Source organism: Pongo abelii, chromosome 9 (genome assembly GCF_028885655.2).
Source record: "Pongo abelii isolate AG06213 chromosome 9, NHGRI_mPonAbe1-v2.0_pri, whole genome shotgun sequence".
In the NCBI taxonomy this organism is placed as follows: domain Eukaryota; kingdom Metazoa; phylum Chordata; class Mammalia; order Primates; family Hominidae; genus Pongo; species Pongo abelii.
In genome coordinates this window covers 17537844-17659739 of record NC_071994.2, presented here as the reverse complement: position 1 = coordinate 17659739, position 121896 = coordinate 17537844, and the positions used below count along the sequence as shown (strand labels likewise).

General features: G+C 42.2%; 3 protein-coding genes across 27 annotated transcripts; 1 reads left to right on the top strand and 2 right to left on the bottom strand.

Annotated features, from left to right (window-relative positions):
- The first annotated feature begins 529 nt into the window (after positions 1–529).
- Positions 530–57327, top strand: CTNND1 (catenin delta 1). 25 transcript variants are annotated; one of them, XM_054523962.2, is made up of 20 exons: positions 555–799; positions 27897–28015; positions 30253–30541; positions 32873–32944; positions 34444–34596; positions 35328–35863; positions 40583–41046; positions 42500–42683; positions 43540–43657; positions 44763–44916; positions 45329–45346; positions 45782–45850; positions 47033–47160; positions 47258–47408; positions 48137–48329; positions 48976–49090; positions 50263–50350; positions 53175–53237; positions 54274–54380; positions 54795–55146. In XM_054523962.2, exons 3-20 carry the CDS (start codon positions 30347–30349, stop codon positions 54930–54932), a joined length of 2946 nt encoding a protein of 981 aa, XP_054379937.1. In that variant the 5' UTR covers positions 555–799; positions 27897–28015; positions 30253–30346; the 3' UTR covers positions 54933–55146.
- Positions 57328–105349: 48022 nt separating this feature from the next.
- LOC100457499 (olfactory receptor 5AP2-like) lies at positions 105350–106309 on the bottom strand. Its single transcript, XM_002821774.2, has one exon. It carries the CDS (start codon positions 106307–106309, stop codon positions 105350–105352), a length of 960 nt encoding a protein of 319 aa, XP_002821820.2.
- A 3060-nt stretch (positions 106310–109369) lies between these two features.
- Positions 109370–109663, bottom strand: LOC112135428 (cytochrome c oxidase subunit NDUFA4). The gene has a single exon (XM_054525478.1). It carries the CDS (start codon positions 109661–109663, stop codon positions 109370–109372), a length of 294 nt encoding a protein of 97 aa, XP_054381453.1.
- Positions 109664–121896: the final 12233 nt, after the last annotated feature.

Below are 121896 nucleotides of genomic sequence, written 5' to 3'. Positions count from 1 at the left end.
ATAGCTCTAATGCAATTAATCCAAAACAGTGAAACTGAGTTTACCTCAGATATCCCCTACCATCCCAGTCAACATATAGTAGTCCTGTTTCTAGGATTTCTCTCTCCTTTCTTTCCCGTCTTCCTTTAGGGAAATGCTTTTGGGTAGGAAGCAACAAACCAAACAGCAGCAGGCGAGTAAAATCAGCTCTTTTCTGTTTCCCCACTGGGATAGTACGGAAGAGGGAGCAAGAACTCATCATCAAAGAGAACTGAGACTTAGGCGTACCATTCTAAAAAGCCCTTGTTCCTTGTCTCGCTTGCCTCCCCCGCCCTCCTCAGCTCTGCAGTAATTCCTCAGAGATTGTACAGTCTCTCCACTTTAAATATAAATATATAAATATAAATATATATGTATAAACTTCCCCCTGTGTCTTTCTTTCCTCCTCTCTTTTTTTGATTTTCTATAATAAAGTTTCCTATTGGATAAGGTCAGCTCCCTGATTTATGCCTGGCTCCTATTGGAAGCTCACAAGGGCTGACATCACTTAGGAAAGCGAAGGGGGTAGGGCTGCCAGATCAGTTTGTCACCACCCAGGCTCCCTTGCCTTTGGCTGGGTGCAACTTCCATTTTAGGTGTTGGATCTGAGGGGGAAAAAAAAGAGAGAGGGAGCGAGAGAGAAAGAAGAGCAGGAAAGATCCTGAAAGGAGGAAGAGTTGGCGAAAAATCAACTGCCCTGCTGGATTTGTCTTTCTCAGCACCTTGGCGAAGCCTTGGGTTTCTTTCTTAAAGGACTGGTTTTTAGAACTCCACATTTGAGGTGTGTGGCTTTTGAAGAAAATGTATGTACTGACGGGAAAAGGAGGATAAGCAAGTCGAATTTTTGTCTTATAGTAACCGGAGGGAATTAAAAAACGGGAGAGTCTGTTATGCTGATGAGTAACTTTTAAGCAATTATTTTTCTTTCTACTTTCAGTACTTTGGCGGGGGAGATTTTGGTATTTTATTATATTTAAGAAGGTAAAATTTACAAGACCTAGAAACAAACTTCTAGGTCTCTTTAATACAGGAAGCTGAATAGGTCCAGAGGGGTAAGAGCAGGTTTGAAAATTTACATTTTGGTGTGTTCTTTGATTTTATTTATTTACTTTTCTGGATTAAGCTAACATATTTCTGTTTTCAGAGCCCAAATCAAGTTGGTTTTTTGGCATGTTGCATGTGGGTTGGGAAAGGAATTTGTCCGTGTCGGAACCCAGTTATACAGATGGTTCTTCATATGTTTCAAACTTTTTTTCTTTTATCATTGGATTTGTGGAAGTGGAAAGTTGCAGGGAGCTTTGCAGTGTAAATGGTATTGTTTTTCCCCCAGAGAGTTTGAACGGCCCGTATCGGTTTCAGCCCTGCTGTTCCTGGGTGGATCCCTCTTACTTTTCCAGGTGCGGTGGGTGGGAGCCTCATTCTCCTGCTAGATGTAGTCTCCCTGCTTTGGCTTATAAAAGAAAACAAATGGAACCATGTTAACTGAATTGCCATCTCCTTCTTCCTTCTAAACTACCTTTGATAGCAAAGATTTGTGGAGGTGTTTGTTAAATCTGCAAATACGATAACGTTTGGTTTATGTGTTTAAAGGGATAAGGAAATTCTGATCATGCTTTTTATTTCACCTGAGTAAAGTGGCAACACACCTGAAAATATTTTCAGCTTTTTGCACTCTGAAAGGGCCAAGGGTGGAATAAAATTAGGTTTAGAAAAACCATTTATACAAAGTTTAGTGTTTAAAATACATTTCAGAAAACACAAGGGAGATTTTTATTTTTAAACCAACCTGAAAGTTGTTTTTTGGAGTTGAATTTATTGTTTAGTTAATTTACCATGAAATCTGAAATCTCTTAGAGCTGAAGGCCCATGACTGTGCTTTCATATCTTATATTTAATCTTAAGATTTGTTTTGTTTTTGCAAATACATTCTTGCAAAACTATGGATTCTAGATAATTATATAGCCAACTCATCAGTAGCTGAAAAACTAGGGTATTCTCTTCTCTTTTTGAAAATGCGAATCCGCCTGAAAATTATAGATGCTGTCCTAATTGTAACAAGATGGGCTTTAGTGTGTAAGCTGCTCATTAGCTTTAAACTGGTATGCATCTTTAATAATCTGATTTCGTTCTCTCCCCACCCCCCTGCCACAAATTTTTTTAAGACTAGACTTCCTTGAATTTCTTTTCTAGAATGAGGGTATTTCTTGAAAGATGATTTCATCCTTGTGAAGTTGTGTCTTCAGGAGGAAACAGAACTTTGTTCCTCCTTCAAATACAATCTAGGCAAAGGCTGCAGGAAATTTTTGATGTCTGAATCTCATAATTATAACAAGTACAGTTAAAAAGAAAGAAAAAAATACAATGTGTATAGGCTGTTGAACTGTAGTTCTTGTTTAATATTTTCCAAATTTTCTTTCAAATGTTCTCTCTGCCTTGACTCCAGCCTAGGGAGGTTTCTTGGATCTTTAGAGTGTTGGTCATGTTGCTTCCAGAGTGTCTGTTTCCCACTCAACCTTTAGGGGGAGGGATGAGGGAATCTGAAGGAGGAGTACAAAGGCAGTTTGAAAATAGGTTCTGGATGACTGAGTGGTGGTGATTTGGGTCTAGCTTTAAATAGTGGGCTTTGTGTAGCTGAACTGAGCATCCTAGTTAACCTAGTGTCCAGGACTATTTCCACGAACTAAGGTGTTGTTTTGACTGGTGTGTAGTACAGAGCCTTTGGGGTGATAAGATGGAAGATTTGTCTTTTACCTCACCTCCACTGGTTCTTTCAGGAATTATAAGGGATGCAGATAAGTAAATCTTTTATTTTTTAAATTTTTTGTTTTGCTCATTGTCTTGGTTTTGGGGTAAAAAATGATGATAGGTAAGTATGAGCTGTTCAGATATTTCTTTCCTTGTTTGCCTCCTATGTACGGTTGGTTTCTTTGTTATGTGAGTAAGGTAGTGGTCTGTGTTCCAGATTGGGGGGCGGGGGGCTGGTTCTCTTTTAGGTGGTTGGAGTTCTAGTACCTTTCTCAGGGTTCCAGCATGGACAATCAGAGAAGCTCCAACATGTTCTCTGAGCTAGGGTAAAATTGAGACTATTGGAGATATTAACAAAAAGAAAAGCGCTAAGTAATTACAATCCAGCCTTAGGTTTATGAAGTAGTTGCTCTCCAGGGATGAATGAGATAGGATGGATGCAAATAAATTAAGCATAGATCACTATCAATTGGAATAATAAAATGATTAGCTTTGTATAATTTATCTCCTTCTATTTTGGTACCCTGTTAGTAACTGCCAAGGCCCTCATTCCCCCCTACCTCCCCACACCTTGTTTTTAGTGTATTCTAAGCATTTTGCATAAACTATTAATTTCCCACCACTAGTTTTTTTGTTTGTTTTGTTTTTTAAGGAATTTGACCCTCAGAGAAGCTGAGGTTTGGTGAAAATCTCACTGCCTGTAAATGGTTGAGGCCAGGATTAACCCTGGTCTGACTAACTGCAAAGTCTATGGACTTAACCACTAATATACTGCCATTCTCCAGAGAGAATGGAAACAACAGCTCGAAATAAAATGAGCCCTTGCTAGCAGGAGTGTTTCATCTTGGCACAGGGGCAGTACTCACTTAAATTTACAACCCCCTCCAACTCCCCACTACCCCTGTTGGGATAATGTATGCAAAAGATCTATTTTCCATAGAGCCCATGGGGAGCTGGATGTGCTAGAATGGATATTATTTTAATCTTTAGAACGAGAATCTTTCCATATCCGTATGCCCACCATTGCTGTCCTAATTTCTTAAACTTCCTGGAATTGTGTCACACGTTTGATTATCAGTAAAATTTCTTCTTCCAGAGAATTTGTAGGTATGTGGTTTGGAATGATAGGATATCATCAACTTGCAGGGACAGGCTTGTAGGAGGTAGTCCAGATATTCTTGTCTTTCTCTCTAGACTATGAGCAGCTTGGGTGTAGGTACTGTCTTATCTCTGTATCTTTTTAGCACCTGTCTTAGTGTCTGGTACATACTGAGGTGCTCAGTAAGCCTTGGTTAAATAAGGCATTTGATGAGAATCAGTGAGGGACTGATTTGTGGGGAAGGCTTGAAAGGAAGCAAAACAACATAGATTAATCGAATTGCAATGTACTTTTGCAACTTTTACTGTAGTCTGTAGTTTTAACCTTTTATGTGTCTCCGCCCTTAATTTTTTTTTTTTTTTTTTTTGAGACAGGGTCTTGCTCTTGTCATCCAGGCTGGAGTGCAGTGGTGAAATCATGGCTCACTGCAGCCTCAAACTCCTGGGCTCAAGTGGTGCTCCCACCTCAGTCTTCTGAGTAGCTAGGACTGTGGATGCACACCACTATGCTTGGCTAATTTTTGTGTATTTTTGTGGAGATGGGGTCTCTCTATGTAGTCCAGGCTGGTCTCAAACACCTGGGCTCAAGCCATCCTCCTACCTTGGCCTCCTAAAGTGCTGGGATTAGAGGTGTGCTCCACCACACCTGGCCCTCCCTTATATTTTTAAGCAAAGTTTCTAGAGATAATGGAGGATTTTAAATTTTAGCTTTTCTTTAATCCTGTTCCTTTCTTGGCAAGTGGTACAAAGAATAGTATAAAAAGTAAGGATCTGGCCTGGTACGGTGGCTCACGCCTGTGATCCCAGCAGTTTGGGAGGTCCAGGTGGGTGGATTGCTGGGCAACATGGTGAAGCCTCCTCTTTACAAAAAATACAAAAATTAGCTGGGCGTGGTGGCATGTGCCTGTAGTCCCAGCTACTGCGGAGGCTGAGGTGGGAGGAAAGCTTGAGCCTGGAAGGTGGAGGTTGCAGCAAGCCGAGATCATGCCACTGCCCTCCAGACTGGGCTTGCAGAGCCAGATCCTATCTCAAAAAAATAAAAAATAAAAAAAAAATAATAAGCATCCTAGTCCGTTCATTTCATAATGAACTTCAACACTGAAAACCTTAAATGTTGCCATTTTCTAGGGGAGAGTATATTAAGACATCAGCAGAAAAGTACTGCTTTCAGCCCTGGTTAGAGGTGAATGGTTTCTGTGCTTGTTAATAAAAACATTAAGAGCTTGGGATGATAGTTTTGAACATCAGTTCAAACTATCAAACATACTTTCAAAGAAAGTATGTTTGGATATCAGTGTATTTTTTTAAATCACTGTTTTAGCCACAAAACTTTAGATTTTGTTCATGTATTGGGAAGCTTATGAGTTTAAGAACCAAAATTAGTTTTCTTGGGTAATTTAAAAGGTATTTGCCTACAAATTAAAAGGAACTTGCCTACAGGAGTGAACTGTGGGTAATAAGGATGTGACTAACTACAAGTATTCTTTCATGTTCTCTTCCCTCAAAGAAGGGTTAAATGCCACACAAAGCGGAAGTAGGGATTGCTCTGCCTAAACTATGCAGCTGCCTCCAAGGTTTCCAATAGAGCATTGATGTAGCCTGGCAGGGAGATTGTAGGAAGGCAAGAACAACTGTTCTGGTTAGAACTAATGAGGGGGAAATTAGGATATGGATTGACTTGTATTTAATTGTTTAATGTATTTTTCGGAAGTAATTTTTTTCCCTAATTCTACTTGGAATTGCATGTTATTATTAAATACTAAGCATTGAGAATGGGGCCTGAATTTACCACTTTATTCAGCGATAGTGTTCCCTGTTTTTAGGGCCACTTCTCCAGCGACCCCTTCAGTTTGATTGGTGTTGTGTGGGCAATTTAGATCAGGCATATGGTGGGGGAAATATAAAGAGGCAAAGAATTTTCTTATCTTTTTTTTTTTTTTTTTTTTTTTTGAGATGGAGTCTTGCTCTGTTGTCCAGGCTGGAGTGCAGTGGCACGATCTTGGCTCACTGCAACCTCCGCCTCCCGGATTCAAGCGATTCTCCTGCCTCAGCCTCCCAAGTAGCTGGGACTACAGGTGCATGCCACCAAGCCCTGCTAATTTTTTGTATATTTAGTAGGGATGGGTTTTACCATTTTTGCCGGGTTGGTCTCGAACTCCTGACTTCATGATCCACCTGCTTTGGCCTCCCAGAGTGCTGGGATTACAGTCTTGAGCCACTGCGCCCGGCCAGAATTTTATCTTAAAGCCTTCCTTGCTGGTCAGCAATAGGTAATTTGGTCATGACTTTCACAAAACATGTCCCAGGTTGGTTGATGTGATGTGATGACAAAAGTGCTTCTCAACTTTTTATTTCAAACTTGCAGGAAAGTTGCTCTAGCACAGTAACTCCGGTATACCCTTCATTTGCCTAGGTATCATTTGTTAACATGTTGCCACAAATGTTTTATTCTATATTTTTTGGTCAATATGCTAACCAAAAAGGGAATTTCCAATCTGAGACTTCCACAATATGGTGAGGCAAGGCAGCATAACATAATGATTAAGAGTATGGATGGGGAGCTAGACTGCCACGGAGGAACCATGTAACCTAGGGCAAATTGCTTAATCTCTCTCTGCCTTGGCCTCCTTGTCTGTAAAATGGGGATAATATTAACCATCTTATAGGATTGTCGTGACACTTAAGTTATTTAATGTATGTGAACTTTATAGAGTAATGCACAGCTCCTAGTAATGTCTTGTGTTTGGTATTAGAATAGATGCTTCAGAGAACTCAAATTTCGTTTGTTGAACTAATGCCCTTGAAGGTCTTTTTTTTTTTTTGAGACGGAGTCTTGCTCTGTCTCCCAGGCTGGAGTGTAGTGGTGCAATCTTTGCTTGCTGCAACCTCTGCCTCCCAGGTTCAAGCGATTCTCCTGCCTCAGCCTCCCGAGTAGCTGGGACTACAGGTGCCCGCCACCACGCCCGGCTGATTTTTGTATTTTTAGTAGAGGCGGGGGGGGGTTCACCATATTGGCCAGGCTGGTCTCGAACTCCTGACCTCAAATGATCCACCTACCTCGGCCTTCCAAAGTGCTGGGATTACAGGCGTGAGCCACCATGCCCGTCCAAAGGTCTCTTAAAACCTGAGAATCTGTGGTAGATGTAGGTGCTTGCATTACAGAATATATGGGCTTCCTGAGTGGGTAAAGCTAACTTTTAAATTTTTTAAATGGGAAAAAGTTATTTTTAGTAGTAGGTAATATTGGAGAGTTGTGTGGGTGAAGTTCAAAACAACAGTAGTATGAGAATGGATAACTTTAGTAAAGTGAAGTGTTAGTGGGAGGAAGATAAACAGAATGATTTGTATGATTTGTGGACATCATTGTTTTTTTTTTTTTTTGAGACAGAGTCTCGCTCTGTCGCCCAGGCTGGAGTGCAGTGGCGCGATCTCGGCTCACTGCAAGCTCTGCTTCCCGGGTTCACGCCATTCTCCTGCCTCAGCCTCCCTAGTAGCTGGGACTACAGGCGCCCACCACCACGCCCGGCTAATTTTTTGTATTTTTAGTAGAGATGGGGTTTCACTGTGTTAGCCAGGATGATCTTGATCTCCTGACCTTGTGATCCGCCCGCCTCGACCTCCCAAAGCGCTGGGATTACAGGCGTGAGCCACCAAGCCCAGCCAGACATCATTCTGTATTTGCAACCCTTACTTGTGGACATTTATAAAACTGACATGAGTTCATGAATGCTTCCTGTGAGAAGTGTGCTTCTAAGAAAGGAGTCAGCTTTTATATGTGGAAAAGCCAAGCTGTGGTCTGTGGGAAATACATATGTGTTAGATGCAACCTTGCCTAGAAACTTTCAGGTTTATTCCAGCCTAGGAATTTTCCTTCTCTTTTCCTCCCTTTTCTTCATACTTAAGAACCCATGAAACTAGTGTTCTAAATAGTACTTAAGCCAATTTCTTTGAATAATTTTTTTTTTTTACATTTTTATTTTAAAAATGAGACAGAGGCTGGGCGTGGTGGCTCACACCTATAATCCCAGCACATTGGGAGGCTGAGGCAGGCGGATCACTTGAGGTCAGGAGTTTGAGACCAGCCTGGCCAACATGGTGAAAACCTGTCTCTACTAAAGATACAAAAAAAAAAAAAAAAAAAAAATTAGCTGGGCATGGTGGTGCATGCCTGTAATCCCAGCTACTCGAGAGGGTGAGGCAGGAGAATCGCTTGAACCCGGGACCTGGGAGGTGGAGGTTGCAATGAGCCGATATCATGTCATTGCACCCCAGCCTGGGCGGCAGGGCGAGACTCCGTCTCAAAAAAAAAAAAAAAGAGAGACAGAGTCTTGGTATGTTGCCCTGTCTCCAACTCCTGGGCTCAAGTGATTCTCCTCCTTCAGCCCCTGGAGTAGCTGGGACTACAGGCACACACCACCTTGCCTGGCTATTTAAGCTAATTTCTTTTGGCACCCTGTAGCCTCCCACATTCAGTTCCTCACATTTATTTTACCTACAATTTCTTCTACCAATTCTCCTGTATTTTCTCCTTTTCTTTTGCTTTCCTGTTCTCTGTGGTGTCTTCCTTTGTCTCTCTTTGCCTCCTCTTGTCTCCCCTATCTTTTTTTTCTTTTAGGTTGGGTTTCCTTTTTTTCCCCTTATGTTTTCCCTTAGGTCTTCATGGGCATTGCTTTGCCTCACTAACAGTTAATATAAAGAAGTATTTCTGATTCTTGTACCCATGTGCTAAAGGTACAACTGTTAGGATACCACTTCATTTCAGTTAGATCTAGTTTAGGCATACAATTGTAATCCAAGAAGACTGATCTCCTAGTGATTCAGATTGGTTTTATCTTTGATTTTTAGATTTCATCTGCATTTCTTGATTAATTACTCATTTTGGTTTAGTTGACAGTTGAGCAAAAAAAAATTACTTTCTCCGGAGTAAATCATCTGTTTTATTTGTGCTTTCTATGTTGTTCTATATTGTAGTGCAGTAGCACATTACGAGGTATCTTTGTGGAGTGAAAAGATTTTTGTGGCCGGGCGCAGTGGTGGTTCATGCCTGTTATCCCAGCACTTTGGGAGGCCGAGGCAGGTGGATCACCTGAGGTCAGGAGTTCGAGACCAGCCTGGCCAAAATGGTGAAACCCCGTCTCTACTAAAAATACAAAAATTAGCCAGGTGTGGTGGCGGGCGCCTGTAATCCCAGCTACTCGGGAAGCTGAGGCAGGAGAATTGCTTGAACCTACGAGGTGGAGGTTGCGGTGAGTGGAGATCGCACCACTACACTCCATCCTGGGCAACAGAGCGAGACTCCGTCTCAAAAATAAAACAAAAAAAGAAAGATTTTTGTTACACGGTCGGGCGCAGTGGCTCACACCTGTAATCCTAGCACTTTGGGAGGCCGAGGCGGGCGGATCACGAGGTCAAGAGATTGAGACCATCCTGGCCAACGTGGTGAAACCCTGTGTCTACTAAAATTTCAAAAATTAGCTGGGCATGGTGGCATGTGCCTGTAATCCCAGCTCCTTGGGAGGCTGAGGCAGGAGAATCCCTTGAACCCAGGAGGCAGAGGTTGCAATGAGCCGAAATCGCGCCACTGCACTCCAGCCTGGCGAGAGAGTGAGACTCCGTCTCAAAAAAAAGAAAAGATTTTTGTTTTAGGAAGCTCATATTTTAAGAAACTAAAATATAGTCTCATGATTGAGGACATAAGACGTTGTTATAGAAACTAGGTCAACTTCTCAGTACCTTTATCAAAGCACCTGCAGTTCCCATTTCATTGCAAGTGAAGTAAATCTCATTGAAATAAAGTAGCTGGTGTATATTCAGTACACTTTTAAAATAGCCTATTTTAAAAGAGAAATTGGTGCCAATCTGATTTCTTTCCTGCTTTGTTGGAATGGGGGGAGTTCTATAACCTCATTGCTGGTCTGCTCTCCATTGACTACTTTGTTAACTGGGGCACGGTTGGCCTCTTGGATGTCTACCCTGCTGAAGGTCAGCCGAATAGGCAGGTAAGACTACCTAGGCCTCTTCATAGGCCTAACTAAGATCACAGTTGGAAAAAAAAAAGTATAGAAAAAGAAAAGAAAGTTGGTTTATTTTTTCTAAAATTTAACTTTTTGTATTCATTGAAGAAGGAAGTAAAACATCTCCATTCAAAAGAAATTTGAGAGTCTGTTGTATGCCATACACTGAAGTACAACAATAAACAAAATAGACCTACTGTTGTTTCTCAAAGAGCTTACATTCTAGTTGGGAGAGACAAATAATAAGCAAGTAAATATGTAGTATGTCAGAGTGTGATAATATTATTGAGAAAAAAGTAAAGTAGAATGAGTAGTATGGAGGAAAAGAAGTCCTAGGGTGGGAGTGAGGTTATTTTATATAGAGTGGTCAGGAAGGGTCTCATGTGTAAGGTATGTTTGAGAGAGACCAAGAGAAATGGAGGATGGAGTCATGTAGATATGAGGAGTAGGAAGTGCAAAGGCCCTGAGGCTGGTTATTGCCAGTGAACAAAAGAGATTGAGGGGAGGGAAGGAGAAGTAAGAGACCTGTCCAGAGAGGACCAATGGGAATGTATTTTGGGGGAAGGGGAATAATGTAGGGTCTTGTTGTGTACTATATTGTACAAAGAAAAATTATCTCCACTTCAAACCCCAGAGACAACGGCTGTTACCGAATTTTTGTGTCTTTCTTGTAACTTGAGGTAGCACCTGACCCAACCTCCATATTTCTCCCGTTGTGGAATCTCCATGAAAATATAGTTAGCAGATAATTTGCATAGGTTGATTACACTTGTCTTAGAGAATGATAATAAGGCAGCTACTTAGAATAAGCTGATATGTTTTTGGGAAGTGGGATCAAAATTTTTCTTCTTCTTTTTTTGATACAAGATCTGTCTCTGCGGTGTTACAATCTCAGCTCAGTGCAGCCTCCGCCTCCCACGCTCAAGCCATCCTCCCACCTCAGTCTCCTGAGTAGCTGGGACTATAGGCATGCACTACTACACCCAGCTAATTTTTGTATTTTTTTTTTTTTTGTAGAGATAGGGTTCTTCCCTGTTGCCCAGGCTGGTCTCAAACTTCTGAGCTCAAGCGATCTGCTTGCCTCGGCCTCCCAAAGTGCTGGGGTTACAGGTGTGAGCTACTGTGCCCGGCCCCCAAATTTTTCTTTCCAAGAGAAATACTGTATATTTCTCCATCTTCTTATCTAACTAGTCAGTTTTCTATAAGCAGGAGTGACAGCCTAGACCTGTACAGTTTCCTTTTGAGGACAAAATTTATTGGTTTGGTTTATGTGCTTTTGACCAAATAGGCTTGCCCCACTTGTCTGCTGCTTCTCCTTTTGCTCATTTGACCAAAAAGCTCCTGTTTCCCCATGCCCTGATTGTTGAGAATTCATGGCTTTGAGGACCCCTTTATAGGTCACCATATCCGTATTTCTGTCTTGCACATCGGGAGAGATGATTATCCCTGAAACTAACTTTCCTTATGTTTGTTTAGGCATTAGAGGTTATTAAAGCACATCCTGAGCCACTTTACCTAGTTGACTTTGGAGTTGAGGAAGAAGCACCAACTATTTAGTGATTTGATGTTCTATGCATATACGAAAGTAAAAGGATATTTGATTGAGTACCTATGTCTTGAATCACCCACTGTTACTTTCCCTCTTAAGATTTCTGGTTTAGCTGGTCTGTCCCTCAGTGAGAGTCTCTGTCTCGTTCTCTCTCTCTCTCTCTCTGTCTCCTCTCTCTCTCTCTCTCCCTCCCTCTCCCTCTTTCTCTCTCTTTCTCTCACCCCTCTCCTCCTCTCTCTTTGGAGTTTTTGGCCCTGGCTCTTAACCTGGTTACCCTCTGTTCTTTCCTTTAATTATGCTTACCTGGTTGTCATCTGGTTACTTAATATTAGGGATGACCTCAACCAAGAAACTTTTTTTCTTCCCATCTCCTCCTTTGGTCAGGTAACTGGATCATCTTGCATGGGAAATAATCCAGGCAATCAGAGATTACCCAAAATTTTGAAATTGTTTTAAACAACTGGTTTATATGTATTACTTCATCATATACAGATGGTGTGAGATGTTTGTGGTTGTCTTGAGAGTTTTTTGAGATAGAGCTTTGCTCTGTCATCCAGGCTGGAGTGCAGTGGCATGATCATAATTTATTGCAGCCTTGACTTCCCAGGCTCAAATGATCCTCCCATCTCAGCCTCCGTCACACCTGGCTAATTTTTGTATTTTTTGTAGAGACATGGTCTCTATATGTTGCCCAGGCTGGTCTCAAATTCCTGGGCTCAAGTGATCCTCCTCCCTTGGCCTCCCAAAGTGCAGTAATTACAGGCATGAGTCACTGTGGCCAGCCTGAGAGTACCTGAGATTATGGTAGTTTTTTTTTTTTTTTTTTTTTTTTTTGAGACGGAGTTTAAGCTCTTGTTGCCCAGGCTGGAGTGCAATGGCATGACCTCGGCTCATTGCAACCTTCACCTCCTGGGTTCAAGTGATTCTCCTGTCTCAGCCTCCTGAATAGCTGAGATTACGGGTGCATGCCACCACGCCTGGCTATGTCTTTTTTTTTTTTTTTTTTTTTAAATTAAAAAATTTTTTTGGCTGGATGCAGTGGCTTACATCTGTAATCCCAGCACTTTGGGGAGCTGAGGTGGGCAGATCGCTTGAGGTCAGAAGTTAGAGACCAGCCTGGCCAACATAGTAAAACCTCGTTTCTACTACAAAAAATATAAAAATTAGCCGGGCGTGGTGGTGCGTACTTGTAGTTCCATATACTCAGGAGGCCGAGGCAGGAGAATGGCTTGAACCCTGGAGGCGGAGGTTCCATTGAGATTGCACTATTGCATTCCAGCCTGGGCAACAGAGCGAGACTCCGTCTCAAAAAACAAAACAATATATTTTTGGTTTTGTTTTAAATGTACCTTTTTTGTTTGACTTTGGGATCTGGGAGAGAGTATGTCTTTTAATGCCATTCTTCTTTCCTGAGTCTTTGGTGACACATGTTTACTTGTGGGAATATTTCACTTTTTAGTTCTTTTAAAGACCTTTTGCTATTTGCTTGCTCTTACTCAAACCAGAAGTTAAAGTGGCTTGCATAAGTGTCAGAGGTAACCACTTGGATCCAGAGTTTCTGGTTCTCTCTCTTTTGTCAAGTGGTTTAGCATTATCTAGGGTCTTTAATGGTAGATTTAAGACTTTGGAGTTCTTTTGGGATAGAATATGCAACCAGGTTTTGAAAATTTGGCATAGCTCTTTGTTCCTTGAAGGCCATCTAAGATGTTTTAAACATAATTGGGTTCTCCACTCTGCAGTGTACAGAGGGATATCCTACAGTGTAGCAACTCGGGATTCCAGAGAAGATGGTGCTGGTAAGTGAGACAGTTCTTCCTTCTAGGTTCTAAGTCTGCAGTACAGGAGTTAGGACTGTGTCATTCCAGCCATCCTTATATTTAGATTCATGCTGTCAAAGAGCCTCTAATCTAGACTGAATAATGATCTGAGCTGTCTGGTGAGCAGTAAAACTGGCCCAAATAATGTATTTTATAACCAGTGCCCTTTTAGCAAGAAAGTCAGTGGGTTGTTAGGGATAGGCCACTACAGTGGTTCACAACAGGCCATAAGAGTCTATGAGGGTTTTTTTTTTTTTTTTTTTGAGATGGAGTCTTACTCTCTTGCCTAGGCTGGAGTGCAGTGGCGTGATCTTGGCTCACTGCAACCTCTGCCTCCCAGGTTCAAGTGATTCTCGTGCCTCAGCCTCCTGAGTAGCTGGGATTACAGGCATGTGCGACTATACCTGGCTAATTTTTGTATTTTTAGTAGAGGTGGGGTTTTGCCATGTTGGCCAGGCTGGTCTCGAACTCCTGACCTGAGGTGATCTGCCTGCCTCAGCCTCCCAAAGTGCTGGGATTACAGGTGTGAGCCACTGTGCCCAGCCTATGAGGGTTTTTTTAAAAAAAACATGAATTCCCAGACTTCCCTGTAGAAACTGACGTAGGGGGGGGATTTAATTTTTTCAAAAAGCTCCCTAGGTGATTCTGATCATTCACGTTTGAGGATCACAAAACCTGAATATTTGAATTAAGCTACATGTATATGTTATTTCTCAGGTAGATGGTTATTTAGTTAAGGTGAGAAGTAGAGCCAGGCACGGTGGCCTGTTCCTTTGGTCTCAGCTACTTAGGAAGCTAAGGAGGGACTTGAGCCCAGGAGTTTGACACCAGCTTTGGCAATATAGGGAGACCCCGTCTCGAAAACAAAACAAAACAACACACACACACACACACAACAAGAGAAGTACAGAAGATGGTTTATTGTAGTAGACATGACGAGAAGGTCGTTAATTTGAAGTGAAGTGATTTACCTCTGTGTCCTGTATTGTTTTGGAATTAAAGATGTTACCTCTTGATTTGGGGGTTATGCCAACACTTAGCATGGTATGGAGGACTCGCCTGTTGGGAGGAAGGGAAACCTTTAGACTGTATCTGTGGTTTTAAATTGTGGAACAAATTCAGGAGAGGATGTTAGCATTGAAACTTAGCTGGACAATTTGTTTGAAACTGGACAGGAAGGGCCAATGTTACTTCCTGTCTGAAAAGGAAGTGCTGGCTTCCTTCCCTTCCTCCTTGGTTAACTCTGGCCAACTTGGAATATGGGTGGGGGAGGGGCTGGTTATGTTAGTAATCGTGTTACCACTAATGTTCGTGTATAGCCGCTTAAGGTTTACTCTTTTCCTTACTTGAAACATGTAGATGGGTGCTGTGTGTGCTCCTGTTTCCTTGTTCTTATATGGGAGCCCTGTAAGGTTTGGGTTTAGTCTGGGAAGCCTAATCTCTCAGACGTTACTTTTACATTCAACCTTATATACACCTCCCTTTTATTTTCTGACATTTGAAAATACACCAAAGAGTTGGAGGGAAGAAACTGAAACTCATTTGACACGGAGCGGGGTAAGTTGTGGAAAGGAGAACATAATTGGGCAGAGGGGAGTGGATGACAGAGGTTTCTTATTTTTGAACTGAGCCAAGAAAGCATTCCTTCTAAGTGGGGCCAGTTGGCACTGTTACTGCTATTTTAGTTCAGGCTTCTTCCTACTGACCAGTCAATTGTATTAAGTGTTTGATGTGAGTTTGAACTGAGGTCTCAGGAGGGGAGGGAGCGAGGGAGGGTGGTGGTGGAAACAGCTGGTGCCTTCATCAAACTATCTCAATTACTCTTCTTTTCAGAGTGTTTGGGGGCGGGGGTTGGTGGCATAGGAATTAGATGTGTGTTAGCAGAGTCTCAGCAACTCTTATGTAGTGGGTTTGAATTCTCAGGCACTCTTAATGCTATGTGGGATGTTGGCTAGTTGGAATGTAGCTAAACCTTTTCCAGTCACATTCTTCTGCCTCCCCTCCCTGTAATTCTTTCAGCATTGGGCCTGCTTTGGAGAGAGAGGGGTGTGGGAAGTTAGACAGCAAAACAGATTCATCCTTCCTACCCATTGAGTATTCAGCTTAGGTCTTGGGCCCTCCAGAGGCTTTCTTTGTATCCATTCATTATTCCTTTAGTTGGGCTTTCTAAATATGTCTGCAAAGAGTCTGAGATACAATTAGAACTGGGACCTCTGGTGAAGTTAAGTTGAATTGTAATCAGTTGGCTATACTTGTCGTCTTCCCTCCCTCACACCCCAGGATTACTGTATTTCTGAGTCAGCACTCCTTTTCTGTCTCACCTGCTCAATTTGATGCAGAGAACTTGCCAAGCATCCTTTTGGATTAGCAGCATTGATGTGGGTGTGTTCAGTTCTCTGCCTGGGGTGTGTCTTTTACAACTTTTTTTTTTGGTATCTCAGAAAACTCTCCTCTACTAAAAGCTACTATTTTTATCTACTTTAGTATATCTACTTCACACTGTGGTACTTAATTAACTCATTTATTTGGCCTGGGCTATGCATGAGGAAGAATTGGATAAGAATACTAACAGTCATAACTAATTGTTCAGTATTCTTGAGAGATAAAGGGAGTCAGTCTGATTCCATGCGAAGTAAGAGACTGTTAACTTTTTTTGTGTATGCTTCAGTGATAGAGTTTGCAATGGCTGGGCTCTGCTGCTGAAGTTCCATAGTGTTGCTAAATATTCTTTTCTATCCAACCCTAGAATGGCTATTGTGTATATTACTGCCCTACCCTTGCCACCTGGTCATACCAGATCCAGATAAGGACTAAATCCTTCTTTTTTTGGTCACCCAGGCTGGAGTGTAGTGGCATAATCTCAGCTCACTGCAACCTCTGCCTCCCGGGCTCAAGTGATTTCCCTGCCTTAGCCACCTGGAGTAGCTGGGATTACAGGTGTGCTCCACCATGCCCGGCAAATTTTTTTATTTTTAGTAGAGATGGGGTTTCACCATGTTGGCCAGCCTGGTCTCGGACTCCTGACCTCCAGTGGTTTGCCTGCCTCGGCCTCCCAAAGTGCTAGGATTACAGGCTTGAGCCACTGTGCCAGGCCAAGGACTAAATCCTTCTAAGTTGTCTGTTTAGACTTAGTTCCTTTGTATCATGTGCTGCTTTAGACCAGGGTTCGGCCCATACTACTTCTAGCAGATCTAAGAAGATGAAAGGAATCTAGGAAAAATAAAGGGAGAAAAAAAGACAAGAAGTGATGGCATATTACTAGTTAGTTCCTGGTATGCCCCTCTGGTTGGAGGACTCTGCTGAGCATCTTGCTCATTTTATGCAAAGGGAATTGAGCCCTTTGGGCAAAGGGTGTTGCTTCTTTGGATTTCAAGAATCTCTAGCTAATAGAGCTTAATTAACTCTGTTTGCATTTTTGCTGCTGTGATTTAGGGCTAATTTCCAATGGGTTGTACAAGATAATAGAAAAATGTATCATTTATCTAATTCTTGCAGTTAGTGGAGGACCCTTATTAGGAGAGGAGGCTTTCTTTTCTGACTAGGCTCCAAATTTACAGCCCCTGACCCACTTCAGGGGGTTGTGAGCAGGAAAAGCTGATGTTGCTGTCTTGACCTCTTTGCCGCCAGGATTTGGCTTCTGTGCAATTCCTAGTGGTTGTCCTCTCATTCTCTAGGGAAACGGGGAACTTTGCTCCCAGCACCTGATTAAACTGCCTCTTTGTAGGGTGGAGTCTGCTGCCTTTGTTTGTTCTCTGTGGAGTCTGTCTTAGTAATCAACTCTATGCTTGTAGGGAAAAAGTTTGAAAGGCTGAAAACAGAGGTGGATGATAGGGAAGGTGAAGTTCCTAAAGTAGTTCTCCAAATGGGAATATTCCATTGACTGAATCCAGATTGGTAATCAAATTGCCATAATGGGGTGTGTCACATGTAGCTGAGCTGAATTAACAGCATCAGTAGCTTTAAAATCTCTAATGCAGTGCCTCCAAAGTGAAGAAACTTGCCAAGTAGGAATCTTAAAAATTCCCTCACCCCCTCCAAACTCTTAGATCCACACACAGTCTTTCTGCTGATTCTTAAAGGCCTGAGCTTTGTCCTACGTAGTGTTGGCTTGGGGCAGAGAGGAGGGTTGTTTTCCCTGAACATGATAAGGAGCTGAGCAGGGCAAAGTGGGGGCTCTGGCCCGTGATTGGTAGACAGGATGCCCTGGAATGCAGTTGGCCTGCAGCCCAGAATCCAGCACTTTGTATTTGTTTGTTTCTGGGAGACTGTGGTCTGGTGCTACTGTGACAGGAAGTGAGAAAGCTGGGAGTGGGGGAACGGAGAGGGTCGATGTCTTTGTGGTTCTCCTGTGAAATCTCTTTGTCCCTGGAGAGCAGCTCTGCTACAGAGCTCTGCTGAGAAGAGAGCAGCCTTTGTGTGTCTAATGGGTCTCGGAGCATCTAGCTACTCCGAGAGATTAGAGAGTGTGAATTTTGACTGTGGCCTTTTGCGTTTTAGCACTTAAGTTATATAAATGGCCCCGATCTCTTAGCATTGGGAAGCTTACTGAGTTTTGTGTGTGCTACTATTCTTTGTGGATCTCTAGGATTTAATTAAGAAAGGAATTCTAGAAGGAAATAGATGTTAAGTAATGTTCATTTGCTGTATATGTTGCAGGTACCTTGTTGGGTTTAAAAGGGACAGAAAGAAACAGGTAATGCTGAGGTCCTTTACATTTTAGATTTCATCCTTCCAGTTGGCACCCTACTACATACAGATCAGGAGAAACCTACCCGCTTAGTATTAAGAGTTACTAGCAATTCTCTAATGTTTGAACATAACTAGAGAATGGTTGGTAGTTTCCTGGGATTTTTCTTCCCTATGTCTAGACTGAAATCGCACCTGCAATACCCTCTCTCTTTTCTGACCTCTTTTCTCCCTTGTTTTGTGTTTTCCCTGCCTTCCATTCCAGCTGTGAAACAGGCATCTTTTCTCACTTTGTGGATTGGGTGGCTGAGTCCTTAACTTTGAGCCAAGCTGGCTGGTTCCTGAGCACACACACAAAACCCGCCTTTGATTGTCCAGGAGGACAGCTGCCCTAGAGGCAGATTGCTAACATACCACTAGAACAATCCTTCTTCTCTGTTCTTATGCTGGCTAGCACAATCTTTACTGCCTCTAGTTCCTTCTGTTTCCCACCCCATCTCTGATCTTTGCTTTTGGCTTAGTGAGATGTCACATTAAAAATGAGAGTAGGGATTGGATTTTTTTTCTTGTGGTAGGGTTGAGGGGGTGATCAGAGAATGTGACATGTAGCCAGCTTTCTAGAGCAGGCTTGCCAGTGGTAAGGTAGGTGATTTTTACAGAGTAGTGCCTCTTTTGTTCTTAGCACCTTTCCTCCCGAGTACTAGGTTCTTATAAAAGGGAAGGTAAATCTGAAGTAGGCTGCAAGCTACTCTTCCCAAATTGAGTAAGGTTTTGTTCTTTAAAGTGAAGGTAAGACCCAAAAGTCTAGCTGGCTCCATTCCACCTTCTCTTGCCTCCTTCCCCTCTCCGTAAAAAAAATGTCAACTTTGGGTTAACTTCTTAATTGGAACTAGAATGACTAGAATGACTTTTTTTTTTTTTTTTTGGAGACAGGGTCTTACTCTGTCACCGAGGCTGGAGTACAGTGGCACGATCTCGGCTGACTGCAGCCTGGAACCACCAGGCTCAAGTGATCCTCCCACCTCAGCCTCCCGAGTAGCTGGAACTACAGGCACATGCCACCACACCCGGCTAATTTTTTCTATTTTTTGTAGAGATGGTGTCTTGCCATTTTGCCCAGGCTGGTCTCGAACTCCTGAGCTCAAGCAGTCTGCCCGCCTCAGCCTCCCCAAAGTGCTGGGATTACAGGCTTGAACCACCTCTCCTGGCCCGAAGAATGACTTTTAACCACAGGAAGCATAGAAAATTCATATTCTTTCCACTTTATCAAGAAGGAACATGGACTTGGAATAAAATAGGAGTTTTCACTACTTACCACTAGTTGATGAGCTTGGGCAAGATACTAAATACTTCTGGTATATAGGTAGTATACTTATTTATAAAAAGAGGCCATTACCTCAGCAGGTGTTGAAAGGATTATATGATAACTTCAAGGGGAAGAGCAATAATACACAACTTTCTTCCCCTTTAAGGTGGGATTTTCTTCTTTCAGATAAGGAGAAACATTTCCTCCTGCTATCTGTCCTAAAGCAGGACAGACCTTAACACTTCTGATTGATTTATTTATAGATTGACATGTTCTGTCTCCCTGTTGCTTATCTCAAAAGGAAGACATACTCCAAACTTGATGAAAAGAATGCCTTATTGGTCTTTTCAGGGTTTTGAGGAATTGGGACTGTGTAAATATGGCTCAATTACATGCTTCCACCTTTTCCAAGTTATTTTCAAATGATGGGCAAAGAGGTGGGGGAAAGTTTGGTGGGATTGAAAGTTTGGTGAGAAGCTGCTATTTTCTTTCTTTCTTTCTTTTTTTTTTTTTTTCAAGATGGAGTTTCACTCTTGTTGCCCAGGCTGGAGTGCAATGGCGCAATCTCTGCTCACTGCAACCTCCACCTCCTGGGTTCAAGCGATTCTCCTGCCTCAGCCTCCCGGGTAGCTAGGATTACAGGCAACTGCCACCACGCCAGGCTAATTTTTGTATTTTCAGCAGAGACAGCGTTTCACCATGTTGACCAGGCTAGTCTCAAACTCCTGACCTGGTGATCCACCCGCCTCAGCCTCCTGAAGTGCTGGGATTACAGGCGTGAGCCACCGCACCTGGCCGAGAAGCTGCTATTTTAAAAAAGGAATGTGATCTCAAACAGTTGGGTGACCCCCTAGTAAACTCTAAGGTTAAGCTTTTCCATGAATATATATATATATTTTTTTCCGAGTCTAGGGTATGGAAGGGTATAAGATGTCTTAGTTAATTTTAGGATTTCTCTTTTATGACATGAGACCTAAATAATACCTTTGCATTTCAGCTAGGCTTTTTCTTATTTCTCATAGGGTACCTGATCTCTCTCCTCTTGTAGGAAGGAGAAAGGCATTTGGCCTCTCCCCTTCCTTTAGTCTAACACCTCTGTTTTTTTACCCCTCCCTCTTATCTTTGTTTCCTTATCGGCCTCTCCCTAAAGCCCTGCTTTCTCCTTTTAAGGCTAGGTGAGGTGTCTTTGGCAAGGTTGCACAGGGATCCAGGTAAGTAACTCAGTCTCTTCTCAGGATTAGAGAAAACTCAGTGTGAACTGTCCCAGTGGAGGGCCTTGGAGAGGCACATGGATAATGGGGGAGGAGAACGAGGCGGCCTGGCCTGAGAGATCAGGACTTGTTAGACCAGTCCTGTGTGTGCGTCATGCATGCTCCATAGAGAAGCAGGTTTTGTTTCTTTCTGTGCCCTTTCAGTCCTGGGCCCCCTCACTAACTGAGAGCCACACCCTTCCTCGGCTTCAAAGCCAGCCCAGCACTAAGCCATTTTAGTATGTTATGGTTTAGAGGGCGGTTCTCAGAATACTTGGGAGGGGAAAAGAGAGAAAGAGAAGAATGTTTTATTTGGTCTCAGGATTTAGGAGGTCATGATGGTGGAGGTGAATTTTTTTTTTTAAGTTACAGTAGAAACTTTAAATATTGACAGGTAGCTTTGGGTAAGGATTATAAGACTAAAGGGAGTTTAAGGTACCCTGTTGATGTATAGAGGTTGCCGGCTCAAATTCCTTTTAGCAAGGAGTATTAAAAAGTTTATATCTTTGTTTTTTAAAAAATTCTTTTGTTTTTTAAAAAATTATTTTCTCTGACATTCCAATCAGAGAGAATGCATCACTCTTTCCTAAGAGGAGGGTGGTCTGCCCAGAGCCTTCCTTAATTCATCAGAGAGATTCCTGGTGGACACCTAGTTTTTCCTCATGAAAATAAGACTTCTTTGGTCAGCCTTTTACCCTCTTTTAAAAGAAAATCCTTAACTAAATTAAATTTAACAGTGTTTAATTGAACAAAGAACAATTCACGAATTGGGGAGCCTTCTGAGCCAGAGTAGGCTCAGAGACTCCAGCACAGACGTGGTAGAAGATTTATGGACAGAAAAAGGAAAGTGATGAACAAAAAATGGAAGTGAGGTACAGAAACAGCTGGATTGGTTATGGCTTGGCTGGCAGTTGCCTTATTTGATCATGGTTTGAACAGTTGGCCCCCTTTGAATGGCCAAAACTCAGTGATTGGCACAAGAGTAGGTTACAGTCTATTTCTACCACCATTTAGGTTATAGTTCATTATGTACAGAGAAATCTTTAGACCAAACTTAAAAGATGTAAGGAGGCATAAACTTGCCTAGGCTAAACTTGATTTAACACTTCTAAATGGAGAAGTTGGGCCTAGCAGGAAGCAGATCCATGAGGAAGCATAGAAAGAGTGAACACTAGGAGAAGGCCATATCCAGAATAATACAGGTTTTGTGACTTGAGTAGTGCTCAGTTGAGATTGTGAAGTAAGCACAGTCCTTTTAATCTTAATGCAAATCAGCTTCAGGGACTTGGAATTAACAGAAGGTGAGTCTTCCCAGTGAAGTGAGAAATACTAGAACTGTTCTGACTGAGCATGAAGGTGGAACATGGTTGGGCATGGTGGCTCACGCTTGTAATCCCAGCACTTTGGGAGGCCGAGGCTGGTGGGTTACTTGAGGTCAGGAGTTCGAGACCAGCCTGGCCAACGTGGTGAAACCATGTCTCTACTAAAAATACAAAAATTAGCCAGGCATAGTGGCACATGCCTATAGTCCCAGCTACTTGGGAGGCTGAGGCAGGAGAATTGCTTGAACCTGGGAGGTAGAGGTTGCAGTGAGCCGAGATGACGGCATTGCACCTGGGTGACACAGCAAGACTCCGTCTCAAAAAAAAAAAAAAAAAAAAAAAAAAAAGTGGAACGTCAAGTGGAGGTAGGGTGGGGTACTTAGACTTTGGACTCTGGTACAAGCACTGATAAGAAGCCATAGAAAGGCCAGGCTCACTCCTGTAATCCCAGCACTTTGGAAGGCCACGGCGGGTGGATCAGGAGGTCAGGAGATTGAGACCATCCTGGCTAACACGGTGAAACCCCGTCTCTACTAAAAATACAAAAAATTAGCCGGGCGTGTTGGCGGGCGCCTGTGGTCCCAGCTACTGGGGAGGCTGAGGCAGGAGAATGGTGTGAACCCGGGAGGCGGAGCTTGCAGTGAACCGAGATTGCGCCACTGCACTCCATCCTGGGCGACAGAGCGAGACTCCGTCTCGCCATAAAAAAAAAAAAAAAAAAAGCCATAGAAAATCTTGACAAAATATATTTCTTTGATTTAGAAACAAAATGGCAAGTTTGTTTGTGGTTGAACCGGAATATTTCTTCAAATTTGGGGTCAGGTGCCAGTTAAGGCAAATAAATGCCTTTTAGGTATCTGAAGGGCCACGTTCTGGCTTGAATGTTACGTAATGCAGTTCTGTAGTGTTACAGGTGCTATATTTTGTTGATTAGTATTCTGCAGTAGGAGGCTTGGTATGCTATTTATTTATTTACTTATTTATTTTTGAGACAGGGTCTTACTCTGTCGCCCAGGTGGCAATGTAGTGATTGTGGCTCACTGCGATCTGGACCTCCTAGACTCAAGCAATTCTCCCACCTCAGCCTCCTGAGTAGCTGGGACTACAGTGTGCACCACCATGCCCAGCTAATTTTTGTAACTTTTTTGTAGAGGTGGGGTTTTGCCATGTTGCCCAGGCTGATCTTTAAACTCCTGGGCTCAAGTGATCTGCCCACCTTGGCCTCCCAAAGTGCTGGGATTACAGGTGTGAGCCACTTTGCCCAGCCCAGTGTGCTTTTGAAAAAAACCCTTTGCAATCCCTAGAATGGCTGGGCACAGTGGCTCATGCCAGTAATCCCTGCACTTTGGGAGGCCAAGGCAAGAGGATTGCTTGAGCCCACGAGGTCCATGCTTTAGTGAGCTGTGATCACACCACTGCACTCTAGCCAGGGCGACAAGAGCTAGATCCTGTCTCAAAAAAAAAAAAAAAAAAAAATTCCCTAGAACGACATGGAAATGAAATTTTGCCTGTCATTGTTTCTAGATGGAGAGCATAACTTTGTGACACTCGTTTTGTTGTTGTTGTTGTTTTTGAGACAGAGTCTCACTCTGTCATCCAGGCTGGAGTGCAGTGGCACAATCTCGGCACACTGAAACTTCTGTCGCTTGAGTTCAAGCGATTCTCCTGCCTCAGCCTCCTGAGTAGCTGAGATTACAGGTGTGTGCCAACATGCCCGGCTAATTTTTTTGTATTTTAAGTAGAGATGGGGTTTCACCATGTTGAGCAGGCTGGTTTCGAACTCCTGAACTCAAGTGATCCTCCCATCTCAGCCTCCTAAAGTGCTGGGATTACAGGCATGAGCCGTGGTGTCCGGCCATGACATTGGTTTTGATTTTATAATGCATAAATAGGAAGAAAGGAGGAGAGTTGCCTTTGAGACTGGCTGCCGAAGACAAAATTATTTTTGCAAAAACCCAAAGATTGGTGAACTTCAGAGTTCACATAGGCTATGGTTTTATATATATTAGCTCATTAAAACTAAACCATGAAGAGTAATAGAAATGGAAGCTTACAGGGGTTATAACTTTTCCAAGGTCTCCTAGCTAGTTTTTGGAGGAGCCAGGACTTGGACCCACAGTCTTTTGACCCCTAATCTGGAGTTTTGTTTTTCCCTCTAAAAGTGAATAATTCCTGTAGTTTTCAGGTCTGCTGCAAATGAAAGAGGGGAGCCTGGGGAGGCTGGTTTACAAACTTCAAAAACTCTACCAACCACACCCAAGCTCTAGTCCCTGTAGTAGTAACAATATTACTGGCTTCTGTGTGTCAAGACATTTTTCTAAGCACTTTACATGAAATGCCTCATTTAATCTTCACAACCACCCTATGTATTTTTATTCCTCCATTTTACAGAAAAGAAAGCTGCAGTTTCGAGTGGTTGATACTTTGCCCAAAGTCATATAGCTAATAAGTGATAGATCTTATACTTAAACCCAGGCAGATAACAAAGTCTATACACTTAACCTCTTAAGAATTATAATTCCAAATTATATTTCTTTAGCCAGTTTACAGTAGAAGAAATCATTCCAGGGACTGTGCTATTGGTAGGTTATTTTTTGTGTGTGTGTGTGTGTGTGTGTGGGGTACTGAGTCTAGCTCTGTCACCCACGCTGGAGTGCAGCGGCATGATCTCGGCTCACTGCAACCTCCGCCTCCCGGGTTCAAGTGATTCTCCCGCCTCAGCCTCCTGAGTAGCTGGGATTACAGGTGTGCACCACCAAGCCTGGCTAATTTTTGTATTTTTAGTAGAGACGGGGTTTCACCATGTTGGTCAGGCCGGTCTCAAACCCCTGACCTTGTGATCCGCTCACCTCGGCCTCCCAAAGTGCTGGGATTACAGGCTTGAGCCACCATGCCCGGCCGGTAAGTGATTTTTTTTGTTTTTTGGACCTCCTGTCTGGTTAGCACTGTCTAGTTGTTTGGTCCTTCTGGGTATTTGATTTAATTTAACTTCTTTTGGTTTGGAGTTCTTACAGAAGAGACTGAATTTTTATCATTATCATTGCTTGGATGAAGGATCTTTACTATGGACTATGGACTCTGGGTAATAGCAGGAATATCTTTCTAGTGTGGGTGGGATCCAGTAATGTAGGACTTATGGCTTATTGAGAGTAAAACTAGGTATTCTCAGAAAATCTAGTCTTAAGGGGGAATAACAAGTTTCACTTTATGTCTCCTCAACCCCCTGACTTCAGGAATTCTTTGATTTTTTTTTTTCTTTTTTTTTTGTGAGAGCAAATGTAATCTATTTAAAAATCTAAGTAAGTGATGGCCGGCTGCCGTGGCTCACGCCTGTAATCCCAGAACTATGGGAGGCTGAGGCAGGTGGATCACGAGGTCAGGAGATCGAGACCATCCTGGCTGACACGGTGAAACCCTGTCTCCACTAAAAATACAAAAAATTAGCCCGGTGTGGTGGCATGCACCTGTAATCCCAGCTATTCGGGAGGCTGAGGCAGGAGAATCGCCTGAACCCAGGAGGTGGAGGTTGCAGTGAGCTGAGATTGCACCACAGCACTCCAGCCTGGGCCACTAAGCGAGACTCCGTCTCAAAAAAAAAAAAAATGTAAGTGGCAAAGCTGGAAAGGTATTGGGCTGGACTTGTAGTTACGACTCCTGACTGTCTGCCAAAGTCAGCTGAAGGTTTGTAGTGTGATCTTTTTGATGCATATGGCATGGAGAAGAATCTTTTTTCCTTAAGTCTCCAAGTGATGAGACCATTTACTGTAGCCTGCCTAACAGCTTCATTCTTTCCCCACTCATACATTCCTTTTCCTCCCATTTTTTTTCTGTTTTCTCACTTATATGTAGATATTATGGGTAACTCTCGAGCCTAAAAAAACAAAGTAGAACCCTTTTCTTTCCCTGTTTTCCTGTAATAGTTGAGAAGAAAGCTCTCAAAGGTTGTAGAGGAGAGGCTCTGGACCATCCATCTGGTACTGACTGCACTTCTATTTGGACTTGACACCATGGCATAGAAAGAGAACACAGGCTTTGGAATGGCATAGACCTGGGTTTAAATTCAAAATTTGCTGTTAACTGTGAGACCTTGGGTAGTTTCTTCACTCATGAGTCTTATTTGCAATAAAACTTCCTTAGGGTTGTTGTAAGGATTGCTAAGATAGTAAATGTGAAACATTCAGTAATCATTAGTTTGTTTCACATTCCCTTTCTCCAAGGTAATAAATTGTTAAGGCCTCAAATACAGAATCAAGAACTTATTATGACAGATGTGTAATGATGTGATGACTTCCAAGCGCTAGAGAAGTGTCCTTTGTCCCAGAAACACTGGTATAGGTGGGACGTTCTGGTAAATAGATTAGGAGTAGGGAAACCAGCCCATTCACTCCTTAGAACCTAGTTATGTTTTTGATCCAGTTGATTTTATCTACTAGTTCACAAAATAGTTTGAGGCTGAGACATTACGGTGAAGTAATGTAATTGGAAGTGTTAAACCAACTTTTGAAACAACTTAATACCTGACATTTGTATATAACATACATTGTCTCACCTAATCCTCATAACAACTCCGAGTTAGACCGGGCTAATTTCCTAACTCCTGGGAAGCAGCAATTTTTTTTTTTTTTCCCCAATTTGGTTCCTGGAAACGGGGTAAATGGATTTGGCATCTTACAAGTGAGAATATGACAGGGTTTACTGCCATTGTTGGGTAGTAGTAGAGCCAGAACTGGGACCAGTCTTCTGAGTTGTGTTCTATCCCATATGGCCTCTGCTTCTGTCCTTTTACAGGCAGAATATCTCCCCATGCTTTTAGACCTAGGAATCTGATCTTTTTGTTTAATTGTGCTGTCTTCTTTTCCAAATTAGAGCCAGGTGGTCAGCTTTAAAGCTGTGAAGATGGTGGAAGCTAATGTTTCTCCAGATACTGCTTTCTGACCTAGAGCCCTGAGTATTTTTCCTATCTCCCTTTCTAACCTTCTTCACTGAATTTAAGTTGCAGGGCCATTTATGGCCATCTATACACTTTCTCTTTGCAGCAGGGAATGTCACTGTATCCCCCGTGGTAGCAGTAATTTGGGCTTTTATTAGCAAAGAAGATTATAGGGTGGATGCTGCTGGAGTGGTAATTGCACTTCAGACCCTGTTGAAATTCAGTAACTGGAAGAATCTCTTTTTGAGCTCAGAGTCCTCTTGGTGTGGAAGGTTCATAGGTCATTGTACACAGTGGATAAGGGCAAGTATTTAAGAAATGGAGATGAAAGGGGAGCACCTTTTTTTTTTTTTTTTTTTTTAAATAAGGGTGCTTATTCAAGAAAGACCTTTGAGTGGCCTGTTGGAATGTAGGGTGGGAATATGAGAAAGTGGCAATGGGTTTTGGACTGAAAGGAAGAAGAGTTGATAAGCGATTATGGGAACTCCGAGCTGGGGTAGGAGGAATTTAGGGAAGGGCGACCACGTTCTTTAAACTTAGGGACTGGATTGATTCAGGAGTTTATTGGGCACTTATTTATCAGTTCCTTTGGGTACTCTTGCTTGCTGACTTCTGCATACACTGTAAGGCAAACAGGCCTGAGCATTTGTGCTTGGTGGGGCTCTGGGGAGCGTGGGAAAGGGAACTGAAGCAAAAGGCTCAGCCTAGGCTAGTCCCCACATGTCTTCCCCACACAACTTTTGCATTGGTTTCTCAATGTCTTTGTGGGCATGCTGGGACTGGGCTTTGAGGTTTCTGCCTTAGGGGTGGGAAGGGAGGGGGAAGGGCATTCCAACAGCAGTTTTTTTTCTTTTTCCCCAATTTGGTTGCTGGAAACAGGGTAAATGGATTTTTATACATATTATAACCTGTTCCTGGTTATATATGGAAATACAAGTAGAGGCGCTCTCATGTGACAGTAGAATCCAGGTTTTAATGAAAACGACATCCAAGGCCTAGGTATCTGAACACAACAAGGTCTAAAGGGCACTTGTCACATTAAGTCATATTTTAAATTACTTCCTTTCATTCCTAATATTGCCCCTTGCTCTTCTTGTTTTTATGTATTGGGTATATTTTATTTTCCTCTCATTCCCATTTTTCCTTCAAATATTTCTGCAGCTCTCTCCTTCCTGCTTCCTCCTTGCTGTGGTGGCTGGGATGCTTCTTCCATGATTTTTTGAATCTAGACTGGGCTGTTCTCTGTGTTAAACCAATCAGTTGCGACCTTCTCTTAACAGGTGTGTATGGAAATATGTTTATTAAGAATGAAAAATCTTACTTTTTAAGAAATATGTATTTTTATTCCTTTCATGTCATAGCAGAAAAAAATCTTTTTAAATACCTTTTTTCTTTATGGGTTGGTGAGAGGGTGGGAATTGGGGAGAATATTTATTTCAAAACTTGTCTTTCAACATTGTATATTTTGGACTGGCATAAAGTCTCTCATAGCTATAAGAGAGAAAAAACCCATTGAGTCCAACAGAGTATCACTAATGCCTGTTAAACCTCCTGTTTATATAATGGTGTGGAGAACCCTTCATTTCTATATAACTATCTTTTATTGTATAGATAGCACACATAGACCCTCTAGATACTTGGATATTTATCCTGAGTTGGAACAAATAAAAGGGTAAAAAGATAGTCTATTTAGAACAAGAGCGTCCAATCTTTTGGCTTCCCTGGGCTACAGTGGAAGAAGAATTGTCTTGGGCCATACATAATGTACGCTAAGGACAGCCAATGAGCTGAAAAAGAATTGCAAAAAAAAAAAAATCTCATAATGTTTTAAGAAAGTTTACAAATTTGTGTTGGGCCGCATTCAAAGCTGTCCTGGGCAGCATGCGTCCCGCGGGCCGTGGGTTGGACAAGCTTGAGTTAGAGGTTTCTACAGGGTTACAGAGATGTAGAAACTTCCAGCCATTGACGTGTGGAGGTTAGGATATGAACTACTGTGAGGTGCACTTTCAGAGGCTGAGGCTAATACTCCTTTTCCTACTTCCCAAGGAGGTGAAGTTTCCTGAAGACAGTGCTTTTTTACATGTAGAGTTTTTTGTGGTTCTGTTACTCTGTTGTCTCCATTAGTCAAGGAACACGTTTTGCCATCAATATAATATTTAACAAACTATAGTAGTATAGTTTGGAAAGTAGAAACACCCTTTTATGAATGTATTATTATATTTTTGGAGGCAGAGTCTCACTCTGTTGCCCAGCCTGGAGTGCAGCGGTGCCATCTCGGCTCACTACACCCTCTGTCTCCTGGGTTCACGCAATTCTCATGCCTCAGCTGGGATTACAGGTGCCTACCACCATGCCTGGCTAATTTTTGTATTTTTAGTAGAGATAAGGTTTCCCCATGTTGGCCAGGCTGGTCTTGACCAAGTGAACCTGACCTCAAGTGATTCACCCACCTCGGCCTTGTAAAGTGCTGGGATAACAGGTGTGAGCCACCTACTTTCATTTCTTTTTTTTTTTTTTTTTTTTTTTTTGAGACGGAGTCTTGCACTGTCGCCCCAGCTGGAGTGCAATGGCGGGATCTTGGCTCACTGCAACCTCCGCCTCCCTGATTTGCGCTATTCTCCTGCCTCAGCCTCCCGAGTTGCTGGGATTATAGGAGTATGCCACCACACCCGGCTAATTTTTTGTGTGTGGTTTTTTTTTTTTTTTTGAGATGGAGTCTTGCACTGTCGCCTAGGCTGGAGTGCAATAGCGCGATCTTGGCTCACTGTTAGCTCCACCTCCCGGGTTCACGCCACTCTCCTGTCTCAGCCTCCCGAGTAGCTGGAATTACAGGCTCCCGCCACCACGCCCAGCCTTTTTTTGTATTTTTTTAGTAGAGACGGGGTTTCACTGTGTTGGCCAGACTGGTTTCGAACTTCTGACCTCATGATCCGCCTGCCTCGGCCTCCCAAAGTACTGGGATTACAGGCGTGAGCCACAGCACCCGGCCTTTTCATTTCTTAATTGGCATTTAGTTTAGCATAGTAATTTTTTTTTTTTAATTTGCTGCCACTTCAGCAGTTTTAGTGTTTAGATGTGGGAGAGGTTAAGTAAGATCTGTATTGCCCTATTATCTCTAAAAGTGGCTTGTCCCTGCAGGATAGTGAATGCTTGTCTGTACCATTGGAGTTACACATTTCATTGAGTTGATACCAGCAGATTTTTTTCAGGGAAAAATAATCCAATCTCATAACTACAGCACCTCACCACATTCTCCCTCTCCTAACAGTGTAGAGACTTAGATTTAATTGCACCTTTCTTTTCAATAGTTATTTCTGGTGGGATGTTGAAGAAAGCGTAGTGGGCAAAGGATTCCGCTTGAACAGACACTGGTGATGGGCTCCCAGGCTTGGCGGTGGCTTGCTTTCTGCACTGCAGTAAAACCACGAGAGGGCATCTTTGGCTCTGGGATTAATAATTCATCTGTCTTCTCTGACCTGTGACCTTTTCTCTCCTTTCTCTTACCCTTTCCCGGTAGTGTGAATTGAGGGGGTCTCTCTCCCTCCTTCTCCTTCCTCTGTGATTCACCTCCCTTTTTACTCTGCCCTGCGGCGGCTCCGCCCCTTACCTTCATGGACGACTCAGAGGTGGAGTCGACCGCCAGCATCTTGGCCTCTGTGAAGGAACAAGAGGCCCAGTTTGAGAAGCTGACCCGGGCGCTGGAGGAGGAACGGCGCCACGTCTCGGCGCAGCTGGAACGCGTCCGGGTCTCACCACAAGATGCCAACCCACTCATGGCCAACGGCACACTCACCCGCCGGCATCAGGTAACCCCTCCCTCCATCAGACGTGCAGGTAGGACTTTGGCATGGTCACAGAGAGGCTATGATCCTTTTTGGGAAGCTACTCTCCTTTTGGTGATGGGCTGTCCAGTGCCCGTTCTTCCAGGGATTTTTTTCCAGGAGTGTTAAATGCTGATAAGAGACAAGGAATATTGCTGCTGGACTGAGTTGGGTGCAGTTACTATCTGTAGAAGCATCCATCTGACTTCCTGTTTTGCTGGAGTAGGTTTTTTGGGGTGGGCTACAATTCTAGTAATGGTAGATAGTTTAGTTTGCAGCTGTACTCAAGTTACTTTTCTTTTCTGATTTTTTTTTCTTCGTATCAAAAAATCAGGAAAGTAAATGCCCACTTAGTGGTTGGGCATCTTGTGCGCTCAGCCCTAGTTCAGTCTCCTTGAGGGAACAGTCTGTACCCAGGTGTGGCAGTATCCATAAATTGTTTACTCCTGCTCCATATTGTCCTGTGTGCTCTTTTTGTTGGCTGTGTAAATCATGTGTTGGAGGAAGGGGTCATTGTTAATTCTGTTGGTTAGAGTTGGAGAGGGAGCATCATGCTGCTGTTTAACCCAAATAACCACAGGAGCCAGTGGTCTCTGGGTTGGCTGACTCTGTGATGTGACTTGGGAGAGTTGGTGTTAGAAATGAGAAGTATCTTGTGTTTCCTCTGGTTTTTCTAGTCTGACTTTGCTGTGATATAATCTGTCTGAGGTTTTGTCTGTCTTTGTGTGTGTGTGTGTGCGCGCGTGCGCGCGCATGTGTGTGTGCGGTAGGCATTGCCTGATAGATTGCATCTTACGAGAGATCTCTGAGTGGGAACCACAACAGTGCTCATGCCTTGATAGTCTTTTTCATTGAGTAATTTTTATTTATTTATTTATTTAAATAGGAGTGCAGTGGTGCAATCTTGGCTCACTGCAACGTTCGCCTCCCGGGTTCAAGCAATTCTCCTGCCTCAGCCTCCTGAGTAGCTGGGACTACAGGCGTGTGCCACCACACCCAGCCAATTTTTGTAGTTTTAGTAGAAATGGGGTTTCACCATGTTGGCCAGGATGGTCTCGATCTCTTGACCTCGTGATCCACCTGCCTCAGCCTCCCAAAGTGCTGGGATTACAGGCGTGAGCTACTGCACCCGGCCGAGTAATTTTTTTTTTTTTTTTTAAGATAGAGAAAGTCCCTCATACTGAGGAGCCTTGCAGTTGAGAGAGAACAGAATTCCAATTGGAGGATCAAGGAGTTTGAGGGAGGCAGCATGCTTGCAGTGTTCCTAGGATTTTTACAGGAACTACAATAGAAAGTTAGGGATGAAATTATATTGAAAGGGGAAAGCTGGACTGCTCAGGTTTGGAGGTCATGGGGAATTCCAGGATTCAGTATGCGGTTGCTCTCTTATTTTTAACTTCTGCTTAGCAGTAAAACCACACCCTTCCTTCTTCCTGAAAGTAATGTTTAACTTCCTCTCCCTGCAGCATTACACTCTATGTAATGGGAGTGGGGTGGAGGAAGTATCTCCCAAGGTGGTTGGATCTCACTGTTGTACTGGAAGAGGAGCAGGCAAATATATTTTTATGTGGTATAATGTCATTAGATTATTTCCTGCTGCTTAAGACAGAGCAACTTCTGGATGACATTTTGGAATGTATTCTGTGGCTCTAATAATTGTTGGTAAAGATATTGAGCCTTCTGTTTTCTTGAGGGGAGTTGGGGTGCTTGTTTTTGTACTTGGAAAGGGAGACTCATATCTCTTGCTTTTTTCTTTAATTAAATTTCTGTTTTTTACATTAGGACATGATAGCCATCTTGCTTCTTTCTTTAAAAAGCTGCCGGGAATGGGAGTTTCCAGTGGTAGTACTGCATGAAGATTCATGAGACTATAAAGCTCTTTGGAAACCCCCCAACTTAGCCCTTCCAACTTTCCTTACATTTTTATGGCTTTCCAAAAAGGTTGCTTGTAAGGGAAATTATCTAGGTCTGTGCTGTTTATTCAGCAAATAGTTTTTGAGCATCTGTTATGTGCCAGGCACTGTTCAAGGCACTAGACTAAACTAAACTTATCCCAAAAAACCCTCTGCCCTCGTGGAGTTTACGTTCTTATGTTCCAGAGACCCTGTCTGCCAGAGTTCCAGGCCTGATTTTCAATTTTGAGGAAAGTGCTAAGACTAAAGAGTGAACGGTTCTTTTATGAGTGCTGACACAAGGACTCCAGGCCACGCATATCTTCTTGAAAGCCCTTTTCCTGTTTGAAAAAAAGATCGTTTGTGTTTGATAGAGCAAAAGAAGGCCACAAAATGAATTGTCTTCTTGTGGGCTGTGTTTCAGAACGGCCGGTTTGTGGGCGATGCTGACCTTGAAAGACAGAAATTTTCAGATTTGAAACTCAACGGACCCCAGGTAATTCTTTGGCTCAAGACCTGGGTTGCTTCATTCATATATTCTTATTTCCCCAGCCTATAAGAGCATATTTGTGTCTTGTAAGGTGCCTGGCACATTGTACACACTCGTCAATTAGTTTCTTTTATTTACGAAAACAAAGAAGTGGAGCTCCAAAGTATATATGCAGTTTTGTTTTGGAATGAATTTTAATGACCATTGATCTTTATGACTATTCCTCCTCCCCACTGCCACCCCATTTGATCCCTAAGTACTGCGTTTATTTTCTAGAGACAGTAGGCTTCTACTTTGCAGCAGAAAACCCTACCTAAAATCTGGCTGGTCTTGAGCCTTTTAGATAGTATCTGAAGAGTAACATAAAGCCAGTCAAAAGATGGCTCTTACTGGGATTTTCAGGTTTGTCTTAAAAGTTCTTTATTTTTGGCCAGGCACAGTGGCTCATGCCTGAATCCCAGCACTTTGGGAGGCTGAGGTGGGCAGATCACCTCAGGTCGGGAGTTTGAGACCAGTCTGACCAACATGGAGAAACCCCGTCTCTACTGAAAATACAAAATTAGTCAGGTGTGGTGGCACATGCCTGTAATCCCAGCTACTTGGGAGGCTGAGGCAGGAGAATTGCTTGAACCCAGGTGGCAGAGATTGTGGTGAGCTGAGATCATGCCATTGTACTCCAGCCTGGGCAACAAGAGCAAAACTCTGTCTCAAAAAAAAAAAAGGTTCTTTATTTTAGACTGGGCACGGTTTCTCATGCCTGTAATCCAACACTTTGGGAGGCCAAGGCAGAGCAAAACTCCGTCTCAAAAAAAAAAAAAAAAAAAAAAGTTCTTTATTTTGGCCAAGTGTGGTTTGCTCATTCCTGTAATTCCAGCACTTTGGGAGGCTGAGGCTGGAGCATTGCTTGAGCCCAGGAGTTCAAGACCAGCCTGGGCAACATAGTGAGACCCTGTCTCTACAAAAAAAATAAAATTAGCCAGGCATGGTGGCGTGAGCCTGTAGTTCTAGCTACTCAGGAGGCTGAAATGGCAAGATTGCTTGAGCCTGGGAGGTTGGGGCTCCAGTGCGCTATGATCATGCCACTGCACTCTAGCTTGGGTGACAGAGTGAGACCCTATCTCAAGTAAATAAATAAAAGTTATTTATTTATTGGGTGAGCTGCTCTTTTGAGGGGTCACTCAGATATAGATGAAACTGCAGTTAACACAGTTCATGTACACTTAGATGACCACAGCTGGGAAGTTAAATCTACTGTCTGTCACTTAGATGTTGATGTGGCTATAGTTAGTTCATGTTTGTTAAATGACTACAACTGGGAAATTATGTCTACTGTCCTTTTGTACAAGTTCAAAAGATGACAGCCACCCATCTAAAAATCCTGAGGCCTATAGAAGATGCATGAGGAGTCCCTGTCTCCAGGGTCACCACTTATGCTTCTTATTAGGATAGCTTGTTAATACATAGCACTTAGTAGTAGTTTCTTCTCTTTTCTCTTTTGCATATAGGATCACAGTCACCTTCTATATAGCACCATCCCCAGGATGCAGGAGCCGGGGCAGATCGTGGAGACCTACACGGAGGAGGATCCTGAGGGAGCCATGTCTGTAGTCTCTGTGGAGACCTCAGATGATGGGACCACTCGGCGCACAGAGACCACGGTAAACTAAGACGTGTGTAAGATCTGGAAGTGATAAGAGGTCTTTTCTTCTCTATTAGGGGAGGGGTTAAGCACTTAATTAAGATGGAGGACTGATATGCCATTATTGATCTGATTGCATGAAGTGATCTCTGGCCAGATAGAAAGGATGAAGAGATGGGAAAATCTTATGGAATAGGGAAGACAGAAGGTATATCAAGGTCTACGGTAGCTTCCCTTATAAGCATAGTTACTGTCAGGGCAATTTTCCTGCTTGGGGACTTCCTATAGGATGGAAAGAAAGATAGATGGTAGGCCTTAAGGCATTTCTAGGTAAAGTGACCTAGGGATATAAAGGTTTGTTTCTTTTGGAGTGGTATAGAATTTAATTGTTCATGGCTGGGCGCGGTGGCTCACGCTTGTAATCCCAGCCCTGTGGGAGGCTGAGGTGGGCGGATCACGAGGCCAGGAGTTTGAGACCAGTCTGGCCAACATAGTGAAACCCCGTCTCTACTAAAAATACAAAAAATTAGCCAGGTGTGGTGGTGTGTGCCTGTAATACCAGCTACTCGGGAGGCTGAGGCAGGAGAATTGTGTGAACCTGGGAGGCAGAGGTTGCAGGTGAGCCGAGATCACGCCATTGCACTCCAGCCAGGGTGATAGTGCAAGACTCCATCTCAAAAAAAAAAAAAAAAAGAATTTAATTGCTCACTTCCTTAATTAGTTTTTCTTTTTCTTGTTTCCTACTTGCAGGTCAAGAAAGTAGTGAAGACTGTGACAACACGGACAGTACAGCCAGTCGCTATGGGACCAGACGGGTTGCCTGTGGATGCTTCATCAGTTTCTAACAACTATATCCAGACTTTGGGTCGTGATTTCCGCAAGAATGGCAATGGGGGACCTGGTCCCTATGTGGGGCAAGCTGGCACTGCTACCCTTCCTAGGAACTTCCACTACCCTCCTGATGGTTATAGCCGCCACTATGAAGATGGTTATCCAGGTGGCAGTGATAACTATGGCAGTCTGTCCCGGGTGACCCGCATTGAGGAGCGGTATAGGCCCAGCATGGAAGGCTACCGGGCACCTAGTAGACAGGATGTGTATGGGCCCCAACCCCAGGTTCGGGTAGGTGGGAGCAGCGTGGATCTGCATCGCTTTCATCCAGAGCCTTATGGGCTAGAGGATGACCAGCGTAGTATGGGCTATGATGACCTGGATTATGGTATGATGTCTGATTATGGCACTGCCCGTCGGACTGGGACACCCTCTGACCCTCGTCGGCGCCTCAGGTAGGCAAGAATAGGGGAAGGGAAAAGGTCTTTTCAAGACCAGGGACAAGGGGTAGCTTTTCCTTCAACTTCTAAGAGCTTTTTGGGATCAGAGATACTTGTGGCCTCTTCCCCTCTGCTTTTTTTTGGGGTGAAAAGCTACCCTGTTTTTCCCTTTTCTGACTTGGCTTAGTATTGACTTGCTATATATATATATAATATAAAAATATATATAATTTTTAAAATGAAAATAATATAGTTTTATTTTTTATTTTTTTGAGACAGAGTCCAGCTCTTTGACCCATGCTGGAGTACAGGGGTGCCATCTTGGCTCGCTGCCACCTCCGCCTCCCGGGTTCAAGTGATTCTCGTGCCTCAGCCTCCCTAGTAGCTGGGACTACAGGCAAGCACCATCACGCCTGGCTAATTTTTATATTTTTAGTAGAGATGGGGTTTCACCATGTTGGCCAGGCTGTTCTCAAACTCCCGACCTCTGGTGATCTACCCGCCTTGGCCTCCAAAATTGCTAGGATTATAGGCGTGAGCCACCATGCGTGGTCCACAAGTTGTTTTCTATAATTTGAATATATGGGCCAGACACGGTGGCTCATGCCTGTAATCCCAGCTCTTTTGGAGACCAAGGTGGGTGGATCACCTGAGGTCTGGAGACCAGCCCGACCAACATGGAGAAACCCCGTCTCTACTAAAAATGCAAAATTAGCTGGGCGTGGTGGTGCATGCCTGTAATCTCAGCTACTCGGGAGGCTGAGGTAGGAGAATCACATGAACCCGGGAGGCTGAGGTTGTGGTGAGCCAAGATCGTGCCATTGCACTCCAGCCTGAGCAACAAGAGCGAAACTCCACCTCAAAAAAAAAAAAAAAAAAAAAAAAGAAAACAACTTGTGATTGTTATCAGTCTATGTCCTGAAGAATGAACTTTGCTTCTGCTTCTAGGCTGAAGTTTTTGCTGTTTCTGGCTAAGATGTGACCCCCTTTTGGTGTTAGGCAGAGGATTCTGATGTCTGGGGCCATGGAATTCTTGCTCAGTTCTTCCTGGGAATTTCTTTAGCTTCTGATTTGGTATTAAGAACAGAGTCGGTTGGGCATGGTGTCTCACGCTTGTAATCCCAGCACTTTGGGAGGCCGAGTTGGGTGGATCACGAGGTCAGGAGATCGAGATCATCCTGGCTAACACAGTGAAACCCTGTCTCTACTAAAAATACAAAAATTAGCCGGGTGTGGTGGCTCGTGCCTGTAGTCCCAGCTACTCAGGAGGCTGAGGCAGGAGAATCACTTGAACCTGGGTGGCAGAGGCTGTAGTGAGCCGAGATCCCGCCACTGCACTCCAGCCTGGATGACATAGTGAGACTGTCTCAAAAAAAAAAAAAAAGCCAAAAAAAACCCAAAACAAAACAGAGTTGAGGGTTTTAGGAATTCAGGACCAAAAGAGACAGTTAGGGACGTGTATAAGAACTTTCTTGTGGTGTTTTTAATCCCAAAGTTAAAAACAAACTTTGACCTCACAAGGGCCTTGACATTCTGTGCTTAGGGTCTTATTATTTGATTGTAAAGTGCAATTGTGGTGGCATCCTTGGGTGGGGGTCGGGGGATACACTAGCAACACTCTGAAAGGTCACTAAGCAGCTGCCTACTCTGTCTTTACTACTTGTCCCTGGAGATTCTTTGGTGATGTGAAAAAAGGAGTGATTGATGTTTGGACTGGTATATGGTTTGCCTTGCTGCCTTGAGAGTGCTTTAGAATGGGGTCGGCAGACCCCTGAAAAGGACCACGTAGAACTATTTTAGGCTTTGCAGGCCGTGTATCATCTTTGTCGTATGTTGTTCTTTTTTTCAAACAATCTTTTAAAAATAGCATTATGGGGGTGTACAAAAACAGGTTTGGCCCATGGGCTGCCAATGCTGCTTCAGAATAAATTAGAAACAGTGTTTTCCAGGTAAAGAGAAATGATAAGAAACAAGGGATGATTTATGGTTGTCTTGATGGTAAGGATATCCTAGGAGCTGTTGATGAATTTCTCTATATGGGGTCATGACCTTTTAAAGCAAATGCCTTGGTGCTCATTTTCCTCATGTATTAGGTAGCTTTGGTTAAGAGTGAACAGGGCTGGGCCCAGGGGTAGAGGCCCCATTATCTAAGACTGAGTCACTCACCTTTCAGGTGTCTTGGATAGCTAATCCAACTCCCATGTGACTCATTTTTATTCCTACAGGAGCACCAGACCTCGGCTGGTGCAACCTAGAGCAGTGGTAGATAACAGCCTTCATTGAAGCAGTCTGTCCAGGGTGTTGGCTCTACTGCAAGTCTTCTTTTTCTGACTTCCTCATTAGTAAAGAGTGATTGGACCCAGATGGGTGTGGGTGGCCAGGTCGTTCTTTGCTGTCCCTAGTTGTGCTAGTTCATATAGAGTTTTGGGCCTGGTTCTTGGGTTTGTTCCAGGGTAGCACTGGACTTGGAAAGCTGCTTGACTAGCAAGAATATTTGCTGCTTCCTGTTCCAGGCTAGAAGAGTAATACAAGGTCAAACTTAAACAGTGAGGCAGTGATTAGTGGAAAAAGCACTCAACCCTGAGACCTTGGTTCTAGTTGTGCCTTTGCCACTAGCTAAGTAGCCTCAAGCAAGTCATTTGGTCTTCCTGGGCACAGCTTTGTTACTTGTAAAACAAAGGAAAGAATGTTCAATCCACTGCCTTTGTATAGAAAAGGATATAAGATAGAGTTATCTGGAAATTTTGGTTATGGTAATTGTTCTTACAATTTTATATATTAATAATAGAGGTTAAACATGTTCAATATGGAGCCTGAAAAACCCAGAAGAGCATTACCATCTATTGATAAAGAACCACTGTTAACATTTTGGTGCATATCCTTTGAGTTTTTTTTATTATACATGTAACTATATCCTATTTTCCCTCTACTAAAATGGAATCTTAACATACTGCTCAATAGCCTACTTTTAAGCTATCTAAGCTATTTATTTTGTTTCCGTGTTTTTTTTTTTTTTTTGAGATGGAGTCTTGCTCTGTCACCCAGGCTGGAGTGCAGTGGTGCGATCTGGTATTATACTCAGGAGGCTTTGTTCCATGGTATTTTATAATGTTAGTAAATATTTTTCCTTAATTTTATAGTAAGCAGAAAATTTTTATGGTTGGGGTGGATGCATAAGTGACGCATAATAGTTTAGAAGATAACCAATTTTGTTTTACCAGCTGTTTGGGCATTTTTAGTACCCCTTTCTTGATTTGGAGGGTTTAATCTTGACCTTTTTTTTTTTTTTCTTCAAGATAGAGTCTCGCTCTGTCGCCTAGGCTGGAGTGCAGTGGCACAATCTCAGTTCACTGCAACCTCCACCTCTTGGGTTCAAGCGATTCTCTTGCCTCAGCCTCCCAAGTAGATGGGATTACAGGTGCACACCACCACACCCAGCTAATTTTTGTATTTTTAGTAGAGATGGGGTTTTTCCATGTTGGCCATGCTGGTCTCGAACTTCTGACCTCAGGTAATCCGCCCACTGCAGCCTCCCAAAGTGCTGGGATTACAAATGCGAGCCACCACGTCTGGTCCTGTTTCCGTGTTATTTTAAGACCATCTTGGTCATGGTTTACTAAATGTTTTGTCCATCTGAATCACTGTTGCATAGTTGATGTTGATACCTGTGAGGCAGGCCTTCTGCTCAGGGCAACCTTGAGTATTTGGTGACAGTGGGAGTGGTTTTGTAGAACAAGCAACGGCTTATTTGGAGAGCTCCACACAATAGATCCTCCTCTCCTGTGGGAGCCAGAAAGAGATGAGCTCACAGATAATGGGTTTCTTCCTTCCTGGTAGTTATGAATAAATAATAGTGTGACAGACTCGCCCTCTAGTGGTTGTTGGTAGTACTGAAACAGGAAGAATTGTCTCCTGGTTTGATTTTTCTTACTTTCAATTGCTTTCTCTGTTCTTAGTGGCTGGGCTTCCCAAATGTGATGTTGATGAATAGGCTTCATTTTGAAAGAGCTGGAGGTATTGTCTTTAGAAATTGGAGGATGGAATCTTACCTCTTAACACATTTGTTGAGTAGCAGACATGACCTTGGAATGACTGTGAAAATTACTTTTCAAGTTTATACCTCATCAGTACCAAAGCCAGATCCTCCTATGATGTAGCAGGAAGCCCTTTATTAGTTTTTCTCTATCAATCCATCTTTTATAATTTCCAAAATAGGATAAGGAGAAGCTTAAATATGAAATGTATTTAAAGGTCTTATCCTACCAGTTGTTTCCTGTGTGTAAATGCCTAATTTCCTGTTTGGTTAAGGAACCGTTCTCAGACTTCTGTGGCATTGAGTCAGTTGCTTTGGTTAATTCTGTTCTCTGAGGGTTTATCCTGATCTCTACCTAGAAAAGTTAATAATTGTCAGTTATCATTCAAATAAATGATAAGTAATGAGGATTTGGTTCTTTCTTTTTGATTAGCCTTTCCTGAATGCTTGTTACTTTCTAAGCCTGCAGACTTCAAAGAAAAAAATGTAGTTTTAATTAAATTGCAGATGTTTTTAAAATTATTACCTTTATTTTTCCTAACCCATTGAGGAAAATTGATCAGTATATTATTCATGCAAAGGAGAGATGAGCACACTGAAACTCCAGTTAATCCTGCTTTGCAGATGAGGGTAATGGGAATGTCCAGGAAGCTAGCCATAATGACTTGATGTATTCTCTTGGTTCTTCCAAAACTTCTCAGGAGCTATGAAGACATGATTGGTGAGGAGGTGCCATCGGATCAATACTATTGGGCTCCTTTGGCCCAGCATGAACGAGGAAGTTTAGCAAGCTTAGATAGCCTGCGCAAAGGAGGGCCCCCACCTCCTAATTGGAGACAGCCAGAGCTGCCAGAGGTGATCGCCATGCTTGGATTCCGCTTGGATGCTGTCAAGTCCAATGCAGCTGCATACCTGCAACACTTATGCTACCGCAATGACAAGGTGAAGACTGACGTGCGGAAGCTCAAGGGCATCCCAGTACTGGTGGGATTGTTAGACCATCCCAAAAAGGAAGTGCACCTTGGAGCCTGTGGAGCTCTCAAGAATATCTCTTTTGGACGTGATCAGGATAACAAGATTGCCATAAAAAACTGTGATGGTGTGCCTGCCCTTGTGCGATTGCTTCGAAAGGCTCGTGATATGGACCTTACTGAAGTTATTACCGGTGAGTTCTAGGCCTAAGGAAAATTGCTAAGTCAGTGTTACTCTCTAGTGATGTTGAGAACTAGAGGGATTTCCAGACCTTTTACTTTTGACGAAAGGTTGTGAACTGGTGGCCGTGGGTCAAATCCATCCAAACAAATCACAGATTTGTTTGGATCACACAGCATTTTTGAAATTTTAAAGAACTGGTTGCTGATGTTTAAAATTCAGAAGATTTCACTTAAAATTCCAGATTCTTGGCTTCTATTAAAAACGTGGAAGAGTTGTTAACAATGGATCTCTTTTCTTCCTTAGCAGTATTTGGTCTGAACTGATTGGAGCATGTGCTCTCTAATTTACACTAATCTCCAACACATTCTATTATCTGACCAACTACAGCCATTTAGGAAGTTGTTTCCCAAACATGGAGCTGTCAACTGCTATTTTTTCACATGCTTGTAATTTCTTTTAAGTATCTTCCTCTCTTGACTCACCTGCTTGGCCCATGTAGACATTTAAGCTTGTGGTTCTTGCTTTATTTAGAGCAGTAGTTTTTCAGATTGTGGGTTGTGATCTATTTGTGTGATCCATTAGTGAATAAAACAAAATTTTGTGGAGCATAATCAGCATTCCAAGGGAAAGGAATAAAGAAAAAGTAGTATAGACCATTGTTTCTCAGTTGTGGGCCATTTTGCCTGCCCTGCCCTGAGGACATTTGGACATTTGCAGTGTTGGAGATATTTTTGGTTGTTATAACTTGGAACAGGGGAGAGGGAGTGCTACTGGCATCTAGTGAGTAAAGGCCAGGGGTACTGGTAAACATCCAACAATAGACAAGACAGCTCCTCATAACAAAGAATCATCTGGCCGAAAATGTCAGTGGTGCTGAGGTTGAAAAACTCTGGTATAGACAGATCGGAGAGCATTGCTTATAGTTTTTTTTTTTTTTTTGTGATGGAGTCTCGCTCTGTTGCCCAGGCTGGAGTGCAGTGGCACAATCTCAGCTCACTGCAAGCTCCGCTTCCCGGGTTCATGCCATTCTCCTGCCTCAGCCTCCTGAGTAGCTGGGACTACAGGCGCCCACCACCATGCCCGGCTAATTTTTTGTATTTTTAGTAGAGACGGGGTTTCACCGTGTTAGCCAGGATGGTCTCGATCTCCCGACCTTGTGATCCGCCTGCCTCAGCCTCCCAAAGTGCTGGGATTACAGGCGTGAGCCACTGCACCCAGCCTGAGCGTTGCTTATAGTTAAACGTTGTTTTACAAAACTTTATTTCATGATCTGTATATTTATTCTGAGCTATAATGTAGAATATGTTTCTTGCTGAGGGTCGCAAACAAAGCTTAAATATTACTATAAGGTATTTGGTCACTGGGGAAGACTGAGAAGTGATACAATAGGGGATTCTCTTTGACGTTCTTCAGACATATTGTCTTGAATGCTCAAGAGCCATCTGATGAATTGTCTCTTCCAGGAACCCTGTGGAATCTTTCATCCCATGACTCAATCAAAATGGAGATTGTGGACCATGCACTGCATGCCTTAACAGATGAAGTGATCATTCCTCATTCTGGTTGGGAGCGGGAACCTAATGAAGACTGTAAGCCACGCCATATTGAGTGGGAATCGGTGCTCACCAACACAGCTGGCTGCCTTAGGTAACAGTAGGGACTTTGAGAATATGAAGATGAATTTTTGAGGACCAACTTAAATTTCCTAAAAAAAAAAAAATTAAAATTCTTTAGCCTATTCTTTAGCCTCCATTCCTATCTGTATTGCATACTATAACTCCAACCTGTCTTTCTATCTTTGTTGCTATTCTGTCATGTATACCACATGTACCTATATCAGTTTTGCTGTTCCCCACATGTCCTCTTCACTTTTATGCCTCTTTGACTTTGTTCATCTACTTTGGTAAGCTTTTGTTCAGCATCTACCACATGTAAGGTGGTCTCGTCCTGGACTTGTGTGTGTCTATGTCCTTGCCCTAGTTATTTGTATTTCAAGTCAGGCTGTGATAAATTCAGCAGAAGGGGTACAGAGTACTAGGAGGTTAGGGCATGGGTGAGGAAGATCTGTTCTTTCTGTGAGTGCCTTTCTCTTCTTATTTATCTTTTTGTGGTTAAACTCAAGTGCCTTTATTTTATTAAAGTTTTCCTGAATTCTTTTTATATCCTATAAATGCTGCTATATAATCTTTCTCTCTTTGGAATACACCTCTGTGTGCTCTGTTCCATTCTACATATGTATTATACTTCCATACAAGAAGTGTATATTCCATCTTGAATTACTGCATCTGGTACATATCATTAATCCCTACCCCACAGTGATATAAACATTCAGAAGGCAGGGACTGTTAATCAACTTTCTCTCAACTGCAGTACCTTGCTTATAATAGGTATTCACTATTACAGTGAGTAGAAAAAAATATTCAGGAATCTTGTAGGTGTTGAGGGATATTTAAGGGAGGATTTCTGAATTTGAGTCATCTTGAAGCTTCTGGTTTCCCCTCAGGAATGTAAGCTCAGAGAGGAGTGAAGCTCGCCGAAAACTTCGGGAATGTGATGGTTTAGTTGATGCCCTCATTTTCATTGTTCAGGCTGAGATTGGGCAGAAGGATTCAGACAGCAAGGTAAGTGCTGTCTTACCTTTAATGGCTGAGTGAATTTCATTCACCACAAATATGAAGTATCTGTAGGTCAGAGACCTATCATCTCAGGCTTTCAAGTAACATTAAATATTTATACTGGCCTCTACCCCTTATTTTTGAGACAGAGTCTTGCTCTGTTGCCCAGCCTGGGGTGCAGTGATGTGATCTCAGCTCACTGCAACTTCTGCTTCCTGGGTTCAAGCAATTCTCGTGCCTCAGCCTCCCAAGTAGATGGGATTACAGGCGTGCGCCACCACACCCAGCTAATTTTTGTATTTTTAGTAGAGACGGGGTTTCACCATGTTGGCCAGGCTGGTCTCAAACTCTTGACCTCACGTGATCTGCCTGCCTCAGCCTCCCAAAGCATTGGGATTACAGGCATTAGCCACTGTGCCCAGCCAAGCCCCTACTCCTTAAAGTGGGTATTCAACTTAAAAGAAAACATGTTTTTTGTTTGTTTGTTTGTTTTTTTGAGATGGAGTCTGGCTCTGTCCCAGGCTGGAGTACAGTGGCGTGATCTCGGCTCACTGCAACCTCTCCCTCCTGAGTTCAAGCAATTCTCTGCCTCAGCTCCTGAGTAGCTGGGATTACAGGCACCTGCCACCATGCCCGGCTAATTTTTGTGTTTTAGTAGAGACAGGGTTTCACCAGGTTGGTCAGGCTGGTTTTGAACTCCCGACCTCAGGTGATCCACCCGCCTCGGCCTCCCAAAGTGCTGGGATTACAGGTGTGAGCCACTGTGCCTGGCTTTTTTTTCTTTTTTTTTAAATCTATCACCTATATATTTTAAAGCTGCTTAGCTGTCTTCCAAAATTGTACATTGTCTAAGTAGTAAGAATGATGATCCAATTTCAGTCACACACCAAATAGTGGCAGAAGCCAATAAGTCCATGGTTGGGCCTTCCATTAGCCTGAGGCTACAGGGATTTCAAGAAGCCTGGAGCACTTAAGAGGCATCCTGAGAAGTTATGGATTGGGTTATGCATTTGAAGATCAACATTTTAATACCTGAGTCACGGAAACCTGTACTTGTGGAGAAATCACAATAGACATTCTTTTTTCTCATTCGCCCTTTTATGTCCCTAAGCTTGTAGAGAATTGTGTTTGCCTCCTTCGGAACTTATCATATCAAGTTCACCGGGAGATCCCACAGGCAGAGCGTTACCAAGAGGCAGCTCCCAATGTTGCCAACAATACTGGGCCACATGCTGCCAGTTGCTTTGGGGCCAAGAAGGGCAAAGGTGAGTCTTGATTCCTGTTTCTTAGTCTTTAATGTGGGATAGGGAAAGGAAGGAACACTTTAGCTTAAGGTACAAAATACTTGGCAAGCAGTATGGGAGTCTGCCTGGTTATGGATGTCTTTTTGGTTTGCTGCTTTCCCTGTGTTGTGTGCTTCATTCAAGGTGTGGTGATGGGATGGTGGTTGTGGTGTGTTGGTGGTGGTGATGGTGGTGGTATCAATGAGTGGGGCAGTGGAAAATGAGAACTCAACTAATCTGGGACCTTCTTCCCCATACATCCTTTGCATTTTCTGTGTTTTTCTTTTCTTCTCTGTGCTTCCCTGCTTATTTGTCCATGATTCTGCTGACATCTTTCTCCTGCATTTTTCTTATTTCATTTCTCTGCTTTCTACCTTGGGTGATGCACTGGAAGATGAGTGGTTCTCCAGAGGTGAGTGGAGTCTTTTAAGGTGCTTATCTACTTCTAATTTGCATGTTTTGATTTTAGCTTCCCTAGTATGTCCTTGCCTAACCTTTCCCTGTCTGTGCATGTAGGAAAGTTCAGTTGAGGAAGACACTGAAACAGGTTTAGCTCTTTGGAGCTAATAGCTCATGGCATGCTGTTTCTGGGCAGCCGTCCCCATTATCAGAACTCAGGACAGTAGCATCAACAGTGGTCATCCTCATCTTACCTATCTGCTGCCTGTTTTCTATCCTTGTTTCTGAATAGTCCCCTGCTGGAACAAGTTGCCCCCACCTGCCCTTTTTCCCTCGTGGTGCATCTGTGATCAAAAGGTTCTGACTGAAGAATGAAAAATGTGCTAGGTGGAATCTTTTCTTTTTTAAACTGGCTTACCCCTTTTCCCGCCCTTTTTCAATTTTATAGGGAAAAAACCCATAGAGGATCCAGCAAACGATACAGTGGATTTCCCTAAAAGAACGAGTCCAGCTCGAGGTAAGTTATCTTCTCAGTCTCCAAAGGTCTCATAAACATAGTACAAAGATAAGATATATGGTAACCTAACAGCAGACTTTATGTAATACGTTTGTTGTCCTCTCTTTTCCAACTTACAGATTTGAAATGATTGTGAAAGTATTGGGAAGCTGCATAGTATTATAGCAGTAACTTACAAAGGACTGCTTGTTAAGGCAGTTATTCAGGTTACTTGAGGATAGAATAAGGTCCTGATGGTAGTATAGAGCAGAAATTTAGGAACCATAAATGGTCACTACAGTGCCTGAGACTTAAACCTCACTATTAAAAGAAGCTTCTTTACCAAGAAAGATACTTTTTAGGCTGGGCACGGTGGCTCATGCCTGCAATCCCAGCACTTTCGGAGGCCGAGGCGGCAGATCACCTGAGATCAGGAGTTTGAGACCAGCCTGGCCAACATGGTGAAACCCTGTCTCTACTAAAAATGCAAAAATTAGCTGGGCATGATGGTGGGTGCCTGTAATCCCAGCTACTCTGGAGGCTGAGGCAGGAGAATTGCTTGAATCTGGGAGGCGGAGGTTGCAGTGAGCCAAGATCGCACCACTGCACTCCAGCCTGGGCAACAGATAGAGACTCCGTCTCAAAAAAAAAAAAAAAAAAAAAAAAAGAGAAAAAAGATACTTTTTGTACTTTACTAAAAGAAATTTGGATCTTTATATTCATCAATACAGTGAGTCCAAAGTTCACAGCTCTCCATGGATATAAAAATTGTAAACGTTTAATCTATAATGGACCCTTGTAGTAATTGCAAAGGTGGGAAGAATGACTGGGTTAAGTTAGAAATAATTGATTTGAGATGAGGAATTTTTAACCTTGAGTGCTGTCAATGAGCTAAATGGAGCCCCTGAGCGCTCATGGTAGAACCAAAGGCAAAGCTATGGGAGAGGAGGCAAGAAGGAAGGAAAGAGAGGAGTTGAGTATAATGAGTTGATATTTGTTCTACTCTTACTATGGATTCATTATTCTTAAGACATGGAATTTGGCCTTTAAGTTTGCTGTAGAGAGTGTGAGAGAGTTTAGGGAACCTGATGGTATAGAAGCATAAATCCATCAACAGAGTACTAAGGCTGGACTCCAGCCAGCTAGAGCCTGGTTTATTGGTACTGATTAGCACTCTCTGCCTTCTTTTTCTCTTTTGTGCAGGCTATGAGCTCTTATTTCAGCCAGAGGTGGTTCGGATATACATCTCACTTCTTAAGGAGAGCAAGACTCCTGCCATCCTAGAAGCCTCAGCTGGAGCTATCCAGAACTTGTGTGCTGGGCGCTGGACGGTACCTTTTAGAAAATGAGTTTGGAGATGGGAAAACTTAGATAACTAGTTTGCTGCCATTTGTAATTTCTTCCACCCCTTTCTATGTGCTATTCTAGTATGGTCGATACATCCGCTCTGCTCTGCGTCAAGAGAAGGCTCTTTCTGCCATAGCTGACCTCCTGACTAATGAACATGAACGGGTGGTGAAAGCTGCATCTGGAGCACTGAGAAACCTGGCTGTGGATGCTCGCAACAAAGAATTAATTGGTGAGGAGTTGAATGCTAACTGTTACCTCAAAATTTAGTACAGTGTTTGTAGTCCAGCAGGTGCCTAATAATTCATTGAATTTATTGAAATGACTGAAAGGAAGGACCCTCCCCCCCTTCATAGTTTATGAATGTGAGAGTTGGTAAGGGTTTTAGTTTAATGGTTCTTGGAAAGAAAACAAGTGACAACTCTTCAAAAATAAAATAATAATTGCTATTATTTATTGAGCACTTACTTTGTTACTAAGCGTTATTAAACACTTCTGTGTTTCCATTTAATCCTCACCACTTTACAAAGGTCCATTTTTTTAATAGGATAAGGAAATAACTCATGGAAGTTAAGTAAATTGCCCAGAGTTAATGTAGCTAGTTAGTAGCAGAGCCCAGTTATTTATATTTTAAATTCATAATAACTCTTCTATTAAATTATTATAATATTCAAGATATTTTCATTAGAGTATCTGAAAGGACTGTGTAGCTTATTTAATATACAGTATTTACACTTTCAATGTGGTTGAAGTAGAAAAGAAATAAAGGAATAGGTAGGACAGTAAATCCATGGCTATTTCAGGTCCTTAGCCCTTTTGATATGATAATCCTATAGGATAATGAAGTTGACTCATGTGGACAGCACCTACACTTGATATGATTAATGCAGTTAAGTATAATGTAAGACTCTTCATGACCTGACTTGATCTTTTCTCCCTGCATACATTCTTTCTTATTAGGTAAACATGCTATTCCTAACTTGGTAAAGAATCTGCCAGGAGGACAGCAGAACTCCTCTTGGAATTTCTCTGAGGACACTGTCGTCTCTATTTTGAACACTATCAATGAGGTTATCGCCGAGAACTTGGAGGCTGCCAAAAAGCTTCGAGAGACACAGGGTATTGAGAAGCTGGTGTTGATCAACAAATCAGGGTGAGCTTACCACCTAAAACTACAGTCAAAAGAATTTGAGTGAGTGGAGGGTTGTTTTCCTCTTTTGGTTACTAAGAAAAAGGAAATTTCCCCTTATTTACATGTAACGTGTGAAGAGCTATTGCTCTATTATCTGTCTTAATGTTGATCCATAAATTGATAATAGACTCTTATGTCAAACTTTTCTTGTGTCGCTATTTGGGATAGAATACAGGATTTGGTAAAAATTTGATTTAACCCATTTTGTCATTTATATTCTTTTTTGTTTGTTTGAGACAGAGTCTCGCTCTGTCACCCAGGCTGGAGTGCAGTGGTGCAGTCTCTGCAACCTCCACCTCCCGGGTTCAAGTGATTCTCCTGGCTCAGCCTCCTGAGTAGCTGGGACTACAGGTGCGTGCCACCATGCCCAGCTAATTTTTTGTACTTTTAGTGGAGATGGGGTTTCACCGTGTTAGCCAGGATGGTCTCCATCTCCTGACCTCAGGTGATCCACCTGCCTCGGCCTCCCAAAGTGCTGGGATTACAGGCAGGAGCCACTGTGCCCTGCCCCTGGCATTTATATTCTTATGTTATTAGAGGATATAGGGTCTAAGCTTTTTTCCTGGTTTTATATCCAAATTCCATATGGTGTTACTTTCCTCCAAAGGAACCGCTCAGAAAAAGAAGTTCGAGCAGCAGCACTTGTATTACAGACAATCTGGGGATATAAGGAACTGCGGAAGCCACTGGAAAAAGAAGGATGGAAGAAATCAGACTTTCAGGTATAGTGACTTTTGAGACCAAGACTTACTTTTTTTTTTCTTGGTCCCAGGATAATGCTTCTGTTGTCTTTTGTTTCTTCCATTTCACCATCGTGCTAAATCTATTTTTTTTTCTTTTTTGGAGACAGAGTCTCACTCTGTCGCCCAGGCTGGTGAAGTGGCACATTCTCGGCTCACTGCAACCTCCGCCTCCCGGGTTCAAGTGATTCTTGTGCCTCAGCCTCCTCAGTAGCTGGGACTACAGGCGCACGCCACCACGCCCAGCTAATTTTTTATATTTTTAGTAGAGATGAGGTTTCACCATGTTGGCCAGGCTAATCTTGAACTCTGAGCTTAGGCAACCTGCCTTGGCCTCCCGAAGTGCTAGGATTACAGGCATGAACCATCGCACCCGGCCTCATGTTAAATCTATTTTTGACCCATATTTCTTAATTAGGAATTATTTGGCCAGGTGTGGTGGCTCACACCTGTAATTCCAACACTTTGGGAGGCTGAGGCAGGTGGATTGCTTGAGCCTAGGAGTGTGAGACCAGCCTGGGCAACATGGCGAAACCCATCTCTACCAAAAATAAAAATAAAAGTAGCCATGCGTGGTGTCGTTTGCCAGTAGTCCCAGCAACTCAGGAGGCTGAGGTGGGAGGATTGCTTGAGCCCAGGAGCTGGAGGTTGCAGTGAGCCGACATCACACTGCTGCACTCCAGCCTGGGCAACATAGCTAAACTCTGTCTCAAAAAAAAAAAGAAAAAAAAAAAGATTTGGTTTACTCCTCAAAAGGATGATGTGTCTACAATTCATTTGTTGCCGACACAGCTCAGGTATCCCCCTATGTCATAACATAATTTAGGTGCAGGTGATAATGAAGGATGATGGCCTTTTTGACTTTTGCCCAAATCTACCATAGCCCTTTGAGGGAATTTTTACTATTCTCTGAAACTGTATTTTCTTCTGATAGTGTCAATATTTGGATCCTTTGTAATCTCCTGTTCTGGAACACAAATAGAAGCCATAATATGCTAGTTTGTCTCACTCTCTAGGGTATTTATTCAACTCTTATGAGTTGCTTTTTCATGATTCTATTTGGGAATAGGAACCTAGAGGTTTATGCCCATTAGAGCATAAGATAGGGTGAATTCAGTATTCTGTGACATTGTTGCATTTGTGTTTGCCTCTAGGTGAATCTAAACAATGCTTCCCGAAGCCAGAGCAGTCATTCATACGATGATAGTACTCTCCCTCTCATTGACCGGAACCAAAAATCAGGTGCAGTATCCAGAAGGCACACCCTCTCCTTTTAGCCACTCTTGCTGTTCTAGGTGGCTTACTAAGAAATAGGATATATATTATTTCTGAATTAGCTAGTCTTTTGGGGGAGGGGAATAATTTTCCACTCCAGGATCCTAACACAGAAATGGGTAGGTCTTAAGCATTAGAAATCAAAACAAAACAGGTAACTAGCCTGAATGTGATTCCTTTATCATTGCTTGTGAACTTAAAACACTGGAAAGTGAACTCTAGTCTGTTTTGTCTATTTTTTCTCCTTTTAAATTTCCATTTAATACCTAATATTTTAATAGATAGTTACTATTTTAAAATTACAAAATATAAACAATCAGAAAAATAACAAAAAATCACTTGTTTCTTTTATCCAGAGAAAACCACTTGTATCTTTTAAAACATTTTTATCATGTGAGTAAACACATTTTTCCTCTGAGATGAATTATATATTTTGTTTTGTAAATTTTTTCTTTTTCACATAAAGTGTATATTGTGACCATTATTATCTTAATCACACTTGGCTTTTTCCTTGATTATTGGTTCTTAAAGTGTGGTCTGAGAGTCCCAAGACTGTTACAATTTGTACTGATGGCACAGAAAGCAGTGATGCTTCTTGCTGGTGGCTTAGCACAAACCTGGGCAGTGACATAAAGCTGAATGAGTCATTGTAGTCTTCATTGCCACTCACGTAGGTAAAAGCAGAGAGCCATTTTCACTTAACTGGAGAAGAAAAAACATCAGGCCAGGTGTGGTAGCTCATGCCTGTAATCCTAGCATTTTGGGAGGCTCAGGCGGGCGGATCACCTGAGGTCAGGAGTTCAAGATCAGCCTGGCCAACATGGTGAAACCCCGTCTCTACTAAAAATACAGAAATTAGCCGGGTGTGGTGGCGGACGCCTGTATTCCCAGCTACTCAGGAGGCTGAGGCAGGAGAATCACTTGAACCCAGGAGGCGGAGGTTGCAGTGAGCCGAGATTGCACCATTGCACTCCAGCCAGCGCGACAGAGTTGAGACTCCGTATCAAAAGAAAAAAAAATCACTTTTATTATTTTTCTACCCTTGAGTATACATCTTTTTAATATTCTGTGCTGATGAAATAGCATATTAAAGCATGATGGTTGTCTTAAGGAAATGTACTTGTGTTATTGTTTCAGTTGCTAGTTAGACTAGCCACTTTTTAATTGTTTATTTATTTATTTTGAGATGGGGTCTCCCTATGTTACCCAGGCTGGTCTTGAACTCCTGGGGTCAAGTGATCCTCCTGCCTTGGCCAAGTGTTGGGATTATATCTGGTGCTCAGCCACACTAGCCACTTTAATGGAACACCGTTTTTACTTGGAAAAAAATGTCTGGTAGACAAAGGGATTATTCAGATGTGTGCATTTGGCAGACATTTTCTCAAAAATGAATGCGATAAGCTTGTTGCTTTGAGGAAAATAACACAGTGTTTGCTGCCTGAGCTTTCAAGTAGAAATCGTAGTTCTGAAAAACTTTTATTTGCCACTGTGAGCCTGGTAACTTCCCAATACTGAAAAGACTTTTCTAGGCTGAGTGTAGTGTGTCATGCTTATAATCTCAGTACTTTGGGAGACTGAGGCAGGAGGATCATTTGAGCCCAGGAGTTTGAGACCAGCCTGAGCAACATAATGAGACCATGTCTGTACAAAAAAATTAGCCAGGCATGGTGGCACATTCCTGTAGTCCCAATTACTTTGGGAGGCTGAGGCAGGGAGATCACTTGAGCCCAGGTGGTCAAGGCTGCAGTGAGCTGTGATTGTGCTACTGCATTCCAGCCTGGGCAACAGAGCAAGACCCTGTCTCAAAAAATACATGATTAAAATGAAAAAAGACTTTTCTAATGAAATAAACAGTGATGTTAACGAATGTGATTTCAGAATATTGTGTAATGCTATGTGTTAGCATTTTGAGTATCTGGATAACTTGAAGCAGTATTTTGCAAGTGACAAATGCATATGTCAAAATCGTACATAGGTAATTGATCCGTTAAAAGTGCAAGATGGACCAATGGATTTTAACTAAACAGAATATGAAGTGATTGTTAATTATAGATTCCACATTACTTTCAACCTTTAAGAAACTGCTACTAATTAGTATACTATTAAAGAAGAATAACCACAATTATCTGAAAAGACTATTAAAATCATCCTCTTTTCCAACTTTTTATCTGTGTGAGGCTGGATTTTCTTGATATACGTTAACTACAATAGCATATCACAAAAGATTGAATGCAGAAGCAGGTATGAGAATCTAAGCCAAATTTCAAAGAGATGTACAAAAATGAAAAGGATTTTATTAAAGATTATTTATGATAACATGTAATAAGATTACTGTTAAGTGAAATAGATACTTGTCAGTATGGTAACAATTAATACAATTAATATGGTAACTCACACCAATGAAGGTTCTTTAGATCCTCATAATTTTTAGGACTGTAAAAGGGCCTTGAGACCAAATAATTTGAAAACTGCTAGTTTAGATGGAATTGTTTTTTGATTTAAGAGTCTGTAGGGGCCAGGTGTGATGGCTCACACCTGTAATCCCAGTACTTTGGGAGACTGAGGAGGGAGAATCACTTGAGCCCAGGAGTTTCAGACCAGCCTAAGCAACATAGTGAGACCTCATCTCTACAAAAAACTTAAGAATTATCCAGGCATTGTGGTGCACATAGTTGGTGCTAAGTAGAAGTGTGAATGAAGGGAAGGAAGGAGGACCAGAGAGCAATTTTCATGATGTGTACAGATTTTGAAGAATTGTTTTTGACATGGATAACTTTCTGACTTCATACAGATAAGAAACCTGATCGGGAAGAAATTCAGATGAGCAATATGGGATCAAACACAAAATCGCTAGGTAGGTGATTAATTCCTGCCTAAGGATGTGGAGTAATATTTCACTGGGCTAAGGAGAGCTGTCTAGCTCTACAGTTTTTTTTCTAATACCCTTACCATTTACCATCCTGGGAGAGCATTGGCTGATCATTTCCATTTTGAAGGATGTAAGGAAATTTAATAAAATCTGATCCGTCTACTTTTTCCACATTCCTATATGCTCAAATGTTTTCAGAAATCTTTCTATGCCTCTCCCATTACTACACATTCAAGTTCGTAGCCCATTGTATTCCTACTGCAGTCTCCTTTTCTGGAGTGAATGGATACATCTTTTTCTGCCCAACTATTCTGCGTGCTATTCTATCTTTTCACTCTATAGTTTGATTCTGCTCATGTAGTACCTCTTACTGGTATGTCCTTCCCTTTTGTCTTTCTAAATTCTCTTTATCTCCAAAGGCTTAACTCAAGTCCTGTTTTCCCTTGTCAGGTCCTTCCTAACAATTGCAGCATATTTCACTCGCTCTTTTAATTCCAATAACCTTTTCAAACAAACCTCTTGTTTAGCTTTATTATGTCATATTCTGGGTATTTTATACATATTGTCTTCCATCTTAGATTCAAAATTCAAGTTCTTTTTTTTGAGACAGAGTCTCACTCTTTCACCTGGGCTGGAGTGCAGTGGCATGATTCTCGTACCTCAGCCTCCTGAGTAGCTGGGACTACAGGTGTACACCATCACACCTGGCTTATTCTTATATTTTTAGTAGAGATGGGGTTTCGCCATGTTGGCTAGGCTGACCTTGAACTCCTGGCCTTAAGTGATCTGCCCGTCTCAGCCTCCCAAAGTGCTGGGATTACAGGCATGAGCTACTGCGGTCAGCCAGATTCAAGTTCTTTAAGTTGGGGACCATCAGACTTTAATGCCTTTGTGGAGCATTTGGCAAGCTCAGTTCCCAACAGTGATGCCTAATTACACCTATCTGCTTGATATACATTTTACACTAGAGGGGAATGTCATATTCCTGTGTACATTTTTTTTTTTTTTTTTTTTTAACCAGATAACAACTATTCCACACCAAATGAGAGAGGAGACCACAATAGAACACTGGATCGATCGGGGGATCTAGGCGACATGGAGCCATTGAAGGGAACAACACCCTTGATGGTAAATTCTCTTTATATACTGCTGTCTGTCTAAGGCTAGTTCTATTTTGAAGCCTATGTGTTTTGTGAAATACAAAAAAAAGTACAGAGAAAGATCGCATCCTTTTCTGGTAGGGGTTTTCAGGAAAAAGTAAGAGTTCCGACTCATGTTGGGATTTCTTGGGCCGTTATTCTGCAGTGGTCAAAATGGGGGAAGCATGTCTGTAAAAGTGTTACTGATATGACTAACACTAACTGATCTACTTTCAAACATTACCTTTTTCCTCTCCCTCCCTGTTTATGAATGTTTTGCCCTTCTGTTACTATTATATCTTGTTTTGTTTGAGTTTACAAATTTTCAGAGTTTCCCTAGCACTGGCACACACTCATGAGGTTCCTGTCTCTACGCATACTAACAAATTGCATGTGTTCACAGCAGGACGAGGGGCAGGAATCTCTGGAGGAAGAGTTGGATGTGTTGGTTTTGGATGATGAGGGGGGCCAAGTGTCTTACCCCTCCATGGTATGTCCTTCAGTCACCCCCAAGATTGTCCTTGAGGAAGGAGGCTCCTGAGTGCCAGCAACTTGTCAATCACGCTGATCTGATCAGGCCAGAGACTAAGTAGTCTCAGCCACATGGGGCTCGAGGGGTTCTGCTTTTGTGATTATTACCTCTTACGAGTCTGGGACATGCAGCTGGTGATCTGATTCTCCATTATGTGCTGCTTTCCTTTCTCCAGATTTGCTCAACTTTTTTTGGGGGGGGGGTCTCCTTAATCCCAACCCCATTAACATTCTCTCTTTCTCTTTTTTCTCCACAGCAGAAGATTTAGCACCACTATCTCCGTTCCATCTGGGCTTATATGTACTTTTATTTTTGGTGGTGAAATTGACTGATGATTTTCCTTTTTCTTCGCTGGACTATTGTGCCAACTGCCAGGCTGCCTCCTGCCCTTACAGCCCTAAGTGGCTACCTTCTTTCCATCAACTCCCAACTTCTTCCCGTGAAGCTTAATTGTCTGAATGCCTCCCCCTCCCCCATTCCCTCCATTTTTCTCCCAAGAAACCTGACTCAATTATTTGCATATTTTGAGAAACTGCTGCAGATTAGTTCTTTTTGCCAGTTTTCCCTGGAACTCCTGGCCTTTTGTGGAGGGAGGGATGGAGAGAATAGGAATCTTCACTGGAAGCCGTGGGAAGAATTGGAAGTTACATGCTGTATATGCAATGTCCAGCAGTCTGATAAACTGATGATTCTTAATCAAGATTTTTTTCCTGGTGGGGAAGGGACTTTTATTTTCTTTTAGAGAGGGGAAAGTGTGAGCTCTTCCCTTGTTCCTAATGGCTATTTTTGAAGCAAAGAAGGCTGGCGACATTGGCACATGCCACCTGGCAAAGGACCCTTGAGTAAGTGAAGGTCTCCTAAAACTGGGATTAAGAAACCTTGCTCTCCTCATCTCCAAGGCAGGGACCATCAAGAACCTACAGACTCCATCTCTTCTGCAAGCCTCATGCCAACCCTGGGCTATTGCTGCTGCCCCTTAAACACAGGCTGTCCTTAACCCACCTCTCCTGCCCTGTGATATGTCTGCTGAGTTGGCCTGGCCATTTCCAAGAGGCTGTAGAAAGGGGAGAATGTCAAGCAAGACTTTTGGTTGAGAAGGAGCAGAAAGATGTGTTTTTGGGAAGAAGAAGACCTCTAGGAGGAGCTAGTAGGAATGTACATGAAGCAATTAGTCTGAAACTGGCTTCCCCACTCCCCCGTTTCTCCTTTTCCTATCCTTATAGGCCTGTCCCTTGCCTCTGCCCTGGATTGGTTGGCAAACTAAAGGACTTGATGTAAATAACTCCTGTCCCTTTTACCCTTACAAGGTGGGGATTGCCCCTGGCTTTGCCTCTTCTTTGTGCCTTTGGCCTGGGGTGCATCTCCTCCCGTCCTTCCATGTGCCTTTCTTTGCCTCTGCAGTCTCATTTCTCATAATTTTGCAAATTATATTTTGTTGCTTTCTTACCTACTATTGGCCCTAAATAGCAGAAAGAAGAGAAGTGACCGAGAGAGCCTCAGATTCTTCATTGAGGATTGGTATAGCCATGATTTCAGTCATAGCAAGCTTTTGCTCAACAGCATATGGGTGGGATTTTGCAAAAATCCTGTTCTGATGAATCTCAAAGTAAGGCTGGTAAGAGAAGTGAGTGGTGTGACTCTTACTCTTTAGGTGCCCAGAATTTACCATCATCTCTGAAGGAGTTACAGGGAAGTAGTCTCCCCAATTCTCCCCTCCCTCCAGTATTGCCCCCTCTCACTTTAGCATATATTAATTAGCAGGTTGGGCTAGAGAAATCAGCTGCTATGCGGGTTGATTATTATTATTATTTTTAATCCTTTTCCTTATTTGCCTTCTACTTCCCTTAATCTAATCTAAAAGCTCTGTTCCATGCAACTGGAGTTCCTTATCCCTCTCTTCCCCTTCCCTTATATATTGAGGCTATGGGGTAGGAGAAAAGTGCACAACCCACCACCCCCTTTACTCGTGCATTAAAATTTCTTATTTACCCTTTTCCCCCTTCCCATTTCTTCCCACTTTCATCTACCTTTTCTGGCAAAAAGGAGCCTTTTGCTCTCTGTGACCCTAAGAGCACACTGCACAGGGGAAATTGCCCCATCCAGACCTGGCTCCACTCTTGATTTCTCTTGTCCTCTTCTGCTCTTTTCCTGGTGCTCTCTTTTCTCGGTGGGGTGTGGGTAATAGAACAGCCATGGGCTTTTGGGGACCTTTAACTTTTTTTTCTCTTTTGTTTATAAAAAACACTAAACATTCAATTCCAGAGAACCAAAAATCCCACCTTCCCACCGAACACTACTAAGGGGCTTGTGTTCTGCTCCATACCTTTCCTCTTTTCTTTCTGTCTTGTTAATGCTTTTAAAAACAAATGAGTTTTTTATATAAATAAAGTTTTTAAAGTGTGTATGTGGGGGGTCTGTGTCATTTCTTCACTTCAAGCTGTTATTTCTTCCCTGCTTTGCATCTTTGTTACTTCCTTATGTATCAGTGTCCTTTCCAGAGCAACCAGAAGGAGGTTATACCAGGATTTATTTTGAGCTCAGCCCCAACTCTTTATCAAGCAACATTTTTGTTAACTATATGTGAAACATTTTTTCTTCTGAAGATTCTTAAAAATTGAATGTGGCTGAAGTTGAACATGGGAGCTTATTGCTAATTTAGAGATAGGAAACTGAAGCATAAAGAATTAATGACTTACTTTAATTACTTGAATTCTTCTGCAACATTTGACAAAACTAACATTGAATAAGGCCCACTGTAATACGTAGCCCTCTTAAATATAACACTTAGGACTAGAAGATTAGAAACTACCAATCCCAACTACCTAATAAATAGGAAAATGTAGGATCAAAAGGCCCATGTATATAAGTACTGACCACTGCGCCATAATGTTGCTTCTCAGGCTATATGCAGTCCTTTAGTCAGAAGTCAATAGGCCTATTTATTAATATTTTACAGACCATATTACCTGGATTACCAGGGACTGTCTTTGCTGCAGAGATCAAGGGTTAAGATCTATGGGAAGAGATTTATTTTTCTGAGGCCCTTATGTCCTATCATATAATTAAAGACTCGAGAATTTATGTGAAATGCTTTCTGTATGCCCAAATCTTTAGATTAAAATTATATAGCTCCTCCTGATGATGGTCCTGTCTTGTTTTATTGAACTAGGACTTGGGTATGAAAACTTTCATGGGCTAGTGAGACCAGGAAATCATCTAGCTTTTAACGCTTGATTTGTGTCTAACAATTGTAGTGTTAGATTAGAGGATGAAGTACAAAGCCAAAAAGCTATTAAGAGTTTACTTTCCAAAGAGTTTTGATAGCCCTGCTTGAGATGATTTTTATCTATATAGAAAAGCCTGGCTACTTGTCAGCAACACTTTATTTCCCTGTTATGTTCTTATTCTCTGGCATTGAGCTAGATACAAACCCTACTCTTCTCTCTTCCTTCTGGATTGGTCCATTTGTTTTATCTCATTCAATAAATATTTGCCAAGCACCTCCTATATGCTAAGCGTTGTGTCAAGGTTAGGTTTAGATTAGAGAGTGAAACAGATGGATCTTTTCTCATAGATTGCAATCCATGAGAATCCTCTATAGCTAAGATCTATGATCAGACGAGATCGTGTGCGTTCAGGGTGATATGGCCATAGACAAGATCTATGATCTTAAAAACACTTCTCTCTGTGCCATATCTAAATACAATGAGATGTTAAACAGCATGATGTGTAAAGGCCCTATCTTACAAGTTTCTTGACACTGATGTACTTTGTGACAGAGGTCAAAGCTGGGACCTCACTTGGCCACTTTTTTTTTTTTTAAGACAGAGTCTTGTTCTGTCGCCCAGGGGCACAATCTCGGCTCACTGCAACCTCTGCCTCCTGGGTTCAAGCGATTCTCCTGCCTCAGCCTCCTGAGTAGCTGGGATTACAGGTGCGTACCACCACGCCTGGCTAATTTTGTATTTTTAGTAGAGACGGGGTTTCACCATGCTGGCCAGGCTGTTCTCAAACTCCTGACCTCAAGTGATCCACCCGTCTTGGCCTCCCAAAGTGCTGGCATTACAGGTGTGAGCCACTGCGCATGGCCGGCCACTTGTTTTTCTTGCTGAACTAATATTCTTTGCTACAAACTGGAAACACCTTACCCAGGAAGAACTAAGAACCAGTCTTTCCATATCATTTTTTTTCTCATTTTGTCTATTTTTATATCTGAAGCAAAGGTTCTTAATATTTTCATAGATGGAATTGACTAGACCTAGCCCTATATATCTGAGCAAGTTACATAAGAATTCCCTGTATGCTTGTCGAAAATGCAGAGTCCCATGTTCCATTTCCAAAATTCGATTCAGTAGGTGGGACTGAGGAATCTAAAATCATGGTAAGTCATCCAGGTTATCCTCTTTTTTTTTTTTTTTTGAGACGGAATTTCACTCTTGTCACCCGGGCTGGAGTGCAATGGCGCAATCTCAGCTCAGTGCAACCTCCGCCTCCCGGATTAAAGCGATTCTCCTGCCTCAGCCTCTTGATTAGCTGGGACTACAGGTACCCGCCACCACATCCAGCTAATATTTGTATTTTTGGTAGAGACCGGGTTTCACCATGTTGGCCAGGCTGGTCTTGAACTCCTGATCTCAGGTGATCCACCCACCTAGGCCTCCCAAAGTGCTGGGATTACAGGTGTAGGCCACCGTGCCTGGCCCATCCAGGTTATTCTGATGTATGTGTGTTAACTGTGACTTAAGGGACTGATCTAGTGACTTGCTTAAGGTTATAGCCTCAAAGTGGAACCCAGGATTACTGGCTTCAACTCCACTGGCAGTAATACTAGTATGTTGAATGTAGACAATATGATGTGGTGATCACCATTTTAAGAGAGCATTCATAGAGGAAACTGTTTATCTCAAAGGAATGCGTTGCTTTCAGTAGAGTTTGAGATAATGGTAAGTGATAGGTTGGTGTGTGGTATCTGGGTAGGAGAAGCTTCTCATCCTGAAAATCATATGTAGGTAATGCTCAGGTTGCTGTGGCAGGAAGCTAGCCCTTAATTTGGGGTCCTGTAGGTCACAGAGAATCCCCTGGAATTGCCGACTTTGGCTTAAATGTCACTTCTAGCTACAAAGGGTATCTCAACTGGGGAGCAAGTGGCCCCATTGGCTAAAGCCAAGGAGACCACATCTGGAAACTTAAATCAGTCTGGTAGCTTCCAGAGAGAGCTACCTCAGGAAAGCTCAAAAAAGAAACAAGATAATTGCTAGGAACAATTTTTTTTCACACAGCTTTAAGACTGTTCGGTTGCCTGTGTCACTTAAAGCATTAGTTCTTCAACTGATCCACCCAGGATTTAGAGACAGACATGGATGAAGAGAAAGCTGGAGGAGGTAAGATAGGTTGATCGGTCTGCATCATTTTAACCTGACATTTTTCTCCTTTTATGCAGTGTAAAATGACCATGGATAGCTATCCATGAATGGACTAAGAGCTTTACACTTGTTATAATTGTAGGAGCTATAAGCATGTGGCAACTAGCTTTTAAATTTTTTTTTTACCTGAGAAAAAGTGCTATACTTATCTCCATATACTTCTCTATTGTTGAAAAAAGACAGGTTATTCCACTTTTATTGAGGACACAAAAGTATTACTACCCTGCTGTCTTTTCCCCCAGTATCTCTAGTGCTAATGGACAGTGCCATAAGACATTTATGCCTGAGGAAAAAGAAATATGGGATATTTGTGGTGATGTTCCAGTCAATTACCCAATTTTTGTCTTCACCCAATTCTTTTTTTTTTTTTGGAGCTGAAGTTTCGCTCTTGTTGCCCAGGCTGGAGTGAAATGGCATAATCTCAGCTCACTGCAACCTCCGCCTCCCAGGTTCAAGCGATTCTCCTGCCTCAGCCTCTGGAGTAGCTGGGATTACAGGCATGCGCCACCACACCTGGCTAATTTTGTATTTGTAGTAGAGACGGGGTTTCTCCAGGTTGGTCAGGTTGGTCTCGAACTCCCAACCTCAGGTGATCTGCCTGCCTTGGCCTCCCAAAGTGTAGTGATTACAGGCGTCAGCCACCACGCCCGGCTCACCTCAATTCTTTTTTTCTTTCCACCTTAAAGGCAGGCTTAGCGTTGGTCTTACAGTTCACGCTGTTGGCAGAATCGGGCAGGGGGGAGTGCGTTGGTGTGTGTATTTGAAACTAATTTAGGGCTCTGTTTTTGGCAGTATGCTGGATTAGATAATTCTGAAAAGTCCTTTCAGCAGAAGCAACCAAGATACCGGGTAAATATATTTATAAAAAATACTTTTAAACATATTGCTGAGCAGGCACGAAAGTAAGGAGCCTACGGCTCTTCAAAATGAAGCAAAAGCTGGAATCCTAGGAAGTAACTGTCAAAGCCAGCTTTTCCTCAGAATTTTTGCCAAATTCAGCAGACCATAACCTTCTATTTTAGTGATTCCACAAAGTATGGGCAACAGGAAATGAGAAATCTAGTAGGTTCCCTCATAAAGCTGGACACCCTCAGTGTAAAGGTGAACAAGAAATAAACACTCCATAGAAGGGTGCAGCAAGGAACTCATTTGTCTCAACCTTAGTGCCACATGGAAGCTTATAGAATATTTTCCCTGACAATTTATAACCACAAATGGCCTTCTATGGGCTTTCAGTCCAAACTTAGGCTACCTGTGTGGTCCAAAAAGCTTAACTGGGGAATTTTAAAGTGGTACTCATTTGTTTATGCTTCCAGGTGATTTTCAGAAGCAAATGCAATTCCTCTAAGGCCTCAGAACAATTCCCATAGATATACTTTCAAGGCAAATGAGTGCTCTTGCCCAAAAATTATAAACTAAACAAAGAAATAAGGCACAATGAGTGAAAAGACAGACACAGAAGCTGATCTTTTAAATACTTCAGATGTTGGCATTGTTGCACAGACTATAATGAAATTACGATTAATGAACTTTTTGAATTAGTGGAAAAACCTTTTTGAATTAGAAGTGAAAAATACAAATTTGAGGTAAGAAGTCAATGGATGGATTAAATAGATTAGACAAATTGAAGGAGGATTTGTGAATTGGAAGATAAGAAATTATACAGAATGCACTCCAGATAGAGAATGGAAAATAGGCAAGAGGTTGAGACAACAGTGGAATAAGATCTAATATACATTATTTGGAACATCAGGAGATAGGAGGAGGCAATATTCAAAGAGAAATTTTTTAGGGTTGGATGAAAGGCACCAAACCTCAGACTTAGGGAGCCCAGTGAATCTCAAGCAAGATAAACCAACTTACCTGGTACATCAGGGTGAGATGCAGAAAACCAAAGAAAATATTTTGGGCATCTGGAGAGAAAATAGAGACTACCCGTAGAAAACCAGCCAGATGGTGACTTCTGTGTCAACAATGAAAGCCAGGAAACAGTGAAATTTATCTTCATCATGTTAAGAGAAAAAGGAACTTATTATGAAAGCTTACCCGAGGTGACACTTTTTAAAAAGCTACTAAAAACATTTTCCGACAAAAGCAGAGTTTCCACTTACAAAAGGATGTCCTTGAGGTGGAAGGAAAATGATCTCAGATGGAGAATCAGATGCAAGAAGGAACACTGAACGAAATTGCTAAAGCCTTCACTGTAAGAGGAATGAGTAATTTATGGGAGAGAAATACAGACTAGAATTAAAATGCTGGACAACAATAGCATGTAAAGTTGAGGGAGCAATTACAACACTAATTTTCAGGTTCTTCAGGAGGAAAGTAAAGATATTGATAAGACTTGAAAAACTAAATATATTAGATTGGTACAGAAGTAATTGCATTGAAATGGCAAAAACTGCAATGACTTTTGCACCAACCTAATACATATTAGCTGGAATAACCACTAAAGAATGAATGTAGGACATATAACTTCCAAACAAGTAGAGAGGGAAGAAAGCAAAAGGAGTATGGGGCAAGGTTAGTACTGGTGCTGCATCTGATGGAACAAGCTGAGCCTGCAGGGCAGTGGTGGTAGGTGGTGGTGAAGCCCCCACCTTTGTATCACAGCACTGGGTATAGCATGTGGCAAGTGAAGTAGATGTGTGCAGCAAAGAGCAGAGTGAAGAACAAGAATAGGGACAAAAGGAATAGCTCCAAGACAATTTTTATAAAAGCAAAGTTAAAAATTGGCTGGTATGTGAGTTGGTCAGCCTGGCTTAAAGACACAGTCAGTACAAATGCTTTCATATCTTGCTGATGAAATTGCAAAGTCTTCTGTAATCCCAGCACTTGGGGAGGCCAAGGCGGGCGGATCACGAGGTCAGGAGATCGAGACCATCCTGGCTAATGCAGTGAAACCCCATCTCTACTAAAAATACAAAAAATTAGCTGGGCGTGGTGGTGGGTGCCTGTAGTCCCAGCTACTCGGGAGGCTGAGGCAGGAGAATGGCGTGAACCCGGGAGGCGGAAGTTGCAGTGAGCCAAGATTGCGCCACCGCACTCCAGCGTGGGCGACAGAGCGAGACTCTGTCTCAAAAAAAAAAAAAAAAAAAAATTGCAAAGTCTTACTTGTCTGAGTATCCTCCCCATATCCTAAAAGGGTTTGACCCAGAGTAGGGCTGGACTAAAGCTTGGAGGCTACCCTTTGACATGAAGATGTATCATTTTTAGGTACCACTGGCTTTAGAGTAGGAGAGGTCACAGGGAAGCATTGGGTTATTGAAGCTCATCTCTGGGTCATCATTTCCTGGGCACTAAGAAGGGCTTACTCAGGGACATTGATTCAATTTTGAATTGGTAGTGCATTACAATGTCACACATTTGCAACAGACATTTCTCTGTCCCTTAAGGTGTACTTAAAGCATGTCTATACTAGTGAAACAAGCTTAGATTTATATATGGGATCAAGATGTGCTATCGACTGTCTTATTCAAATGCTTTTTGCTTTAATCTTTTATTTCTTTATTATTTTTTGTTTTTATTTTTTGAGACGGAGTCTTGCTCTGTCACCCAGGCTGGAGTGCAGTGGTGCAATCTCTGCTCACTGCCACCTGTACCTCCTGGGTTCAAGAGATTCTCCTGCCTCAGCCTCCCGAGTAGCTGGGATTACAGTTGCCCGCCACCATGCCTTGCTAATTTTTGTATTTTAGTGGAGATAGGGTTTCACCATGTTGGCCAGGCTGGTCTCGAACTCCTGACCTCAGGTGATCTGCCCGCCTTGGCCTCCCAAAGTGCTAGGATTACAGGTGTGAGCCACCGTGCCCGGCTTTTTATTTCTTTTTATCGAGGTTAGTGACTCTGAAATCTAGCTCAGATTTTTGAGATGATTTAGAATGATCATTTATATTAAACTACTCAGCACAAAACTCAGGCTCTGGAACCAAATTGTCTGAGTTCAAGTCCTTGTTGTGCTACTTAGCTGTGTGACCTTGAGCAAATTTCTAAAGCATTTGGTACCCTTCATCATGGGAAGAATAATATCTACATATTATGAAGATGTAATGAGATAATGAATGTAATTGGACTTAAAACAGTACCTGGCACATAGTGTATTATTACTATTGTATTTATCACCAGGTACTTTTACATATATATGCATATAATTAGCTATGTGATTGCTCAGTTATTATGTCCAACTACTTCAGGGATGATTTCAAGGGGAACTCAAAATGACAAGCAAGTGGTATACATGTCCACACCCTAGATTAGGAAAAGATAGCCTTAGTCTTTTGGTGGGTACTTAGACCTCTTTTGTCCAGGCTCTGTTGTAGGTGCTTAAGTGTTAGGACCTTTAGGAATGATTCTTGTAAAAGTGAATGTTAAAGGCTTAGAGATTACTATGGCATGCCCACATGGAAGCATCTGTTTATTCTGGTAGTGCTTGTGACACCACATAGACTTCTCAGAACCAAGATGAGAAAAGACTTATTCACAAGATATCAAGGTTTTTCTGTGTGTCTGAAACCTCAAGAGATAAAGGAGTAATCTTTGGGCATGAGAACCCATGAGAGATATGAAGGGATTTAATTGAATGAAAGAATGAATAAAAAGCTACATACATTTATTAAGTATTTTGTTGTATGTTAGGCCCTATACTGGTGATAGACATGTAGTGAGCACATGTCCTCAAGGAACATTTGGTAAATTACTCCAAGGGCAAAGGGTTTTAAGTAGTGAAGTCATTAGATCACTAGCTATAGAGAAGAGTATGGAGAAGAAAATACTGGATGATCAGAGGAAGCTGCAAGATTCTAGGCAAGGGATAATGGTGGCTTAGACTAGGTCATATAGTATAGAAAGAAAAGAATATTTCCAGTTCAGTAATGTTAACAGGTAATATTTAGTGCTGTGTGAAACTTTCTAAGTACTTTGAATATATTGACATTTAATCACACGAACCCTATACATAGGGAAATGACATGAACATATATAATAGTAGCAAATATTTTGGGGCTAACCTTCGTGCTAGGCTTCACATGCATTCTTTTTTTTTGTTTGTTTGTTTTTGTTTTTGTTTTTTGAAACGGAGTCTTGCTCTGTCACCCAGGCTGGAATGCAGAGACTGTGATCTTGGCTCACTGCAACCTCCACCTCCCAGATTCAAACAGTTCCTGCCTCAGCCTCCCAAGTAGCTGGGATTACAGGCATGTACCACCACATCTGCTTAATTTTTCTATTTTTAGTAGAAATGGGGTTTCACCATGTTGGCCAGGCTGGTCTCGAACTCCTGACCTCAGGTGATCTGCCTCCCTCAGCCTCCCAAAGTGCTGGGATTACAGGCATGTACCACCACATCTGCTTAATTTTTCTATTTTTAGTAGAAATGGGGTTTCACCATGTTGGCCAGGCTGGTCTCGAACTCCTGACCTCAGGTGATCTGCCTCCCTCGGCCTCCCAAAGTGCTGGGATTACAGGCGTTAGCCACCATGCCCAGCCATATATGCATTATTCTTGTTTAATATTTACCACAACTCTGTGATTCTCCCCATCTTACAGCAGTTAAGTAACTTGCCTTAGGTTACACTCAGTGACAAAGGTTAAACATTTTTTTGTTGTTGATCAGATTTGTTTGATTAGAAATGCTGTGGGTTTTTCTTTTACTACTAACATAAATTGCTTTAGAAGGTAGAATTGGTAGAACATAGGGTGAGGAGAAGAGTTGAGAATGAGTTCCTCCAGCCTGGGCAACATGGTGAAACCCTCTCTCTACTAAAAATACAAAAAATTAGCTGGGTGTGGTGGCATGGGGCTTCTGGTCCCAGCTACTTGGGAGACTGAGGTGGGAGGATGGCTTAAGCCTGGGAGGCAGAGGTTAGAGTGAGCCAAGATCATGCCTCTACACTCCAGCCTGGGTGACAGAGTGAGACCCCATCTAAAAAAAGTAAAAGAATGATTTTCTGATATCTGGGTGATATCAGCCACTGATTGAGACAGGAAACAGTGGCAAGTAGAAGGATATGTTGGAAGAGAAAAGTTTATTTAGTTCCAAGTAAAGTTTGAAGTCATTGAGGAACACTGAAGTGGAAGTATCCAATAGGCAGCTGGATATGTGACACTAGGGCTCAAAAGAGGCCTGGATTCTGAATACAGATTTGACAGTCTACTTTAATCAATGTACTTTAAGCTATAAGAGTATATGAGATGGCCCAGGGAGTGTAAGTATGAGAAGAGTGGAGAGTTTAGATTTGAACACTGTTGGTACATAAATATTTAAGAAGGGAAAGGAGACCCTGAAAAACTAGGGAACTAGTCTGATTTAGGAGAATATTTTTGTTTGTTTTTAAATTTTCTTTTTTTTTTTTAATTTTTTGAGACAGAGTTTTTTATTTTTTGAGACAGAGCTCTGTTGCCCAGGCTGGAGTGCAGTGGCATGATCTTGACTCACTGCAACCTCCTCCTGGGTTCAAACAATTCTCCTGCCTTGGCCTCCCAAGTAGCTGGGATTACAAGTGCGTGCCACCAAACCTGGCTAATTTTTGTATTTTTAGTAGAGATGGGGTTTCGCCATGTTGGCCAGGCTGGTCTTGAATTCCTGGCCTCAGGTGATCCGCCCACCGTGGCCTCCCAAAGTGAGGCTTGAACAACCACACCCGGCCTGTTTGTTTTTTTTAAGAAGCCAATGCTGCTTCCCATTGCAAAGTAACTAGCAAAAAAGTAGGGTTTGCTTTGATCTGTTTCATCGTTGGAGGATATTTAATTTTTCTTCCAATCTTCCTACAATATTTGGATCTTTGGGGTCTGGAACCCTAGAGAGCATGGATTCAATCTTCCATTTAATTCTCCTTCCCTCTGGTATAAAACCAGGATTCAGAATCCAGAAAGGCCACCTTACTGATTGGGCAAAATGGGCAATAGTTCCAGTTCTTCCCACCATCAGGCCTGTGTCTGACTGTCCTGCCTCATCCTGTTCTCCCTACTCCTCTCTTGCTTGTCCCTTGATCCCTCTCTTTCTTTGCTTTCCTCTTCATTTATTTCCACTAGTTCTCTAGTTGCTTCCACTCCAGACCTCTACGACCAGGCAGCCTATCAAGAATTACAAATCTGGTTTTATTTCTCCTGCTCAAAAGTTTGTCCCTCAAAGAGTGGTTAGCATAGCCAATAGGGCACAGCCATATTCCACCCTGTGACTTATAGGAGGAAGCCACTTCATGTGAGGTGGTCCCCCTCGGTGAGTCCTTCCTGCAGAGCAGAGATTGCCAGCTTACTTAGGATAGACCTGAGTCCTGAGTCCTGGAGGACTGACAGGACTGACTAAGAACCCATATACTCCTTTACTCTGTCTGCTTTTGTCCCTTACTCTGATTCCAACAGACTCATTGCCACATAAACCCAGGCTTTCAGGGGTCAGATGGGACCAATGCGGGCTGGGGACTTGTCCTTATTGAGCAGCTCTCTACCTATGAGGCCAGTAAAATACCAAGAACAGAGCATAGTAGGTGCTGAACATAGGCATACATAGTAACCACTAGTGATAGATGAGATAATGAATGAGTATCCTTTGCTGGCAGAGCCCATCACCAGCCAGGAGTCTCCACCTCCAGCAACAGTGGAGTGGACCTTCAGCACACACCCCAACCCCACCTTGCTTCACCTTGACACCATTCTGCCTCATAGATAGATTATTTTTAATATTTTGGTTTAAATTAAAAGACCCTATATAACTTTTTAAAATAACATGATTTAACACAGCAGATTACAGAATTAAAATTCTTGCCTCTCTTTTATGTCACTCCCCAGGAATAACTACTCTTAACCATTTGTTACATATCCTTTCAGATATCTTTCTCCAAGTGCTTATGCAACAAAGACTTCTTTTTTATTTTTTATTTTGAGACAGAGTCTTGCTCTGTCGCCCAGGCTGATTTCCGCTCACTACAACTTCTGCCTCCCAGGTTCAAGTGATTTTCCTGCCTCAGCCTCCCAAGTAGCTGGGATTACAGGTGTGGGCCACCATGCCCGGCTAATGTTTGTTTTTAGTAGTGACGGGGTTTCTCCATGTTGGCCAGACTGGTCTCGAACTCCTGACCTCAAGTGATCCGCCTGCCTCAGCCTCCCAAAATGTTGGGATTACAGGTGTGAACCACCACGCCCCGCCACAAAGATTTATTTCTAATGGAATGTATGATGTACATATTCTGCAATTTTGTTTTTTTCCCATAAAGCATGTCATGGACATCTTTCTACCATAGTGCATATTAGTCTTCCTTGTTTTCCTCATGATTGACTATTTTACCATTTTAAGTCTGTGCCATTTTAGACCTATTATCTTCCTGCTTCTGGGCCATCTTTTTGTGGCCAACATGGAAGTCTACAGCCCAATTAGGAGACATTTTTCCCAGTATGGAACCTCAGTCCAGTGCCCATGATCCTGTGGTTAGGATGAGCAGACAGTATGGCCGCTTTGTCCCCTCTCTGGACAATTCAGCCTTATCAGCCTCCAACTCACTTCCCCAGAGGATTTGGAAATATGCTTCCTACTGCTCTGTGCCCCTGGGCAGAGATGCTGAGTATCCTGTCCTCCCCTTCCTTCGGAACATAATTTTTGTCCCTTCCTTTTCAGAACAGGATTTTTGGCTTTTTAAACCTACATCTTATCTGAAGGTAGGGATTGCTCTGCCTGCCATCCCAAAGCCTACAGTCCTGACACTGTGAAATGAGTGCAGAGGCAGGAGGTGGAATGCAGTTGGCTTTGAGTTCTAGCCAGCCGTTTGAAGGCTACAGCCTGCTTCTAACTTGTTTCTGATGGAATTCCCAGGAAGGACCCTGGCTCAACCTGATTCTCATCATGTCTTCTCTGTACTTTGGAGAAATCAGGTCCCAAACTCCTTTCTGGGCCTCTCTAATGTCTGACTGTGGACATTTGGTATCTCAGCTCTGACTTCGCCTTTACTTCCTGTAGAGTGTCTTGAATTCTGGTAACTCATATTCTAGTGATGGTACCTCATTGCCAGTTGCTTTGTAACCTGCAATCCATAGTGTTGCTTACACGAAACTGACTTAAAAAGTGAAACCCTGACCCCATCAGTACTGTCACTCATCACTTAATCACAAGGATATGTTCTAAGAAATGCATCGTTAGGTGATTTCATTGTTGTGGGAACATCATAGAGTGTCCTTATGCACATCTAGATGGTACCATTTACTACACTCCTGGGCTATGTGGTATAGCCCATTACTCCTAGGCTACAAACCTGTACAGCATGTGTGTACCATTATTATAGTAATAATGAATACTGTAGGCAATTGTAATATGGTAAGTATTTGCATGTCTAAACATAGAATGTTTACCTGCATAGGGTACTTAACGTGAATGAAGCTTGAGGACTGAAAGTTGCTCTGGGTGAGTCAGTGAGTGAGTGGTGAGTGGGTGTGAAGGCGTAGGACATTACTGTACACTTAGGCTACACTAAATTTATAAACTTTTTCTTCAGTAATAAATTAGCCTTAGCTTACTATAGCTTTTCTTCACAAACTTTAAAAATCTTAAAAAAACTTTTGACTCTTGTAATAACAGCTTAAGACAAACACATTGTACAGCTGTACAAAAATAGTTTCTTTTTCCATATCCTTATTCTATAGCTATTTTCTATTTAAATTTCGTTATTTTACTTTAAATTTTTTTTTTTTTTTTTTTTTTTCTTGGTTAAAAACTAAGACATAATTCCAGCACTTTGGGAGGGCAAGGTGGCAGGATAGCTTGAGACCAGGAGTTCAAGACAAGCTTGGGAAACATAGCAAACCCTGTGTCTATAAAAAAATGAAAAAATTAGCTGGGAGCAATGATGCACTCCTGTAGTCCTAGCTTCTTGGGAGGCTGAGGCAGGAGGGTCCCTTGAGCCCAGGAGTTCCAGGTTACAGTGAGCCACTGCACTCCAGCCTGGATGACAGAATGAGACCCTGTCTCTCAAAATGAATCAATCACACAAAGAAGCCAAAAACTAAGACACACACACATGTGTTAGCTTAGGCTTACATGAGGTCAGGATCATCACTGTCTTTCACCTCCATATTGTGTCTTACTAGGTCTTCAGGGGCAATAACGTGCATGGAGCTGTCATCTATGGTAATAATGCTTTCTTCTGGAAGATCTGCTGAAGAGACCTGCCTGGGGCTATTTTACAGTTAACCTTTTTTTATTTTTGAAACAGTGTCTTGCTGTCTCACCCAGGCTGGAGTGCAATGGCATGATTTTGGCTCACCGCAGCCTTGAACTCCCCAGGCTCAGGCGATCCTCCCACCTCAGCCTCCTAAGTAGCTGGACTACAGGTGCATGCCACCATGCCCGGCTAAGTTTTGTATTTTTTTGGAGAGACGGGGTCTCACCATGTTGCCCAGGCTCAGGCTGGTCTTGAACTCCTGGGCTCAAGCAATCCTCCTGCCTTGGCCTCCCAAAATGCTGGCATTTCAAGCGTGAGCCACCCTGCCTGGCATAGTTAACTTTTTTTAATACGTAGGAGGAATATACTCCAAAATAATAAAATATAGTAAATACATAAACCAATAACATAATCGTTTATTATTATCAAGTATTATGTACTGTACATAATTGTATGTGCTATACTTTTATATGGCTGACAGTGCTGTAGGTTTGTTTACACCAGTGTCACCACAAATACATGAGTAATGCATTGTGTTATGATACTACAACCGTTATGATGCCACTAGTGATGGGAAACTACTTCATATAGATGCTAGGGCCTAAGGCTATTCCTGTCTTTGAGGAGCTCTGATCCCAGGGATGAAGGCAGTAAATTCATTAATGAGGTAAGCATTATTATAATGATTTCTTTTTAACATTTAGAAGATGGTTGACTTCTGCCAGGAAGGAGGGCAAGGCTTCACTGAGGTGACATTTTGGTTCGTTTGAAAGGATAATTAGGATTCCGTCAGTTGGAGAAGGTGTGAAGTCATTCAAGTCAGATAGAATAATGTGCAAAAGTACAGAGGTATAAAAAGAATGTGGTTCATTAGGTGTCCACATAGGCAAGGGGAAGTTTCTCTTTATAGAAACATTTCATCTCATAATTGAAGGTGTGATTGAAATACAATATTGTCATTTTGCAATCCCTAATAAAGGGATCTTAGGCATTGAGCATCAACAGCTGCTAACATCACAAAAAGAGATCGGTATCACCTATGAAGTAGTTTAAAAAAATATCAAGCCTGAGTCTGATCAAACTTGTAGATCCAAATACTATTTTACAGGAAACAGAGAAGATGGGGGCAATGTTTAACTATACCATAAGGATGTAACTAGCAACATGGGAGGAATTACAAATGACCCAATTTCTTTAATAAATTAATTGCAAGAAGAAAAAAATGGAGACAGACCTATAAATTAAAAAATATCAGTCTCAATGCATGCGTCTTATTTGGATTCTAACATAAAGAGGACATTTTATGAGACAACTGGAAATTCGAATACTGGATATTTGATGTTACTCAGGGATTATTATTTTTAGATATGACAGTGGTATCATGGGTTATGATTAATTCATTGTAAATTCAAGCAATGTACTGAAATTTTAATGGATAAAATGTTATGATGAGGAAATTTGCTTATAAGTAGTATGGGAGAAAAGTAGATGAGGCTATAAGTGACACAATTGGCTATGGGTAATTCAAGCCGGGGTATGGGTACACCAAGGTTCATTATAGTATTCTACTTGATTTTTCTGTATATTATTTAAAATTTAAAATTAGAATTCCCTGTAATAAGTTTTTTAAAAATGGTATATTTGGGATCTAGTAGCTCCACGTGGCTGAGGCACAGGGACATAGAGGGCAGCAGGATACAGGGCTATGAAGGGAGTTGGGGTCGCAGGGGTGGTGCTTGGGCTATAAAGTTCTTTTCATGCAGGCAAATGAGTTTCACACCACCCTGGAGACCTAGCGTTCTGAGGTGGAGCCTCTGGAGCAAGGATGGGGGACAGGAGCTGAACAGAGGGGATACTAGGATATTTTAACAAGAACAGCTTTGCTTCTAACTTTTATTAAATTGGGCTTCCAGGTAATATTTTATTTAAAAATGGGATTCTGAGGCTTCAAAAAATTTCTCTGTAGCCATTGAGAGAACAGTTGAATCTTTTAAAGACCGTCACTTGAGCCATAGTGCAGAAGATTGGAGGTAGGGAAATCAGCTGGGAGGCTATTTTAATATAGCTGGGAGGCAAATGAATAAAGCATTTGTTTTGAGAGGAATTTAGCCAATGAAGATTGGGTCCCAGGAGGTAAACCTTTTAAGACAATATTTGTAATTATTGTTTCCCAGGCCATACTCCTAGGGAAGACAACAAAGAGGGTGTGGAAATATGCTTACTCCTTGTAACAAGAAAGCCAGTCCTTCTTAGCACCCATTGGGGAATAGGCTGGAACCCTGCTCCTTTCTCTTCTATCTGGCTCTTGACAGAGCACACGGAGAACTCATATCTCCCTTACAACTGTCTCAGCATCTTCTTTGATCAGAGTCTCCAGTCTGTCCTCCTGTGCACCATAACTGATAATTTGGTGAGGTAGGGAGTGATGCCAGCTATTTGGGTTTACAGTGACCACTTCTATTGTTGTTGCTCCTGTCTAAACTATAGCTGCTTTCAGTATGCACCACCACATCTACTTGACAGTACTCTACCTTCTTATAGCAGCTTAAACTCCAGAGTGTAAGACCCCAACAATTAGCCATCTCTTCTTCCCTTTTCTGTGAAATCTTAGAGTCTGTCTAACTAGGCAAATCCACTGACTTTCCCTCCTAGTAATCTCCCTCAAATGTAATGTCTCACTGAGCCCTGTGCCTTTAAAACACACGGACACATACTCATGCATCAAGCTGCTTACAGCTAATAAAAATGAACTGTTAACATTCCAGACTCTGCGAGGTGCCTGCAATCCTAACACTTTGGGAAGCTGAGGTGGGAGGATCGCTTGAGCCCAGGAGTTTGAGACCAGCCTGGGCAACATAGTGAGGCCCCATCTCTACAAAAAAACCCAAAAATTATCTGGGCATGGGATCACGTGCCTGTAGTCCCAGCTACTCAGGAGGCTGAGGGAGGAGATCATTTGAACATGGAAGGTTGAGGCTGCAGTGAGCTATGATCATGCCACTGCACTCCAGCCTGGGTGACAAAGTGAGACCTTGTCTAAAAATAAAAATAACATTTAGATCTTGTTTAAAAATAAAAAACATTCCAGACTTGGTGAAAATCATTTAGGTACATCTTTATGTGTCTCTATCCCTCCAGCTTTCGGTCTACAATGTCCTGGTGGGTGGGACGCATGTTTCTTAACCTTGCCTTTGCCCCTCTGACTTGATGCTTGAGTGAAGCCTCTTTAGTTCTTACTTTTTGTGCTCATTAAGATCTTAGCCTTCTTGAATTATGGAACTCCTTGAGAATCTGATGATTGTTACGGACCTGCTCCAGAGAAATGCACACACATAGTATTTTGCCTACAATTTGGGAGTCTCTAGAATTTTAAAGCCATTGCAATTTAAATGCATCAGGAAGACTTGACGGCAGAGAGTTTCTTGATAAAAATGCAGTATTCCTTTATTGCTGCTTGTTTGGTTGGTTTAAAAATATGTGATATTTCTTGTCCTACCCTAGCATTTCTGGTGCCAGTATCACCAATTTAAACAATCTCCCTGGTAATTCTAAAGTTCACTAAGATTTGAGAAGTTCTGCCCTAAAGACGCAGCTTATCCTCGTAGTCTATCTCATCTTCTGCTCCCAGCCACTTAACTCCTGCTACAGGGGTTCAAACTCTGGAGTCCTGGTTGTTATCTAAAGAGAACAACTGCCTTCCTCTAGGGCTAAAGTGAAGCCCCTTCATGGAGAAGCACTAGAGTCTGACAGTGGGCCCAGGTCTCCTTCATTTTCAGGTATAGTTCTGAATTCAGAAAGCCAAGTCATGTCCCAGAGAGCTGCACTTCCCTCCTTCTTTCTGTCCATCTCTCATCAATTATTTCTGTACTCATCTTCCCCCAGTTCAGACTGGAACTTTCCCTCTTCTGGAGTTGTGGCTTTCCATACAAGATGTCTTGTGCTTCTGCATGTTTGCATCCAGGTGTATTATTATTCCTGTGTGGTAGCCAGCGGTCCAGACTTAGAATGCCTTGTAAGTGCCTCTAAGTAGGATATAGTAAAAAGGTTTGCAGAGTTAAGCTTACATCCCAGCAGGTCCAGGTACTTCTTTGAGGTACAAAACTGATGACAGGGCTGGGCGCAGTGGCTCATGCCTACAATTCCAGCACTTTGGGAGGCCGAGGTGAGCAGATTACTTGAAGTTAGGAGTTTGAGACCAGCCTGGCCAACATGGTGAAATCCTGTCTCTACTAAAAATACAAAAATTAGCTGGGTGTGGTGGTGCATGCTTGTATTTCCAGCTACTTGGGAGGCTGAGGAAGAAGAATGGCTCAGGAGGCGGAGGTTGCAGTGAGCCAAGATTGTGTCACTGCACTCCAACTTGAGTGACAGAATGAATGAGACTCTGTCTCAAAAACAAACAAACAAACAACAAACTGATGACAGAGCAGAGGTCATATTGAGTAACTTAATTTATTATTTTTACTAGCTATAAACAATTTAAAAAATGTAATAATTGAAAATAATTTAGAAAGTTCAGAAAGGGCCAGGCACAGTGGGTCATGTCTGTTATCTCAGCACTTTGGGAGGCCGAGGTGGGAGGATTACTTGAGCCTAGGAGTTCAAGACCAGCCTGGGCAATATAGTGAGACCCCTGTCTCTACAAAAAAATAAATTAGTCAGGTGTGGTGGCATGTACCCGTACTCCCAGCTACTTGGCAGACTGAGGCAGGAGGATCCCTTGAACCTAGGAGGTTGAACCTGCTGCACAGCCAGGGTGACAAAGTGAGACCCCATCTTTAAATAAATAAATAAGAAAGTACAGCAAGTTTTTTTTTTTTTTTTTTTAAGTAGAGGCTAAGTCAATTATAATCCTAGTTTTTTAAGTAGAGGCTAAGTCAATTATAATCCTAGTTCCTGCCATCCAGAGGCAACCATTATTAACATCCTGGCATCCTTCCATCTAGTGTTTTTCTATTTTTTAAAAAATAGAAATTATACAATATATACAACACAGTTACTGGCTTTTCTTTGCCTAACCTTGTTTTATAACATTTCCCAATTAATTCTGCAAAATCGTATTTTCTTTTCATGGCTGCATGATATTTAATTAAATAAATATACCATTATGTAACTTTTGCTCAATTGTTGGATACTTAAGTGTAATACCTATGTATAGTATTATAAATATGCTGTAATAAACATAAACTTTGTACCTAAACTTTTTCTTCTGGATTTTTTCCTTAGAAGAGGAATTGCTGGGTTAGAAATTATGAACATTTTTAAGACTCTTGATATACAGTACTAAATTATTTTCCAGAAAGATTAGAGTATGTAGCCTTTTCAGATTGGGTTCTTTTACTTAGAAATAGCATTTAAGGCTTTCTCCTGTCATGTTATGGTTTGATGGCTCATTTCTTCTTATTGCTCAATAATATTCCATTGTATGGCTGTACCACAGTTTATCCATTTACCTGGATAAACAAAACCAAAAACATCTTGGGTGCTTCTAAATTTTAGCAATTATGAATAAAGCTGCTGTAAACATTCATGTGCAGGTTTTTGTGAGGATGTAAGTTTTCAATTAATTTGAGTAAATATCAAGGAGCATGATATGGTATGGATTTGTGTCCCCACCCAAATCTCATGTCGAATTGTAATCCCCAGTGTTGGAGGAGGGGCTTGGTGGAAGGTGATTGGCTCATGGGGGTAGATTTCCCTCTTGCTGTTCTCATGAAAATGAGTGAGTTCTCATGAGATCTCCTTGTTTAAAAATGTGTAGCACCTCTTCTTTCACTGTCTTCCTTCTGCTTCAGCCATGTAAGATGTGCTAGCTTCCCCTTTGCCTTCCGCCATGATTCTAAGTTGCCCGAGGCCTCCCAGAAGCAGAAACCTGTACAGCCTGCAGAACCATGAGACAATTAAACCTCTTTTCCTTATAAACTACCCAGTTTCAGGTATTTCTTTATAGCAGTGTGAGAACAGACTAGTACAGAGCACAATTCCTGAATCATATGGTAAGCCTGTGCTTAGCTTTGTAAACTTTCCTCCAGCAGTGAGGGAGAGTTCCTGCCATTTCCCATCCTCTCCAGCACTTGGTGTAAATGTTTGTGTTTTGGATTTCAGTTGTTCTAATAGGTGTGTAGTGGTATCTCGTTCCTGTTGTTTTCTCTCTCATCATTGCCTTGATTTGCAGTCTCCTAATTATGCATGGTGCTGAGCATCTTTTCATCTGCATATCTATCTTTATATCTTCTTTGGTAAAGTTTTCAGATCTTTTGCCCTTTCTAAATTTTTTTTTATTAAGTTTTAAGAGTTCATATATTTTGGATACCAATCCTTTATCAGATAAATGGATTTTTTTTTTTTTTTTTTTAAACAGAGTCTCGCTCTGTTGCGCAGGCTGGAGTGCAGTGGCGTGATCTCAGCTCACTGCAACCTCCGCCTCCCAGGTTCAAGCGATTCTCATGCCTTAGCCTCCTGAGTAGCTGGGATTACAGGCATGTGCTACCATGACTGGTATTTGTAGTAGAGGTGGGATTTCACCATGTTGTCCAGGCTGGTCTCAAACTCCTGACCTCAGGTGATTTGCCCGCGTCGACCTCCCAAAGTGCTGGGATTACAGGCGTGAGCCACTGTGGCCGGCTGTTTTCCAGACAGGGTCTCAGCCTTGACCTCCTGGGCTTAAGGGATCCTCTCATCTCAGCCTCCTGAGTAGCTGGGACTATAGTCTCACTATGTTGCCCAGGCTGGTCTTGAATTCCTGGGCTTGAGCGATCATCCTGCTTCAGCTTCTCAAAGTGCTAGGATTCCATGTCTTTGCTATTGTGAATAGTGCTGAGATGAACATACATGTGCATGTGTCTTTATGATAGAATGATTTTTATTCCTTTGGGTATGTACCCAGTAATGGGATTGCTGGATTGAATGGTAGTTTTTTTTTATTATTATTATACTTTAAGTTTACGGTACATGTGCACAACGTGCAGGTTTGTTACATATATATACTGTGCTGCACCCATTAACTCGTCATTTAGCATTAGGTATATCTCCTAATGCTATCCCTCCCCCATCCCCCCCACCCCACAACAGTCCCCGGTGTGTGATGTTCCCCTTCCTGTGTCCATGTGTTCTCATTGTTCAATTCCCACCTATGAGTGAGAACATGCGGTGTTTGGTTTTTTGTCCTTGCGACAGTTTGCTGAGAATGATGGTTTCCAGCTTCATCCATGTCCCTACAAAGGACATGAACTCATCATTTTTTATGGCTGCATAGTATTCCATGGTGTATATGTGCCACATTTTCTTAATCCAGTCTATCATTGTTGGACATTTGGGTTGGTTCCAAGTCTTTGCTATTGTGAATAGTGCCGCAATCAATTTAGATGCCCATCAACAGTGGACTTGAAAAAGAAAATGTGGTACATATACACTGTGGAATACTACACAGCCATAAAAAAGAACAAAATCATGTCTTTTGCGACAACATGGCTGGAGCTAGAGGCCATTATCCTGAGAGAATTAAGGCAGGAACAGAAAACCAAATACTGCATGTCCTTACTTACAAGTGGAAGCCAAACACTGAGTACATGTGGACACAAAGAAGGGAACAATAGACACCAGAGCCTACTTGAGGATGGAGAGTGAGAGGAGGGTGAGGACTGAAAAACTACCTACTGGGTACTATGCTGATTAAATGGGTGACAAGATTATTTATATACCAAACCCCCACAACAAACAATTTACCCAAGTAACAAACCTGCACATGTATCCCCTAAACCTAAAACAAAAGTTGGAAAGGGAAAAATGTCAATAAATAAATAAACTCAATATTCATTTAGAAAAAAAAAAAAAACACAAAGTGCTAGGATTATGGGCATGAGCCACAGCACCTGGCCTATCAGATAAGTGTTCTGCAAATATTTTCTTTCAGTCTGTGGCTTGTATTTTCATTTTTGTAACTTACAAACTTCTAAATGATTGAGTAAACCAAGAAGGAAAAGATAGAGTACACAGGCATTAAAAGTTACCTACATAAACAAAATGGGATATTCAAAAAATGGCAAAATATTTTCAGCAGATATGACAAATCATTAAATGTGTTAATTATATGAAAAGCTGATATATACATATACATATGTCATATATATACATATATATAGCCAGAAGACTTGAACAGATAATTAATAAAAGTGGTTATACAACAAATAAATATGTGGAAAATTGTTTACTCTTGCTAGTAATAAAATAAGTGCAAATAAAACAATAAAGTATTTCTGCTTTTTGGGCTTATTAAGTTGGCCAAAAAATTTTCAATGCTATTGTCTAATAATGTGTTGGAAAAGCTACTTATACATGGCTGAGAGGAGTCTAAATTGGCAAAGCAATTTGCTGATACAGGAGGTCTTTTAAATTATTTTTATTTATTTTTGAAATTTTTTGAGAAAGGGTCTCGCTGTGTCACCCAGGCTGGAGAGCAGTGGTGCAATCGTGTCTCACTGCCGCCTCAACCTCATGGGCCCAAGCAATCTTTCTGCTTCAGTCTTCTGAGTATCTGAGACCACAGGTGGGAGCCACCATGCCCAGCTAATTTTTTTTAATTTTTATATTTTGTAGAAACAGGTCTCACTACGTTGCCCAGGCTGGTCTTGAACTCCTCGGCTCAAGTGAACCTTCCACCTCTGCCTCCCAAAGTTCTGGGATCACAGGCATGAACCACTGTGCCCAGCCAAGGTCTTTAAAAATGTCAATGAATGAAGCATAGTTGTTAAGAATGCAAACTTTGGAGTCATGAAAACTTTATTATAGGCGAGGCACAGTGGCTTACGCCTGTAATCCCAACACTTTGGGAGGCCAAGGAGGGCGGATCCCTTGAGGTCAGGAGTTCGAACCAGCCTGGCCAACATGGTGAAACCTTGTCTCTACTAGAAATACAAAAATTAGCTGGGCGTGGTGGCACATACCTATAATCCCAGCTAGTGGGGAGGCAGAGGCATGAGAATCACTTGAACCCGGGTGGCAGAGGTTGCAGTGAGCCAAGATCACACCAGTGCACTCCAGCCTGGGTGACAGAGTGAAACCTTGTCTCAGAAAAAAAAAAAAAGAAAACTTGATTCTAAATTCTGACTCTGTTTTTATCCATAATATAGGGATAATAATGCTGCCTATCTCATAAGGTTATTGTCTGGTTTAAATGAGAGAAAGCCTGTAAAGCACTTGTAAGAGTAATGGACACATGATGAGAACTCAATAAATATTAGACTTTGTTATTAGTAGTAGTAGTATTTGTTGTAGTGCCAATGGTAGGAAGAGGTGTTCCCAGTGCTCCTCAAATCCCAATATGCAATCCTACTCAGAAGAGAAGGGAACATTTACTAAGATTTATTGAGTACCAACTGTATGCCAGAGACTGATAGAAGCCTTCTCATACCTTATCTCATTTAATGACACAGCTTTCTAGGAGGTTGATGCCAATCTCTACTGTAGCGACAATGAAACTGAGGTAGAGAGGACATAGTTGTACATGGTCACCCAGTAAGTGGCAGAGCTGAATTTCCAACACAGTTCTTCCTGATATCAGTGCTTTTTCCTTGCTATTTAGTCTTTTTTTTAATGAATAGGAAATTCGAACAACATAGAAGTAAATAAAGCATCAAAGCCTTCCCTTTCCCTCTGCATCTCCACTTCCATTTTCACTTTTCACAGAAAAATATTTGCTGTTAAGAGTTTTATTCAAAACCCCTCCTGTATATTTATAGGCATAAAAATAGATACTTTTACATGCACATTTCCCTTCTTCCCTTTCTCTCTTCTTTCTTTCCTCATTACCTCCCTTTCTTCCTTCTTCCCTGCCTCCATCCCTTCCTCCCTCCTTTCCTTCCTTCTTTAAATAAAGAATGATGATTCTGTGTGCATTGTTCTGCAACTCAACAGTATGATTTGAACATCTGCCCATATCGGTCCCTATGCAGAGCATTCTGTTATATGGCCGCACTAAATTTATTTGATCTTTCCCCTATGGATGGATGTTTTTGTTGTTTCCGATTTCCGCTCCATCAAATAATGTTTCATTGAAAATTCATTTTGCCTGTATTTTGCATATATGTGGGAGAAGCACAGTAGCATTTTTTTTAGTTGTGATGAGTTATATGGGGTAATGCTTCCATTTTTATTCTCTGTGGCTACCTAGGATTATTAGCATTTATTGAAGAATGCAGAGCTCACTTAGGGGGTCTAGACTGTTGTCTTTGAGCAGGATTATGCCATGCACATTGGTAAGTCTGAGATACTTGCTGTGTTTTCATTTACTTGACACTGTTGTGCTGCTGAGCCAACCGCTAACATGAGTTGAACTGCATGTCTATGCCTCTGATAGCTGATAGTGTGCTGAGAAGAGAGGTAAGAGACCCACAGAAAAGTTTTAGAGATAATAATAGCAGACATGTAAAATTCTAGAGACTTCAAAATCACGGCCAGACACAGTGGCTCATGCCTCTAATCTCAGCACTTTGGGAGGCCAAGGCAGACAGATCACTTGAGGTCAGGAGGTCTAGACTACCCTGGCCAACATGGTGAAACCCTGTCTCTACTAAAAAAAAATACAAAAAATTAGCCAGGCATGGTGGTGCATTGTGACAATGTCCTGGGACATAAATTCCTCCCAGCTACTTGGGAGTCTGAGGCAAGAGAATTGCTTGAACCTGGGAGGCAGATGTTGCAGTGCGCTGAGATCGTTCCACTGCACTCCAGCCTGGGCAACAGAGTGAGACTCCATCTCAAAAAAAACCCAAAAACAAAACTCGCAGGGAAAAGCTTTTGTGAGAGATGGGCTCCGGAAGGGGATTTGGAATGAATGTAATACATTATGTAATGCCCTAGAAGTATACTGGTAATACAATGTGATAAGTGACACATTTGACAATTTCTAAATTTTTAATTCCATGATTTATGAACTTAGAAACTATATATGATAGAGTGTTCAAAAAATTGTTTTGTGGGGTTTCACTTCTGTGTGAGGAATATTAATGTGAGGAGTGTTAAATGGAGCAGGACACTAGAGATGGTAAGGACAGATTGTATTCAGTACTACTGCAATAGGGGAAAGAGACTTCAGTGTAGAACTGAGCTCAATTCTGAATACAACAAGGACAAATGGGGACTTATAGTCAAGGAGCAGAGTGAGGGGAGGTCAGAGGATGGAAAAATTAGCTTGCCTAAAGCAGAGCTGTTACCTAGAGAGAAGCACACCAGTCATTTCTATCCCCACTCCTCAGCTCTGGAACTGTGGCTCTGGTATTTTTCCTAGGGGGAGAGGCGGGCTCTAAACAAATAAATCTAAAGTCTTCCCATAAGGAACGGAGTTTGATACAGGATGTAGGGAAGTTCAAGTCTAAGGGTTCTCTCAAACAATAGCAGTTTCATTAGAAAGCAATTTAGAGGCAGCTGGTGGCTTTATGATAGATACAAGCTAACCCATTGACCAACTAGTTTACCAGAGAGAATCAGGGAAAAGGATTGCTAAGAAGAGCCCTCCTGGGGACAGAGCAAACCTTAAACATGCATCTCAAAAATGAACCCTGCAAGGGAGTCCTAATTTAATTGGATTAGCTGTGGAGCAATTTATGTCCCAGGACATTGTCACAAACAATAGAGCAATCAGCTGACAATTAGTGAAGCATAAGAGCTGGGAGTGATCAAGGGAAGAGGCAGTAGAAGAGAGCCTTGCTAAAATACCATTACTGACATCCTAGGGTGGCCGTGCATGTGCCCAATGTTGTACCCTCTGAGGAACAACATCAGAGGCTTTACAATGTGAAGGAAATAGACTTCACTAAAATAATGCACCCAGACAATATACAAACAGGCATACAACAATAACAAGCCTTGGCATCAGAGGGAGGGGACTGATATCCAGAACTTCTACAATATATCATCTGAAGCATTTGTTTTCAACAGAAATTATGCTAACGTCAAGGAAACAGGAAAGTGTGACCTATACACAGGATAAAAATCAGTCAACAGAAACTACTTGTGAGAGGGACAGATGTCAGACTTAACAAAGACTTCAAAGTAGCCATTATGAAAGTAAGGAAACCATGCTTGAGGAAGGGAAAGAAGATAGGATGACAACATTTTATTATGTAGAGAATATCAGTAAAGTGGTAGAAACTATAAAAAAGAATCAAGTAGACTTTGTGAAGTTAAAAAGTTCAGTAACTGAAATAAAATCACTAGAGAGGCTCAACAGTAGATTTGAACTGGCAGAAGAGAGAATTGAACTTGAAGATAGATCAGCAGAGATTATGAAATCCAAAGACAGAAGAATGAAGAAAAATGAACAGAGCCTCAGAGGTATCTGAAGCGGCTATAACAATGTCAGACAAAATAAAATTTAAAATAAAAATGTTACTAGAGATAAAGAAGGACATTTTATAATAATAAAGGGGCCAATGTATCAGGAAGACATAACAATTATAAACATATATGCACCTATTAACAGCATCCCAAAATACATGAAACAAAAACTGACAGAAATGAAAGGAGAGATGACAATTTGATAATAGTCCTTGGAGACTTCAATACCTTCAGCAATAGATAGAACAAATAGGCAGAAGATCGGTAGGAAACAGAAGACTTGACCATTGTAAACAAACTAATCCTAACAGATACTCCAGGAGTAGCAGAATATAAATTCTTCTCAAGTGCATATGAAACATTCTTCAGGATAGACCATATGCTAGACCATAAAACAAACCTCAATACATTTAAAAAGATTGAAATGCTTCAAAGTATGTTCTTCAACTACATGGAATGAAATCAGAAATCAACAACTGAATAAGAGAGATTCACAAATACATGGAAATTAACACACTGAAAACCAATGGGTTAAAGAAGAGTATCAAGAGAAGCTGAGTGCAGTGTGTGCCCGTAGTCCCAGCTACTCGGGGAGCTGAGTTGGGAGAATCACTGGAGCTGAGGAGTTTGAGGTCAGCCAGGGTAACACAATGAGACCCTGTCTTAAAAACAAACAAAAAACAAACAACGACAACAAAAACACACAAAATACAAGAGAAAATTCAGTGAGATGAATAAAAACTAAGAAAAAATAGCCAGGTGTGGTGGCTCATGCCTGTAATCCCAGCACTTTGGGAAGCCAAGGTGGGAGAATTGCTTGAGTCCAGGAGTTTAAGACCAGGCTAGGCAACATAGCAAGACCTTATTTCTACCAAAAATAAAAAAAAATTTAGCTGGGCAGTGGTGGAGCATGCCTGTAGTCCCAGCTACTCCGGGGACTGAGGTGGGAGAATTGCTTGAGCCCAGGAGATTGAGGCTGCAGCTATGATTGTGCCACTGCACTCCAGCCTGGGCAACAGAGTAAGACCCTGTCTGAAAAAAGAAAAAAATAACTTATGGGATACAACTAAAGCTGTACTTAAAGGAAATTTTTAGCCATAAACATCTATATTATAAAAGAAGAATAATCTCAAATCAATAAACTACACTTCCACCCTAAGACACTTAAGGAAAAAGAAGAGCAAACCAAACCTCAGGCAAGTAGAATAAAGGAAGTAATAAAGGCTAGAGTGAAAATTAATGAAATAGATAATTTAAAAAATAGAGAAAAAAAATCAAACCCAAAAGCCAATTCCTTGAAAAGATCAACAAAATCAACAAACATTTTAGCTAGACTGAACAAGAGAAAAAGAGAAGACTCAAATTGCTAAAATCAGAAATGAAAAAGGGACATCACTACTGACCTAATAGAAATAAAAAGGATTATAAAATAATACTATGAACAATAGTATGCCAATAAATTAGATAATTTAGATAAAGTGAATAAATCCCTGGAAAGAGACAAATTACCAAAGGTGACTCAAGAAGATATAGAAAGTTTGAATAGATCTTTATCAAGTAAAAATATTGGACAAGTAATATAAAATTACCAACAACAACAACAACAACAAAAATTCAGGCCTAGATTTCTTCTCTGGCATATTGTAGCAAACATTTAAAGAAGAATTAATAGAAATATTTACAAACTTATCCAAAAAAAAAGAAGGATGAATACTTTTCAGTTTATTCTATGAGGTCAGTATTATCCTGATACCAAAACCAGACAAAGACATAAAAATAAAACTGCAGACCAATATCTTTATGAATATAGACCCCGGCTGGGTATGGTGGCTCACACCTGTAATCCCAGCCCTTTTAGAAGTTGAGGTGAGAGAACAGCTTTTAGCCTGGGAGTTCAAGGCCAGCCTGCACAACATAGTGAGACCCCCATCTCTACAAAAAAAAATTAAAAATTAGCTGGGTGTGGTGGCGAACGCCAGTAGTCCCAGCTACTTGGGAGGCTGAAGTGGAAAGATCTTTTGAGCCTGGGAGGTAGGGGCTGCAGTGAGCTGTTATCACACCACTGCCCTCCAGCCTGGGTGACAGAGCAAGACCCTGTCTCAAGACCCTCTCCAAGACAGACAAACAAAAAAACCCAAACGAGAAGACAGACTCCCAAATCCTCAAAAAAATACTAGCAAACAGGGTATATCAACATATAAAAATGCTTGTACATCATGAGCATGTTAAACGTATCCCAGTGATTTATTTATTTGGAGACAAAGCCTTGCTCTATCCCCAAGTCTGGAGGTCAGTGGCACGATCTTGGCTCGCTGCAACCTCCGCCTCTTGGGTTCAAGCGATTCTCATGCCTCAGCCTCCCGAGTAGCTGGGATTACAGGCGCCCACCTAAGTTATGTATTTTTAGTAGAGACCAGGTTTTGCCATGTTGGCCAGGCTGGTCTCAAACTCCTGACCTTAGGTCATCTGCCTGCCTCAGCCTCCCAAAGTGTTGGGATTACAGGTGTGAGCCACCACACCTGGCCCTAGCGATCTATTATAAGATTGGTTTAACATCCAAAAATCAACCAATAGGACAAAAAATAATAGGTGTGTTCCCATAGATGCAGGAAAAAAATTTGCAGAAATCTAACATGCTCTCATGATAAAAACACTCAATAAACTAGAAATAGAAGATAATTTTCTTAAACTGATAAAGGACCTCTACAAAAAAACCCACAGCTAACATCATACATCATCTCAGCTCACTGCAACCTCCACTCCCAGTTTCAAGAGATTCTACTGCCTCAGCCTCCCAAGTAGCTGGGATTATAGGCGCATGCCACCCACTCTGTGGCGCCTGGCTAATTTTTTGTATTTTAGTAGAGGCAGGGTTTCACTGTGTTGCCCAGGCTGGTCTTGAACTCCTGAGCTCAGGCAATCCGCCTGCCTTGGCCTTCCAAAGTGCTGAGATTACAGGTGTGAGCCACCATGCCTGGCTTAATATTTTTAAGATGGCAATACTCCCCAAACTGATCTTCAGATCAACACAGTCCCTGTCAAAATTCAAGCTGGCTTCTTAGCAGAAATGGAGAAGCTAATCCTAAAATCATATGGGAATTCAAAGGATCTAGAGTAACCACAACATTCTTGAAAAAGAAAAACAAAGTTGGAGGACTTATGCTTCCCAATTTCAGAACTTACTACAAAGCTACAGTAATTAGGACAATTTGGAAGTGGCATAAGAATAGGTATATAGAATGGAATACAATTAAGAGTCAAAAAATAAGCCCATATATTTACAGCCAATTGATTTTTTTTCTTTTCTTTTCTTCATTTTTTTTTTTTTGAAATGGAGTCTTGTTCTGTCTCCCAGAATGGAGTGCAGTGGCATGACCTCAGCTCACTGCAATCTCCACCTCCCAGGTTCAAGTGATTCCCCTGCTTCAGCCTTCCAAGTAGTTGGGATTACAGGCACGTTCCAGGACTCCCAGCTAATTTTTGCATTTTTTGTAGAGACAGGGTTTCACCATTTTGGCCAGGCTGGTCTCAGACTCCTGCCCTCAAGTGATCCACCTGCCTCAGCCTCCAAAAGTGCTGGGATTACAGGTGGGAGCCACCACACTCGGCCCCAATTGATTTTTGATATGAAGAGAGAACAATCTTTTCCACAAACTGTGTTGAGACACCTGGATATCCACATGCAAAATAATGAAATTTGATTCCTACCTCACACTGTATATAAACATTAACTCAAAATAGATCAAAGACTTAAATGTAAGACCTGAAACCATACAACTGTTAGAAGAAAATATAGGGGGTAAATTTTTATGACCTTAGATTTGGCAACGGATTTTTGGATATGACATCAAAAACATTAGAAACAAAAGAAAAAAAACAGATGCCTTAGCATGAGCTGCTATGACAAAATACCATAGGCTGGGTGGCCTAAATAACAGAAATATATTGGCTTCTACTTCTGGAGGCTAGAATCTGAGATCAGGTGCCAGCATGATCGCGTTCTTGTGAAGGCTTTCTTCCTGGCTTGCAAACAGCTACCTTCTCACTGTGTCCTCACACAGCGAAGAGAGTGAGAGAGAGCGAGCAAGTTCTCTGGTGTCTCTTCTTATAAAGGCACTAATTCCATCATGAGAGCTCCACCCAAATGACCTCATCTAAATCTAATCATCTCCCAAGGCCCCATCCCCAAATACCAATACATTGGGGATTAGGGTTTCAACACATGCATTTTGGAGGCAGGGGACACAATTCAGTCCATGGCAGTAGATAAATTGCGATGACTTTTATAGATAAAAATTAAAGGACATTGCAGCATTCCAATATGGCTGAATAGGAACAGCTCCAGTCTGCAGCTCCTAGTGTGACTGACGCAGAAGATGGGTGATTTCTGCATTTCCAACTGAGGTACCTGGTTCATCTAACTGGAACTGGTTGGGCAGTGGGTGCAGCCCATGGAGGGTGAGCTGAAACAGGGCAGCGCATTGCCTCACTGGGGAAGCTCAAGGGGTCGGGGGATTTCCCTTTCCTAGCCAAGGGAAGCTGTGACAGACTGTACCAGGAAAATCAGGACACTCCCGCCCAAATACTGCACTTTTCCAATGGTCTTAGCAAACGGCACACCAAGAGATTATATCCCGCACCTGGCTCAGTGGGTCCCATCCCCACAGAACCTTGCTCACTGCTAATGCAGCAGTCCAAGATCGAACTGCGAGATGGCAAGCCTGGCTGGGGGAGGGGCATCCACCATTGCTGAGGCTGGAGTAGGTAAACAAAGTGGCCAGGAAGCTTGAACCGAGTGGAGCCCATCCCAGCTCAATGAGGACCCCTGCCTCTGTAGAGTCCACCTCTGGAGGCAGGGCATGGCTGAACAAAAGGCAGCAGAAACTTCTGCAGACGTAAACGTCTGCAGCTCTGACTACTCTGAAGAGCTGTCTGACAGCTCTGAAGAGAGTAGTGTTTCTCCCAGCATGGTGTTTGAGCTCTGAGAACGGACAGACTGCCTCCTCAAGTGGGTCCCTGACCCCTGTGTAGACTAACTTGGAGACATCTCCCAGTATGGGCTGACTGACACCTCATACATACAGGTACCCCTCTGAGATGAAGCTTCCAGAGGAAGGATCAGGCAGCAATATTTGCTGTTCTGCAGCCTCCACTGGTACCCAGGCAAACAGGGTCTGGAGTGGACCTCCAGCAAACTCCAACAGACCTGCAGCTGAGGGACCTGACTGTTAGAAGAAAAACTAACACACAGAAAGGAATAGCATCAACATCAACTAAAAGGACATCCACACCAAAACCCCGTCTGTAGGTCACCATCATCAAAGACCAAAGGTAGATAAAACCACAAAGATGGTGAGAAACCAGAGCAGAAAAGCTGAAAATTCTAAAAACCAGAGAGCCTCTTCTCCTCCAAAGGATTGCAGTTCCTTGCCAGCAATGGAACAAAGCTGGATGGAGAATGACTTTGACGAGCTAACAGAAGTAGGCTTCAGAAGGTCAGTAATAACAAACTTCTTCGAGCCAAAGGAGGATGTTCGAACCCATCGTGAGGAAGCTAAAAATGTTGAAAAAAGATTAGACGAATAGCTAGCTAGAATAAACAGTGTAGAGAAGACCTTAAATGACCCGATGGAGCTGAAAACCATGGCACAAGAACTACGTGACGCATGCACAAGCTTCAGTAGCTGATTCAATCAAGTGGAAGAAAGGGTATCAGAGATTGAAGATCAAATTAATGAAATAAAGCGAGAAGAGAAGTTTAGAGAAAAAAGAATTAAAAAACAAACAAAAAAAGCCTCCAAGAAATATGGGACTATGTGAAAAGATCAAATCTACGTTTGATTGGTGTACCTGAAAGTGATGGAGAGAATGGAACCAAGCTGGAAAACACTCTTCAGGAGAACTTCCCCAACTTAGCAAGGCAGGCCAACATTCAAATTCAGGAAATACAGAGAACACCACAAAGATACTCCTCAAGAAGAGCAACCCCAAGACACATAGTTGTCAGATTCACCAAGGTTGAAATGAAGGAAAAAATTTTAAGGGCAGCCAGAGAGAAAGGTCAGGTTACCCACATAGGGAAGCCCATCAGACTAACAGCAGATCTCTCAGAAGAAACTCTACAAGCCAGAAGAGAGTGGGGGCCAATATTCAACATTCTTAAGGAAAAGAATTTTCTACCCTGAATTTCATGTCCAACCAAACTAAGCTTCATAAGTGAAAGACAAATAAAATCCTTCACAGACAAGCAAATGCTGACAGATTTTGTCACCACCAGGCCTGCCCTAAAAGAGCTCCTGAAGGAAGCACTAAACTTGGAAAGGAAAAACTGGTACCAGCCACTGCAAAAACATGCCAAATTGTAAAGACTATCGATGCTAGAAAGAAACTGCATCAACTAAAAGGCAAAATAACCAGTTAACATCATAATGACAGGATCAAATTCACACATAACAATATTAACCTTAAATGTAAATGGGATAAATGCCCCAATTAAAAGACACAGAATAGCAAATTTGATAAAGAGTCAAGACCCATCAGTGTGCTGTACTCAGCAGACCCATCTCACGTGCAGAGACATACATAGCCTCAAAATAAAGGGATGGAGGAAGATCTACCAAGCAAATGGAAAGCAAAAAGCAGCAGGGGTTGCAATCCTAGTCTCTGATAAAACAGACTTTAAACCAACAAAGATCAAAAGAGACAAAGAAGGCCATTACATAATGGTAAAGGGATCAATTCAACCAGAAGAGCTAACTATCCTAAATATATATGCACCCAATACAGGAGCACCCAGATTCATAAAGCAAGTCCTTAGAGACCTACAAACAGACTTAGACTCCCACACAATAATAATGGGAGACTTTAACACCCCACTGTCAATATTAGACAGATCAATGAGACAGAAGGTTAACAAGGATATCCAGGAATTGAACCTAGCTCTGCAGCAAGCAGACCTAATGGACATCTGCAGAACTCAACCCCCAAATCCACAGAATATACATTCTTCTCAGCACCACATTGCACTGATTCCAAAACTGACCACATAGTTGGAAGTAAAGCACTCCTCAGCAAATGTAAAAGTACAGAAATCACAACAAACTGTCTCTCAGACCACAGTGCAATCAAATTAGAACTAAAGATTAAGAAACTCACTTAAAACCGCTCAACTACATGGAAACTGAACAACCTGCTCCTGAATGACTACTGGGTAAATAACAAAACGAAGGCAGAAACATAGATGTTCTTTGAAACCAATGACAACAAAGACACAACGTACCAGAATCTCTGGGACACATTTAAAGCAGTCTGTAGAGGGAAATTTATAGCACTAAATGCCCACAAGAGAAAGCAGGAAAGATCTAAAATCGACACCCTAACATCACAATTAAAAGAACTGGAGAAGCAAGACCAAACAAATTCAAAAGCTATCAGAAGGCAAGAAATAACTAAGATCAGAGCAGAACTGAAGGTAATAGAGACACAAAAAACCCTTCAAAAAATCAATGAATCCAGGAGCTGGGTTTTTGAAAAGATCAGCAAAATTGATAGACTGCTAGCAAGACTAATAAAGAAGAAAAGAGAGAAGAATCAAACAGATGCAATAAAAAATGATAAAGGGGATATCACCACTGATCCCACAGAAATACAAACTATCATAAGAGAATACTATGAACATCTCTATGCAAATAAACTAGAAACTCTAGAAGAAATGGATAAATTCCTCGACACATACACCCTCCCAAGACTAAACCAGGAAGAAGTCGAATCCCTGAATAGACCAGTAACAAGTTCTGAAATTGAGGCAATACTTAATAGCCTACCAACCAAAAAAACATCCAGGGCCAGATGGATTCACAGCCGAATTCTACCAGCGGTACAAGGAGGAGCTGGTACCATTCCTTCTGAAACTATTCCAATCAATAGAAAAAGAGGGAATCCTCCCAAACTCATTTTATGAGGCCAGCATTATCCTGATACCAAAGCCTGGCAGAGACACAGCAAAAAAAGAGAGAATTTTAGACCAATATCCCTGATGAACATCGATGCAAAAATCCTCAATAAAATACTGGCAAACCGAATCCAGCAGCACATCAAAAAGCTTATCCACCAAGATGAAATTGGCTTCATCCGTGGGATGCAAGGCTGGTTCAACATATGCAAATCAATAAACGTAATCCATCACAAAAACAAAACCAAAGAGAAAAACCACATGATTATCTCAATAGATGCAGAAAAGGCCTTTGACAAAATTCAACAGCCCTTCATGCTAAAAACTCTCAATAAACTAGGTATTGATGGAACGTATCTCAAAATAATAAGAGCTATCTGTGACAAACCCACAGCCAGTATCATACCAAATGGGCGAAAACTGGAAGCATTCCCTTTGAAAACTGGCACAAGACAGGGATGCTCTGTCTCACCAGTCCTGTTCAACATAGTGTTGGAAGTTCTGGCCAGGGCAATTAGGTAGGAGAAGGAAATAAAGGGTATTCAATTAGGAAAAGAGGAAGTCAAATTGTCCCTGTTTGCAGATGACATGATTGTATATTTAGAAAACCCCATCATCTCAGCCCAAAATCTCCTTAAGCTGATAAGCAACTTTAGCAAAGTCTCAGGATACAAAATCAATGTGCAAAAATCACAAGCATTCTTATACACAAATAACAGACAAACAGAGAGCCAAATCATGAGTGAACTCCCATTCACAATAGCTACAAAGGGAATAAAATACCTAGGAATCCAACTTACAAGGGATGTGAAGGACCTCTTCAAGGAGAACTACAAACCACTGCTCAACGAAATAAAAGAGGACACAAACAAATGGAAGAACATTCCATACTCATGGATAGGAAGAATCAATATCATGAAAATGGCCATACTGCCCAAGGTAATTTATAGACTCAATGCCGTCTCCATCAAGCTACCAATGACTTTCTTCACAGAATGGGAAAAAACTACTTTAAAGTTCATATGGAACCAAAAAAGAGCCTGCATTGCCAAGAAAATCCTTAGCAAAAAGAACAAAGCTGGAGGCATCACGCTACCTGACTTCAAATATACTAAAGGCTACAGTAACCAAAACAGCACAGTACTGGTAACAAAAACAGAGATATAGACCAATGGAACAGAACAGAGGCCTCAGATATAACACCACACATCTACAACCATCTGATCTTTGACAAACTTGACAAAAAGAAGAAATGGGGAAAGGATTCCCTATTTAATAAATGGTGCTGGGAAAACTGGCTAGCCATATGGAGAAAGCTGAAACTGGATCCCTTCCTTACACCTTATACAAAAATTAACTCAAGATGGATTAAAGACTTAAATATTAGACCTAAAACCATAAAAACCCTAGAAGAAAACCTAGGCAATACCATTCAGGACACAGGCATGGGCAAGGACTTCATGACTAAAACACCAAAAGCAATGGCAACAAAAGCCAAAATTGACAAATGGGGTCTAATTAAACTAAAGAGCTTCTGCCCAGCAAAAGAAACTACCATCAGAGTGAACAGGCAACCAACAGAATGGGAGAAAATTTTTGCAATCTACCTATCTAAAGGGCTAATATCCAGAATCTACAAAGAACTTAAACAAATATAGAAGAAAAAATCAAACAACCCCATCAAAAAGTGGGCAAAGGATATGAACAGACACTTCTCAAAAGAAGACATTTATGCAACCAAAAGACACATGAAAAAATGCTCATCATCACTGGCCATCAGAGAAATGCAAGTCAAAACCACAATGAGATACCATCTCACACCAGTTAGAATGGTGATCATTAAAAAGTCAGGAAACAACAGGTGCTGGAGAGGATGTGGAGAAATAGGAACGCTTTTACACTGTTGGTGGGAGTGTAAACTAGTTCAACCATTGTGGAAGACAGTGTGGTGATTCCTCAAGGATCTAGAACTAGAAATACCATTTGATCCAGTGATCCCATTACTGGGTATATACCCAAAGGATTATAAGTCATGCTACTATAAAGACACATGCACATGTATGTTTATTGCAGCAATATTCACAATAGCAAAGACTTGGAACCAACCCAAATGTCCATCAATGATAGAATGGATTAAGAAAATGTGGCATATATACACCATGGAATACTGTGCAGCCATAAAAAGGATGAGTTCATGTCCTTTGTAGGGACATGGATGAAGCTGGAAACCATAATTCTGAGCTAACTATCGCAAGGACAGAAAACCAAACACCGCATGTTCTCACTCAGAAGTGGGAATTGAACAATGAGAACACTTGGACACAGGGCAGGGAACATCACACACCAGGGCCTGTTGTGGGGTGGGGGGATGGGGGAGGGATAGCATTAGGAGAAATACCTAATGTAATTGATGAGTTAATGGGTGCAGCAAACCACCATGACATATGTATACATATGTAACAAACCTGCACGTTGTGCACATGTACCCTAAAACTTAAAGCATAATAATAATAATAAAAAAATCTAGAAAAACATAAAAAAAATGAAAGGACATTATAAGAGAATGAAAAGAAAAGCTTTTCAATGGGAGGAATATTTGAAAATCACGTTATTTGTTAAAGGATTTTTATCTAGATTGTATAAGAACACTTACAAGTCAATAATAAAAAGACAAATAACCCAACTAATAATGAGCACAGGATCTGAATAGACAGTTGTTTCCAAAGAAGATATCAAAATGGCCAATAAGCACATGAAAAGGTGCTCAAGATTTTAGTTATCAGGAACATGCAAATCAAAACCACAATGAGCTACTGCTTCATATTCATTAGGATGGCTATAATAAAAAAAGACAAATAATAAGTGTTGGTGAGGATGTGGGGAAACTGAAACTTTCATGCACTGTTGGTGAAAATGTAAAATGATGCAGCCACTTTGGAACAGTGTGACAATTCCTCAAAAGGGTAAACATAGAGCTTCCCTATAGCCTAGCAATTCCTCTCCTAGATATATAACCAAGAGAATTGAAAATATATGTTCATGCAAAAATTTGTACGTGAATGTTAATAGCAGTATTGTTCACAATTGCTGAAAGGTAGAAACAATCCAAATATCTATTAACTGATAAATAAATAAAGAGTAGTCTAGCCATATATCCATACAATGGAATATTATTCAGCCATAAAAAGGAATGAAGTACTGATACAAGGTACTTCATGGATAAACTTAGAAACATTTTGTTAAGTGAAAGAAACCCATCTCTAACACATTTTTTTGTGATTCCATTTATATAAAATGTCAAAATAGGCAAATTATTGTGGCAGAAAGTAGACTAGTGATTGCGAAGAACTGCAGGGTGTAGAGGGATTGGCAGATGGTGGCTAAAGAGTACAGGGCTTCTTTTTGGGATAATGAAAATTTTCTAAAATTGATTGTGGTGATGGTTGTACAGTTCTGTAAATACACTAAAATTCATTGAATTGTATGCTTTAGTTTTGTTTTATTTTATTTTTTGAGACGGAGTTTCACTCTTGTTGCCGAGGCTGCAGAGCAATGGCATGATCTCGGCTCACGGCAACCTCCACCTCCCGGGTTCAAGCGATTCTCGTGGCTCAGCCTCCTGAGTAGCTGGGATTACAGGCACCCGCCAACACGCCCAGCTAATTTTTGTATTTTTAGTAGAGATGAGGTTTTACCATGTTGGCCAGGCTGGTCTCGAACTCCTGACCTCAAGTGATCCACCCACCTCAGCCTCTGAATTATATACTTTAAATGGGTGAAATGTATGGTATGTGAATTGTATCTAAATATAGCTGTTACAAATAATTTTTTAAAATAATTGTTTATATTTAAGAGATATGGAGCTAGGTGAAGATGAACAAAAATTAATGAATCAAAATTCAGGTAGTCATTAGTTTTTACATGACTATCATTTCCATATATTACACATAAACACTTCTAAACTTTTCTATACCAAATTTTGACTTTCTTATTTTAGTAGACAAATAACTATTTCAAGTTACATTATGTTACTGTTGTCTGCCAGCCAATAGTTTCATTTTAGCAGTGTTGCCATCTAAATATGGCAATGTCTGTGCAGTGACTTGAACATTTTGTTGCATATTTGCCCGTATTTATAAAACTATAGTGGAATTGGAAAAATAAAGTGCTGATGTTAATGATTTTCCAATTGTGTCAAAGGAAGCTATCATTTAGTATGCCAAAAACAGTAAATTTTGATGCTTATCGAATTTAAGCAGATCTGACAACTGTGTTCAATTATAAAAGAAAACAATCAAACTTAAAACACACGTACAAAATGTTATAAGTACGTTGGCAAAGCTTGTTGCTAAAAATAAGGTGCAGTCATGGAACAAATGTGTGGATCTTTACAACTGCGTGTAGCAGAATATTATTTTGATGTATAAGGTTTTTTTCCAGATAATATATATTTTTTTAAACTGGGGGTCCTTCTCAATTCAAACTTGACCTCTTGGCAGCCATGCCTCAGGATAGGGTTGTTGCAGCATACTGCAGATACCAAAGACGTCAATCCTTGGACTTTGAGGTTTAAAATATGTTTTGGAAACTCAAGGCAGAGATAAAAACCCTTGTGATTAAAAAGCTTTTGAACTTCAAAAGCTAGAACCATCCTGAGAATAAATTCAGAGAATAACCCAGAGAATAAACTCAGGCCTTAACCACAGGCACATAAGAATATGTGATCAGTCAGAGCCAGTTTTTCCAGTGCCTTCTTTTCTCTTAAAGACTAGAAAAAAATTCCTTAGACTTGTAAAGTGAAGACAGTCAGAGGAGAAGTGAGCTCTAAGTCTGGTGAATCTTTAAGGAGGAATCTAACCAGTGGCCCAACTTGCTAGAGCTTCTGCACCTTTTTTCGTTTTTCTTTTTTTTTTTTTGAGATAGAGTCTCGTTCTGTCACCCAGGCTCGAGTGCAGTGGCGCGATCTCAGTTCACTGCAAACTCTGCCTCCCGGGTTCAAGTGATTCTCCTGCCTCAGCCTCCCGAGTAGCTGAGACTACAGGCGTGCACCACCACACCTAGCTAATTTTTTTGTATTTTTAGCAGAGATGGGGTTTCACCATGTTGGCCAGGATGGTCTCAATCTCTTGACCTTGTAATCCACCCGCCTCGGCCTTCCAAAGTGTTGGGATTACAGGCGTGAGCTGCCGCACCCAGCAAAAACAGATTATATTTTAAGTATTGGCAATAAAATTTAATTTTCTGGTGTATCCTTGCAACAGAAAATCCTTGTTCATTCAGTTTACTTGAAATGATATTTGGCATATTCCTTCTCTCAGGGTTCATAAAGTACCAAGGAATAAGAATGGAACAGAGAGGGATACCTGCATATTGGCATTTACCATAACATCTTTATTCCCATTTGGTTTCCAACTGCCAAACCACGTTGATCATATTTATGACTCCATGTCCCAAAAGGAACATGGTGAAACTCTGTCTCTACTAAAAATACAAAAATTAGTTGGATGTAGTGGCACACGCCTGTAGTCCCAGCTACTCAGGAGGCTGAGGCAGGAGAATCGCTTGAATCTGGGAGGCGGAGGTTGCAGTGAGCCAAGATTGCACCACTACATTCCAGCCTGGGTGACAGAGTGAGACCCAGTCTCAATAAATAAATAAATAAATTAAATAATTAAATAAAATACAATCTGTTTTTAATAGTTTAAATATCTGCATATGGTGTATAACATTCAGATGTAAAATCAAGTTAAGCATTGATATCATGTTTGAGACGTCATAATTATTTTCTCTAGCTCTATGGATTGAATTCCTTCCTTTCCTCCTTTCCTCATCCTTCCCCCACCAAATAAAACATTTAAGTATAAAGTTCAAATTTCAGGCATTCTACTTTCCAAAACATTTTCCAGGAAAGCATTATGTATTATTAAAGGCAGGGACTGTCTGAATGGGAAAATAGCTTTCCTACCCACCCCCCATTCCAGAATATTGCAATGAAAATTATCAAACCACTGAAGCTTCTAGTAGTTTATCGATTTTTATCATGGGCTTTTGTCCATCCAGTTGCAGCATGACCATTAGAAATAGATAAATTCGGCCGGGCGCCTGGTGGCTTACACCTGTAATCCTAGCACTTTGGGAGGCTGAGGTGGGCGGATCACCTGACATCAGGAGTTCAAAACTAGCCTGGTCAAATTGGTGAAACTCCACCTCTACTAAAAAAATACAAAAATTAGCTGGACGTGGTGGCAGGCACCTGTAGTCCCAGCTACTCTGAAGGCTGAGACAGGAGAATCGCTTGAACCTGGGAGGTGGAGGTTGCAGGGAGCCAAGATCGTGCCATTGCACTCCAGCTTGGGCAACAAGAGTGCAACTCCATCTCAAAAAAGAAAAGAAAAGAAAACGGATAAATTCATTGGAGTCGGTTCATTTACTGTCTTGGGGCAAACACTCAGATAGTGGGCCTTATTCCTTTGCTACTGAGGAGAAAGATGGAGCCTGGGTCTCAAGCCCACCTTTGCTGTACCTTTGCCAAATGGTACTGTATGCTTGCCGGCTAGAAGCAGGGTGAGGGATTTTTTTTTTACAGCCTGAGAATGAGTGTGTGTGAGTGAGGTGGTATCCACATTCTTACATTCTTTTTTTGTTTTGTTTTGTTTTTGAGACAGAGTCTCGCTCTGTTGCCCAGGCTGGAGTGCAGTGGCACGATCTCCACTCACCGCAACCTCCACCTCACAGGTTCAAGCAATTCTCCTGCCTCAGCCTCCTGAGTAGCTGGGATTACAGGCGCCTGCCACCACCCCCGGCTAGTTTTTGTATTTTTAGTAGAGACGGGGTTTCACCATTTTGGCCAGGCTGGTCTCGATCTCCTGACCTCAGGTGATCCATCTGCCTCGGCCTCCCAAAGTGCTGGGATTACAGGCATGAGCCACCACCGTGCCCTGCCTGAGCCACCACTGCGCTTGGCCATTCTTAACTCCAAGTCATTGCAGTTTCTTTTTCCCAGAAAACAAGGGGTTAGATGTTGCGTTTCATAAAACTAACCAAAGTTCTGTTTACTGATGCAGCACAAGAGATGTAAAAAAAAAAAAAAAAAAGAAGATTGTGGGCCTTATTATATCATTATAGTGAGAATAGCCCTGGATTTTGAGTCTAAATATCTGGGTTTGGTTTCAGTTCTTTGTCATCTTTGTGGTCTTCATTTTTGTTTCTGTCTTTATACATATTTTAAAATAAAACATCATTAAAACTATATATTTCAAAAATATTATTTTTCTTTTTAAAAAATTTATAATAGAGACGGGGTTTCACAATGTTGCCCAGGCTGGTCTTGAACTCCTGGGCTCAAGCGATCCACTTGCCTCGGTCTCCCAAATTGTTGGGATTACAGGCGTGAGCCACTGTGCCTGGCCTCAAAATATTATTAATTACAAAATATATGATACACACAAAAGTGTATTAAAACCTCTGGCATTTAAAGACTATTGCTAAAATAAACACCCATTTTTGTACCATCTACCTTAGAAATAGAACTTTACAAATATCTTTAATAGCTTATGAATCACCTGGGGATCATTTTAAAGTGTGGATTCTGATTCAGTAGGTGTGTGAAAGAGTCTGAGATTCTGTATTTCTAACAGGCTGCCAGGTGACCCAGATACCAGTGGGCCAAGGATCACGTGTGGAGTAGCATGATCTGAGATGGCTCCTGTGTGCCTCTCCTAATTCTATCCCTTTTCTCTCCATAAGAGGTAGACACTTTCTTAAATTTTGCGTCAATTATTCCTTGTTTTATTTTAAATAGTTTATCTGTAATACATTTTTAAACATTATAACTGTTTAGTTTTGCCTATTTTAAAATTTTATACAAATGAAATAATAAGTGTACATTCTCTGTGACTTGCTTATTTTATTCAATCTTGTGTTTTCCAGCCACATTCATGTTGATGCAGAGACCTGTAGTCCATTAATTTTTGCCATTTGTTAGTTTCTGATGTATGAATAGCCTCTTTTTTTTTTTTTTTTTTTTTTTTTTGAGACTGAGTCTCACGCTATTGCCCAGGCTGGAGTGCAGTGGCGTGATCTTGGCTCACTGCAACCTCTGCCTCCCAGGTTCTAGCAATTCTCCTGTCTCAGCACCCCCCTAGTAGCTGAGATTACAGGCGCCTGCCACCATGCCTGGCTAATTTTTGTATTTTTAGTAGAGATGGGGTTTCGCCATGTTGGCCAGGCTGGTCTCGAACTTCTGACCTCAGGTGATCCACCCGCCTCGGCCTCCCAAAGTGCTGAGATTACAGGCATGAGCCACCGCACCCGGCCATGAATAGGGCCTATCTTATGCATGAATTTTTATTGTTGATGGACATTTGGTTGCTTTCACTTTTTTGCTATGACAAACAAATTTCTGGTACATGTTTTACAGTGCAAATGTGCCAGAACTTCTCTAGATTATATGCCTACTAATAGAACTGCAGGATCATAGCGTATATATATCTTCAATGTTTATTTTGATGCTAAATTGTTGTTGAAAGTGGTCAATCCAATTCACACCCCACCCCACATTCCACATCCACTAACACTGGGCTGGTCAGATTTTTTTGGAGATTAGGTGGCTGTAAAAGTGTATCTTGGTATGGAATCAACCTGGGTGTTCTACAACAGGTGAATGGATAAAGAAAATTGGTATGTATACACAATGGAATATTATTCAGCCATAAAAAAGGAATGAAGCCCTGTTATTCCTGGCAACATGGATGGAACTGGAGGACATTATGTTAAGTGAAATAAGCCAGGCACAGAGAGTTAAAAACCATACGTTCTCACTCATATGTAGAAGCTAAAAAAAGTTGATTTCATAGGAGTAAAAAGTAGAACAGAGGGTGCTAGAGGCTGGGATGGGTAGGGGAAAGGGAGGAATAGGGAGAGATTAAAGGCTACAAAATTACAACTAGATAGGAGGAATAAATTCTAGTGTCCTATACCACTATAGGATGACTATAGTTAACAATAATATATAGTTTCAAATAGCTAGAGGGAGGATATTGAACATTCTCAACACAAAGAATTGATAAATGTTTGAGGTGATGGATAAGCTAATTACCCTGATCTGATCACTGTACATTATGTGTATCAAAACATCACTATGTGCCCCCATTAATATGTACAATTGTTATTCGTCAATTAAAAAATTAAACAATAACAAACCACATTGCTTACCAAAAGTCAAGAAAGTGTATCTTGAGATTTTTAACTGCTACTTCAAAAAATGAGATTTTCATGTTTATTAGCTAACCAGGTCCTTCATATCTTTACTAGCTGTGAGAACTCATATGAACTGCTTAACTTTTTTGCCATTATCAAAATTACTTAGTTTACTTTTAGATATCACTTTGGCCAGTTTTGCTGGGGATAGGTCACTATTCCCATAGTGACCTATTCCTTCCTATCATCCCACTTCCCACATTAGGTAACATGATGACTTTGTTAATGCTCATTCTCCTCCTGATGCTCATTTTAATGTAGATCACATGCAATGGGGAAAGAGGATCAGGGAAGAGGACACATTGTTCTTTTCTCACTTCTTGGTCTTTGCCATGCTTTTCTCTCTGCTAAGAACACTCTCCCGGCCTAAACTGTGAGCTCTGGAAGGAGAATTGCGTACTTTGTTCACAAATTTAGGGCTAGATTGAGTCATATGTTTCAGTGCTTCTCAGACTTTCACGTGCATGCGAATTATATGGGGATCATGTTAAAATGCAAATTCTTTTTTTTTTTTTGAGGCAGAGTCTCACTCTGTCACCCAGACTGGAGTGCAGTGGTGAGATCTTGGCTCACTGCAACCTCTGCCTCCCGGGTTCAAGCTATTCTCCTTCCTCAGACTTCCGAGTAGCTGAGATTACAGGCACCTGCCACCATGCCTGGATAATTTTTTTTTTTTTTGTATTTTTAGTAGAGACGGGCTTTCGTCATGTTGGACAGGCTGGTCTTGAACTCCTGACCTCTGGTGATCCGCCTGCCATGGCCTCCCAAAGTGCTGGGATAACAGGCGTGAGCCACTGCGCCCAGCCAAAATGCAGATTCTTATTCAGCAGGTCAGGAGTGGGGCCCCAGATTCTACATCTGAAAGTTCCCAGGTGATGACAGTGCTGCTAGTCCAAGGAAAACAATCATGTGGATACCCATTCACTCATTTATTGAACAGATGTTTATTGAGTGCCTGCCTGTGCCAGGTATTATTCTAGACATAGAAGATATAACAGTGGATGAGGCAGGATAATAATTTATCACTCTCAGATTGGAAGCCTATAAGTATTTATTCAATATTTATATAGTTGAGGTGGATAGCAACTTATAGTCTACTAGTTAAAATTGTACAGTTGAGCCACATGATATGCACATTCAACTGTTGTATTTTTATCTGACTTTCATGCTTTCTAATGCGTTTTTGTTTTGTAGTTTCTTCTTTCTTCATGAGAGTATGTGTTTGTGTGTGTACCACTTCTTGGGTGATAGATTATGGGGTTAAACTTAGATAAAATCACTCTTAGTAGATACCACTATGTTTTATATTATTTAGTTTTATAATTCAAGGAGGTAACTGTGACCTGAAGCTTCAGGCAGCCATCAAATGACTGGTCTCATCATTAGTTTTACTGCTTGTAGTGGCACCATACAACTTGGGCATGTGATTCAAAAAATGCTAAACAGAGATAGGTCAGTCCAGGCAAGGAGTGTTTTAAAATGTCCACCCAAAGAAACAGTCTACCTCAATTATGTAGAAACATGAGTTAACCAGTACCTTATTTCTGATTTATTCCAGTGATGTTTTACTACTTCTTGCAGATGATGGTCTAATCAAATGTCCAATTGGTCAGTGACACACAAAGCTATGTATTTACTAAATCTCATTTCTTTTTCCTCCTCTGGGTGAAAAAAGGACTGCATTTCCCAGCCTTCTTTGCCATATATTAGCCATAAGGCTGGTTTCAGGCCAATGATACATGGGTCAAAGTGATGTGAGCCAACCTTAGGCCAGGTGCTTAAAAATGCTGTGTGATCTTGACCATTTCCCCCACCATTAAAATCTTGGAGGGCAAAGGGTGAGATGGCAGGATTGCAAGATGAGAGGGGCTCAGATATGGAGACACTGGATGGATAAATTTCCCCGAGAGTCACCTGATGTGTCTCAAATTTAGCATAGGTGGAAAGCTTTGTGGTATGAAGTCACTGACATTTGGGGTTTGTTTGTTACTATGGCGTAAGCAATCTGCCTAATAGATGTTCTGACTGTCAAGCTACGGCCTACCACATTGTTACACCTAATTGCCACATAAATATTTTTGAGATGAATGAATTAGATTAATTTTTACTAAATCTCTTTACCATAAGATTCTAGTTCTGACTTCAACTGAATGTACTAAAAATTTAGTTTATAAGTTAAAAGTAGGTGGAGCATAGGAGGAATTTAGTAAAGATTTGCTGAATGAAAGAAGACAAAAATGAGAGATGTTCACACTCAGCTTCCTGGAAGGGATTTTTAAATTGTTTATTTTTAGAATGTAGGTAGTAGGTAGGTAGGTAGTTAGGCAGACGTGATCGGGGCAAGACAGGTTCCCCCTCTAGGAATGTCAGGCAACCATCAAGTGATGGTCAGGGGGTTGTTAAACTGTCTCTCTAAAGTAATAACTGGTTGCAGCCAGTGTGAGGGAGAGATAGTCTTCCAACAGATAGAAAACACGTGGGCCCGGCACCGTGGTTCACACCTATAGTCCCAACATTTTGGGAGGCCGAGGTGGGTTGATCATTTGAGGTCAGGAGTCTGAGACCAGCCCGGCCAACATGGCGAAACACCTTCTCTACTAAAAATACAAAAATTAGCTAGGTGTGGTGGTGTGCACATGTAATCCCAGCTACTCAGGAGGCTGAGGCAAGAGAATCGCTTGAATCCAGGAGGTGGAGGTTGCAGTGAGCCGAGATTGTGCCACTGCACTCCAGCCTGGGTGACAGAGTGAGACTCTATCTCAAAACAAAACAAAACAAAACAACCTAAACCCCTATCCCCCCAAAAAACACCTGAAGCTGATGATCAGCGGCTTCCCCGTAAGATGTCAGGAGTTGGGTGAGTGGGCTCATGCATGCATGCTAAGAGGTAAAATGGTGAAGTGTAATTGCTGTGTGGTCTTCTTTTTTTTTTTTTTTTTTTTTTTTGAGACGGAGTCTCGCTCTTTCGCCCAGGCTGGACTGCAGTGGCGTTATCTCGGCTCACTGCAAACTCCGCCTCCCAGGTTCACGCCATGCTCCTGCCTCAGCCTCTCGAGTAGCTGGGACTACAGGCCCCCGCCACCGCACCCGGCTAATTTTTTGCATTTTTAGTAGAGACGGGGTTTCACCGTGTTAGCCAGGATGGTCTTGATCTCCTGACCTTGTGATCCACCTGCCTTGGCCTCCCAAAGTGCTGAGATTACAGGCGTGAGCCACTGTGATCAGCCTGTGTGGTCTTCTTCTAGGAACACTCAACTGGCAAGGGAAAAATGCCTCAAATGAGCAAGCCTACAACTTCAGTAAACACACTGCGCATGTGGCCCCTCCCAAGTGCTGGCAGCCCACTGAGCATGTGCACGACCCACCCAAAGGGAAGAATCAAAGGAGGAGAAAAGAAGACCCAGAACCATGCCAATGTATAAAACCCCAAGTCAAGAGTTGATCAAGGCACCTGGATCTCTCAAGTTGCCCACTTGGCCCTCTTTGAAGTTTACTTCCTTTCATTCCTGCTCTAAAAGTTTTTCATAAACTTTCACTCCTGCTCTAAAACTTGCCTCAGTCTCTCCCTCTTCCTTAAACCTACATCTGCCCCTCAGCTGAATTCTTTCCCTCCAAGGAGGCAAGGATCAAATTTGCTACAGACCTGTATGGATTCACCACTAGTAACAAGAACAAAGTATCAAAATTAAACATGCTTATTAGGCTGGGCGCCATGGCTCATGCCTGTAATCCCAGCACTTTGGGAGGCTGAGGTGGGTGGATCATCTGAGGTCAGGAGTTCAAGACCAGCCTGGCCAACATGGTGAAACCCCGTCTCTACTAAAAATACAAAATTAGCCAGGTGTGGTGGCATGCACCTGTAATCTCAGCTACTTGGGAGGCTGACGCAGGAGAATCACTTGAACCTCAGAGGTGGAGGCTGCAGTGAACTGAGATCACACCATTGCACTTCAGCCTGGGCAAAAAGCAAAACTCCGTCTCAAACAAACAAACAAAGAAAAAACTCATTAAAAAAGTTTTGGAAAATGTTTAAGAAAAATAGAAAAACATTTTTCCTCCTTTAAAACTATAATGTACATTTTTTGTATTTTTAGGCTTCTTGTTTCTGTTAGATTATTACGATTGCACTCTAGATGTTCTGGCCTGCTGTTTTCTATGTTATTACATAGTCTTCACAAGCATAATTTGTAATGGTTGATGTTATAATACATCTAGGGAATAAGTCATTTAATCCTTTTCTCTTTTGAACATTTAGGTCATTACCAATTTTTCATTTTCACGTATGCTGCTATGATAGACCTATTTGTATAGTAAGATTTTCTGTATTTAGAATAATTGTCTTGAGGTATATCTGAAAAAAAAAAAGCTTTTTAGTAATCCAAAAATCTCAGGCTGAAACCAACTCCATTCAGAGTAGGACTTTGCATTGGTTTAAGAGTGTGCTTTCTAATCCAGTGCTCAACCCTGAATTAGGTCTTCAAGGTCAGCTTCATCATTTGTGTGATTCTATAAAACACATGTGCTCACCATATGACATGTACACTTAAAGACAGGCCAAATACAAACATTTAAAACATCAGTTTCCCAAAGCACAGTATCTAATATAATGATGTAACTGCCTAATCATCATACACGTCCCCCTGCCACCAAACCCTTGAGAATTATGAGACACACACACACACACACACATTTGGCTAAGACACAGACGTACAAGAAAAGATCTGTCTGGATCTGGAGGTTATCATGAAACAGTTCAGCAAAATGTGGTTGCAATAAGAAATAAGGACATCTCTATCCTGATTATCTCTCCTTTTAGAGCAGGAAAAAAGAAGTAAGTCACTTGTTCCCCATTCCCAGTTCATGAAATCAGTGGCAAAACAGAAATGACTGTGTTGCACCTTGTCTGATGTTTCTTGGAAGTTACAATAAGCTGCCAATAAAGACTCAACTTGTGGTCGTGGTGTAATTGAACTATCTCTGGTCATGATGTGAAATTCCTGATTTTAGATACTCACCCTCTCACTCATGGCATGACTTTAGGTAATTAATTTATGTTTTCTGAGTCATGTATCTTTCATTTGTAAAATGGGATCATTGTAACAAAGGTGCCTCACAATATGGTGGTGAGAATTTGATATGATAATGGGTAAGAAGATGCTTTATAAACTGTAATGGTCTGTACAAGATATATTTGCTGTTTCTCATTTACTTTTTCTATCTCCTCCAAAACCAGGGCTGCTCTTGATTGGTTAGGTTAATTCATAGTGTGCTTTGGAAGATGTTACACCTTCCTCATTCCAACAAGTCACCTTGCAGGGCTCAGCTGGGAAAGATGTTGACCTGAAGCTTCCTCTGCAGGGCGCCCTTCACCTCCTTGTTGCGGAGGCTATAGATGAAGGGATTGAGCATGGGAATTATGATGGTGTAGAAGACGGACACTACTTGGCCATTGGTATTGTTAGTAGATCCATGGGGCTGAACGTAGGTGAAAACCACGGTGCCATAGAAAATGGCAATGGCCAGAAAGTGGGAGGCACAAGTGGAGAGGGCCTTCTCCCTCCCTGCTACTGAGCGCATCCTCCCAATGGCCACCAACACCAAGCAGTAGGAGGTGAGAATGATTGCAGCAGGCAGAAGGGTGACCAGAGAAGAAAAGACATAGAGGACCACTCTTGCTGTGGCTGTGTTGGCACAAGCCAGGTGGAGAAGGGGTGGTATGTCACAGTAGTAGTGTGTTAGCTGGTTGGGCCCACAGAAGGGCAGGGCAAAGACATTTCCAGTCTGGATAGCAGAGTTGGCTCCACCGAATGCACAGGACGCAGCTACCAGCTGGAGACAGGTCCCCCTGGTCATGATAGAACCATAATGGAGGGGTTGACAGATGGCTAGGAAGCGGTCATAGGCCATGGAGGCCAGCAGGAAGCTCTCAGCTGTCACATGTACTACAAAGAAGGCGAGCTGGACCACACAACCCTCAAAAGAGATAGACTTGTCAGAGACCAGGAAGTTGACCAAGAGCTTAGGTGTGACCACAGAAGAGTAACAAATATCAAGAAAAGAGAGGACATTGAGGAAGAAATACATTGGGCTTTGGAGATGGGAGTCTGTGAAGATGAGTGCCATCATTCCCAAGTTGCCCACCACTGTTATGGCATAGATGAGCAGGATGGCTCCGAAGAGAAGCTCCTGGAGGTCTGGATAATTGGAGAATCCCTGCAAGATGAACTTGGTGACTGGGGTGTGGTTGCCACTGGCAAGGGCTAGTTCTCCAGGTATCATCTGCTGAGGTTACAATTGGCAATCACTCAAACAGTATTACTTGAGCATGTCTACGTCTGTGCAAGGTACAATAAGGAAGAATTTTAATCTGTTTTGTGTTGCTATTAAGGAATATCTGAAACTGGGTAATTTATAAAGAAAAGAGATTTATTTGGCTCCTGGTTCTGCAGGCTGTGCAAGCATGGCACCAGCATCTGTTCTGGTCAGGAACTCAGCAGGCTTTTACTCATGGTAGAAGGCGAAGGGGGAGCAGGCATGACACATGGTGAGAAAGGGAGCACAACAGCGGGCAGGAGGTGCCAGGCTCCTTTAAACAACCAGCTATTGCATGAACTAACAGAGCAAGAACTCACTCATTACCATGGAGGGGGCAGTAAGACATTCACAAGGGATCTTCCCCCATGACCCAAATACCTCCCACCAGGCCCCACCTCCAACACTGGGGAGATTTGGAGGGGACGAACATCTAAACTATAGCATTCTTCCCCTGGCCCCCCAAATCTCATGTTCTTTTCCCCTTGTAAAACACAATCATGCCTTCCCAATAGTCCCCCAAAGTCTTAACTTGTACCAGCATCGGCTGAAAAGTCCAAAGTCCAAAGTCTCATCTGAGACTCCAGGCAAGTTCCTTCCACCTATGAGCCTGTGAAATAAAAAACCATGTTACTTACTTCTAAGATACATTAGTGGTACAGGCATTGGGTAAATATTTCATTCCAGAAGGGAGAAACTGTTCAAAAGAAAGGGGCAACAGGCCTCACACAAGTCCAAAACCCAGCAAGGCAGACATTAAGTCTTAAAGCTCCATAATCATCCTTGACTCCATGTCCTGCATCCTGGGCACACTGGTGAAAGGGGTGGAGCTTCCCAAGGCCTTGGGAAGCTCCACCCCTGTGGCTTTGCTGGGTGTGGCCCACATGGCTGTTCTCATGGGTTAAAGTGGCTTTTCCATGCTGAGTTTGCAAGCTGCTAGTGGCTCATCCTGGGATCTGGAGGGCAGTGGCTCTGTTCCTACAGCTCCACTGGGCAGTGCCCTGGTGGAGACTTTGTATGGGGGCTCCAACACCATCTTTCCCCTCAACACTGCCCTAGTAAAGGCTCTCTGTGGGGGCACTTCCCCTGCAGGGGGCATCTGCCTGGGCACCTAGGCTTTTCCATACATCCTTTGAAATCTAGATAGAAGCTTCCAAGCCTCCTTCACTCTTGCACTCTGCACACCTGCAGGCTTAACACCACATGGAAACCACCAAGGCTTACGGCTTGTGCCCTCTAGAATGGTGGCCTGAGCTGAACCTGGGGCCCTCTGAAACACAGCTGTAGCTGTAGCTGTAGCTGTAGCATCTGGGATTAGGGGAGCAGTGTCCTGAGGCTGAGCAGGGCAGCATGGACTGGGGCCTTGCTCCTGAAACCATTCCCCCCACCCCTCCAGGCCTCTGGGCCTGTGATAAAAGAAGCTGCCTCAAAGATTTCTGAAATGGCTTCAAAGCCTTTTTCCCATTGTCTTGGATATTAGCACCTGCCTCCCTTATACTCATGCAATCTCTCTAGCAAGTGGTTGCTCCACAGCCCTCTTGGATTCTCCTGAAAATGCTTTTTTCTTCTCTGCCACATGGCCAGGTTGTGATTTTCCAAATTTTTACACTGCACTAACATTTTAGTAAGTTTCAGATTTAAGTCATTCCTTTGCCCCCATATGTGATCATAGGTTGTTAGAAGCAGCCACTTCACATCTTGAATGCTTTGCTACTTAGAAATTTTTTCTACCTGATACCCTAAGTCATCATCATTTTTTTTTTTGTTTTGAGACAGGGTCTCACTGTGTTACTCAGGCTGGAGTGCAGTGGCACCGATCATGGCTCACTGCAGCCTCGACCTCCTAGGCTCCAGAGATCCTCCCACCTCAGCCTCCTAAGTTGTTTGGACTACAGGCATGTGCCACCATGACTGGCTAATTTTTAAATTTTTTCTAGAGACAGGGTCTCACTAGGTTGCCCAGGCTATTCTCAAACTCTTGGACTCAAGCAAACCTCCTGTCTTGGCCTCCCAAAGTGCAGGGATTACAGATGTGAGCCACTGCACCCAGCTCCCTAGGTTATCATTCTTAAGTTCAACCTTCCACAAATCGCTAGGGCATGAACACAAGGCAGCCAAGCTCTTTGCAAAGGCATAACAAGGGTGACCTTTACTTCAGTTTCCAATAAATTTCTCATTTCCCTCTGAGACCTCGTCAGTCTGGCCTTTACTGTCCATATTTCTATTAGCATTTTGATCACAACCATTAACCAGTCTCTAAGAAGTTCCAAACTCTCCCTCGTCTTCCTGTCTTCTTCTGAGCCCTGCCAACTCTTCTAGCCTCTGCTCATTACCCAGTTCCAAAGCCACTTCCACGTTTTCAGGTATCTTTATAGCAGCACTCCACTTCTCAGTACCAATTTTCTGCGAGTCTATTTTGCGTTGCTATAAAGGAATATCTGAGACTAGGTAATTTATAAACAAAAGTGGTTTATTTGGCTCATGATTCTGCAGGTTGAAAAGCATAGCCCCAGCATCTATTCTGGTCAGGACTTCAGGAAGCTTTCACTCAGGGAGGAAGGGGAAGGGGGAGCAGGTGTGTTACACAGCAAGAAAGGGAGCAAGAGAGAATGGGGAGGAGGTGCTAGGCTCCTTTAAACAACCAGCTCTTGTATGAACTAACAGAGCAGGAACCCACTCATTACCGTGGGGATGGCACCAAGACGTTCATGAGGGATCAGCCCCTATGACCTAAACACCTCCCACCAGCCTCCACCTCCAACACTGGGGACCACATTTCAACATGAGATTTGGTGGGGACAAACATCCAAACTATATCAAACACCGAGTTAAGTATAAGGCTCCTTCTACAAGAAGCCAAAAAAGAGATTTTATAGGCATTCTAAAGTTAGTTGCTTTTTCTTTTCTTTTTTTCACATTTTATTTATTTATTCATCAGTGTAATGTCCAATGCAGTACACCAGCATGATTTCACGTTTGTGGAGGAGAAATATTTCCTGATTAAGTGGAAAAGTGTGTGGATGGCTTCTAGAAGATCCTAATTCTAAGCAGATTTACAGTGAAGCATTTCATTTTGAAATCTGGGCCTTCTTTCTTCAGTTTACTGTAATCCACATTCACTGAGTAGGACTTGTATTGATCATTGGGACTGAGTTTGTTCCAGGGTTCTGAGTTATTCTTTCTGGTCCAACTAACATCTGGACTGAAAAATGCCAGACACAAGACATACCATGCTGCTCCAGTACTCCCAGCTCCAATAAATATGAAGCAGGATATCAAACTCGGATTCTTCTTGGTCTGACTAAGGGTCTGGTGGGGCATGTCTGCAGCAGAAGCCTCTGATTCGAAAGGACAGAACAAGCCTAGCTAACAGGCTCTGGACTAAGCAGCATCTTTATTTACTTTTTCAATACTTAGTTATCAAATTATATCTTCGTGTGGTATTCTGGAAATTTGCATATGCTGGTGAGATGCCTTCTCATACGATTCAGCATGGGTTAGAAGCATATATTTCTCAGCTGGGTGTGGTGGCTCATGCCTGTAATCCCAGCACTTTGAGAGGCCAAGGCGGGTGGATGACTTGAGGTCAGGAGTTGGAGACCAGCCTGGCCAACATAGTGAAACCCTGTTTCTACTAAAAATACAAAAATTAGCTAGGCGTGGTGGTGTGTGCCTATAATCACAGCTGCTCAAGAGGCTGAGGCAGGAGAATCGCTTGAACCCAGGAGGTGAAGGTTGCAGTGAGCTGAAAGCAAGCCACTGCTCTGCAGCCTGGGGGACAGAGCAAGACTCCATCCCCCCCCCAAAAAAAGCATGCATTTCTTTTCAAAAGTGGGAGAAAGGCAATCGTGAAGGGTGAGATGAGAGAGAGTCCAGCATTCTCATCACAGAAGTGTTCTCAAGCATGTCAGTTTTAGGAAAGCATAGATATGGACACTGAGGTTCTGGAAACCGGTGCCCTTAGAAGGTCTTGCCTGTGAATCCTTTGAAGAGTCTTCACTTACCCTCAGGGCTACCAACCCTCATTTGAAGACTGTGGCCTTAGAAGAACTAGCCAGCTACTGAAACCTCTAAGACTCTGCCTCCGCCCTTGCTGCCTCTCCTCCCTCCCTCCCAGAGATGGGCTTGTAATTATGTGACTGTAGGAGAATTCAAGAAACATTCCATGCCCTTCACAGAATGACCGTCTATTTACTGGAAAGGTCAGAATATGTGATCTCAAAAGTCAGGGTCCTGGTGGTGTGGCAGAATCCTATCCGTGATTCAGCCTTGACGTTCAACCTAGCACAGTCAGCCTCCTGGCCTGTGTCCCAGTTTCTCCACCCAGATGCCCCATATATCATTTAGGCTTATTCTTTTCTACCTTTCTTAGGGGTTTCTTTCTGTTCAAATCTAAATGTCCATGAGTCTCTGATCTACAATGAGTATTATTGCTTTCATTTTTCTCTGATAGGATGACAGACCAGTCCCTTAGGCACACACATTCACAAAGTCATACTCAGCATTATTATTATTAAAAAAAATTTTTTTTTTGAGACAGTCTCGCTCTGTCACCCAGACTGGAGTGCAGCAGCATGATCTCGGCTGACTGCAACCTCTGCCTCCCGGGTTCAAGCAATTCTCCTGCCTCAGCCTCCTGAGTAGCTGGAATTATAGGCACCCACCACTATGCCTGGCTAATTTTTGTATTTTTAGTAGAGACAGGGTTTCACCATGTTCGTCAGTCTGGTCTTGAACTTCTGACCTCAGGTGGTCTGCCCACCTTGGCCTCCCAAAGTGTTGGGATAACAGGCATGAGCCACCATGCCCAGCCATATTTTTAGGCTGAGTTCCTGGAATCCAGCAAATAATGTTTCTTGTTTACCTTCCCAATCCCTCTCTTCCACCATCTTCCCATGGCCCAGTACTGCATTCTCTCCTAATCCTCCACTGCTCCCATCTCAACTTCCAGATGGCCATGTGATTCTTTCAGAGAGACACACCTATTAATAATTCTTATTTGTTGTGACCTCGGCAACAGCCTTCCAGGTGTACTTTGAGGTTCTCAAGTGCAGAGTATTTCCAGGTTTCCTCTATCATCCCTCCAGGTCTCCTCAATCATCCCTCCAGGTCTCCTCTATCATCCCTCCAGGTCTCCTCTATCATCCCTCCAGGTCTCCTCAATCATCCCTCCAGGTCTCCTCAATCATCCCTCCAGGTCTCCTCTATCATCCCTCCAGGTCTCCTCAATCATCCCTCCAGGTCTCCTCTATCATCCCTCCAGGTCTCCTCAATCATCCCTCCAGGTCTCCTCTATCATCCCTCCAGGTCTCCTCTATCATCCCTCCAGGTCTCCTCAATCATCCCTCCAGGTCTCCTCTATCATCCCTCCAGGTCTCCCCAATCATCCCTCCAGGTCTCCCCAATCATCCCTCCAGGTCTCCTCTATCATCCCTCCAGGTCTCCTCTATCATCCCTCCAGGTCTCCTCTATCATCCCTCCAGGTCTCCTCTATCATCCCTTCCGTCTTCCCCTATAATCCTGCAATGCCATCCCTGAGTCCCTCTAGTAAGACTTCCCTTTCCCCAGTGAATCGTTGTTTTGTGTGCTGTTGTCATCTGGCAGTTGATTTTTACTCACACACGTATTTAGAATTGTGTAACAGGGTCTGTCAATGTTTCGAAGTCTTTCTTCCCTCCTGCATGGTGTTGTTGTGCTTCCCTGTCACATAACTTCTGAGAGCAGAGGCTGTTTTAAGCTATATAACAAGCTGTCAGTGACTATTTGAACAACTACTATAATCTGAAAATATTTGAACAATTGCAGTTGTTCAAAAGCGTTTAAACGATTATGGTTGTATAAAGTATTTAAACCATCATAGTTGTTCAAAGTATTTAAGCAATAGCATAAGACACGGCTGTGGCCATTTAAGATCTTAAAATTTTGTTAAGAGACACACTTGCTTCCATGAAAACGAGTGAAGTTGGGTGGAGCCCACTGCTGGCAGGAACCCATTGAGGGAAGGGTGATTGCAGCTTGGGGTGCTCTGGGGAGGCTTCAGGACCAGGAGGCACGGGGCTGAGCCTTGAGGAATGAGAAAGGTGTTGCTAGTTGGAGGAGATGGAGAAGTGCGATGACCTGGAACTGGGAATTAACCTCAGTAAACATTTACCGGGCAAAAGGTGCATTGGAAGGGGTCAGGAAACTTGGCAGAGTTACTTAACCTCTCTGAGTCTCAGTTTCTGTGAGGATTGAAAGACAATGCGTGTCAATGTTCTACTCAGCACACTTCTGGAAACAAGGTAAGTACTTGATATACATTAACTTCCACCAAGTTAGATTATGCGTACCTGATGAATGGGGAGCTGGAAAACATTGCTCAAGACCGTTGAATATTATGGGATCTCAGGAAATGCTTAAAGGCTGACAGAATAAGGGATGGGGTGGGTGTGGATTTTGAAGGGAAGGGGAAGAGAACAGGCAACCTCAGCCTTCTGAATCAGCTCTGGTGGAACTCAGTAAAATTTGCAATAGAAAAATACCAACCTTAGCAGATGGTGCTCCCCAGCCCGATATACCTCAAGATGCGGGGGACTCAAGATCCTCTCACGCCAGCCACGTGGGGGTAGTTCTGGGACTCCCTTCCATTCCAGCCTGTGTCTTCAGTTTCTGCTCTCTAAAGCTGTTCCTGGGGTAGCCACACATTCAGACTTGATAAGACACACAGCTCAGGCAAACAGGGTGTGGCATTCAGGACTGAAGCTACGGATGCATCTTGGTCCTGCCCAGAGCTTATAAAGCTGGCTTCATCTCGTCTTGATCCCTGGTGGCTCTGGAGGCTTAGAGCTCTGGAAGGTCCTTGAAACACACCACCTCCCTACCTGGGAGGTTCAGGCCTCAGGGAAGAAGGGATTATCCCTCCCTCTAGATTTTGGGCATTTGTTTTGGTCTTGAGGCACGGGGCGGGTAGGGGGGTTAGGATCTCCTTGAGGAGATGGAGTTTGTCGTTCTAGTTTTTTTTTAAGGCAGGATTTCCCTATGTTGCCTCCTAGGCTGGTTTCAAACTCCTGGGCTCAAGCTATTCCCCTGCCTCATTCTCCCAAAGTGCTGGGATTACTGGCTTGAGCCATGATGCCTGGCCATTGTCATTCCATTCTTGGCAGTAGAAAGGCTTAGAACGAGCAGGTAGGAGACTTCCTGCCTCCTCCTTGGATTCTGAAGTCTGAACGAGGAAAAGTCATCTTGTCCCTTGGGAGCTTACAGGAACCTGGGGGACAGTTTATGTGGTTTTTGACTAAATGACCCAAGGGGCCTTCTTTGCTGAACATTGACGGTCTGTTGTGGGCCTCAATACTGATCAAACAAATTGGGGACACTGAGTTCAGAGGTTGGTGAGGAGCTGAGCGTGGTCTAGGGTTAGGGCCAGGGCTAGAGGTAAGTCCCTTTTTGCGTCATAAACTTTCATCACTGTTGCCCAAGGCTGGGTCCCAGCAGTGACAGAGCACTGAGGGGAGCTGGGAGCACACTAGGGCAGGGACTCTGGGGCCTTTTCAGGAAGCTCTCTAGGCTTCACCCACTGGGGACTCATTGGAGGAGGCACTAGGGGCCTTGTTAATGGAATGGGTAGTTTATATTAGCAATTAAAAAATATGATATTTAAAAAAAAATGCTGCTGGACGCAGTGACTCACTTCTGTGGTCCCAGCACTTTGAGATGCCAAGGCGGGCAGATCACCTGAGGTCAGGAGTTCGAGACCAGCCTGACCAACATGGAGAAACCCCGTCTCTACTGAAAATACAAAATTAGCTGGGTGTGGTGGCACATGCCTGTAATCCCAGCTACTCAGGAGGCTGAGGCAGGAGAATTATTTGCACCCAGGAGGCAGAGGTTGCGGTGAGCCGAGATCGCGCCATTGCACTCCAGCCTGGGCAACAAGAGCGAAACTCCATCTCAAAAAAAAAAAAAAAAAGCAATCCAAGGGAAAAATAAGACAAAAAATAAAAAAATAAGAAGATGATATTTCCAGAAATGAAGCTAACTTCTAAGCACAGGAAATGCTGATGGGCATAAGGACAAGCCGAGGGATTTGTTACCAGGAACGAACACACACACTGATCATCTCCCAGTTGTTGCTTCTCTCCTCCTTTCCTCCCTCTCTGACTGCGCTTTGTGGTGGGAGGGTGAGTTCCTCCCTACCCCTGTGTCAGCTGACTCTGCGGTCCTGAGACTGCGTCTCGAGGAGCTCAGCTGAGGCTACTGGAGTGCTGGTGGTTGTGGTTCTGTGAATAATAGATTGTTCCAGCTAAAGGAAATTACAGAGTATCCAGTCCAGCGGGCTCTCAGCTGAGATGTGACGGTACAGCAGTGCCTGAGGCAGGATTGGAGTCCCGAACATGGGAAGACCAAGAACATGCTTGGGGCACCAGCAAAGTAGAGACACCAAAAAAAAAAAAAAAAAAAAAAAAAAGACTCATTTGGACATTTTTTAAAAAAGCACCAGGAAATGATAGAACGTTGGAATTTGCTTTAAAATAATCTGGCTGGGAAGAGTGGAAAGGTAAAGCAAGAACTGATTATAAAATGATAAATGTTGAGGCTGAGTGATAGGTACATGGAAGTCAGTTTATTATACTGTCTGCTTTGGTATATATTTGAACCTCTTAATGGTAATTTTAAAAAACATCGAAGCATCATAGAAAAATTAAAACTTTGTTGCAATTCCTTAAGTTTTTTTTCAGTTTGGAACCGGGTTAAAGAAAATTCCTAAGTGAGGCTGGGCTCACTGGCTCACGCCTGTAATCCCAGCACTTTGGGAGGCCAAGGCGGGCAGATCACTGGAGGCCAGGAGTTCGAGACCAGTCTGGCCAACATGGCGAAACACCATCTCTACTAAAAACACAAAAAAATTAACCGGATTTGGTGGTGCGCACCTCTAGACCCAGCTACTTGGGAGTCTGAGGTGAGAGAATCTCTTGAACCCAGGAGGTGGAGATTGCAGTGAGCTGAGATTGTGCCACTGCACTCAGTCTGGGTGACACAGGGAGACCCTGACTTCAAAAAAAAAAAAAAGAAAGAAAGAAAATTCCTAAGTGGAGTGGTATGCACATAATTTTTCAGTGCTGTTGGAATTATAGACGTGAGCCACTATGCCTAGCTCAGCACTCATCTTAACAGGAAATAAAGCTGGTGTTCAAAGAGAAGTGAGTTACCCAGGGTCATACAACTAATTAGTTCTAGACTCAAAATTGTAACCCGTGTCTCCTGGATTCCAGTCTACAAATCTTTACATGGTCCCATCATCCTCTCGAAGAGTGCCTGGTCAATAATTTGGCATAAATGAATGCACAGAGCTTTTTGTCTTGCCCTAACAAGAGGCTTCCGTACTTTGCTACTTTGATTTTTTGGGTAATTTTTTTTAAATTGAAAACACAAAGATTTAAATGTGTCTACCACTCGACTTAATAAACATGAATATTTTTGTTATACGTGTTTCAAATATGTTTATTTTTTATTTGTATTAAAAAATTTTTTCAGAGATGGGGTCTCATTATGTTGCCCAGACTGGCCTCAAACTCCTGGGCTCAAGCGATCCTCCTGCCTCCTCACCCTCTTGAATAGCTGGGACATCAGGCACATGCCACCATGCCTGGCCTACATACATATTTATTTGAGATGGAGTCTCGCTTTATCGCCCAAGCGGAGTGCAGTGGGGCGATCTCCGCCTCCCAGGTTCAAGCGATTCTCCTGCCTCAGCCTCCTGAATAGCTGGGATAACAGGTGCCCACTACCATGCCTGGCTAATATTTGCATTTTTAGTAGAGAGGGAGTTTAACCATATTGGCTAGGCTGGTCTTGAACTCCTGACCTCAAGTGATCCATCCACCTCGGTCTCCCAAAGTGCTGGGATTATAGGCGTGAGCCACTGTGCCCAGTTTGCAAGGTTTTTTTTTTTTTTTTGGGACAGAGTCACACTCTGTTGCCCAGGCTGGATTGCAGTGGTGTGATCTTGGCTCACTGCAATCTCCATTTCCCAGGTTCAAGTGATTCTCGTGCCTCAACCTCCCGAGTAGCTGGGATTACAGGCATGTGCCATTATGCCCAGCTAATTTTTGTATTTTTAGTAGAGACGGAGTTTCACCATGTTGTCTAGGCTAGTCTCAAACTCCTGACCTCAAGTGATCCTCCCGCCTCAGCCACTCAAAGTGCTGGGATTACAGGCATGAGCCACTGTGCCCGGCCCTACATAAATATTTAATCAGATAGATAACACATTACAGGTCATTGAAATCCCTATGTATTCTACCTGTGTCCTATGCCTCTCCCTTGCTAGAGAGACAACCGTTATCATAAATTTGGCTTGCATCCTTCAGTGCAGGAAAGCATAATTTTCAAAAAAATTAAAACAGTAAGATGTTGGATTGGATATTCAATTGGTTCTTGTCCTATATGGCAAGAAACTGTAAACTTCAGAGCTATCTTTTCTATAAGACAGAAATTATTTGCATCTCTACTGAACAAAAATGTATAGGTTAACATGTAATTTCACTAAATTTGAGACTTTTAGTCAATAGGAAGCAGTGAGTCAAATCAAGTATATTCTCCTGAATTACCCTTGGTGGACCTATTAAATCTATTAAATAATGTCCCCATATGATATTGAAAGGACATCCCACACCTTTTCCCATTATATCCACGTTTAGAATAATTTTTTTAGCAAGTCTATCTTTCTATATTTTACTACCGATGTGAATCTATAAGTAATAATAATAATGAGCATTTATTGGTGCCAGCACTCTTTTAAGGGCTTTACACATATTAAGTCCATTTAGTCCCTCGACACCAACGTTTTAGGCCCAATTATTATTCTTATTTTACAGATGGGAAACAGGAGACACAGAGAAGTAAATTCCACAGTTATATGCAGTTAGAAAGTGGAAGAACTATGATTTAATCCCAGAGTTTACATATTAGTTTGCCATTTGCTGTTTTGCTCTTTGAAGAACTCTTCAGGATGTTAATATAATTATTAAAAAAAATAGAGATGGGGTGTCTCTTTGTTGCCCAGGATGGTCTTAAACTCCTGGCCTCAAGCAATCCTCTCACCTTGGCCTCCCAAAGTTCTGGGATTACTGGCATGAGCCACCATGCCCAGCCAATGCTAACACAGTTATAGTTCATCATTCATCTTGACTATAATTTTACCATAGAGTGTTCCACTGTATATAGTATGTATCTGGTTACATACAACATGGGTGAACTGCCACTTTATGCTAAATGAAGTAAACCAGACTCAAAAGGACAACTGTTGCATGATCTCACTTATACAATGATATGGTTTGGATTTGTGTTCCATCCAAATCTCATGTCCAATTGTAATCCCCAGTGTTGGAGGAGGTGCCTAGTGGGAGGTGATTGGATCATGGGGGCGGACTTCCCCATTGCTGTTCTTGTGATAGTGAGTGAGTTCTCATGAGATCTGGTTGTTTAAAAGTGCGTGGCATCTGGCTGGGCGCGGTGGCTCACACCTGTAATCCCAGCACTTTGGGAGGCTGAGGCAGGTGGATCACCTGAGGTCAGGAGTTCGTGGCCAGCCTGGCCAGCATGGTGAAACCCCGTCTCTACTAAAAATATAAACATTAGCTGGGTGTGGTGGTGCCCGCCTGTAATCCCAGCTACTTGGGAGGCTGAAGTATGAGAATCGCTTGCACCCAGGAGGCAGATGTTGCAGTGAGCTGAGATAGTGCCACTGCACTCTGGGTGACAGAGTGAGACTCCATTTCAAAAAAAAAAAAAAAGTGCGTGGCCCCTCTCTTCTTCCTGCTCCAGCTATGTAAGACATTCCTGCTTCCCCTTCACCTTCTGCCATGATTGAAAGTTTCCTGAGGGCTTCTCAGCCATGCTACCTGTACAGCCTTCAGAACTGTAAAAAAATTAAACCTCTTTTCTTTATAAATTACCCAGTCTCATGTATTTCTTCATAGCAGTGCAAGAACAGACAAATACATACAAGATAACTAGAATAGGCAAATTCATAGATACAGAAAGTAGACTAGGGGCTGGGGGAAGAAGGGGGGGAATGGGAAGTTGTTAATAGGTACAAAGTTTCTGTTTGAGATGATGAAAGATTCTGAAAAGGGACAGTGTTGATGCTCGCACAGTATTGTGAATGCACTTAAATTGTATTATGTACAATCTATATTGTATGCAATATACTTAAATTGTAAATTGTATATTTGAATGGTTAAAATGATAAACTTTATGTTAAAAAAGAGAGAGGATGTAATGGTTCCTGACTTCCAGGCTTGCTGTGAGAGTTAAATGATAGACTACTTGTGAGAGAACAGGAACACATTGCAGATACTCAGTAAATTGTAGCTGCTGCTGGTTTTTTCCTCTTCTTCTCCCTCATTTCCTTAGAAAAAGTCGAAAGAGCATGGCTTTTCTTTTGATCTGTATTAATTTCTAAGTTCAGAGTCTGAACATATGATTGTGTAGCTAACTTCCCACTGTCTACATGGGGCCTACTACCCCACCTACTGTCATTTCTTTTTTTTTTTTTTTTGGGACAGTCTCACTCTGTTGCCCAGGCTGGAGTGCAGTGGCGTGATCTCAGCTTGCTGCAACCTCCGCCTCCTGGATTCAAGCGATTCTCCTGCCTCAGCCTCCCGAGTCACTGGGATTACAGGCATGCTCCACAATGCCTGGCTAATTTTTGTATTTTTAGTAGAGATAGGGTTTCACCATGTTGGCCAGGCTGGCTTGAACTCCTGACCTCAGGTGATCCTCCCACCTCAGCCTCCCAAAGAACTAGGATTACAAGTGTGAGCCACTGTGCCCAGCCTCTACCTGCTGTCATTTCTAACCCTACCAGGTGGCTGCCTTTCTCAGCCTGGGCTTTTTTACTTTGCCGTCGTTGGATGAGTGTTTAGAAAGCTCCAGTTTTTCTTAGTGTTAGCCTCCACAAGCACTTAGAAGGAAAATCTGCTGTCAAAACAAATTACCTTGTGGGTTTCTGAGACTGAGTTATGTTTGGGGTGTCTGTGCAACTGCTGTCTTCCCATGGATGCTGATAACCAAGTGCTGACTGTGAAGGACAAATACAGACATAGAAATGGAGGTGAATGTGTGGACTTTGTTGATTGTTTAAACAGCATAAGCCCAAAGAAGCCAATTTATATGGAAGTGAGAGTAGGTGGGAGAGAGCCCAAGGAGGCCGAAAGAGCATGGCTTTTGCAATTAAATAGGTAAAGACAATCTGGCTTCATCACGTTTACCTCAGTTACAATTAGCCTAAGTTTTCCCTTTGCAAAATGAGCGTAAAATACCACAAAGTGTGGTTGTAAAGATTCACCTGAGAGGTATGTCAGTTTGTAAAGCATGGGTTAACTCTAATTGCCTTCCTTCTCTATTTTGGTATAGAATGAATGAATTAAGCAGGTGTTTTCTTATGGACCCAAAAAATGTAAAATAGAGGAGAGGAAGGACCAATATTTCCCAATAGATAAAGAGAGAAAAAAGAATAGAGTATGTGGGAGGATGGCAAACTTTGTGTAAGGTGAGAAGAGAATAGGGCTTAGGTTTTAGTAGGAGCTTTAAAGAAAAACTTGCTGAATTAATGGAATATTTGTTACATGGGTCTATTACATTTGTCCAGCTACAAGTGACAGAAAACTCAAGCAAGGTGACTTAAGCTGTAAGAATATTTATTCTTTGTTTACAAGAAGTTTTGCAGTGGGCTTGTCAGGAAATGTCTTCTGCAGAAGCCAAGAACCAGCTGGCTGATCTCTCCTAAAGCTCATTGGCCAGATGTAGATCATATGATCACTTCTAGCCACAAAGGGCCTGGGAAAGAGCAACTGGCTTATCAAGCCTCTATAGTTTGATGCAGTTAAGAGAGAAAGGGTAGACATTTTTGTTAAGTCTGTAACAGTGGGCTTAGATTGGTAAGAAAGACAAGCATGGTTACTTAATCTACTAATACCAGGTGACGGTCAAAAAAAATGTGCCCTGGATGAATTTGGTGTCTATATGTAAACTGCTGTCACTGTGAAGGAAAAACAAAAACTTCCTCTTTTCTGGCTGGGCGTGGTGACTCACACCTGTAATCTCAGCACTTTGGGAGGCTGAGGCAGGTGGATCACTTGAGACCAGGAGTTCGAGACCTACCTGGCCAATGTAGAGAAACCCTGTCTTTACTAAAAATACAAAAATTAGCCAGGGGTGTTGGTGCATGCCTGTAATCCCTGCTTCTCAGGAGGCTGAAGCATGAGAATTGCTTGAACCCAGGAGGCGGAAGCTGTAGTGAGCTGAGATCGCACCACTGCCCTCCATACTCCAGCCTGGGCAACAGTGAGACTCTGCCTCCATAAATAATAAATAAATAAACTTTCTCTTACCTTACCTTGAATATCCTCTCTCTAGCACATGTTCAAATCCTACCTACATATACCTACTGTTTGCTTATTCATGCTTATGTGCAGATATTTTATGCATTAATTAATGTGATAGAGATTAATTAAATGCCTACCATGTGCAAGGAGCTGCCCTAGGTCCTTTGACTATCATGGTTTTTATTATCAAGGAGGTTACAGTCTGGTAGAAAAGATATTACTGTACTTCAATGATTATATAATGAACAGCACAAAGGTTTAAGTGCCCTAAAAGAAGTGCTTAGAAGTGCTGTGAAAGGTTCTATGAATGTGGAAATTACTTCTGGCTGGTTTAATCAGGAAAGATTTTTTGGGGGATGGTGTAGGGAGGTAGGGTTTGCATTGATGCAGGTTAAAGAGAGGTGGAGAGGAAAGGTGGTCACCACGAGATGAAACAGTAGGAATAGGCTGAGATGGGGAAGTGCTGGGCTTGCGAAGCAATTCTGATCTGTGGTTCCTCCCTTTAGTGACTTCCTGTCTTGCTTTTTGGTGGGGCCACACTTACATCAATAATTACATACTTATCATTTATGTGTGTGTATATCCTTTTCCCTCCTAACCAGACTGTAGCATCCACAGAGCTGCCCATAACAGGTTCTCAATAAATATCTGATGAGTTCCTTGTTAATATTAATTACTATTCTTTAAGATTTATATGGTGACCATTTCCAAGAAGACTTGATGTCTTTTGCAAATAAAAGCACGTAGTGAATGTGTGTTGGGATGCCTGCCTGTCCGTAGCCCCTTTCTCTGGGAACTGCTCTTTCATTTCAGTTTGAGATATAGTCTAGGCTGCCACTTAGGTATAGTCTAGGGTACCATGTCATGGCTCCCTCTCTGGGCATGGCTTATTGGACCAGGAATGGCATCTCCAAACTGGTCTTTCCCAGGAATCTGGGGAACAAATGTGCTTGTGGTGGCTAAACTCAGAAGCCCATTTCAATCAGGCTAGGGGCTGGCACTATGGCAACCAGAACCATGTGTAAACTGCATTAGTGGGGAGCAGAAACCATGGCTAAGCAGAGGGGGCCACACTGCAGTGAAGAGATGGGGAAAGGCATACAAGAAGAAGCAGAGATAAAACATCATTCACCTCCAGTAAGAGGGAGATGCATGGAGGCTCCATCCCTGACAGCCTCCCAGATA

Coding starts and splice junctions, on each gene's coding strand:
- CTNND1 (XM_054523962.2), top strand. CDS start 30,347: ATGGACGACTCAGAGGTGGAGTCGACCGCCAGCATCTTGGCCTCTGTG. Junction 43,658..44,762: donor AGAAGGATTCAGACAGCAAG/GTAAGTGCTGTC, acceptor TATGTCCCTAAG/CTTGTAGAGAATTGTGTTTG. Junction 50,351..53,174: donor TGACCGGAACCAAAAATCAG/GTGCAGTATCCA, acceptor GACTTCATACAG/ATAAGAAACCTGATCGGGAA.
- LOC100457499 (XM_002821774.2), bottom strand. CDS start 106,309: ATGATACCTGGAGAACTAGCCCTTGCCAGTGGCAACCACACCCCAGTC.
- LOC112135428 (XM_054525478.1), bottom strand. CDS start 109,663: ATGCCCCACCAGACCCTTAGTCAGACCAAGAAGAATCCGAGTTTGATA.